Source organism: Acomys russatus, chromosome 16, assembly GCF_903995435.1.
Source record: "Acomys russatus chromosome 16, mAcoRus1.1, whole genome shotgun sequence".
NCBI classification, from domain to species: Eukaryota; Metazoa; Chordata; class Mammalia; order Rodentia; family Muridae; genus Acomys; species Acomys russatus.
Window position 1 is genome coordinate 28,641,100 of NC_067152.1, and position 137,724 is coordinate 28,778,823.

General features: G+C 51.2%; 6 protein-coding genes across 12 annotated transcripts; 3 read left to right on the forward strand and 3 right to left on the reverse strand.

The window, feature by feature from the left end:
• Positions 1–16,385: 16,385 nt before the first annotated feature.
• Positions 16,386–30,952, forward strand: Hrob (homologous recombination factor with OB-fold). Its single transcript, XM_051159023.1, has 10 exons — positions 16,386–16,397; positions 16,992–17,042; positions 21,076–22,152; positions 23,902–23,985; positions 25,258–25,398; positions 26,003–26,111; positions 26,317–26,402; positions 26,743–26,868; positions 28,682–28,796; positions 30,809–30,952. Exons 1-10 carry the CDS (start codon positions 16,386–16,388, stop codon positions 30,868–30,870), a joined length of 1,863 nt encoding a protein of 620 aa, XP_051014980.1. The 3' UTR covers positions 30,871–30,952.
• A 4,183-nt stretch (positions 30,953–35,135) lies between these two features.
• Asb16 (ankyrin repeat and SOCS box containing 16) lies at positions 35,136–42,697 on the forward strand. Its single transcript, XM_051157860.1, has 5 exons — positions 35,136–35,537; positions 38,779–39,046; positions 40,913–41,405; positions 41,747–41,860; positions 42,452–42,697. The coding sequence occupies exons 1-5, from the start codon at positions 35,237–35,239 to the stop codon at positions 42,635–42,637; spliced, it is 1,362 nt and encodes a 453-aa protein (XP_051013817.1). The 5' UTR covers positions 35,136–35,236; the 3' UTR covers positions 42,638–42,697.
• A 7,512-nt stretch (positions 42,698–50,209) lies between these two features.
• Positions 50,210–54,906, forward strand: Tmub2 (transmembrane and ubiquitin like domain containing 2). 2 transcript variants are annotated; one of them, XM_051158761.1, is made up of 3 exons: positions 50,210–50,321; positions 53,006–53,569; positions 53,981–54,906. In XM_051158761.1, the coding sequence occupies exons 2-3, from the start codon at positions 53,031–53,033 to the stop codon at positions 54,342–54,344; spliced, it is 903 nt and encodes a 300-aa protein (XP_051014718.1). In that variant the 5' UTR covers positions 50,210–50,321; positions 53,006–53,030; the 3' UTR covers positions 54,345–54,906. The 2 variants fall into 2 exon arrangements, with proteins under 2 accessions (XP_051014718.1, XP_051014717.1); XM_051158760.1 differs by lacking the exon at positions 50,210–50,321 and adding an exon at positions 50,328–50,896.
• Positions 54,907–56,809: 1,903 nt separating this feature from the next.
• Atxn7l3 (ataxin 7 like 3) lies at positions 56,810–62,410 on the reverse strand. Of its 6 annotated transcripts, none has more exons than XM_051158767.1 (13): positions 62,375–62,410; positions 60,904–61,014; positions 60,529–60,661; positions 60,161–60,332; positions 59,909–60,006; positions 59,705–59,727; positions 59,323–59,389; positions 59,089–59,174; positions 58,725–58,793; positions 58,478–58,521; positions 58,173–58,244; positions 57,936–58,093; positions 56,810–57,848 (listed from the first exon to the last, which is right to left on the reverse strand). In XM_051158767.1, exons 2-13 carry the CDS (start codon positions 60,952–60,954, stop codon positions 57,700–57,702), a joined length of 1,122 nt encoding a protein of 373 aa, XP_051014724.1. In that variant the 5' UTR covers positions 60,955–61,014; positions 62,375–62,410; the 3' UTR covers positions 56,810–57,699. The 6 variants fall into 6 exon arrangements, with proteins under 6 accessions (XP_051014724.1, XP_051014723.1, XP_051014722.1 ...); XM_051158766.1 differs by lacking the exon at positions 62,375–62,410 and adding an exon at positions 61,669–61,876; XM_051158765.1 differs by lacking the exon at positions 62,375–62,410 and adding an exon at positions 61,434–61,876.
• Positions 62,411–72,934: 10,524 nt separating this feature from the next.
• Positions 72,935–85,590, reverse strand: Ubtf (upstream binding transcription factor). The gene is made up of 21 exons (XM_051158769.1): positions 85,423–85,590; positions 82,929–83,053; positions 81,426–81,601; positions 80,823–80,906; positions 80,578–80,733; positions 78,286–78,350; positions 77,934–78,054; positions 77,475–77,585; positions 76,987–77,120; positions 76,731–76,872; positions 76,451–76,492; positions 76,250–76,363; positions 76,003–76,158; positions 75,522–75,677; positions 75,327–75,437; positions 74,972–75,060; positions 74,687–74,876; positions 73,949–73,996; positions 73,781–73,852; positions 73,542–73,685; positions 72,935–73,461 (listed from the first exon to the last, which is right to left on the reverse strand). Exons 2-21 carry the CDS (start codon positions 82,984–82,986, stop codon positions 73,336–73,338), a joined length of 2,295 nt encoding a protein of 764 aa, XP_051014726.1. The 5' UTR covers positions 82,987–83,053; positions 85,423–85,590; the 3' UTR covers positions 72,935–73,335.
• Positions 85,591–114,890: 29,300 nt separating this feature from the next.
• On the reverse strand, positions 114,891–131,414 carry Slc4a1 (solute carrier family 4 member 1 (Diego blood group)). Its single transcript, XM_051158770.1, has 20 exons — positions 131,358–131,414; positions 127,297–127,379; positions 127,059–127,179; positions 126,042–126,115; positions 124,797–124,977; positions 124,578–124,713; positions 123,795–123,921; positions 123,362–123,443; positions 123,042–123,223; positions 122,057–122,267; positions 121,684–121,896; positions 121,393–121,541; positions 121,066–121,260; positions 119,590–119,760; positions 119,140–119,229; positions 118,307–118,473; positions 117,725–117,978; positions 116,463–116,632; positions 116,186–116,359; positions 114,891–115,406 (listed from the first exon to the last, which is right to left on the reverse strand). The coding sequence occupies exons 2-20, from the start codon at positions 127,309–127,311 to the stop codon at positions 115,326–115,328; spliced, it is 2,793 nt and encodes a 930-aa protein (XP_051014727.1). The 5' UTR covers positions 127,312–127,379; positions 131,358–131,414; the 3' UTR covers positions 114,891–115,325.
• Between the last annotated feature and the right edge of the window lie 6,310 nt (positions 131,415–137,724).

Sequence of the window (137,724 nt, forward strand, 5' to 3'; positions counted from 1 at the left end):
CCAAGCCAGGCTTTACACTCATCAAGCACAAGTCCTCCCATAGAGCTGCAGCCTCCAAACACTAAGAAAACCAGGGTCCTGAGCACAGACTCCACACCAGGAGAACGGTGCTTGGAGAACGGTGCTTGGAAGGCTCGAATGAGATGAATATTAAAAGAACAAGATAGAAGCCCCACACGGTAGCTCACGCTTTAATGCCAGCACTTGGGAGGCAGAGGCAGGCAGATCTCTGTGAGTTCGAGGCCAGCCTGGTCTACAAAGTGAATCCAGGACAGCCAAGGCTACACAGAGAAATCCTATATCAAAAAAAAAAAAAAAAAAAGAAAAGAAAAGAAAAGAAAAAAGAAAGAAGCCAGGCACATGGTGGCACACACTTTTAATGCCAGCACTCAGGAGGCAGAGGCAGGCAGATCTCTGTGAATTCGAGGCCAGCATGGTCTACCAAGTGAGTTAAGGACAGCCAAGGCTGCACAGAGAAACCCTGTCTCAAAAAGCCAAAAACAAGCCGGGCGTGGTGGCGCATGCCTTTAATCCCAGCACTTGGGAGGCAGAGGCAGGCAGATCACTGTTAGTTCGAGGCCAACCTGGTCTACAAAGCAAATCCAGGACAGCCAAGGCTACACAGAGAAACCCTGTCTTGGAAAAAAAAAAAAAGCCAAAAACAAACAAACAAAACAAAAAACAAAAAAACAAAGAAAATCCACAAGATAGAATCCTCAGACCGGAATGTAGACTCTGAGAAGCAGGAAGGACATTCAGGTTGAACATCCCACATCACTTCAGGTCAGGAGTCCTCCTGTCTTCCTCTAGTAGCACAAACCATTATGCTGGCTACTATTATGTCCACCTGACACAAGCTAAAGTCACTGGAGAGGAGTGAAGCCTCAACTGAGAAAGTGCCTCTGGAAGATCAGGCTGCAGGCAAACCTGTAGGATATTTTCTTAATTAGTGATTCACTCAGAAAGCTCAAGACCCTTGTAGATGGTACCACTCCCGGGCTGATGGTCCTGGGTTCTACAAAAAAGCAGACTGAGCAGGCTATGGAGAGCAAGCCAGTAAGCAGCACTCCTCCAAGGCCTCTGCATCAGCTCCTGCCTCCAGGTTCCTGTCCTGTTTGAGTTCCATATATGAAAGAGCCAAGACTAAAAGAGGTTAAACAGGCCAGGCAGTGGTAGTGCACACGCTTAATCCCGACACTTAGGAGACAGAGAAAGGTGGATCTCTGTGAGTTCAAGGCCAGCCTGGTCTACAGAGCAAGCTCCAGGGCAGCCAGAGCTGTTACACAGAGAAACCTTGTTTCAAACAAACAGAGGTTAAACAGCTGCCAAAAGTTCATACAAGCAACCCTGGGATTCAAACCTAGATCTCTACTCTCTACACACAGGGAGCCAAGATTGGTGCAAAGTAGGGCTCTCAGGCCCCAAACTCCACGCCTCTCCTTTGGAGGTCTCTGAGATTACCACCTCTGGCTCCCAGCAGCTAAAGAGCCCCAGAAGACACAAGAAATTTCCATGTGGGAGGCCAAGGGAGTAAACTTAGTGGCAGAACATGTGTTTATTTTGTGACAAGGGTCTGGGTTCAATCTTCAATGTCCTGGCTAAGAAAAAAAAAAAAAAAGTACAATAATCATGATGATGCATGTCTGTAGCCCCAGCACTTGACAGGAGGATCGGAAATTCAAAGCCAGTCTCAGTCTCTCCAAACGCAGGTCTGAGGCTGCCTGTGCTGCATGACACTGTCTTTAAAAAAGAACTTAAAGCTGGGCGTGGTGGCACACGCCTTTAATCCCAGCACTCGGGAGGCAGAGGCAGGCGGATCGCTGTGAGTTGGAGGCCAGCCTGGTCTACAAAGCGAGTCCAGGACAGCCAAGGCTACACAAAGAAACCCTGTCTCAAAAAAAAAAAAAAAAAAAAAAAAGGAAGAAGAAGAGGAGGAGGAGGAGGAGGAAGAAGAGGAAAGAATTATTTAAGCTGAGTGTGGTTGAATACACCTTAAATCCCTCTGGAGGCAGAGGCAGGCAGAGTTCTATGTATTAGAGGCTATCCTGGTCTATATAATGAGAGCCCATCTATAATAATAATAATAATAATAATAATAATAATAAGAAGAAGAAGAAGAAGAAGAAGAAGAAGAAGAAGAAGAAGAAGAAGAAGAAGAAGAAGGAGTTGTTTTCTCAGGTTAAGTCAACGCTGAATGACTCCGCGTCCCTCCCATACATTCTCTTTTCTGGGGAGACAGAGATGCTTCTTTTCTGTTTCTTACAGAAAATAGATCAGTCTGCTGTCATAAGTCCCCTAGGGAAAGCAAGAACTCTTGCCAGGACCACGTGAGCATCTCTTGAACCACTCACTGAGTCCACAAAAGGCTGCAGCTGACTGGGGAACTTCCAATCCTGTGACCCAATGGTGAATTTGGCTTCTTGGTAGAAGAAAATTAATCTCAGCAGAGAGAAGCACACATATCATAGAGCCTGACAGGTGGTGGCACGAACGGACTCTGGACTCGGGCTGGGAAGCAGTTAAGTGTCACTGCTGGGGTCTCTCCAGCTGTTACCCTGCTATTTGGACTCATGGAAATGCTCTGGCCATGAGCTGGGGGAGGAGATAAAGCCATTTATGCTCTGATTGAAGGTTAGCAGCACCCACCTCCTCCATGCCCTCAGATGCCTGGGTCCGTGCCATGGAAGGTTAATACGTAGGAACAAACAGGGTGCCTGCTCGTTTTAACTCTCACCCAGGATTTTTCTTGAGTGAAAACTCTTTAGCTCTTGAGGCAGGATCCCAGAGGGCAGAGAGAGCTCTAGCCCGTGGCTCTGGCCCTTGGAGGGGGCCATACTTAAGTGGCCCCTGTGCCTCTCCAAAGAAGAAGTGTATTCTGAGTGACTGCAGTAGAAATGGTATGGTTCTGCTTCGGCCTCAGGCAGAAAGTAATACAGAATGAGGAAGAACTGAGCCAACTGACCCAAGCAACCACCATTTACGGGGATATCTCTCAAAGGCAATCCAAAGCTTTCATTAGCTGCCGAAAGCATCTTGCGCACAAAGGCATCCTGTGCGTGCTCCGTTCAGCAAGACTTTATTGAGCGTGCTGAAAGGTCCCAAGGCCAACATGATGCTAAACACTACGGGAACTGTACAGAAGACCAGATGACGATGGCAGGTCAGCAGGGATGGGAACCTAGGTTCTTAGAATCACACGGAGATAAGAGTTTATACTTCACTTCCCCTCAGGATCCTGGTCGTCTTATCTGGGAAACAGGACATGAGACTTCTGTTTTTCTGAAGTCTCTTTCAGCCCGACAGAAAGTACAAAAGTAGATAGGTTGGCAGAACGGCTTTGTCCAGCATGGTCACAGGCGTTGAAACTTATGGCATACCCTCATCTCATGTTGCTTAAGGCCAATCTTACCCCAGGACTATTTACGATAAGCTCCGGAGCTGGAAGAAAGTCTATGTCAAGGGCCAGGATGTGGCTCAGTTGGTGATATGTTTGCCTAACATGCACAAAGCCCTGGGTTTGACCCTCATCATCAGAGGGGGAAGCAGGAGGATCCTAAATTCAAGGCCATTCTCTCAGCTGCATATGGAGTTTGGGAGCCTGGACTGTATGAGACTTCAGGAGGCAGAGGCAGGTGGATCGCTGTGAGTTTGAGGCCAGCCTGGTCTACAAAGTAAGTCCAGGACAGCCAAATGCTACATAGAGAAACCCTGTCTCGGAAAAAAAAAAAAACCAAAGAAAAAGAAAAAGTTTAAAGAATAACACTGTGCCAGGCGTGGTGGCCCACGCCTTTAATCCCAGAATTTGGGAAGCAGAGGCAAGCCGATTGCTGTGATTTCGAGGTCAGCTTGGTCCACAAAGTAAGTCCAGGACAGCCAAGATAACAGAGGAACCCTGTCTCGAAAAACAAAACAAAATAACACTGCGTGTACATTCAGGGTTATTCAAGACTGAGAGAGTCAGAGTGTAATGAAAATTGTCCCTAGGAAGCCTAGGTTTGGCATAGAGCTCACTGTGTGACCCTCTCTGAGCCCGCCCTCCCTCCTTCCTTATCTCCCTCCTGTCTTTCCCTCTTTCTCTCCCTTCATCCTTTCCTGTCTCCCTCCTTCCTTACTTCTCCCTCCTTCCCTCCCTTCCTCCCTCCCTCCTTCCCCACCTCTTGGTTTCTTTCTTGGGGAGGTGAGTGTTGCTTAACAGTTTCCTGTGAGATCAGAACATTCTATCCTGCACAGGAGCTTCAAGAACTCCTTAAAACTGACCAGATTCAGTAGGCGCCTCCCGCCAGAGTAAGCAGACAAGAAGAGCTGCCATGAAGAAGTTTCGGCCATCTGAGGCCCCTAGAAAGAACACTCGCCAACCCATGGAGCTGCCTATAAAGCTGTGCACTGTGCTCCAGGGTCCCAGCTTTGTAAGCTGTCAGCCATGCTGGGGTGGGCCTTGGTGATGTAGTGATCCCTGAGTCATTTCTGCTCCTGTAAGCAACCCCCTCATCTGCTAAATAACCCCCAATAACCGTGCTGGACTTTGGTGGTATCTGTACTTTAACCTGTTGTAGGCTCCCTATCTGGGGTGAGTAAATGAGCCTGCTGTACCTCCCCAGGGAAAAAAGTTCTGTCACACAACACTGAGGAAGTTCCCCGCCCCCTTTTTTTTCAAGACAAGGTTCCTCTATGTAGCCTTGGCTGTCCTAGACTCACTTTGTAGACCAGGCTAGCCTCAAACTCACAGAAATCGCCTGCCTCTGCCTCCCGAGTGCTGGGATTAAAGGGGTGGGCCACCATGCCTGGCTCCCTTTCTCCCTTTTTCCCCCCCACTTTTCTTTCTCTTTTTGGGGGCAGCAATGAGATACAAATAGGGCTATCTGTCCATCTGCTCATCCATGTATCTGTTTAACTAAAAAGTTAGACGTGTGTGTGTGTGTGTGTGTGTGTGTGTGTGTGTGTGTGTGTGTGGCCTATCATGCACGAATACGTGCAGGTGACTATGTGCCTGTTTGGTGATCAGAAGACAATTTTGGGGAGCTGGGTTTTGCAGCACTCTCGTTTCTGACATGTTGCCCTGTGCTCCAGGACAGTTAGCACACGAGGTTCCAAGTGACTCTGTCTCTTCCTCCCATTTGCTGAAGATAGATCTCTTCTATTCCAGGTTGGCCTTGAACTTGTTACATAGCTAGGAATGACCTTGAACTTCTGATCCTCTGCCTCCCCCTTCCCCCCCACAAACTCCCTAGCGCTAGGATTATAGAAATGCATCACTACACTCCCAGTTTGTTAAGATGGAGCTCAAGGCCTTTCCCTTTCCTTGCCATCCCTAGGGCCCTCACCTCTGGGTTGGAGGCAGAAGCTCAGCATCCAAAATAGCCACGCTCGACTCTGCAGTGTCTGGAAGAATAGTAACAGACCAGAGCCCTTTCTACCTCCCTGCTCCTCCATCCCTGCGTCTATAAAAGGGCATGATCCCAGCTGAGGCAGGAGTATCATGAGTTTGAGAGCAGCCTGGAGTGAAGAGAGGCTCAGAGACAAAGCAGGGAGGAGAGGAGTGATGGGTGCATGGACAACGCCAGGGTCTAAGGATGCTTCCAGCTCTCCCAGCTAGCTCTCCTGCAGACTTCCCATTGATGGAGACTGTTTCTCAGCTGCCGGCTACCGGAGAGGGGTGGCTGATCGCAAGCTCAGTCATGGGCAGGACCCCGGGATAAGGCTTTCAGCATCAAGTGCTCTCTTAGAACCTGCGGTGGCCCACAGGGAGCCTTCTTACCCCTCCAGCAGCCAGAGCAGAGCGCAGCTGGCTAGGAAGACTTCCTGGTTGCCCTCATCCCCCTGCTGGTACCTGGAACTGGGACCAAGAAGTTCTTGGAGAGTCTAGGGTTTCTCCCTAACTGCTCAGGGGTCCAGGCCACATGGCTACAAAAGTGCAAGTGTCCACTACCATCAGCTGTTTCTTGCAGGCCATCTTATCTGGGCAGAGCGTTCTCCCAAGTATTCTGGGAGAGAGTAGAGGTGTGTAAAAGTACCTGTTCTAGAGAAACCTGCCACTCTATAGAAACAAGATGGCTTGTCCCCTGCATGACAGAGCTCACTCCTGATGATAGATACTCAGGCAAGACAGGCCTCCCTCTCTGAGCCTCAGTTTCCCCTCGATGAATGATTAAAGGGTCAGATCCTAAGATTTCTTAATCTTTCTTTTTCTTTCTTTCTTTATTTTTGAGACAGGGTTTCTTTGTGTAACAGCCCTGACTGTCCTGGACTTGCTTTGTAGACCAGGCTGACCTCGAAACCACAGAGATCCACCTACCTTTGTTACCTTCCAAGTGCTGGGATTAAAGGCGTGTGCCACCATTGCCCGGCTTTTTTTTTTTTTTTTTTCCAAGATAGGGTTTCTCTGTGTAGTCTTGACTGTCCTGGACTCATTCTGTAGACCAGGCTGGCCTCGAATTCACAGAGATTCACCTGCCTCTGCCTCCTGAGTGCTGAAATTAAAGGCATGTGCCACCACCACGTGGCAGAGATTTTGGAATCTTGACCATTTTAAAATAATGGAGAATTAGACCGAGTGGACTGAACATCCTAAATGGGGATGTATGGGCTATTTGTGTGTGGTAAGGGTCGGGGTGGGACATGGTTCCCATCCCTCTGTGTAGTTCTGGCTGTCCTGGAGCTTGATGTGTAGACCAGGCTGGCCTCGAACTCACAGAGATCCTCCTGCCTCTGCCTCTCAAGTGCTGGGATTAAAGGTATGTACCATCAAACCTGGCCTCTGGAGAAGCAGGGACTTTGACACAAAAAATTGCTCCAAAGTCAGATGTGGTGGGTCACAGAATCTGAGGCAGGAGAATGGCAAAATCAAGGCTCGTTTTGGTTATTATTTGGAATCCTGTCTCAAGACAATCAAGCAAACGAACTTGCTGAATGCTCCCCCCAGTAAGTAATCTTGAGTGAACATACATTTTGCACCCCCATTTCATAATTATGGGACTCCTACTGGCTAGCCAATTGCTTTATTTCTGAGCTGTATCTCCACATCTTTTTATTGGAGACTGGGCCTCGCTGAGTTGCCTAGGCTAGCCTTAAAGTACAGTCCTCTGAAGGTGGAGAGGTGGTTCAATGGTTAGAGCACCAGTTGCTCTTCCGGAAGACCCAGGTTTGATTCCCAGCATTCATGTGTCAGCTCACAGCCATCTATACTCTAATCCTAGCATACAGCTTCCTTGGCAAAACACCCATACACATAAAATTAAACTAAAGTAATAGAAAGAGTTTGTTTAAAACAAACAAACAAACAAAAACATGCACATAAAATAAAAGTTTTAATTTTTTAAAAACAAGCCTGGCAGTGGTGGCGCGAGCCTTTAATCCCAGCACTCGGGAGGCAGAGGCAGGTGGAGTTCGAGGCCAGCCTGGTCTACAAAGTTAGTCCAGGACAGGCAAAGCTACACAGAGAAACCTTGTCTCAACAAACAAAAAACAAACAACAAAAAAAGATGGTAGCCGGGCATGGTGGTGCACGCCTATAATCCCAGCACTCAGGAGGCAGAGGCTGGTGGATCACTGTAAGCTCAAGGCCAGCCTGGTCTACAAAGCAAGTCCAGGACAGCCATGGCTAACACAGAGAGACCCTGTCTCGAAAAAACAAAAACAAAACAAAAAAAGATGAAAACAAAGCAGATAGTGGTGGTGCATGCCTTCAATCCTAGAACACAGGGGACAGAGGCAGACAGGTCTCTGTGAGTTCAAAAGCAGCCTGGTCTACCCAGGGAGTTTCTGGGTAGCCAGGTCTACATAGAAAGACCCCGTCTTTAAAAAAAAATTTTTTTTAAAAAACAGTTCAAGTGAGATCAGGAAGCAGAGGCAGGCAAATCAGTAAGTTCAAGGCTAGCCTGGTCTATAGAGTGAGTTACAGGATGGCCAGGGCTACACAGAGACACCCTGTCTGGAAAAACAAAACAAAACAAAACAAACTGCCCAGTTTCAGTGAGATGGCTTACTGGGTAAAGGCACTTGCCACCGACTCTGATGACCTCAGCACCTTCATGATGAAAGGAAAGAAGTAACTCCTGCGATTCGGCCTCTGAACTCTGACCTGTCCGTGTGCACTCTGTCACAAGCATGCACACAAATAAACAGATGACTTCAATTACAAAAACAAAGTAAAATCAACGTGAGCTGTTAACTTTTCTGTAGGTACAGACTTGCAATCCAAGTGCTGCAAAGGCTGAGGCAAGAGAATTGAAAGTTCAAGGCTAGCCTAGGCTACATAGTGGGACCCTGTCTTAAAAATTAAAACAAATGGGGGGCTGGAGAGATGGCTTAGAGGTTAAGAGCACTGGCTGCTCTTCCAGAGGTCCTGAGTTCAATTGCCAGCAACCACATGGTGGCTCACAACCACCTATAATGTGATCTGATGCCCTCTGGCGTGCAGGTAGAGAACTGTATACATATAAATAAATCTCTTTTTTAAAAAATGAAAATAAAATCTTAGAAAAAAATTAAAACAAAGGCCAGGCGTGGTGTTACACACCTGAAATCCTAGCACTTGAGAGGCAGAGACAGGTGGATCTCTGTGAGTTTGAGGCTAGCTTCATCTACAAAGTGAATCCAGGACAGCCAAGGCTACATAGAGAAAACTTGTAGCGAATACAACAACAAACAAACAAAAGGAAGGAGAAGGGAGAGGAGGGGGCTGGAGAAATGCCTCAGCAACTAAGCGCACTTGTTCTTCCAGAGGAACTTGACTCCCATTCCCAGCACATACAGAGCAGCGCTTAACTGTCTGTTAACTCCAGTTCTAGAGGACCAGCGTCCTCTTCTGGCCCCCATCGGCACTGCATGCATATTGCGCACATACATACAAGCCCGCAAAATATTCAAACACTCAAACACATTTAAAATAAATTTTTTTAATGGTTTGGAGTTTTTGTTTTTGTTTTGTTTTGTTTTGTCTTGTTGTTTGTTTGTTAAATGTGAGACAGGATTTCTCTGTGTAGCCTTGGCTGTCCTGGACTCCATTTCTAGACCAGGCTAGCCTTGAAAAATAGTAACAGTGATGCCAATAATAACTATGTCCGCTGTGGGAGAGATTAGACACAATGGTGCAGGTAAAGTGTATGTATGAGCTGTTGCTCTTTCTCTCTGTTCCTGGGTACACGTGTGTTCCATGGACATGCCAAGGCCCCATTGCTTGAGGGTGAGGGAGCATGTTCCAGATTCTGCAAATGGAGGACTACTTTTGTTTGGGGAGTCCTAAGTCCTTGTGAATTTTTGGGAAGAAACAGATATGGTGATCTCTGCTCTTGGCGGGGGAGCCCCTTTAATGTTGGGGAAGCCTGCATGTGGTGCCGGGTTCTGCCTTGACCTGTCACTCACAGACTACTAAACGCCTCAGAGCCTCCCACTCCCTACCTGGAGGATGGAGTTCACGTTCTCTGCCTTCGAGAGCTGCCGTTAGGATGGTCACATGCATGGCAGAGCCTTCCAACTTTGCTTTCCGCCAGCTGCTGCCAGTCCCCAGCACTCACGCTCCGCGGTTCACAACTGCCTGTGATTCCAACTCCAAAGGAGCCGCCGATGCCCCTAGCCTCCAAGGAAGCCTGTGCACACCCTCACACAGATGCACGCACACGCACATAAATAAAGAAAAGACCTCAGTAGATGTTTGTGAAAAAAGATTTAAAATGGAAATTAAACTATGTATAATACACATGCATTTACTAAATTTCAAACATGGAATTTACCATTTTAAGTATACAATGTAATAGTTTTGGGGTTTGGGGAGTTTTTTGTTTGTTTGGTTGGTTGGTTGGTTTGGTTTGGTTTTCCCCAGACAGTGTTTCTCTGTGTAGCCTTGGCTGTCCTGGACTTGCTTTGTAGACTAGGCTGGCTTTGAACTCAGAGAGATCTGCCTGCCTCTGCCTCCCTGAGTGCTGGGATTACAGGTATGCACCATCACGCCTGGCTCCAATTTAGTGTTTAGTAAGTTTACTGAATTGCACAACCATTGCCACAGTCCAGTTTTAGGAGATTTCACCACCACAGAAAATGCCCTTTTACACTTAGTTCCCATTACCACCCCACAGGTGGCTTTTTAAATGCTTAATAAGCTAATTTTTTTTTCTATTAAAAAAAAAAAGTCATGAGTTCTTATTGCAGAAAACTCCTAGGGAAGAGGAGCCGAGAAAGAACAAACTCCCTCCTAAACCCGTAATCCAAAAGAATAACTGCTAATAATTAGGTAAATACTTTCCTAAACTCCTTCTCTACTTTTTTTAAAAAATAAAATTATACTTTACTATGCATAATATTATCTGTTCTGGTTTTTTAGTATTTTATTTCATAAGTTGTATGTATGTTTGTTTGTTGTTTTTCGAGACAGGGTTTCTCTGTGTAGGCTTGGCTGTCCTGGACTCACTTTGTAGACTAGTCTGGTCTCGGAACTCACAGCGATCCTCCTGCCTCTGCCTCCCGAGTGCTGGGTTTAAAGGCGTGTGCCACCACCGCCCGGCTTGAACTGCTCTTTTTAAGGCTGGCTCAGCAAGAGTCATGGGACTCGATATTCCCAGAAGCCTCAGATAGTGTCCAGACCAAGAGCGGAAGGCTAAAAGATGCAGGGAGAGGGATAAAGGAGAGAGACCACTGGGTCCTGAAGATGTTTGGGCAATGGGCAGACGCTATGTGGGACTTCCCAGGCAAATAGAGGAACACCCCATAGTTCTGTCTCTATATCCCACTCCCCAGCAGCCATAGGTGCTCCCAGCCGCCCCCGTCAAACAGCCTTTCTTACAGCCATGTTTGTCCTTGATGGTCCTCTAAGGAAGCCAGATGCCAGTCCTTGGGACCAGCCAGCTTCAACACACCCCAAGCCCTGTCTCACCAGCACACCCCCTGACTGGGTCGCCTTCACTGCCAAAGGGAACCAAAAGCTACCCGAAGCCAGCTTCCCTTCCTCCCCCGCCCCTCCCACCACCCCCTATCCCCACCCCACCTCCGCCTTAAAGACCCCACTGAGTTCGATTTGGAGAGGTTGGATGAGGCTTAGAGCATTGAGCTAGAAGCGTCTGTCCTCGAGAGATCCTGTGATGACTCACATGCCACCCGAAGGGAGAGAGGGAAAGGGGCTAGGGGGATGAATGGATTGAAAGTCAAAGGGAGGGGCGGAGGAGAGGCGCTCCGGGGCCTCGATTGGCCCGCGTCAATTTCTTCCCAACATCTGCAGTGCGTGGGGCTGAGTGATCCCACCCCGGGAGGTGGGGGGGTAGCGCTTCGAAGCTGGCTGACGTCGCTTCCCGCCTGCTGGGCCGGCTGCGAGCTGTTCATGAATGATTCACCGCTTTGTCAGGCTGATTCACTGCTCGGCTGGGGACTTGGAAAGGGGGGGGGGCGCACGGCCCTCTCTGTACGTCTTACACTCGCGCACTTACACGCGCGCACATACGCATATACGCGCAGGTGGGGCTCCAGCAGGGCTTCTTAGATGCTAGGGTCGGGACCCCATCAACAGGTTTTCCGTGCTAACGAGAAGCCGCTCTTCATCACCCGGGTCCATCGATGGGGGAAGCTCTTAGTTTGGAATTTCAGTCTACTAATTAATATCCCTGTGGTCATTTCTGTGAAAACAGAAAATTAAGCCCCATTAAATTTTCGGTTCCTTAGTCAAACGAGCCACATTTTGGGCATTCAGTCAGCATAAGGGGCTAGTGGCTGCTCGAACAGACAGTGAGTTTCCATGACACCCAGTTCCACCGCACAGCTGGCTTACACATATGGAGAGCACAGTAACTGAACCCAGCATCTTCGCACACACAGCCACACAAACAGAGCAGCCCCCCACCCACCCAACTCCCATATGTGGACCGCAACACACACCGAATTCCACACACACACACTCAGCACACAACACCCAACCACCAACACAACATCAAACTCTGTGTGTATACACTGCTTCTTCAGTCGGCCGCTGTCCATAACAAGGCGTATAAATACACGCAGGAAAACATGAATTAGGGTGAAAATGCATTTGCAAACATGCAGAAATAGATACAAACCCAAGCCATGTGGTTCCCATAACAATTCCCCCTACACAAGTTTGCAAACTCAAGCAGAGGGGGGGCGTTGGTAGGGGTGGGATCCATGTTTGCTGAGACTCTGCCAGCATGCCAGGCGTCCTGTAGTTAGCCACTTCAATGCAAACTCTTTTACTCTCACCGAGACCCTGCAAGATACAGAATTCCAGAATTCTCTTTTCATAGAGGAAGCAAGCAGTAAAGGCTCTGAGAGGTAAAGTAACTCAATCAAGATCACATGCCAGTTAGCAGGAGATTCAAACATAGTTTTCTAACTCCATAGCAAACGTGGCAAGCTGTCTTCAACCCCACCCCCACCCTCCCTCCTCCATGGCATGTGTGCGTTTTGGTGTTTTGTTTTGTTTCTTTGTACTTGAGTAAAACTCCTTCACAACCCATGGCAGCTATTTGTAGAAGTGAGCCTAAAGTTGCCCAACTCAGCCCACTCTTTTTTTTTTTTTTTTTTTAATATTTTATTTCGTTTTAACCTATGTGCATTGGTGTGAAAGTGTCAGATCTTGGAGTTACAGACAGTTGTGAGTTGCCATGTGGGTGCTGGGAATTGAACCCGGGTCCTTTGGAAGAGCAGGCAGTGCTCTTAACCACTGAGCCATCTCTCCAGCCCCCTCTTTTTTTTTTTTTTTTTTTTCTTCTGGTTTTTCGGACAGGGTTTCTCTGTGTAGCCTTGGCTGCTGTCCTGGATTCATTTTGTAGACCAGGCAGCCTCGAACTCAGAGCGATCTGCCTGCCTCTGCCTTCCAAGTGCTGGGATTAAAGAGGGCCAGCCCTCTTTTTTTTTTTTTTTCTTTTTTTCTTTCTGCCAAAGGCATCAAGTCATTCAACAAACGCTTGTGTGGTGTCTGCCACATACCAAGTACCCGTTCACAAAAAGTTCGCAGCCGTGGTGGCACACACTCTTAATCCCAGCACTTGGGGAGGCAGAGGCAGGTGGATTGTTGCAAATTCAAGGCCAGCCCGTGACATACTTGGGGGCCCTGTTTAAACACTCCTCTCCTCCCAAAAGAAAGCTACAAGACCTGAGCAGAAAGGAAAAGAAAAGTTGAGCCGGGCGTGGTGACGCACGCCTTTAATCCCAGCGCTCGGGAGGCAGAGGCAGGCAGATCGCTGTGAGTTCGAGGCCAGCCTGGTCTAAAAAGTGAGTCCAGGATGGCCAAGGCTACACAGAGAAACCCTGTCTCGGGAAAAACAAAAAACAAAAAAGAGGCAGGTCTTGAATGCAGGGAGCTGGGAACAAGAAACCTTGGGTTTGCCCCAGGCAAATGGCTTCTTTGAAAGTTAGGCATGGTGGTGCACATGCCTTCCATCCCAGGATGCCAGAGGCAGAGGGCCTGTCTCAAAACAACAACAACAAAGAAGCAGATAAGAAAAGGGGCAAGCTGGGAGAGGTGGCACAAGCCTTTAATGCCAGCACTTGGAAGGCAGAGGCAGGTGGATTGCTATGAGTTTGAGGCCAGCCTGGTCTACAAAGTGAGTCCAGGACAGCAGCCAAAGCTACACAGAGAGACTCTGTCTTGAGGGGGTGGGGGGAGAGAAAAGAAAAGAAAAAAAAAAAGGGAGAAAAAGAAAGAAAAGGCAGCACACAGCCACCTTTAGGATATTTTTGTCTTTACTATGATGATGTTATTTTATTTTTAAGTAAAACAAATTCATTTTTCTAAAAAATTGAGTGTTCTAGGCCACTCTTAGCTAGGCGACCTTGTCAAGGGAGGAGGGGATGAAGGAAATGAAGGAGAGAGGGAGAAGCAAGAAGTGTGTTAAACTCTGTAATAACTGGGCTTGAGCACCGTGGGAACGTAGACCAAAAAGGAAGGAGTAAGTTCAGAAACGGAAAAACTGGCTGCTGAGGCTTGGGCTGGAAGACCCAAACCAGAGACACCCGGTGGAGTGCAATGACTTGAGAGGCAGAGGTAGGTGGATCACTGTGAGTTCGAAGCCAGCCCGGTCTACAAAGTGAGTCTAGGGCAGCCAAGGCTACACAGAGAAATGCTGTCTTGGGGGGAGGGAGGGGGAGGGGAACCAGCAGGCAAGTCTGGGCACTCTGGTTTCGCCTGTAATGGTAGCATCCAAAATACCTGGAATATTATGTGCGCTCCAGGTCCTGTGTTAGGTCAAGGTCTTGGCTGAGTTCCCACAGCTGAGAGGGGATGGAGCTGAGAGACTTCGACCCAGGTAGTGAGGCTTCAACATCTTCACTGCATGATGTCCTTTGGCTTCTTAGGATTCCAGGGAACTGAGTGCTTCACTGAGGCTTCAGGGAAGGCAAGCCCCTATAATTATGTGGAAAACATCCTGTGCCTGCGCACATAAGCCCTGTTCTGAGGAAGGATCCGTCACATTAGCCATATTTCTGTGGGTCAGAAGGCTGTGCTCTGAGGAACAGACACACCCTGTCTCTCCCTTGACCTCTTCCTAAATTCACTCTCCTTTCCGTGCCTTGTGTGCTTAATCTGGGCCTTACCTTACAGCGCCTGCGTGGCCTACAGAGGGGTACCCCTAGTTTCCAACGTTTCTTTTTCTTTTTTCTTTCTTTCTTTCTTTTTTTTTCATCTGGTTTTTTGAGACAGGGTTTTTCTGTGTAGTCCTGGCTGTCCTGGACTCTGTAGACCAGGCTGGCCTCGAACTCACATCGATCAGCCTGTCTCTGACTTACTCATGCCGGCTGTCAAAGTTTCTTATTTGTGTGTTTATTGTGTTTTTGTTTTGGTTTTTCGAGACGGGGTTTCTCTGTGAAGCCTTGGCTGTCCTGGACTTGCTTTGCAGACCAGGCTAGCCTTGAACTCACAGAGATCTGCCTGCCTCTGCCTCCGGAGTGCTGGGATTAAAGGCATGTGCCACCACGCCTGGCTTTTTTTTCCCCCCTGCAGTGTATGTGTGTGTTGTGACTGGAACCCAGGGCCTTGCACCAGGTAGTATAATATTCTACCATGGGACTCAGCTTTCAGCCCTATCTTTCTAACATGCAAAGAATGCCCAAATTTATTTCCTCCTGTAGACATTCTTCAGGGCTGTGCGTGTTATTAGCTCAGTATGTGCAAGGCCCCACATCATGGATCCCTCCCCATTCACCAGAGGATGGCACATGGGGTTCTCAGGGTCTTGGAACCTGCTCCCTGTCTTTTCCTGTCTACCAATCAGCGTTTGCCTAACAAGTATGAGGTCCTGGGTTCCAATCCCAGCACCACATGAAGCCAACCCCTGCTGGCACCTGCCTGGCATCCCAGCGATTGGGAGGTAGAGGAAAGACCATCAAGAGTTAAGGTTATTTTCAACTACAAAATGAGTCAGAGGGCAGCCTGAGCTACACCATAGGCTGAGTTCTGATGAGGGTGAAGTCATTCTCAAATCACCAGTCACTAGTGTGCTCGACACAAAAGAAAGGGGAATAAGATTAGGGTGTCCCAGATTTCCCCAAATGGTAGCCAACTGGACCCGAGGGACCACTTGGGGGCGACCGAGAGCCCATTAGTTTTCCCTTTAAGGCTGAGGCGGAAGACCAGAGGGAGACGTGCTTGTGTCGGCAGGATAAAAATGGAGCCTCCCCTTTAAGAGGGCGGAGCCACTATTGTGGCGGCAGCTTCGATTTGCTGCCCCGGGGCGCATACTCTTAGGCTCTTGGAGGCCTTCTCTCAGTTTCTCCTGCTGTGTTAAAGATGCTTTTCTCGACCCTGCTCCATGGGTACGGGCGGCCGTAGTCCTCACTTACATCTGGGCCGAGTTGGAGCTTGAGTCTGATCCGGCCGGGCTAATCCACCCGCCTGCGCCCACGGCAGTCGTCATGGTAATGCCGCCTGTGGAAGGGGCTGCGGGGGGCGGGGACTCCCAGCGGTGGGGAAGCCAGACTCCAGGTTTGGGCTCCATGCTCTTTTAATCTGCTAGGGTGGATCTGTCTGGGAGGGACTTGGGGTAGTCTGCAGACCTGAGTTCTAGTCTGGAAGGGCAAGTGCAGGAAACCTTGCGAAAGGACCCTCCCCCGACAGAGAGACAGACCTACAGACACCCTCCCGCAGACAGGCGCGCACTTTGTAGACCAGGCTGTCCTCGAACTCACCGGGATCCGCCTGCCTCTGCCTCCCGAGTGCTGGGATTAAAGGCGTGCGCCACCACCGACCGACCGGCTGGGTTTTGGACTTCTGTAGAAAGAAATCACTGGGTTGATTCTCAGAAAGAGGAGTTTCCATGCCAGGATTTATGGTCGTTTCTTGTGTTGGACAAACCTTTTGGATACTGTTACAAAATCCTCAGGCCTGGCCTCCAGAGGCGGTTCTCTTGGGAAGTGAAAGGATCAAGAGGTCAAGGTCAGAGGCTGGGGAGATGGCGGAGCAGGTGAAGCTGAGTTCCATCCCTAGGACCCGCGTCGTGGAAGGACTGACTTCCTCAAGTTGCCTTCTGACCTGGTGCCCACCCCCCACTCCCGCTAAATTAATAACTTTTAAGAGTCGAAAATGACCTTCATCAACATAATAAGTTTGAGGCCAGCTTGGGTTAGTCTCATCCTCCCCTTTCTAGGAGTTATTATGATAGATGATAGATAATATATAATGTTTTTGGAGTTCTGTGTCACCCTGGCTGTCCTGGACTCACTTTGTAGACCAGGCTAGCCTTGAACTCAAAGCAATCTGCCTGCCTCTGCCTCCTGAGTGCTGGCATTAAAGGCGTGTGCGCCACCACACCCAGCAATGATTTTATATACATATATGTGTGTGTGTGTGTGTGTATTTTTTTAACCTGAAAGTATTTTTTTAAGTCTTTAGCTAAGTCGAATTTCATCTTTTTCCTCCTCCAGTACTGGCCAAACACAAACCAGAAAAAAGTATACTTGAGATAGTCTTGTTAGAGCTGGGGAAAAGAGTTAGTGAATGCAGAATGTTCTGGCAGAGTCTCTCCTCCAGCCTTAATCGTTTTTGTTTTCTCTTTCAGATGTGTAGTTTTCAGAAACTGTTTGCTGTGGAAGAAGAGTTTGAAGATGAGGTAGGGAAATGTTAGTGATCAGAGGTGGCAAAACACCCCAGTTCAGAACCTCTGGAGCGTTCCCATCAGGCAGTTCTCTGTGAGTTCGAGGGTAGCCTGGTCTACATAGCAAGTTCCAGGACAGCCAGGGCTGTGTAGAGAGAGACTCTGTCTCGAACAAAACAAACAAAAAGGCTGGGAGTGTGTGTGAGTGGGTACAGGTTCCGGCTTATCCCGGAGCCCTGACCTCAGTCTCGAAGCTCTGAATAAAACCAGGTACGTAAGGTGTGCCTGTAATTCCAGCGTTTGCTAGGTGGAGGCAAAAGGATCAGAGCTTCAGGCCACCCTCTCTCTACTGCGTAGAGGATTCAAAGCTAGTCGTGGGCCACTGGAGATTCTGTCTCAAAAGAAGAAAACAAACAAAAACAAATTAGCTCCCTAATTGTAACTGTGGTGTTTTTAATTATGAAGGCCTTTCTGGGAGCCGTCCCCAGGGTGGTTTCATTCGCTTTTTATAATAGCATACCTGAGGTGGGAGGAGAGTTTATGGAGAGCCAGAATCCGGGAGGAAGAGACGAGGCAAGGTAGCTGGATGGCTTGCGACCTGAGGGCACCCAGTGGCAGCCGGGACAGATTGCTGTCTTCTCTGGCCTCCCACTTTCTCCTCTCTGCTGTGAAGGGCATTTGTTCTGCATCACGCACGCTTCCTTCTCAGATGATAAGAGATGAGCCGAGCTACAAAGTCGGCATGTTGGAGAGCATATATAGGGGGAGGAGGTCGCCCTCAATCACAGACATAGGGGAGGGGAGAAGTGGGAGGAAGGGAGGAATGGGAGGAAACAGGGGAAGGGCTAACAATCGAGATGTAATATGAATAAATTAATAAAAAAAAAAAAGTCGGCATGTTGGAATCGCCCTTGTGGAAGCTTTACCCCGCACCAGTTCAGTGAGAATTTCTCGCAGGGGAATTTCAATTAAGTCGCCTACTGGCCGTGAGAACCAGGGCAGAGCCCTTCGTTCCGTGGCCCTCCTGGGCCGTTTCCAACAGGAGTCTTGCCTTTCCTTTCATGGTGCTGCTGATCAAAGCATGGAGCCACATCTGGAGCCCTTCCAAAGAGGTGTTGCTGGATTGGTTGTTGTTGCTCTTTGTTTGTTTGTTTGTTTGAGATAGGGTCTCTCTGCGTAGTAAAGGCTGGCTCCTGCCTCAACCTCCAGAGTGCTGGGAGTGCAGCCATGTGACACTATACCTGGCTACAGTGGTATTTTAAAATGCAACTAGAGACTGCCAGACTAATCTCTGGCTATCTTCCTATTCAGAAACAGTGGATATAGTGTCATCTAGGACATTTGACATTTCTTTTTTTTTTTTTTAATATATTTTATTAATTTATTCATATTACACCTCAATTGTTATCCCATCCCTTGTACCCTCCCATTCCTCCCTCCCTCCCATTTTCCCCTTACCTCCCGCCCCCATGACTGTGACTGAGGGGGACCTCCTCCCCCTGTATATGCTCATAGGGTATCAAGTCTCTTCTTGGTAACCTGTTATCCTTCCTCTGAGTCCCACCAGGCCTCCCCATCCAGGGGACATGGTCAAATATGAGGCACCAGAGAACGTGTGAAAGTCAGTCCCGACTCTCCACTCAGCTCTGGAGAATGTCCTGTCCATTGGCTAGATCTGGGTAGGGGTTCGAAGTTTACTGCACATATTGTCCTTGGCTGGTGCCATAGTTTGAGCAGAATACCTGGGCCCAGATCCCCGCGTCATAATGTTCTATACTTGACATTTCTACCTTGGCTTGCCTGCCTCTGCTTCCTGAGTGCATGCTGGGATTAAAAGTTTCCACTGCTGCTTTTGCTTCGCCGTTCCTCTCCTAAACAAATGGTGTAGGATAAGGGCCCAGGTGGGTCCTAGCCTGAGTTCTTGACCAGTCCAAGTCTCAGGTTCTTCTTCTTTTAATTTTTATTTTATGTGTGTATTTATATGTGTGTGTGTGTGTGTGTGTCTGTGTGTGTACACTGCATGTTCATGTGCCAGTCAGAAGAGGGCACCGGATGCCCTGGGGCTGGAGTAACAGATGGTTGTGAGTCACTGGACTTGAGTGCTGGGATCCGAACTCCGGTCCTTTGGAAGAGTAGTAAGAGCCCCGAACCACTGAGCCATCTCTCCAGCCTCAACAAGCCTCAGAGTCTGCATCCTTAAGGTACAGATTCTGTACGTATCCATAGGGCCATTGTAACAATTCTCAGAGGAGTCTAGTTGGTTTTGCTTTGTTTTTCAAGACAGGGTTTCTCTGTGTAGCCCTGATTGTCCTGGACTCTCTTTGTAGACCAGGTTGGCCTGGAACTCACAGAGATCCGCCTGCCTCTGGCTTCCGGATGCTGGTGTGCCACCACGCCCCACCAGAGTAGTCTAATAAAATAGTTGAGTGGCACCTGACACCCAGTGAAGTTTCAAGTGTCTCTTGCTCTTGTCATATAGCAAGTTGGTCTTTGTGTTCACAAATTATTCAGTTACCAACCTTTTCTGTTTTGTTTTGTTTTGTTTGTGTGTGTGTTTTTTCAAGACAGGATTTCTCTGTGTAGCCCTGGCTGTCCTGGAACTCACTTTGTAGACCAGGCTGGCCTCGAACTCACAGAAATTCACTTTTGTTTTTAATGAGACAGGGTCTCTCGGTTAGCTTGGGCTGACCCCAGAATTGCTGTGTGGCTGAGGATAACCCTAAACTCCTGGTCTTCACTGATGGAATTATTTGCGTGTCCCGTCAACACCCATCTTCATTGTGGGTTTTTGCCCAGCATTAGCAGCTTTTGTCAAGATGTGTCCCTGTCTTTAACTTTCAGTTCTGGGGATATGTCATTAGAGACTGAAAAGCAACTATGAAAGGGACCCTCTTGGGTCTTAGCAGGTGACGGTAGAACTGCCAGAGTAATAATGGAATTAGAAGGAATGACTCGGACTGTTTACATTTTTGTTCGTTGGAAATGGCAGGCCTGTCTCTTTCTTGTTTCCCAAGGTAGACGATGTTACAGCTAAGTGTCATCTCTCTGGGAGAAAAAGGGACCATCGAGCTGTAGGGTGACCAGGGTCCTACCGTTCTGATCAGCGTTATGATTGTGGCCCCAGTTGTTGCTGGAGTGTGGGACCCTTGATACACAGCTAAAGCAGGAAAAACCTTTCTGTAGCCCAGACAACCCAGAGCAGCGCCGGGGGCTGGGGGGTGGCTAGTTCCTTCCCGTCACTTAATCAGCAGTTCTGACTCAGAACACCCTCAGAATGGGTCTGTTGCTCTCCAAGGTGTCAATCTCACCTTGCTTCCCAGATGCAATCCATACTTAATTTAACTTGCCTGAGAAGCTATATTTAACTCCTGTCTGTTTGCCTGGATCCAGAGGCTCTCTGTCTCACTGAAGGCTGTGGGTGGGAGTGTGCACGGTTGGAGGTAGGGAAGGCACTAGGGACAGGCTGCATGGCCAACAAGGTAGCTGCCCACAGTCCTGGCCAAACACTAGCCCATCTCCTTCAGATGCATATGTGACCTTGCGAGCTGCCTTTGGCTTCTTGGTGCCCTGGAATGCTTTTCCTGTTGCTTTCCCAGTCTGCCTCCTCCTGGAGACTGAGGAGAGAGTAACTACCTGAAAATACAGCCTTAGAACGCCTCTGACAGAAGCCTACTGGCCCCCTGGCCCATAGGTAGATTGTAAGTAGGGAGAGACGCTATCCTTGCCTCTCATGTCTTGGTCTCTTGCATAAGTGTGTGTCTGCACACATACATACTGTGTGCTTAAGCAGTAAAAGTAGAAGGTTTTGCATTTATTTATTTGGAAGCAGTTTTAAATTCCCAGATGCTGAGACCCTGCTGAGTATGGTAGCACTGGTTTGTAATCCCAGCACTTGGGAGGTGGAAACAGAGGGGTCAAGAGTTCAAGGTCATCCTCAGCTACCTGGCAAGTTCAGCAAGGGCCAGTCTGAGCTATGTGAGATACTGCCTCAAGCAATGAGCAAACAAACCCCTGATGCAAAGGCCCCGCTCTCTCTGTTTCTTTGTAGGATTTCTTATCTGCTTTGGAGAACACAGAGCACCGCTTTGCTAGTGAGCTGCCTGGGAATGCTGCCCACCTGCCAGCGGTCTCGTCCAGACCACGGGAGACTCTGCAGGCACAATCCTCACTTCCCTTGCCATCATACCCGCTTTCTTCCAGCCCATTAGTCCCAGGACTCTGTCCCCCTACTCCCAGTGTGCCCCAGACCATCAGGGATCCACCTTGTGTGGGACCCATGTCCCCAAGACCTGTCTCGGTTTCTAGCAGCAGTGAGGGCAGTCAGCAAAGAAGGACCCTGACTGAAAACATACTCCAAGGGTCATCGGGACCCCAGCCCTCAGCCGCACACTCTGGCTTTATCTTTGAGAGCCGTTGTGAGGGCATTGGTGGCTTTGAAGCGCCTGAGCAAGATGAGTTTGACAGGGCCCTGGCAAGCATGGAGCTGGAGGGAGCTGCCTTGGAGCTAGACCTTGGAGTTGATGGTGGAGCCACCCAAATCCTGCCTGCTCAGCACCACAAGGGTCCAGTATTGGCGAAAAAGGCCCGAGTAGCTGATCTGAGTGCATCTTCCCAGAAGGGGGCCATTGTCCACTGTAGGAGTCCATGGCCTTCCTTGAGACCTGGAGCGGCAGGCAGCTTTCCTGTCCCAGCCGCCTCTGCAGTTTCAGCTTCTCGTCAAAGAGGCTCCGCCATTGCCGCACCTCAGCCTCTCCAAGTAGCTGGAAGGACCATTCAAAACACCCCCCAGACTCATTTGTGTGCTCAGCCGTTTCAGTCTCCCAGAGCTTGGCCAAGCGACAAACCCCGTTTTCCTGCACCTGAACGTCCCCACTGCAGCTCTTCCGTAGTCCGTCAGGGGCCCTGGCCCTCTCGAGCCCCAGGATCTTCTGTCAATTCCCCTGCCAGCACCCCGAGAAGTACTTCTGCCCCTTCTCCTCAGCCAGCTCTTCAGACACCTATAGTCACCAACCGCCTGGTCCAACTTGTCACCGCTACCAGCCGGATACCCCAGCAGCCCTCCTGCCCCTCCATGCGACCTAAAACCCGCCGATTCCCCGGCCCAGCAGGAGTCCTTCCTCACCAGGTGAGTGACCGGCTTTCCGGGACACTAGGATCCAGGGAAAGAAACAGTGGTCTAGACTTAGAATATCTCCTTTGCCAGAAGACAGGCAAGAAGTGGGGAGAAAGGGTTTACAAGGTCTGGAGAGATGGCTCAGGCATCTGAGCTTGCAATCCTAACTCTGGTGAGATGAAAAGATTCCTGATGGTAGGATGTAGTGTGTTTTCTCCTAGCACCCAGGAGGCAGAGGCAGGTGGATCTCTGTGAGTTCGAGGTCAGCCTGGTCTACAAAGTGAGTTCAGGACAGCCAAGGCTACACAGAAAAACCCTGTCTCAAAACAAAAAGGGGCCTGGAGAGATGGCTCAGAGGTTAGGAGCACTGGCTGCTCTTCCAAAGGTCCTGAGTTCAATTCCCAGCAACCACATGGTGGCTCACAACCATCTATAAAGAGATCCAGTGCTCTCTTCTGCACACATGCAGGCAGAATACCGTATAAATAATAAAGCTGGGTGGTGGTGGCGCACACCTTTAATGCCAGCACTCAGGAGGTAGAGGCAGACAGATCTCTGTGAGTTCGAGGTCAGCCTGGTCTACAAAGTGAGCCCAGGACAGCCAAGGCTACACAGAGAGACCCTGCTTCGAAAAACAAAAAAAAAAAAAAAAAAGAAGAAGGAGGAAGAAAGAAAGAAAATCTACCTATGCAACAGTGCTTGAGAGACATAACCTCGTGGTTTCAGTGTGCTTGTTGAGTGTCTATTTGCTATTAGCCAAGAGGTAGGTATTGGGCAGCTCATTTAGAACTGAGAAGGAGCTTGCAGCATAGTGGACCATGTAGGTGGGGACGATGAGTGATTATGTACAAAGGATGCACTGTGAGTAGGGGTGTCTCCCTGGCTCCTGGGGACACACCGGCTCTGCCTCACCTTGCTCAGTGGCTTTGGATAGGTGGCTAGGAGGATAAAGGTGAGCATGGAGACTGTGGGGCTTGGTCCAGCAATGGGAAGACAGAGGCTCAAGAGCAGGTGGAGGGTTTTTGTTTTTGTTGTTGTTGTTTTTGTTTTTTGTTTTTTTTTTGTTTTTGTTTTTGTTTTGAGACAGGTTTTCTCTGTGTAGCCTTGGCTGTCCTAGACTCACTTTGTAGACCAGGCTGGCCTCAAACTCACAGCGACCTGTCTTCCTCTGCCTCCCGAGTGCTGGCATTAAAGGCGTGCGCCACCACACTTGGTTAGGAGTGGGTGTTTTCAGAGGTCACAGAACACTTCACTGTGGCTGGCATTGGGGGCCTGACATGAGGAAGCCCCGGGGGTTGGACGAGAAGCAGTCCTGTGGAGTCTAGCAGTCGGTGGCGGTGGAGGGATACGGCCCCTCAAAGTAGTTTAGAGTTAGGACCCAGGTAACTAGGCCCTGGGGCTCTGTCTGGTCGCAGTGGGTATCTTCTCTTCTGCTGAGGGGATTGACACAATCCTTGCTGTTACAGAGGGCCCCAAGGGGTGCTCTGCTCTTTCCCGAGAACCCCCTCGATTTGGGTCACTGCCTCCTTCGGGTGGCGCTGGGCTTTGCTCCTGAACCAGCTCCGGTTTCCTTACATTCCTAAACTGATCCCCCAAGTGTCTTTTTTTAACTCCCAGTGAGGCTCTTGAGACTGTTAGCGGCGATGTAATATGTGCTAATTGCCCCTGATCGTTTCCTGAACTCATTATGTAACCCAGACAAGCCGCTGTACTTGTAAATAACAGCTGCTGAGCTTGCTCTCACCTTCTCTCCCCTCTTAGCATAGCGGGGAGAATCTGGAGGAGATCATGGTTTCCACACCCCAGACACCGACTCACGGTGCTCTGGCTAAGTTCCAGACTGAGGTAACTTCCTTTATGTAAATCTTCACTTCTTGGGCAGCATTTGAAAGTGAGGGGCAAGCCGGGTGGTGGTCGCCACCTGTAATCCCAGCACTCGGGAGGCAGAGGCAGGTGGATCTCTGTGAGTTCGAGGCTAGCCTGGCCTACAAAGTGAGTCCAGGACAGCCAAGGCTACACAGAGAAACCCTGTCTCTGGAAAAAAAAAAAAAGGTGAGGAGCATCCTTGTATGCCTCAGGTGATACTGCTAGGCCTATACCAACGGGCAGGTGGAGAAAACAGCTGGGGGAGGCAGCAGCTTATGGACAGAGAGTGAGGCCACGGCCCAAGCTTCTCTTCCATCTGAGAACGATGGGCCCAGCTAGCTGCACCTTTCCCTAGGGATGAGAGTGTAATAAGTCTTATGAGATGGTATCTTGGGAACCCTCTTGGGTTTCTGGAAGCTGAGCTGGGAAGGATCCGCCCACATCTTGTCTTCAGGAGGTTCTCTTTCAGTGGGTAGGGCCAGCTTCCCTCCCTCCTGGGGCTCTAGTTGACTCACTGTCTTCAGACCCACCTTTGCTTTTATTCAATTCTCACCCTCTTACTTTTTGCTGCAGCTCCCCAGGGCTGCCCGTCCACTCCAGGTCCAAACCTGGCAGGAACGGTGTGGAGTCAAAGCAGGGGCATCAGATAAAATGTGACTGGATTTAAAATGGCTATGATACCCTATGAGCCGATAATTATACCCAGGAGCCCCTACTCCTAAAACTTGCAGACAATTACAAGACAGATGCATGGGGCTTGAGAGGTGGCTAGCAGTTAAGAGCCGTTGCGGCTTTTGTGGTGAATCTTTGTGCAGCTCCCAGCACCCACACCAGGTGCCTCACACCTGCTGCCTGCAACTCCAGCTGCAGGCAACCCAGCGCCCTCCCCAGGCCTTTCCAAGCATCTGCATGCACATGTGTACATCCACTAAAACCCACATACATACCCGTAAAATCAGTAAATAAATCTTTATAAAGATAAGAGAATGGGTACCCTATTGCTTCACTGTAATTAGTGAAAGATGCAGGATGCAGCCACGTTTCACGTGCCACTTCCTGTTTGTTACGGTAATGCAGAGGCCCCCGGGGTCCCATCCCGTTCCGCCACCCCCCCCCCCCCCCCCCCCCCCCCCCCGGGTTCCAGGGAATTCACTGTTTCTCTCCCGCCTGTCTGGCCTGCTCCAGTCAGGGATCCTTCTCAGGGCAGATCCACTAATGCAGGCTCCTCTCTGCTCTGCTCTGTGCTACCAGATTGTTACTAGTTCCCAGGGATCGGTGGAAGAAGATTTTGGGCGAGGGCCCTGGCTCAGCATGAAATCTTCTCTGAACCTGGACGAGAGAGACCCAATGTGCTTTCTCTATACCTACAGTATCGTGATGGTGATGCGCAAGGTAAGGGGCCTGAGATGGGAGACTACTGCCTGCTCCACCTCCAGAAGAGGCCATCTGCCACCGCTTGCCTTTTGTTTTGTTTTGCTTTGTTTTGCTTTTCAAGACAGGGTTTCTCTGTGTAGCCTTGGCTGTCCTGGGCTCACTTTGTAGACCAGGCTGGGCTCGAACTCACAGAGAGCCGCCTGCCTCTGCCTCCCAAGTGCTGGGATTACAGGTGTGCGCCACGGAGCCAGACAGGCATCTGCTACCTCTTACCCTAGTCCTGTCCCTGGAGGGCAGCTTGGATTGTACGTTTCTACCATATCACAGTTTTGAGCAGAGAGTCGGCCCACTTCCAGGTACCAAGTCGAGAAGTAGAGATTAAGCCCCCTGTCCGGCCCCCTGAGAGTTCCCTAGTGCTCTCTCGTGTACAGGCACACGTTGGTACATGCGTCAGCAGATCCTTGCCTGTGGCCTGCCAGCTTCGGCTTCTACAGGGAGCAGAGCATGCCCTTCCAGCCACCTTGGCCTGACACAAAGGAAGGCTGTCACCATCCGCGGGGCTGCCCGTGGGGAGTTCTGTGTGGGCATGGCAAGCTCAGTGAATGCCTTTCCTTGTAAGCAGGCAGCCCTCAAGCAGCTCCCCAAGAACAAGGTCCCCAACATGGCGGTGATGATCAAGTCCCTGACTCGGAGCACAATGGATGCCAGTGCGGTTTTTAAGGACCCCACAGGTAAGGAGTGGGTCCTGGGAGTGTCTTAGGAGTGACCTCCCTTCCCAGACAAGGGCTCAGACGCTTTGCCGTGCCCTTAACCCCTGAGGTAGAGGCCTTGTGACCCCTGAGGTGGAGGCCTTGTGACCCCTGAGGTGGAGGCCTAGTGACCCCTGAGGTGGAGACCTAGTGAACCCTGAGGTGGAGGCCTTGTGGTTTTTTGCAGGAGAGATGCTGGGAACAGTGCACAGGGTACTTCTGGAGACACACCAAAATGAGCTGAAGCCCGGCTCGGTGCTGCTGCTGAAGCAGGTAGAGAGTTCCAGAAGGGACCTGCTGAGGGGGCTCCTCCCCAGTTTGGCCTTGCTTGGCTGCCTGCCTTCCCTCCATTGCCAACTAAGGAGAAGCCGGGCCCTGGTTTCCTGGAGCTGAGGGCAGGCCTCTGGCCAGCGAGCTGCTCCGCTCTTCATGGGTAATTCGGCATGGAGAGTTGTACTTGGCGTGCAAGTGGTTCTGTTGTGGCACAAACCTAAGGCAGGAGTGAATGCGTGAGCTTGGTACCAAGGACAGGAAGCAAAGCAAAGCTGGCGCCTGATGGTCATCCCACAGCGCCCTGCTCCCTCCAGACACTGACCCCGTTTCCTAACTCCAGGTCGGAGTATTCTCTCCTTCCCTCAGAAACCACTACCTCAACGTGACGCCCAATAATCTGCTCCATATTTACAGCCCAGACTCTGGGGACAGGGACTTCCTCCAGCCACCTCAGCCCTTGCCCAAGGTAAGAGGGACAGGAGAGATGGTGACTGGCAGAGCTGTCCTGCCTGGTTTCTCTCATTTCTTTCTCATCCCTGAAGGCAAAGGTGTAAAGGAGACAGTTTCCCTGAGGTAAAGAGGTGCCTTTGGGAACAGGAGTCTCTCTGACGCCCGTTTCAGTCGCCTGCCAGCCGGCTGAGCAACAATACCTGGAAGAGCAGCTGGCTTCCTGGTGATCCCTGGATGTCTGGTGGCAGGCTTGATCATCTGAGAAGTTAGCAGTCACTTGAGAACCAGGGTGAGGGCCCCCTGGGGGTGGTGGCAGAAGATGATAGAGGGTCGCATCTGCGCCAGGTGGCAACACAGAGAGCAGGGAGTACAAATGGCCTGTCAGGTGAGCTGTCCCTTGCTCTGAGGCTTCCCTCCTGGTCTCGGCCTCTGCTAGGCATGCACCGGAGTGTACCCCTTTAGGAACTAAGGCAAGCATTTGGTGTCTGTGGGAGCTGAAGCTAGCTCCAGGTGGTCTGCAGGGGCAAGTGCTGACTCCACCCTTAGCATCCTGGCCTGGAGGGGGCAGGAGACCTGGGTCTTGTCCAGGCTCTGCTAATGATGTTTACTATGCCCTTGTGCAAGCCCTGTGCTTTCTCCATTCTTGTACCATCTATAGAACAAATGTTGGGCTTGGCCTGCAGTCACTGTAAACATTTACCACTGATTTTCTATTAATATCTCCCCTTTTCCATGGACCCCGTTTTCTGCCTTCATAGCCATCTCACCTCTACCAACCTTCGCTTTTCTTAACCCTTTCCTTCCTTTCTCTCTCTTTTTTTGGGGGGAACAGGGTTTGAGACAGGGTTTCTCTGTGCAGCCCTGGCTGTCCTGGATTCACTTTGTAGACCAGGCTGGCCTCAAACTCACAGCAATCCACCTGCCTCCGCCTCCCAAATGCTGGAATTAGAGGCATGTGCTACCACCAGCTGCCTTCTGTCTCTCTCTCTCTCTCTCTCTCTCTCTTTAATGTAGGATTTTTTGTTTGTTTGCTTGGTTTTTTTTTTGAGGATTTATTTATTTTATTTTATGTGTATTTTTCCAGCATGTATTTATATGCACCATGTCTGTGCTCAGAGCTTGCAGAGGTGAGAAGAGGGTGTCAGATCGCTTGGAACTGGAGCTATATAGATGGTTATGAAGCACCGTGTGGGTGCTGGGCCTCAAGCTAGATCCTCTGGAAGAGCAACATGCGATCTTAACTGCTGAGCCGACTCTGCGGCCCTCAGAACAGCTTGTTTGTTTTTGTTTGTTTGTTTGTTTGTTTGTTTTTCGAGACAACATTTCTCTGTGTAGCCTTGGCTGTCCTAGACTCACTTTGTTTGCTTTTTGTTTTTTAAGTTTTTTTTTTTTTTTTTTTTTTTTGGTTTTTCAAGACAGGGTTTCTCTGTGTAGCCTTGGCCATCCTGGACTTACTTTGTAGACCAGGCTGGCCTCGAACTCACAGCGATCTGCCTGCCTCTGCCTCCCGAGTGCTGGGATTAAAGGCGTGTGCCACCACACTTGGCTATAAGAGCTTATTTTTAACCCCAGGCTAACCTCTCACCACCCTGGTAAAGGGCCTCTTTAGGTGGTCCCTAAGTCATTAGACACTGATAGAACTGGGAAAGATCAGCCCAGAGCTGTTTGGGGTGTTAGGTGTTTGACTTCTCTCCCTCAACTTGGGCCTGGGTGACCCTGGGTGACCCTGGCTCCTGCCCCATTCTCTTACCATGTCCTTGTCATGAGGTCATCTGGGTAGAGGAGTTTCAGGGGTGTTGGCCACTGGTAACCACATCCACTGTCCTCAGGATCTAGAAAGCTCCTGTGGAAGCCTCCAGCCTGAGGTGGCTGCCGAGCCCACACAGGGCCTCAGAACAGTGCAGAACCCAGCAACGTCTCCTGAGGAAGAGCTCCCAGAGGCAGGTAAGGCACATGGCCCCTCAGCATGGGCGTCTGTCCTCACTCAGCTGTACTGTGTGGGCTGGCACAGCACTTTTCAAAATCAGAGGATGTCTCATTCAGCAAGACTGCCGCCTGCTTAGAGCTATCACACTGAGCGTGCTAGAAGCCCTGTGAAATGCGTGAGGCGTGGTCGGTAGCTCCCTCCATTTACTGGCAGGACCTCCAGCTGCAAGTGGGAACATCACCAACCCCTGGGTGCGCAGCACAGTCTGCATCCCATTTCCCATTTCAAGTCCTCATGAGCAGATCCTGGAAGCAGATTTTCCAGCCTGCCTGCACTCAGAGGCTCCCCAAGGAGTACCAGGAAGTCACACAAACCCGAGAGGCCTAGGTGGAGCTACCCTCAGGCGGGGCCCTCATAGTCCCAGCCACTTCCTTAGCTTTCAGAAATTCAGTCCTGCCCGGCCTGGAGAGGACTTATGGTCAGGGGCCTCACACTGACCACATTCACAGTACACCAGTATGTCTCTTCTAAAGGAGCCTGCCTCTGACCCCATTGCTTGTCAGAAGCTGCCAGTGGTCACAGCTCAAGTGAAGAGAGTTGGCTGTGGATACAGGTGCTCGTGTCACACCCCACCCTAAGGGGCTGCAGGTGGAAATGTACTTCCTGCTGTTCCTAAGTTCCCACCTTCACCCTGCTCCTCCCACATGGCCTTCTCCAGCCGGCTAGTCAGAGCACAGCTCCCACGAGGCAGCTTCTGGTTTTGTGAGATGGAATCTTCTATGTAGTCCTAGCCGGCCTGGCACTCACTGTGCAGCCCAAGCTGGCGTCAAACTCACAGCAGCCCTTCTGCCTTCGCCTCCAAGTGCAGGCATCAAAGGCAAGCCCCACCATGCCCAGCCCATTGGGCAGCTTCTTCCTTGCTGTAAGCAAATGACAGCCCTACCTGCCCCGAATACAGTGCTGGGCACGTTGATTAAATTTTGAGTGCTCCCTAGTCTACCGTCTCCCTTTCCTCCCAGCAGTGCTCATGCCAGACCTGGAGCTGGGCTCTTGGGTGTAGTTTACAGTCTGCCTCCGACACCCCCCCCCCCCCGCGCCCCTGTCCTGGAAGTGGCATGTTCTACTTGGCAGCAGGTAGAGCCTGAGTGTGCTCACCTGGGGCAAGTCACTGCACCTCTTTACAGTTTGCTCCCTCAGTTAAGTGGGTTTGACCACAGCAGCCACCCTGAGCTGCCTCAAGAAAGGTTGCTGAGTGAGCACACGATCAGCATTCACTGCTCACAGAAAAGTGTAGCAGTCACTACTCCCGAGGTCAGTGGTGGCTCCAGCTTCCCATAAGCTTGTTGGAGTCAGTCCTCTGCTAGTTAGGTCTGGAATTAATGGCTGGGCCATCCTGCCAGCCCAGGAATGGTCCCTTACATTTCTTTTTTTTTTTTTTTTTTTTTTTGAGGGGAGGGGTGTTCTGTTTTTGTTTGTTTTTTCCGAGGCAGGGTTTCTCTGTGTAGCCCTGGCCCATCCTGGAGCTCGCTCTGTAGACCGGGCTGGCCTCGAACTCAGAGATTTGCCTGCTTCTGCCTCCAGAGAGCTGAGATTAAAGGGGTGCGCCACCACGCCTGGCTCCTTTCATTCTTCATGTCCACCCAGGCAATCCTGGGTTGGGGTGCTCTCCCCCCACTGTTAGCTGATAGCCCAGGTTGATGGATGAACTGTTGGTGGGGGAACACACATCCCCCATCCAATGAGAAAGCTGCAGTGGGGAAGCTCAGCATCCTCGCTCAACATTACCTATAGACAGAAGGGGAAAAGTCACTGAAGACCAGGATTCCCCACTCCTACTCAGATGGCCCAGGGATCGTATCCTGCCTTCTGCTGTGCATGTGTTTGTAGGGAGCTAGGGAGAGTGCCCTGGAGGAGCCTTTCTGGCTGGGTAGCCAGGCCCAGGCCCTCCTCAAGAGCAGGCACTTCAGATCTGAGCTCTTTGGAATCGTGTGATTGTCACTGAGTTCCCTCCTGTCCCCTCCCTCTGCAGATGACCTGGATGGACTCCTGAGTGAGCTCCCTGAAGACTTCTTCTGTGAGCCCAGCACTTAGAGCTGTCTCAAGACAGGTCATCCACATGAGCTGGCAGCCTTGCTGCCCCCAGTCAAGCTCTGGGTGCATCTGGTCAGGTCCAAGGGAGAGGAAGCCAGGGCATCCGGGGACTGCTCAAGCCCACGGTCCAGTGCCCGATCATGACCACCTTGGAAACCCCCATGTGATGGGCCAGATAGTGTGCTGCTGTGGCTTGACCACTTCCTTTGGCCTGGGCATCTCCGAAATCTGAGCAAGGCTCTGGCGCATCGTCCTCAGGCCACCATGATAAGTGTGATCCTCCCACCTCATCTTAACATTAGAGATTTCAGGCCTGGTTTCCTTGTCCCTTCATTCCTCAGTCCCCTGACAGCTGAGGAGCCACAACTGCAGCAAAAGTGACCTAAGGCCTGTAGCTGACGCACCCACAAAGGTGGTGGTGGAATGTAGGCTGTTGTACCTGATTCTGAAATAAAGCTCCTCTTCCTCATCTGCCACCCTCCTTCCCACCCCTCCTCCCTTCTCCTACAGGCAGCAGCAAAGCAGAGCAAGCCACAGACACTCATGCCAGCGTGTGTGTGTGTGTGTGTGTGTGTGTGTGTGTGTGTGTGTGTGTACATATGTATACCTCTGTCACCTCCTTCCCCATTGTCTCTCATTTTTTTTCTTTTTTCTTTTTTAATTTTATTTTATTAGTTGGGCATGGTGGCGCACACCTCTAATCTCAGCACTCTGGAGGCAGAGGCTGGTGGATCTCTGTGAGTTTGAGGTCAGCCTGGTCTACAAAGAGAGTTCCAAGATAGCTAGGGCTACACAGAGAAACCCTGGGTGTTCTGCCAGACTGTATGTCTGTGCACCAACAGTGTGCCTAGTGCCCTTTGAGGCCAGAAGAGAGCTTTAGATCCCTTGGGACTAGAGTTACAAATGGTTGTGAGCTCCCATATGAATTTGAACCCAGGGCCTCTTCAACAAGTGCTCATAACAACTGAGCCTCTCCACAGTCACTCATCCTTTCTTTTATTCATGTGTTTGAAGGCACACGTGTATGGATATGTGTGTGTGTGTGTGTGTGTTGTGTATAGACCAGAGGAAAACAAAAGAACAAAAGCAAGGCTGGGAAAATGACTCATGGGTAACGTGAGGACTTGGTGTGACGGCATGGCATCCACCCTGTGACCCCAGAGCCGCAGGCAGACCCAGGGCGCTCACTGCCTAGCAAGGCTGCCTAGGAACGGCAGGGTCAGAGAGAGACCCCTTCTCAAGGTATAAGGCAGAAAAGCAGCTAACGACTTCCCCAGCCTGGGAAGATGGCTCAGCACCTAGGAGTGCCTATGGCTCAGTTTTCAGCGCCCACAACTCTGGATGGCCTTTACAAAAGATATCCCATATCCATATCTGCTCCCATACACGCCACACATAACAACCCGTCAGCGCACACGCACCGTGTTGCGCAGTTCCCTTATCCTCCACATTTAGTTGTCTCCTACTGTTAGCATCTGACATTGGCATGATACATATCCGTGTCTTTAAAGGGTCACAGCACCGAATTCAGGCTGGCCTCAAACTTCTATGCCTCAGTCTGGTCTTGAACTCATGATCTTCCTGACTGACTCGTGATGCTGGTATCACAGGCATGTGGCGTGATGCGGCCCCACTGATCTCCGTATAAACCAACACTGCTTGCTACATCATTGCTAGCTACACTCGGCATTCTCTCAGGTGTGCTGGCTTTCTCCTCCTGCCCCTCCTCTCTCAACTCCTCCAGGCTCCCCTTGGTTTTGATGACCTCCGTGAATCTGAGAAATATTAGCTTTTTTTTTTTTTTTTTAAGAATTATTTTTATTGTTTTTATTTACTGCACTGAATGCCTACAGACTCCAGGGGGGAAATTTTTTTTAGAAAAGACCTACACACCGGTGCCTTGGGGGGAACAAAGGTATAGTCAGCGCTTTGAGATTGGCAGGCGGGGCGGTGCTTAGGCTGTGACTCTTGTGTGCCTTAGGGAGTAAAGGGACGCCCACCACTTTGGCCCCTCTTGGCCCCACCTGCCTTTGCCAGACTCCCAACCCTGGGAACTCAGCTGTGGGTGCTCAGACGGGCCGCCAGCAAGGCAATTAAAATATGGTATGGCTTCCAATGCGGTTAATCACAGCTGCATCCATAGAAGGGCCTTTCTCTAAGGATCTTCAAACCCTCGCTGGGCGTGATCTCATTCTTGTGGGAGCCCCCACCCTGGAACACCACCAAGAAGCCGGGGCCCAGCACAGAGCAATTGGACAGAGGGTGAGGGTAATGCCGAAAAAAGCCCAGGTTGCTGCCGCCCACTCACTCGGATGATGAGTGCAGAGAATAGGGAACTTCATTCAGCGTTCAGGAGAGGGCAGCCTGCAGCCTGCAGCGAGCCAAGTGCTCCCAAGCCCTACGTCAAGACTGACCGTGCCAGGACCTGCCCTGGAGCCCACATCCAGGGTGATGTCTCTGGCACTGGTATTTTGCCCAGCGCACCCGATGTCCTTTAGACTTGGAGTAGCTGGCACTGCGGGGGCACCTCGACACAGCAGGTCGCCCTGGATGTTTGACTTAGGAGATTCCAAGGCACCGGGACAGCGGGGGGAAAAGGGTAAAGAGCCTGATGAGAATGCTGTGTGGTGTGGGCCCAGACCAGGGAATTGGGACTCTTCCTGGAAGAGCCTCAGACCTTTTGAAGGAGAGTCATCTTTTTTGGACAGATAATTCTGGCAGCGTTGGCATGCGGTCGGAGGAAAAAGAGACTCCCCGGCTGGGTTGATCCAGGCTGGAAGGCACTGAGGACCGGAAGTGAAGCTGGTGACAGAATGTGGGAGAGACGGATCCTGTGTGTAGGCCTGGGGCCAGGAGGAAGTGAAAGATACCGAGGAGGGGGAGGTTGCTGGAAAGTGAGGGTGGGAGCCGGCACGGGGAGCCAGGAGGAACCCACATTGCGTTTGTTGAGACAGCACCCTGCCTGCAGCCCACCCGCCCCTGGCGGACAGCCTTGCCAGCCGCTGTGGTTTCCCAGCCTCATTCCTCCCCCTAGAGGCTCCTAGAGGCACAGCCACTTTCCTCCTAAGGGTGAAGGGGTGTTCGGTTTGATGGCCTCCTCCCTTCAGTCCCCACTACCCAGGTCAACGCCTTGGCACACTGCGGGCAGGCGTGTGAGTCCCCTTAGAAACAAGGGAGGGGGGAAAAAAGTCGGTGAAGGAAGACACCGCGTCCCGCTTGGGCATGACGGCACAGGAGAGGCTCGCCCAACTGTCTGCCCCACCTGGCAGTAACCCAAAGAGTCAAAGTGTGTTATCTAAAGTGTGGCCCACTGGCGTCCTGGCCTGGACCCCACCAAGCTATGAGACTTTGAGCCAGTTTTATCTTGTTAAAACTTCAATTCTGCAGGGCAGTGGTTGAGTGCGCCTTTAATCCCCAGGACTCAGGAGGCAGAGGCAGGTGGATCTCTGTGAGTTCGAGGCCAGCCTGGTCTACAGAGTGAGTTCCCGGACAGACAAGACTCTGGAAAAAACAAACAACAACAAAAACAGGCTTAAGATCCTTAACTCTATAAAATAAGACCTCAGGTGCTGAACCGGAAATACCTAGCTTGGCCATCTCATTTACTGACCAGATCTGGTTTGTATTACCTCACCGACTGTGGTCATCTGAGTGGAGATGGGTATGAGAGTGATTTAAATTCTAGAAAGCAGGCTGGAGAGATGGCACAGAGGTTAAGAGCACTGTCTGCTCTTCCAGAGGTCCTGAGTTCAATTCCCAGCAACCACATGGTGGCTCACAACCATTTATAATGTGATCTAATGTCCTCTTCTGGCCTGCAGAAGTACATGAAGGCAGAGCACTATACATAATAAATAAAAAATAAAATAAAATAAAAATTCTAGAAAGCGCAGTACATGTACACGGTGGTTGCTGCCATTTCAAATTCAGGAAGAGTGGTTTGGCTTCTCGGAATCTCTCTCCACCTCCCTGACTGAGGTCTGTGGGTCATCCTGGGCTCCTGCCCACTTCCCCAGCCAACACTGCAGAGGCTGCAGGACCCTAGTCCTCCCCTGCCCTGCCCACCCATCCCATAGTTGACTATTTGGACCAGAAGGCTCACTCCAGAGAAGAGGGGTCCAGGAGTGACCTTGGCTGGGGACCTGCTGACCAATGGAAGGGTACCAACAGGGGCAGGGCCATCTGCAGTAGGATCATGACTCTAGGCAAACTGTTTACCAGTGCAGTGAGGGGCCTATTTATAGCATCAGCTGCTTTTCCAGTTTACCAGGAAGGGGGCAGGGTGGCTCCCCAGAGCAAGGGTGCTAGCTGGGACCAGGAACAAGTCTCTACCTAGGTGGCCCTGCCCAGGCCACTGGACCCTCTCATGGCAGGGGAGACCTTCCCTTTCACTTCCTCCACACTGCGCGCTCTCCGACTACAGAGAGAGTGGCTGGAATGGGAGGACAGGAGGCGGGCTGCTGCCCATCAGTGCCGAAGCCACCGGTACCTCTCTAGTCCCCAGGCCCGGCTCATGAGGCCTCGCCGCTCCTGCCGAGACCCAGCTGTCCACAATGCCCTGTTCTCTGGGGACCTTCAGCAGGTCCAAATCCTCTTCCAAGACGAAGAAGCTGCCAACATGATTGTGGAGACTGTGAGCAACCAGCTGGCCTGGTCAGCGGAACAGGGTAGGGAGCACCACCTAGAAGGGCAGCAGATGGGACAGGAGTGGGGGTGGGGAAGGGAAGAGTTCAGACTTCCCTTTTCCTTAAAGACCCTAGAGTGGAAGCCAGGTGTGGTGGTGCGTGCCTGTAATCCCAACACTCAGGGAGGCAGGCGGATCACTGTGAGTTCGAGGCCAGCATGGTCTACAAAGAGAGTTCCAGGACAGAGAAACCCTGTCTCAAAATAAAGGGAAAAAAAAGGAGAGAGAGAGAGAGAGAGAGAGAGAGAGAGAGAGAGAGAGAGAAGGACTCTAGAGTGGACTGCCTATTATAACCATCCATATTAACTCGTTCCTAAACAGTTGAAGCCATTTTTTTTTTTTTTTTTTTTTTTTTGGTTTTTCGAGACAGGGTTTTTCTGTGTAGCCTTGGCCATCCTGGACTCACTTTGTAGACCAGGCTGGCCTTGAACTCACAGCGATCCGCCTGCCTCTGCCTCCCCAGTGCTGGGATTAAAGGCGTGCGCCACCACGCCCGGCACGCCATCTATTGTTTTTGAGACAGTCTGGCTATGTAGCCATAGCTGGCCTGGAGAATGACTATGTAGACCAGGCTAGCCTCAAACTCATAGAGATCTACCTGCCTCTGCCTCCTGAGTGCTGGGATTAAGGGCCACCACACTCTGCCTCCAAAAGTTATATCCTTTTTGTTTGTTTGGTTGGTTGGGTTTTTTTTTTTTTTTTTTTTGAGACAGGGTTTCTCTGTAGCCTTGGCTGTCCTGGACTCACTTTGTAGACCAGCCTGGCCTCAAACTCACAGATCCATTGCCTCTACACCACTACTGCCTGGTAAAGCTGATTTTTTTTTTTTTTCATGTAATATCTTTCTCAGTCAGTAACCTTTTTTTTTTTTTTTTAATTTATTTTTTAAAATTTTCTGTCCATTGATATTTTGCCTGCGTGAATATCAATGTGAGGGTGTCAGATCTTGGAGTTACAGACAGTTATGAGCTGCCATGTGGGTGCTGGGAATTGAACCCAGGTCCTCTGGAAGAGGAGACAGTGCACTTAACCACTGAGCCATCTCTCCAGCCCCCCTCAGTCAGTAACCTTAAGTCTACAAAATACTTGAAAGCTGTATATAGATGCACTCGGATTTATACAACTTCTTTCCAAATAGAATGGTAGATTTGGGTTCTTTCTCTTTTAAAAAAAAAATGTGTGTGTGTGTTTTTTTTTAATTGTTAAGACTTTGGCCTTTCTTTCTAACAAGCAAATGCTACCTTATTTTTCAGCTGTAAAATTCTTTCGTGTTAGTTCGGTAGAGCATCTGGCCAGCACATCAAAGGACTCAAATCTTTGATCCCCCTCCCACACTCAACAGAGCAGAGTATATAAGACCACCTAGACACTGGTCATGGTGGGACAACGCCTTTAATCTTAGCACAGAGGCAGAGGCAGGTGGATTGCTGTGACTTCGAGGCCAGTCCGGTCTACAAATCGAGTCCAGGACACAGAGAAACCCTGTCTCAGCAGGAGGAGGGGGCGGGGTGGATAGGGCAGGGGATTTCAACTGGACAAGGATGTGGGAACATTCTGGTTGTGACTTCTGTCACCACACTGATCGCCAGGCTGACTTAGCTGATCTGGCTGGTTAGGCTGCAGGCCTCTTCCTCTCTCATCACTTCAGTATCCCACCCAAAGCTCTGTGCTCTGTCAGAGAGGACCAGCTTTTGGTCACGGGTATATACCAGTAGATGCTCCCTGGTAGAACCTCCAAACAAGCTTTCCAGAGCATCTGGCCTCATAGTGCTAGGACACCTGCTCCCAACCAAACTGCCCATCAGCACCCATCCTGCATCACTACCCTCACGGCTTGCTTTCATTTTTTTTTCACAGTTTTTATTTATTTACTTATTATGAATACAGTGCTCTGCCTGCATGTACACCTGTAGACCAGAAGAGGGCACCAGATCACAGATGGTTGTGAGCCACCAACATGGTTGCTAGGAATTGAACTCAGGACCTTGGGAAGAGCAGTCAGTTCTCTTAACCTCTGAGCCATCTCTGCAGCCCTGGTTATAATTTTTATACTTGTTTTATGTGTATAAGAATTTTGCTCATGTGTATATCTGTGCACTGTGCGCATGGCTAGTGCCCATGGAAGACAGAAGAGGGCCTTGGATCTCTTGAAACTGGAGTTACAGGCAGCTGTGAGCCTGCGCTCTGGATTCTCTGGGGGCACAACTCCAGTTCTCTGCAAGAGAAGGAAGCACTCTTAACCCCTGAGCCATTTCTCCCATCCTACCACACTCATTATTTAACGAGGTAATAGCTGCCTCCTCCAAGCAGCCTTCCTTGACTGCCCATGCAGACCCACACTTATGTAACTGTCCTCAGCTTCCTGCATTTGGAGCCTACCTGCATTCTGAGGTCTCTTCTGTATTTATTTTCTTGGGGTTCCCCTGACATCCTTGATGAATTGTGTGCTCATAGTGGCCAAGAAGAGGTGTGAGCTACAGCCTTGCCATATCTTACTGCGCAGCCCAGACTGTCTTCAAACTTGCAGCAAGCCATATCTCTCGGCCTCTGATTGCTGCAGCCTCTGATGAGCCACCGTACCTAGCTCACTTTTTTTTGTTTGTTTGTTTTTTTTGTTTTTCGAGACAGGGTTTCTCTGTGTAGCCTTGGCCATCCTGGACAAAGTGTTTCAAAGGCTCTTCCAGAGCTGGGTGTGGTGGTGCATTCTTTTAATCCCAGCACTCAGAGGAAGCAGAGGCAAGCAGATCTCTGTGAGTTCAAGGCCAGCCTGGTCTACAGAGTAAGTCCAGGACAGCCAAGGCTACATAGAGAAACACTGTCTCAAAAAAAACAAACAAAAAATAAAAAACAAGGGGCTCGAGAGATGGCTCAGAGGTTAAAAGCACCGGCTGTTCTTCCAAAGGTCCTGAGGTCAATTCCCAGCAACCACATGGTGGCTCACAACCATCTATAATGAGATCTGGTGCCCTCTGCTGGCGGGCAGGTGCATATGCAGGCAGAGCACTGTATACGTAATAAATACATCTTTAAAAAATAAATAAATAAAAGCTCTTCCAGTGTATATTTCCAACTCAGGACTTGATGGATCCCCTAGCCACAGATATAGCTTGGCTATCTGTGCTCAGTAAGCTAGACCTAGGGAAGGCCAGCATCCACTTTAGTCACAGACTACTTTCACCCTGCTCTCCCATACGAAGTCCTACAGTGCTGCCTGTCCTCTTCAGGATTCTGGGTGCTGACTCCAAAGACCAAACAGACGGCACCTCTCACCATCGCTGTGGCCAGAGGCTACATAAACTGCGCCCGACACCTTATCCTGCAGGGGGCTGAGCTCGATGCCCGAATTGGAGGCCGGGCTGCCTTGCACGAGGCCTGTGGCCAAGGCCATCCCGACTGTGTCCGGCTGCTGCTCACGTTTGGTGCCAAGGCTAATGTGTTGTCTGAGGAGGGAATGACCCCCTTGCACCTCTGCACAGCTCCTGAGTCCTTGCAGTAGGTGCCCATGGCCTGGGATGGTTGTGTGGGGTGTGTCTATGTATGTGTCCAACTCACCTGCCTAGGAGCAAGGATAACCCGGCAAAGCTTTGCTGTCTAGAAAACAGCTCATGTATTTGCTTTCACGTGTAGATAGAGGCCTCATTATTTTATTTCTGTGTATATAAACACATATGTGTATGCACATGTGTACAGGGGCCTGCAGAGGCCGCATTTGGCGATCAGGTCTCCTGGAGTTGGAATTACAGCACTGTGTCTGGTTCTCCTTTTTTTTTTTTTCCCCAAGACAGGGTTTCTCTGTGTAGCCTTGGCCATCCTGCACTCACTTTGTAGACCAGGCTGGCCTCGAACTCACGGCAATCCGCCTGCCTCTGCCTCCCAAGTGCTGGGATTAATGGTGTGCACCACCATGCCCGGCTCTCTCCTACTTTGAGATGGAACCTCTCTGTATTGCCCAGGCTGGCCTCACACTTGTGATCCCCCTGCCTCTGCCTCCTGGTTACTGGTATTACAGGTGTACACCACTATGCTCAGCTCTCCCCTCCCAGTTAATTTTTAAACTTTGTATTTTGGTTTTGACACAGAGTCTTTCTATACACATCTGGCTGGCTTGGGACTTGGTATTTATACCAGACTGAATTTTTGTTTTGTTTTTGTTTTTTGAGACAGGGTTTCCCTGTGTAGCCTTGGCTGTCCTGGACTCACTTTGTAGACCAGGCTGGCCTCGAACTCACAGAGATCCACGTGCCTCTGCCTCTCGAGTGCTGGGATTAAAGGTGTGCGCCACCACCACCTGGCTCCAGACTGAAAGTTTAGTGATCCTCCTGCCTCTGCTTCCCCAGCGTTCGGATTACAGCTGTGCCACCTGACCTGGCTCCCACTTGTTTTTGTTCTTATTTTGTTTGGGACAGAATCTCAGTAGCTTGGAAGAGGATAATCTTAACCTTATGATCCTCCTACAATGTTTCCTGAGATCTGAGATTACAGCCGTGCACCACCATGCTCAGAAATCAAAACCAGGGCCTGGCTGGTGGCGCACGCCTTCAATCCCAGCCCTCGGGAGGCAGAGGCAGGCGGATCACTGTGAGTTCCAAGCCAGCCTGGTCTACAAAGAGAGTTCCAGGACAGCCAAGGCTACACAGAGAGACCCTGTCTCAATAAAATAAACAAACAAACACAAACAAAACAAAACAAAATAAACAAAAAGGCAGGAGAGCAGATGCTGGGGTTGTAACTCTGTTGGTAGAGTGCTTGCCTAGAAACATGCATGGAGCTTTGTTTGGCTTTCGTCCCTGGAACCACAGAAACTGGCCGTGGTGATGGACACCTGTAATCCCAGCAGGTGAGAAGAGGAGGTGAAGAGGCTCAGGAGTTCAGAATCGTTCTCTGATACACAGCCACCTTGAGGCTGGCAGAGGAGAGGTATAGCTCAGTGATAGGCTGCCCAGAGGACCTGAATTTCACACCTAGCACAAACTAAGTAAATCAGAGCTGGGCAGTGGTGGCACACGCCTTTACTCCCTGCACTCTGGAGGCAGAGGAAGGCGGTTCTGAGTTCCAGGCCAGCCTGGTCTACAGAGTGAGTTCCAGAACAGCCAGGTCTACACGAAGAAACCCTGCTTCAAAATCAAACGACAACAACAAAAGTAAATCAGTTCAAGTCGGGTGAACGCCAGATTCTGCCGCATCCATTAATGCTATGTGTGTGCACGACACCGTTTGAAGTTTAGTTTTTTGTTTGTTTGTTTTTGTAATCTGAACATTCAAGGTGCTTCTGGCAGCTTCAACTGGTCCCATAACTCTGCTGTTTGTAATGGGGTTTCTGTGGTTGGATAGGGATCACTAAGCCAGAACACTCTGTAGGTGCGCCAAGCTGCTGTTGGAGGCTGGAGCGTCTGTGAATGTGGCATCGAAGGAGAGCGAAGTCACGCCCCTGCATGTGGCTGCAGCTCGTGGCCTAGAGCAACACGTGGCTCTCTACCTGGAGAACGGTGCAGACGTGGGACTGCGCACCAGCCAGGGGGAGACCGCGCTGAACGCCGCCTGCGCTGGAGCGGAGGGGCCAGGCAGCTGCCGACAGCACGAGACTGTAGCGCGACGCCTCCTGGAAGCCGGGGCTGATCCCCGGGCTGCAGGTCGCAAGCGCCACACGCCACTGCACAACGCCTGTGCTAATGGCTGCGGAGGCCTGGCCGAACTTCTGCTGCGCCACGGGGCCAGCGCTGGAGTCGCCAATGGGGCGGGCCATACACCAATGGACTGCGCGCTGCAAGCGGTACAGGACGCCCCCAACTGGGAGCCCGAGGTCCTCTTTGCAGCGTTACTGGACTACGGAGCTCAGCCCGTTCACCCTGAGGTGTGCTGCGAGAGCTTGAGGAAGGAGGTGCCTAGTGGAAAAGGGGAGCCAGGGACAGACTGCCCTGACTGGAAAGGTCTAGAAGATCAAAAGCCTCTCTCAATGACTAGAGGTCCATGCCCCATCTTGGCAGAGGGGAGAGAGAGTGTCTAGAGAAAAACAGAGTCAAGGAAACTGGGGCCAGGAGCTTGGGGCATATGTGGGTGGGGCAAGCTGGGGCGTGGGAAAGATGAGGGGGTGGGGTTGTGTGTGTGGCAATTTATATTAGCCAGCCTTGAGTATGCCTTAGTTGGGGACAACACGGAACCACGGAACTCCTAAGCTCCTATTTTGATTCCCAGATGCTGAAACACTGTGCCAACTTTCCTCGGGCCCTGGAAGTTCTGCTTAATGCCTATCCACGTGTTCCATCCTGTGACACCTGGGCAGAGGCAGTGCTCCCCGAGCTGTGGCAGGTATGTCCGCTCCAAGCGCCAAGCTCTCTCATAGGGGACTAGAGAGGCTAGAGAGGCCAGAGGCCAGAGGCCAGCTGCCGAGAGGGAAAATGGACCCTGGGCTGAAGAGGGTAGACAGTGAAACCCCTGGCTTCCAGCACTGCCAGGAGGACCTCTGACCTCCCCAGCCCCTTGCTGAGAGCCATTTCTTTTTCTTTTTCTTTTTTTTTTTCTCAAAGATTTATTTGTTATGTATACAGTGTTCTGCTTGCATGTACACCAGAAGAGGGCACCAGATCTCATTATAGATGGTTCTGAGCCCTGGATAGGGGCTGGAGAGATGGCTCAGAGGTTGAGAGCACTGGCTGTTCTTCCAAAGGTCCTGAGTTCAATTCCCAGCAACCACATGGTGGCTCACAACCATCTATAATGAGATGTGGTGCCCTCTTCTGGCAAGCACATGGACTTGCAGGCAGAATACTGTATACATAATAAATAATAAATAAATAAATCTTAAAAGAAATTCCCTGGACCCCCACCACTGGGTTATCTCCTAGAAGGGCGAGATCAGGGGTGCTGGATCACCCCATCTTCCCTTCCTTCTGGCCCTAGGAACATGAAACCTTCTACAGCTCAGCGCTATGCATGGAAAACCAGCCAAGACAGCTTCAGCACCTGGCCCGCCTGGCTGTTCGTGCTCAGTTAGGTGGCAACTGTCGCGAGGCCGCTGCCCAGCTCCCTCTGCCTCCACTGCTCAGAGACTACCTGCTGCTGTGTGTGGAGGGACGAATCCAGTGAGCTCCAGGCAGTCTGCTTCCACTTCTACTTGCTCCTGCACCCAGGCCCCCTGGGAAACCAACCACGGCCTCCAGGACCAGCATGTACCTCCACTGACACCTTAAGCTACCTGCTGAACTTCAGGCCTTCTCAGCCTGAAGTCCCCAAAGAAACCTTTCGCTCCCATGCTTAAGTTGATGGCCTCTTTAGGCATCCAAGCGATAAACAGTGGATCCTCCCTGCTGCTCTCCGCTTGCCACCTATATGTCTGTTCAGCCCTTTTCATAGTGACCGGCCTTCAGATGGACTTGATAGCATGAACCTCTAACCCCAGGACTTAGGAGGCTGAGGCAGTGGATTGTGAGTTCAAAGCTAGCAGGATCTTGGCGGGGAGGGTAGCAGGGAAATGGACCCTGCTTCTCCGCCTGTAGTGTTCTATCCAGCCCCAACTCTGGGTAGGACTTCCGGGAAGGGGGGTGTTCTGGTTGTTTTTCCCTCAGCTCTAGGCATGGAACCTGGGGCTTGGTCCATGCTAAGCAATATCCTATCCCAGAGCCACACCTCTAGCTCTTAGTGAAGGCCCCCATGTCCTGGATGCCAGCACAGCTTTAACGCTTCAGTTCTCATCGTCTTTTAGGAGCTCTTTTCAACCTTCAGGCTAAAGGGAGAATTCAAACAGGGGCTTGGGCCGGGTGTGGTGGCACACGCCTTTAATCCCAGCACTCAGGAGGCAGAGGCAAGCGGATCACTGTGAGTTCGAAGCCAGCCTGGTCTACAAAGCAAGTGCAGGACAGCCAAGGATAATACAGAGACCCTATCTCAAAAAAATAAAATAAAATAAAATAAACCAGGGGCTTGGGATGGGACTCACCCGCCAGCGTTTGTGTGTGTGTGTGTGTGTGTGTGTGTGTGTGTGTGTGAGGGGGAGGGGGGCAGGCCTATGCTCGCTCCCTAGAACAAATCAGAAAACGATGACCTCAAACCTCCACTCAGTGATGTGACATCATTTAGAAGGCTGGAGATTAGGATTTTTTTTTTTTTTTTTTTTTTTGTTTCCAAAACAAAAACAAACATCTCACCAAGATGTAGGCAAGCTTCTGTTGTGTTCTCTGACCTCTTTCCCTACCCAGGCTCAGTAAACTGGCTACTACTTCCACAACTGAACCACTTTTGGAAACTGTTTTTGGTAGTGGGTATCACTGCTTGGGACAGTCTTCTGGGGGCCTGGACATCACTATCTGTACAGAAGTTTAATTTGTGACCACTGCCCTGATAGCCTGCCTTTGTATTGTGCCTATTTGATGAAGTGCTTGCATCTGCCTCCACGAGGTTAAGACTGGGGTTGGAGGCCTTGAAGAGGCCTTGAAGAGGAGGGTGGTCTCCCTTCCTGCCAAGAGTAATTGGCTGTCGCTCTAGGGTGGCTTCTGGGGCCTAGGAAGCTAGAAAGCTGTCCTCTCTTACTTCTTCTGGTCCCAGAGACAGGAGGAAAAAAAAAAAAAAAAGATGAGATAGCTCACCCCTAGTGGGAGGCTTTTCAAAGCAAGCCAGTTTTATGAACTCAAATAAATAATCTGTTCACAGAACCAATGTACGGCTACTGTCAGGTTTAAATGGGAGTGGAGTGTCCATCCCTTGACAACCCCCCCTCCCCTTTATCATCTTCTTCCTGGCACTTGCAAGTTTTCTGCCTTGAACCGGTGTTACTGGTCACATGAAAAACGTGGTGTTTTAGACGGGCGTAGTAGCTCCCAGCACTTGGGGAGGCAGAGATAGGTGGATCTCTGTGAGTTCCAGGCCAGCCTGGTCTAATGAGTCCAGGACAGCCAAGATAACAGAGGAAACCCTGTCTCAGAAAAAATAAAGAAAAGTTTGTGTTTTTTTCAAATGCCACTCCCCGCCCCAAGCCTGTGGTAACTATCCCAGGAGAGAATAGCAGGGCTTATTTGATATTTTGCTGGGGATCTCAGACACCAGTTGGCCATCACCTACCAGACAGCAGGGCCACATCAGAAGCCCTAGGCCTGCTTCCTGGGGCCTCTGTCCAGCCCCCTCCTCCTGGGAGTTCTGTCTGTGCAGATTCCCTTTCACTGGCACAAGACAGCCTCTGGCCTGGCTCAGCAGAGCAGGAACCACCTGTTTCTGGAGAGACATTTTGCTTTATAGTCTCACAAAGCCAAAAGGTCTAAGACAGTGGTTCTCAACTAGTGGGTTTCCATCCTTTGGGGAGCCCCTGCACAGAAGTCACCCAAGACTATCCAGAAAACATTGTAGGCTCAATTTTCTTTCTTTCTTTCTTTCTTTCTTTCTTTCTTTTTTTAAAGATTTATTTATTTATTATTATGTATACAGAGCTCTGCCTACATGTACACCTGCAGGCCAGAGGAGGGTATCAGATCACATTATAGATGGTTGTGAGCCACCATGTGGTTGCTGGGAATTGAACTCAGGACCTCTGGAAGAGCAGTCAGTGCTCTTAGCCGCTGAGCCATCTCTCCAGCCCCGGCTCAATTTTCTTAACCAATATATTTTATTAACAACTTAGTGACCGAGCATACATCACTTATAACCCGACTAACCAAAACAATAGGAAATGAGGATTAATGGACACAATAACAAAACCTTAAGGATATCAGTTCCGGGGAACGATTCTCCGGGCGTGAGCCGTAGGATTTCTTCTGCTGGAACCTGGGTAACCAGAACCCAGAACCTCAGCAGGAACCGGAGCCCTGAAACCTTCCCTCGAGCGGTTTTCTCTAGGAGCGTCTTGAAGTGCAGCAACGAACAGCCAAATCTATCCCAAGTCTCCAAAAAGCTGCGCCTCCAGTTCTGGGCTCATTTATATATCTCCTCCCAGAGTCAGTTCACGGGATCTTTTCAGCTGGCAACAATTAAGCTCCTGCACTAGGTGGTCGGTCTTCTAGTGGATTAACCTCACCTGTTCTCTCACGAGACCATTCCAATCCCACACTTGGAATCCTAAAAACCAGGTTTATCTCTCCTTCACAACATAGATATTTATGTTATAATTCATAACAGTAGCAAAATTAGTTATAAAGTAGCAATGGAAATAACTTTATGTGCTGACATGGTGGCTCATGCCTTTAATCCCAGCACTCAAGAGAGGTAGAGGCAGGCAGACAGATCTCTGTGAGTTTCAGGCCAGTTTGGTCTAACAAAATTGTTGATGTTATTTTTATAAAACTGTGTTTGTTTCTCTTAGTTTATTTCTTTGTTTGTTTGTTTTGCTTTGTCCCCCCCCCCCCCAGAAAGGATTTCTTTGCATAGCTTTGGCTGTCCTGGACTTGATTTGTAGAACAGGCTGGCCTTGAACTCACAGAGATTCATCTGCCTCTGCCTCTGAGTGCTCGGATAACAGGCGTGTGCCACCACACTCAGGTGGTTTCCTTTTTTTCTTAAAGAAAAGCTATATTGGATTCTATGCATTCATTTTATGATAGGCAAAGATTTTTCCAGTTGCAAAGAGCACATTAAAAGAACAGAGTTTATGGGCTGGAGAGATGGCTCAGCTGTTAAGAGCACTGACTGTTCTTCCAAAGGTCCTGAGTTCAATTCCCAGCAACTACATGGTGGCTTACAATCATCTATAATGTGATCTGATGCCCTCCTCTGGCCTTCAAATATATATGCAGGCAGAGCACTGTATACATAGTAATAAATAAATAAATCTTAAAAAAAAAAAAAAAAGAACAGAGTTTATGTGTGGTTTTGCTTTGTTTTGCATCTTATTTGTGTGTGGGAGGGGAGGGGGGAAGGGGGGATGTCTGCAGACACCAGAAGATGACTAGGAACCCTTGGAGCCTTAGGTACTTTGGAAGAGCAGCAACCACTGAGCCATCCTCCCAAATTCTACTTTTTTTTTTTTAATAAATACTATACCAAACAAGTAAAAGGCAAAATTCTAGAAAATTATTTCAGTTAAAGATGTTATTCTAGCAAGCCGCGGTGGTGCACACCTGTGACCCCAGAATTCTGGGAGGCAGAGACAGGAGGATCTCTGTGAGTTGGAGGCCAGCCTGATCTATAAAGTGAGTCTAGGACAGCCAAGGTGACACAGAGAAACCTTGTCTCAAAAAAACAAACAAAAACCAAAATGTCATTCTAAAGCCCAGCATGCTACACAGAGAAACCCTGTCTCGAAAAACAAAACAAAACAAAAATAAATAAATAAATAAATAAAAATAAAGCCTGGCACGGTGGCGCACACCTCTAACCCCAGCACTCAAGAGGTTTCTACCTCTTCTGGGAGTTCAAGGTCAGCCTCATCTGAAAACGGAGTTCCAGAGCAGCTGGGGCTGTTCACAGAAAAACCCTGTCTTGAAAAACAACAACAAAAGGACATGGCCCATTTGGTAAAGTGTAAGTATGAAGGCCTTAGTTTGAGCCTCAGCACTCACATTGGATCAGCAACAGCAGTAGCAGCAGCAGCAGCACTTGGGAGGCAGAGGCAAAAGCAAGTGGATCTCTCTGAGTTCTAGGCTAGACTGGTCTTCATGGCAAGTTCTAGGACAGCCAGGACTACATAGAAAGAACTTGTCTCAAAATAAATGAATGAAAAAAACAAATGAAGGGAAATAAAAAAAAAAAAAAAAAAAAAAAAAAAAAAGCCAGGCACAGCTGGCGGATCCCTGGGGCCTGTTGACCAGCTAGTGTAGTCTAATTAACTCCAGGTTCGGTGAGAGACACCATCTCAGAAAGTAAGGTGGAGAGAGTGACTGAGGAAAACTCCTACCGCCTCCATGCACATGGACCTGCAGACACACGTTTACACACAGTGAACACACACTAGCTGCCAGGCAGCCTGGCAGAATCCTGTCATTAATTCAAACTTCTCCAGAGCCTGAGTCAGGCGCATACAAAGTTTAAGGCTTCCTGGGCCCGAGAGAGATCAAGGGCAACTTCCTGAGATCCTGACCCCCAAAATTTTTCTTACATTCATTTTGTTTGCACAGTGTTCTACCCGCATGTGTGCCTGTGTGCCAGAAGAGGGCACCAGATCTCGTTCTAGATGGCTGTGAGCCAACCATGTGGTGGCTGGGAATTGAACTCTGGACCCCTCAAGAACTCTGTGTAGCCTTGGCTGTCCTGGACTCGCTTTGTGGACCAGGCTGGCCTTGAACTCACAGCAATCTGCCTGCCTATACCTCCCGATTGCTGGGATTAAAGGTGTGCGCCACCACACCTGGCCCTCAGCTGGTGCTCTTAATCTCTGAGCTATCTCTCCAGCTCCCTGACTCAAAATGAAAAACAAAACAAAACCTAGAAAAAGCAAGCAGAACATAGTGGTTGATGCCTAGGAGGCTGAGACAGGAGTCAGTCAGGTTGGGAGTTCAAGGTCAGCCAAGGCTACACAGAGAAACCCTGTCTCAAAAAAGAAAAGAAACAGAAACTGAAAAAGAAAGACAAAACTACTTATGTCTCAAAGGTCAATAGTTTAGGAAAGACAAAGATCACATCTACAGTGCCATGAAAAATGATTAAAGACGGGCGGCTAACCTGGTGTAGGGGGGAAAGGTATGGGACCTGGGACCCACATGGTAGAAGGAGAGATTCAAGTCCCACAAGTTGTCCTCTGACCTTCACATTTAGGCTGTACTGCACACACCCACACATACACCGCCAATAAACAGAATGTAGTACATTAAAAAAAAAAAAAAAAAAAAAAAAGCAAGAAGTTAAGATAGGTTAATCTCCCGGTGGTGCCTGTCTGTAATCCCAGCACTTGGGAGGCAAAGATGGGAAGATCAGAAGTTCAAGGTCATCATCCACTACAGTGGTTCTCAACCTTTCTACGGCTGTAACCCTTTCATACAGTTCCATACAGTTCCTCATGTTGTGGTGACCCCAAACTGAAGAAGAGATAAACCTGTTTTTGTTGATCCCAAGTGTGGGATGGGGAACATACTTGTGAGAGAACAGGAGATGTTTATCCACTCAGAAGTCGAACCATTTTGTGGGGGAGCTTGATTGTTGCCAGCTGAAAAACATCCTTGAACAGACTCTGGGAGGATATATATATATATGCCCAAAACAGGAGGTGGGGCTTTTTGGGTCTTGGTATTGTTTGGCTGTTCATCACTCCCAGAATCGTTCCTAGGAACTGATACCCAGAAGGTTTCGTTCTTGTTTTCTTTAATCTTCTTTTCCTCTTGTTTAGGCTAGTTGGGTTATAAGGGATGTACACGGGGCTGGAGAGATGGCTCAGTGGTTAAGAGTGCTGCCTGCTCTTCCAGAGGTCCTGAGTTCAATTCCCAGCAACCACATGGTGGCTCACAACCATCTATAATGTAATCTGATACCCTCTTCTGCAGATAAAGCACTCATATGCAATAAAATAAATAAATAAATAAATAAAAATAAGGGATGTACGCTCGTTTTATAAGTTCATAATAAAGTACATTGTTAGTGAAATTGAGCCTACACCCAACCATAAAATTATTTTTGTTGTGGGATGGAGCGATGGCTCAGTGGTCAAGAGTGCCACCTGCTCTTCCAGAGGTCCTGAGTTCAATTCCCAGTAACCACATGGTAGCTCACAACCATCTATACTGTGATCTGATGCCCTCTTCTGGTCTGCAGGTGTACATGAAGACAGAACACTGTATACACAATAAATAAATAAATCTTTTTTTAAAATCTTTTTGTTGCTACTTTATAATTAATTTTGCTACTGTTATGAATAGTAATGCAAATACTCTGTGAAAGGGTGTCATTGAGAGTCGCTGCTCTACTACATAGGGGAATTAACAGACAAAAATAGGAAAAACTGAGCCAGGGTGATAGACTTGGAGAGATGGTTCAACCGTTAAGAGCCCTCGCTGCTCTTTCCAGACCAGTACCCAAGATTGGCGGTACATCCTCCCGTAACTCTAGCTCCTAGGGATCCAATGCCCTCTTCTGGCCTCTGCAAGCACCCACACAGGGCACATAAATACAAACACAATAAATAAATAAATAAATGCAAAATTTTTTAGGAGGGCACTGTATCTGTGTCTCTTTAAAATGCCTTCCCGCTTTATTTATCAGAGCTATACTGAGCAGGAATCTTCCAATTCTGTAAATTGTCTTCTTGCTTGTTTCCTCGAGTAACAACTTTCTTAGAAGTCAGAAATACCAGGCCTTACAGATCCCAACATCGGAACCCGGTGGGCATTGGCGGAGCAGTAATATATCCCATTAGATCCGGAGCTCGAGACAGAAGCCGGAAAAAAAAACAACAACAACCAAAAAACCCAAGCATGCGGCTTGTGGACCTGCGGAGCTTGCCAGGGCAGGCGTCTAAAGCGCGAAACCACGCCCCTTCCACAAGCACCACCCCAAGCCGCTTTTCTTTTGGCCCCGCCTCTGACCTCTGGACGGCCCGAGGTCACGCCCACTGGGCGTGGCCTTGCCGCCGGAGGTCCGAAATCCCGCCAACAATGTCTCCGCCTCTCCTGCCTCGGCGCAACCGGGCCCTTTTATTTAAAGAATACGTTTACGTCAGTCCGCCTTACGTAGCTTTGCGTCATCAGTGCAAGGTGGGGAGGCGGGACTTCCGGTTCCGGATGCTAACAGCTTCCGAGAAAAGCCGGAAGAGATCGGACCCTGGACAGACTCCTGAGTTGCCAGCCCCTCCCCCGGCCCCTACGGAAAGACGAGTACAAAGACTGTCCTGGCGAAGTCAAAACATTTATCCTGGCTTTGTCAGGTGAGGCTCTCCTTCCCCATCCAGGCACACTACCAATCTAACCCCCCTTTAACTTCCCATGACTCTCCGCGTCCTCAAGCCCCGCCCTCAGCTCTTCTGCCCCGCCCCGAAGTTTGAGGGGTGTGGATGGTTTGTGACCCCCTCACCTGACCCTAACCATCACCGGCTGGGAGAGCCCGGCTTGGGCACTGCGACCGAAACCCAGAAGCCCTTCGGTTCGGGGGGCACATGGACTCTACTGCCACGGGAATAGGACCCCTCAGACGCAGAGCCATCGCTTCAGAAAAAGCAGGGTCGGGGACGACTCCCCGCCGCACGGTCAGGGTCGTCCACAGGCCTTGGAGCAGGCAGATACGGGGTCCTCTCTGGCCCCTGCCCACGGCAGTTCCTTGTGTCCTCCGTTTCCATCTGTCTTTGCCACAGTTTTCTTTTGTGTAAATCACGGCTCCTGACATTAACCTTTACCATCAGGGGTTAGTGTGGGAGTGAGACGTAATTGCTATCATTTGTTTATGGAACAGTGTTAATTATTTTGCTTCGATGATTTCACGTCATCTTCAGAACAACCTTATGAGGTAGGTAACCGTTTTAAACCCCATTTTACTGATGAGAAAGCCGAGGCTTTGAGAAAGTTGGTGGAAGTTACATTAGCTAGAAGAGGGGTTAGACTGCCACCCTTAATTTCCCTGACTCCAGGGCCAGTCTGTTAATAAGACTGTGGGAGCCCTTCGAATGTCGGTGTGTTCCGCAAGTATCTTTTGAGCAGCTACTGTGTGTGTGTGGCATTGCACTAAGCTTTGTACAAAGGGAGCTACCCTTGATTCTTACCTTCCAGGAGTCAATGAAAAGATGGACAGGTCACAAGTATAATGGCGTCTTATGGGTGCTGCGAGACTAGTGTGATAATGATAATCACCAGATAGATTTGCCCCGGGACAGCTGTGCAAGTAGATTCCTCAAGGAAAAGAGAAAGTACTCCAAGGAATATACAGAGAACCTCTGTGGGTTTCTGAGGAACTGCAAATAGGGAGAGCCTTCCCAGCACAGGAGAGACTGACATAACGCTCGTGGAAACTGTTGGGGAATTTCTCGAAATAATTTCTACTTGGGCAATGGCTTTCCTGAAGCTGTCTTATGTAGCCAAAGCTGGCCTTGAACTTGCACTGTAGTAGAGGCTTGTTGTGAACCCCTGATCCTACTGCCTTTATCTCCCAAGTCCTGGGATAACCGAACGTGCTGGAACGTTGGTTTTGTAGTTGTGCGTCAAGCCAATGGAGACCAAAGGGGTAATGTTTCTAGCGTCTGCCCCATGTGGCTCTCCAGAACTTGCCAGAATAGTTTCATAGACAAATGTGTCTGCTGATAGCCCCAATGCATTTGTCCATTTGAAGTGATCTCATTCTGTCATTGATAGATCAAAATATATATATTTATTTATTTATTTTGGTTCTTGACATCTGGGCATGAATGGGTCTATGGCCATGAATGAGATGTAATCAAACAAGAATCTGGGGTAGATGGCTGCACAATGATTATGAAGGAGTCTTTTTTTTTTTTTTTTTTTTAATCTTTTTTCTTTTTTTCTTTCCTTCCCCCCCCCCCCAAAACAGGGTTTGTGTAGCCTTAGCTGTCCTGGACTCACTTTGTAGATGAGGCTGGCCTTGAACTCACAGTGATCCACCTGCCTCTGCCTCCCTGAGTGCTGGGATTAAATGAGTGTGCCACCACGCCCGGCTTCATTTGCTTCTTCAAGGCCCTGGCTGTCCTGGAACTCACTGTGTGGACCAGGCTGGCCTCTCGTTCACAGAGATCCACCTGTCTCTGCATCCCCAGTGCTGAGATTAAGGTCATGTGCTACTACTGCCTGGCTGAAGGAATCTTTTTATTCTCTGAAACTACCATTGCTCCTGCTGGGGGTGGGAGGCAGGAGGGCATATATGTGCTTGGTCACATGTTAGAAATCCTAGAGAAACTCCAGGTTTAAAGAAGCAAATGTAAGCCAGGTGGTTGCACATGCCTTTAATCCCAGCACTCGGGAGGCAGAGGCAGGCGGATCGCTGTGAGTTTGAGGCCAGCCTGGTCTACAAAGTGAGTCCAGGACAGCCAAGGTTACACAGAAAGAAAGACCTTGTCTCGAAAAACCAAAGGCGGGGGGGGGGGGGGGGAACCATATGAAAAGAAGAAGCAAATTTTTTTTTCTTCATTATCCTCCCCCCCACTCCCCACAGCACCAAAAAATAACAACAACAACAACAACAACAAAAAAAACCCAGCAGGATGTGGTGGCTCACGCCTTTAATCCCATCACTTGGGAGGCAGTAGCCAGCAGATCTCTGTAAGTTTGAGACCAGCCTGGTCTACAGAGTTCCAGGGCAGACAGAGAAACTCTGTCTTGAAACACCAAAAAAAAAAAAAAAAAGCAGTTTATGAGACTTTTCCAAGTGACCTGTGCTCCTTATGGGCATAGAATCTAAAAGCTAGAGTTTCATGGTAGAAGCCAAGGGTAAGTCCTTGGCTTGAGATTTGAAGGTCTCCTACAGTTAGGGAGGCTGACTGTCTTTTCTACACAACATTAAACTTCCATCTTTTTTTTTTTTCCTAGCCTGACTTAAAAATTAAACAAACTAGAAACTTGGTCATAACCCCTCAGGCCCTGCTAATGTTGTCCCCTTTTGTTCCTGCAGTGTGGACCCGGTCAGCAGCCAGGCCATGGAGCTCTCTGATGTCACCCTCATTGAGGGTGTGGGTAATGAGGTGATGGTGGTGGCAGGTGTGGTGGTGCTGATTCTAGCGTTGGTCCTAGCCTGGCTCTCTACCTATGTAGCAGACAGCAGTAACAACCAACTGCTGGGCACCATCGTGTCAGCAGGCGACACATCTGTTCTCCACCTGGGGCACGTGGACCAGTTGGTAAGCCAAGGCACTCCAGAGCCAACTGAACTCCCCCATCCGTCGGAGCATAATGATGAGAAGGCTGAAGAGACCAGTGATAGTGGGGGAGATGCCACTGGGGAACCTGGAGCCAGGGGAGATGTGGAGCCCAGTCTTGAGCATCTCCTGGACATCCAGGGCCTGCCGAAAAGACAAGCAGGCCTGGAAAGCAGCCGCCCAGAAGCTGGACTGGCATTAGAGCATAGCACGTGCCTCTCTCCCAGCCCTAGCCTCATCAATGTTCGCCTCAAGTTCCTCAATGACACCGAGGAGCTAGCTGTAGCCAGGCCAGAGGACACTGTGGGTACCCTAAAAAGGTGAGTGGTAGGCTGGGAAGAGGACAGTTGCTCATGACTTGTGCCTCGGGCATTGGTTTCCCTAAAGAAGTTGGTGTAGCTTTCTAAGCAACAGGAGTTATTTTTGTTGTTTTGTTTTGTCAGTTTTGTTTTTTCGAGACAGGGTTTCTCTGTGTAATAGCCCTGGCTGTCCTGGACTTGTTTTGTAGACCAGGCTGGCCTCGAACTCACAGCGATCTGCCTGCCTCTGCCTCCTGAGTGTGGGCCACCACCGTCTAACCTAACAGAGGAATTTTAAGGGCTGGCCTCTGCTAAGGGGAGATGCCAGACGTCCATAGGCAGTGCAGCATGTTCTCCCATGCCCTGCTTTGTTGGTCCAGGCATGTATATATATCCTTATTCTTTATCCAGTCTTTTCTCTCACCCTTGTAGCAAATACTTCCCTGGACAAGAGAGCCAGATGAAGCTCATCTACCAGGGTCGGCTGCTGCAGGACCCAGCACGCACGTTGAGTTCGCTGAACATCACCAACAACTGTGTGATTCACTGCCACCGCTCACCCCCAGGAGCACCTGTTTCTGGCCCCTCGGCCTCCTTGACCCCCTCAAGCACTGAACCATCCAGCCTTGGTGTCAACGTGGGCAGCCTCATGGTGCCTGTGTTCGTGGTGCTTTTGGGTGTGGTCTGGTACTTCCGCATCAACTACCGCCAGTTCTTCACCGCGCCTGCCACGGTCTCCTTGGTGGGAGTCACGGTCTTCTTCAGCTTCCTAGTATTTGGGATGTATGGAAGATAAGGACAACAGGAGACAAAGGCATGGTCTTCCTTCTTCACAGCTGCCCCCCTTTCCTGGCCAGAGCTGGGCCCAAGGACCTGGGAGGGATGGGAAGGATATGGGGGGTACCCTGTCCATAGGACCCAGGAAGCAGATGTGTGTCTTCCCTTTGTGTCCACAGGGTACGGATATCTCTGCAAGCACAACTCAGGTAGAAACAAGGATATCACCTTCCCTCTTTTAGAATCCCGAGGTTCAAAGGCCAAGCTCAGTGAGAAGCCTGGCCTCTAGGTCTTCCCTCCTGGCAGTGGCCCTAGCCCTTCCCCAGTGTCTTGCATGTCTGCTCCCTAGCCCCTGGGGTTGCTGCCAGGGCAGCTCAGCATGGCCTTAGTGCACCCCTGTAGGGAGCCTCAAGTACCTTCCACTCCTTAGATGAGTGGATCTTTTGAAACTAACTTCATAGACAGGGACGAAGACTGCCAGCTTTCCCTATGGTCCCCAGCTGCCACCACCTCCTTCCTGTGCCCCTTGTAGCAGAATAGGATATTTTGCTCTCTTTCGAAGCACTTTGCTTGCTTTTTTTGTGTTTTGTTTTTCAAGACAGGGTTTCCCTGTGTACCCTTGGCAGTTTTGGACTCGATTTGTAGACCAGGCTGGCCTCAAACTCAGTGATCCGCCTGCCTCTGCCTCCCGAGTGCTGGGATTACAGGAGTGTGCCACCACACGGTGTGCCCTTTTTTTTTCTAAATAGGCTTTTATAGAGTTTAGGGCCCCCAGTGCTGAGAAACCGAGCCACCACAGCTGCCGCTAACCTAGGCCTAAGACTGCGAAAGAACCCTGGCCCCACTCCAGTGTCTTGCTCAGTTCCAAGGAGAGGCTCTTGGTATAGATCGCCCTACCCTAGGCCCTTAGAGGCTGGTCAGTATGAGCGAATAAAATTCCATTCTATGGCTATGGCGCCTCTTTGTGACCGCTCTGCCCTTAGCAGCATGGTAATGAGGGTGGGTAGGCCAGGCTACCAATGGGAAATGCAGTTTATTTACACCAGCAGCCATGGGGGCAGAAGGGAATACACAGCGTTTACAAAGTTAGCTACCTGTACAGGATGGATTACATATGCAAAAATAAAAATCTCAAGACCACAGGACAGCGTGAGCCCCACCCCCCTCCCCCAATGACCCCAGCATGCGGTAATGCCAGGCGGGTGGCCCCTGGGCATGCGGGGGGGAGTGATGCATGGAAAAGCCACCGGCCATGGAAATTAGTACAGAACCCCCCCCACACACACTCAGACACATGATAGGATACAGGGTGGACGACACCTAGCCAGGGTGGGGGGATGGGAATTGAAACCCACACAGCCTGCTGTTAGAGGGAGTTGGGAGTTCCTAGCCCCTGGTCTACACAGTAGGGAGGGCATACTCCCCAGAAGGAAGGAGTTTGTTCCCTCAGGGTCCCTGCAGGACCAAGCCCATCTCTTACCCAGCCTGGGCAGGGGGCTCTGCCCTGAGGGTGAGCCAAGGAACAGTGGGAAGTTTTGTGGACAAACCAGTTTCCAAACTAGTCCCTCCAACCAGAGGGAAAGGAGAGGCGGGAGAGCAGAGTTGGCCTGAGCTGCAGCTACTTCTCCGAAGGGCTAGGGGGCCTGGGCCTGCTTCCCCTGACCTTCAGCAGGCTTCCACGCCTGTGCTTGGGGGGTGGGGGCGCAAGAACCTTCTCTCCCTGTCATGGAGGAAGGCTGTGGAGGGCCAAGGACAGAGGAGCCCAGGCTCCAGATTTATTCTAACTCCTGCCAAAATTGGTTTGACTTTTTAAAAGATAATCACAATGCTTGGGCTAAAACTCAGTTTGTAACCAGGCATCAGCCACACTCCGAACAAACCCAGGGACAGACTGACTTCCAAACAATGTCCTGCAACCTAGCTGTTGTTCCCTTAGCCCTCTACGGTTCCTAGCCCAAATCAGTCGAACCAGTCCTGGGTACTAACTACCCAGTATAGGAGTGGCTCCTCCTGGGAGGAGAGGGGACATGTATAGCAAGTGCCAGAAAACTTGGCTCAGGGTCAACCCCATCCCTGTAAGTCAGCTATACTCCAGCCCACAGCCAGGTCGAGCTCCAAGGCATGATGGTACCTGCCTGGAGGTGGGACAGTATCTCCCTTCGGGATACAGGACAGGAAGGTGGGGGCCCTGACAACAGTCCCACAGAGGGGCAACAGCACCCCTCAACCTCTGCTGACAACTCAGGGCAGGGACTGCCTTCTCATCCACCCTACTCCTAGCAAAGGGAGAGAGGCACAGATTAGGGTTTTTCCTCAGAGCCCCAAACCACAAGTACAGAATAAATAACTTAAAAGCGGCAAGGGAAGGGGGAACAGGGCAGGCTTTAGAGGTGGGAGCACTGAGAGGAACCGAAGCTGGTCAAGGTGAAGGGTGGCAAGCAGCAGCTGGGAACTCAGGCTGCCCCAGCAGGGCAGGGCGGGGCAGGGGATGGGAGGGAGAACACGGGGCCACCCCAGGAGGGTGAGGCTGGGCCCCTTCCTGGGGCAGGGAATGAGGTAAGAAACATTTCAAATAAAGCAGCACCGTCCCTCTCACCTGGGCCGCTCCTCACAGCCCTGGGGCAGGGAGGGCAGGGGCCCACTCTGATACAGGCTCCCTCTGCCTACCCTCCCCTTCCCATTCCTTGAAGCTGTAGAGGCTGGAGGCCCTTTCCCGGCACCCAACAACAAAAGGACAGCTCCTGCTGCCAAGGAGGCCCATGGGGACTGAGGGAAAAGGGCTGCCCCTGTGAGGCAGTTCTAGACGCCCACCTCAGCAGACAGCACTGTGCCTGCTGACCCCGGGGACTGGGGACATCTGATAGGACTCTGCACACAGACAGGACATACCGGCCCTGCCCCTCAGCTCCAAGCACCGGACCCATTCACATTGCTGAGGGCAGCCAGGGGAGGCCCCCTCTGGGCTCAGCTTCCAACCCAAAGCCACCTGGGTAGCCACAATGCCCCTCGGCAGGGCTTAGTCCAGTTCCTGGGGTGGGGAGCAGGCAGTGGCCTGGCACAGTGCGCAGGTCAGGCCCCCAGCCTAGCTGGACATCCAGTAACTCACAGAATAAATAGGAAAACCACCTCCCCACCAAACTTATGTCCAAGGCATAATATGTCCAGGTCTGAGTCCTGTACGCCGAGGAGTCATGCTTCGTTGCAGAGGACCCTGACACCCCCCAGGGGCATATAACTGGATCCTCTGCCTGCCTGGTCCACCAAGCTTCCCAAGCCCAAACCCCCAGCAGCTGTCCATATGCCAGGCTAGGCTGCCTGGGTGGGGGTCGGGAAGAGAGGGCTCTCTCAGCCAAAGGCTATCCCTTGCACCCAAGTCAGTTGATGTCATCATAGATGCTGGGCGTTGGGGGAGCCGGTGGCTTTGGCTTCTTCTTCTTGTTGGAGCCCAGGCCAGAAGCAGTCCCTACCAAGCTCAGATGGGATTTCTTTTTCTTGGTTTTCCGTGACTCAGAGCTGTTGGTACCTGCAAAAAAGGAGGCATAAGGGATGAAAGTGGAGCTGGAGAGGGAGAGGGTGCCAAAAGCCTTGAAGATCAATTGGCATTGCATACCTAGACCCCATCCCTGATTTTCACTAGTCTTGGAGGAGCCTGAATCAGAAGGTGAGAGATCTGAAGAGCCGTCCCACTGAAGCCGGCTGATGAGGGCCTGGCTGTCAGTCATGTCAAAGCCATCGTTGTCCAAGGAGCTCTCGACCTCCGGAAGGACACTGGAAAGAGTCAAAGCAGCATGTTAGGGAAAGAGATCACAGACCTGACCCCCACCAGTCTTCTGAAAAGCTCACTTACGCTGAGGGCCCAAGGAAATAAATCCGTACGGTTCGCCTCTGTTCATCCGTGTGCTGCGGGCAGCGTAGTGACCTGGTGGGGACAGAATGATCAGACCCTGACAAGGCAGGGAAGGAAGGACTTCAGGAACTCAGGTGGAACAGAAGCTGGAGGGACAGGGAAAGAGTCAGTGGTGAAACCCCAGATGGTGGCCTAATAAGGCCAATTATCTGAAGGGAGGTAAGGATGAGGGCCCACTGCTCAAGTCCAGGGGTACTCCCAGCCCATGCCCAGGATATCAGCTCCTCCTCAGTGTCTGTGCTCACCTTGTGCACATCTTCTTGGTATGTTCAGAAATCACTCCACATTGCTGGAAGAGGAACATAGCTGAAAGGAGGGGTAAGGGACCTCCCCGGAACACCAGATGCTCCCTCTACACAGAGCAGAAACCAGCCCCAGAGCAGGTGGACCAGGAAGTCTGCTTCAGAAACTGTGGCTCCTGCTGCTACGTCACCTGAGGGACACTGCCTGTTGTGTAGCCCAAACCAAGCCCCTCCCTCTCCAGCTACACACCGTAGTGAGCAGGCTCCGCAGCTCGTCAGGCCCCAGAGTCTCATAGCTGATCCCAGTTGAGTTGCTATACTGTGAGGGAACCAGAGGTACAGGTCAGAGAAATAAAAAAGGGGGGGGGCAGACAGGAGAGGGTGGGAATGGGAACCAGTCCCTCTCATGCCTGCCTCCATGCAGTTTTCCAGAAGTCCTTCCAACCTACCTGTGGATGGACAGGATGGGCCCCACACAGAACACGAACACCCAACACCTAAGCAGCTCTACAAGCACGTCTAGTGGCCAGCATCCTGAGCTGACTTGTTCAAATCCCAGCCACCTCACAAGAGCAATGGGAAGCAGGGTAGGAAGGTGGGTGCCTTCTACTCACCTTAAAAGGGTCAGAGTTGCTAAGTTCCCCTGAAGAAGAAAAAAGAAGGGGAAGGGTGTTTGATGCAGAGGTACAGACAGAGAACCCTGAAAATAACCAGAGAGGAAGTGGGGGTGACAGAAGGATCACAGGCCCTCCCTCCCACTCCTGCCCTCTTGCCTCCCTCCCACCCCCACGACAAGTCCTGTAATAGCACAGCTAGCAGTGTATCCCTGTTGGTCTAGCCCCACTTACCATTTTTGTGTTTTAAAGACTTGGATCTTCGAGGGGAATTAGGGTTCTGGAATGGGAGATACCATAGCTTTGGGGAAAGGGCAACGATAAGGGGGAGCCGAGAACCCAGGGAAGGAAAACAGATTTGACAAAGAAACGACCTCAAACTCGTACTATTCCTCCCCAGGAAGAGGCCTTTCTGCCTATATTCCCTCCCTCCATCCCTGCCTCCCACCAGCAAAACCTCTGGAGCTTTCTTGCCCACCAGACACCCTTATTACCAAACCCAGAGAGGCTCCCCAGTGACCTCACACTTGAGTCAAAAGACCTGAGCACTCCCTGCCCAAAAGGGAGGGTATCTGTCCTTCACCCAAACTTCCCCCATGCTCGCCCCGGCTCTCACCTTGTCTGATTTTCTCTTCTTGGCTGGGGGACAACAGAACAAAGAACACAGTTACTTCTAGGTTCTCATTCTCAAGAGCATTTATATGCTTTCAAAACTATGTTCTTCCCCTGTCATCAAGACAGTTTATGGCAAACATATACTCTACCCCAACTTTCCCACTTCCCCCCAGTTTCTCCCAGGTTTCCTCATGTCCCCAAACACCTTTCTTCTCTGAGCCATAGGACCAGTCATTGTCATTGATGTCATCGTTGTCTTCTTGGTCACTCTCAGACTTGTTCATATTGTTGCTATTGGCAATCCTGCCCAGAGTTGAGAAGAAAAAGGGTCAAGGGACATCGGTATCGGTATCGGTACACTACATTATAGTGAAGGACCAAGTATGGTCCATCCTCTGCACCCTGCCAGTGCCCCACAAGATGTGCATCACGGGTGCTAGAAACAAGGGGCTCTCACCGACGGTTGGCGATTCGGCTGCTGTTGCGACCCATTCCCAGGCACTTCTCCAGGTGGGGGGCAAAGCGGGAAGCAGCAATACTGCGGCTGCAATTGGGGCAGACACACTCCTTGCTCTTCCACTGGTTGAAAACCTGTCCAAAGATGTCCAAGCCAGGCTGGTCCACGATCTCTGGGGACAGGAGAGGCGTGGCGATCAGAGAGGGCCCTCACCTCCTCTTCTCACCTCTGGTCCCAGGCCCTCTTTGAACTCATCCTTGCCTGAGTTCACAGGAGCTCCAGGCTCCGCACCTAGGGCGGTTTCTAGAGAACCCTCTCACTTCTTCCTAGGCAGAGCCAAACCATTCTCCTTCCACCCTGAAGCTCACCAAAATCCTTCATGCTGTCAGGATCCGTATCATCCAGGAAGAAGTAGCCACACTTGACAGCCCGGTGTACCTCAAAGCAGAATCCCAAACAAGAATCCTCCACCAGGTCGGCATATATCTCCTGAGCGATGGCCTGGGTCCCGGGAGAGAACATGGTCACAAGGGCAGCACCCCTACCCCCTACAAACAAGATGCTTTCTCTGTCACTTTCCCCACCTTGATTCTTTGAGTTCTTTCTTCCTCCCAGATCCTGGGGCCTGTGCAGCTAAGGAACAAGGCTGACTACCCAAATTCCTCCTTAGGCATAGATGCCAGATATAGCGACACAGAGACATCATGAGAAAGAACTAGAGGCACACGTGGGGGAGCCCTCACCTCTAGTTTGCTGTTATCCAGGCCAGACAAAGACATTTCCTCCATTTTCATTTGTAAACTCTTGTGGAGACGGCGCTCTGACTGCTCATAGCACAGCGGGCGGCGACGGGGCTGCACACATGGAGGTGGGGGTGTTGGTATGAGTCCAAGACACCTCCAAAGACTGCCACCTCCCCTGGCCACCTCCAAGCCCAGGGCTTAATCCTGGCATCAGAGTGTCTCCCTCCCCAAGGCCCCGGATCACTACTGGATGGTCCTTCAGGGCCTGAATACCAGAGGTGGCCTAGTCCTTCCCAGGTCTAAGCTCAAGCCCTGAACTGTACTGCCAATCAGACTCTGGATCTATAGGAGGCAGCAGCTCGTCCAGGTACCCAAAACTCAAACCCCTCTTTGATACCCATGGTGCAATGCAGCAGGGGGGGAGGAGAAGGAACTCTAAGGCCTCAAAGCAAACCCACAGGGTGTGGCAAAGAACTGCACAGACTCAAGACAACCTCCCCCTTTCTTTCCCCAAGGGCTCTCAGAGTCACCTCTGCTTTCAGCCAGGATGTCCACTTGGGGGGGTACTGCTACCAGAAGTAGGAATGGCCCTAAGACCCTACAACCTTCACCCCCACTCTGTCTTCTCCTAAAATAAGCTTGCCACTCTATGAGAGGAACAGAGCCCACAGAAGCCTACAGGCAAAGGGCATTTCCAGCCACCACGAACAGGAGCAGAGAGGGGAGGCCCGCGGTACGCACCCGAGGAGTGGGCACTCCCCTTACCTGTTCTTTTAGCTCGCACCCTCCCTCCCTCAGGACCAGCCCGGAAGTCTCTCCAAGAGCCCCAAAGTCCAGAAATCCCCACCGTAGGATTCAGAAACAGCGCCCACAGTTCGGGGCCCCACTGAACGGTGGGTACGAGTTTAAGGAGCTGCCGGCCTCGAGTGGGGTGGGGACTGACAAATGAGCCAGGGGCACTGGGAAGGGTAGCAGGCCGTGCCGCGGCTCTTCTCCCGTCCTTGCGGCACTGCTGCTGCATCATACCGACTGGGGGGAGGAGAACCGAACCGCCCAAGGCCGGCAGCCGGCCGGGACAGACCGACCCCCAGAGAGTAAGCAGAGTGGGACGCGCGTCCCGACCCCTCTCTGTCGCCGCCTGCCCAGAACCCGGACCGGCCGGGGAGAGGAGTCCGGGAGGGTGTCTCTATTGTCCCGGGGGCTGGGGCCTGGCTCCCTAACAAAGGCCCCGCGCCCCCTCCCCGGCCGGCCCTGCCCCGCCCAAGAAGGACCCAGCCAGGGGGAAACCGGGGGGCCCCCGGCCCGGCCGGGAAGCCGGGGAAAGCCGGGCGTTTCCGCGTCGGCCCGGGGGGAGGGGAAGGGGCACTGACCCAGACCTGGGGGGGGGGGGGGAGAAGGGGGCCCAAGCCCCGCCTTGAGCCCCGCCCCCCGCCCCCCGCAGGCCCCTCCCCCGTCCCCGTTCCGTACTCACCCCGCCCGGGGGGCCGCGCCGGGGCCCGGCGGCCTCTTAGGGCCGCGTCCTCCGGCGACGGCGGCGGCGGCGGCTGCTTCGGAGCCCCATGTCCGTCGGTCCGTCCTCGCCTCTCCCCGGGGCCCGGGGCCGGGGGGTTGGGCTGCCCCCCCGCCTCGCCGCCTCACCGGGCGGCCATGGCCCCTTCCCCTCCCTTCTCGTCCCGTCGCCGCCTCCTCCTCACCTCACCCCGCCCGCGCGCAGTCCGCGCGCCGTCCGCGCGCCCCTCCCCCCGCCCCCCACTCCAGCCCGCCTCTCCCGGGCGGGGGGTGCGGCGCGAGCCCGGAGCGCGCGCGCGTGCCGCGACCGGAGGATGGATGGATGGAGCAAGCGAGGACGCGAGCGTGCGCGCGCGCGCCCCTGTGCCCCCTCCCTCGGCGCGGGCGCGAGGCCAGGCGCGAGCGCGCTCCAACCTCCTCCTCTTCCTCCTCCCGCCCCTCCTCAACACCCCGCCCTCGCCCTCCCTTCCTCTTCCTCCTTTCGCTTTCGCGCTCCCAGCGACTGCTAACGCCTGCTGGAAGGGCCCAAGCGCGTGCGTCTGCCCCGCGGCCGCAGCTCGGCAGCATTTGCTCCAGGGGGCGGGGACCGGGAGGGGGAGGAGGGGCGCCACGCCGCCGTCCAAAGTACCGGCAGACGGGAACTGGGGCGGGGAGATGGGCGGGGCCTCCGTGGACGAGCCCAGCCAATCGCGGAGTCTCCTTGGCCCAGGAGGCCCAATAGGCTAGAGGTGGGTGGGGCAGCGTTCAAGGTGAGGTGCGCGGTGCGCCGGGGGCGGGGACTTGGTGCTGTCCCGGCCGGCTCGGGGGCGGAGGCAACGGGGTGGCGTCGAAAGAGAGCGCCGGCTCCCAGCCGAGCCTGGGACGCCTTCCGGCCCAGGCACCCCCGCCCTTCCCGCTGGGCTCCCCGCTCTGCTACCCGATCGACCGCTCCCCACTTTGACCCCGAGGCATGCAGTCACTTGTGTGACAAGGATGGGCTCGGAGTGGGTCGCAATTAGGTGCTCGGACGGAAAACACTTAGAAAGGGACTGGTCTGCGTTCGTTCTCCGGGCTTTGGAGTGGGTCCCTAGCCACCCCTGGCCTCCGAACCCAAAAGAGCTGAGAGGAGAAGGTCCACAGCCGAGTGCGAGCTGCGCCCTGCGAGCTCCACGCCCGAATCCTAATTTAGATCCCACACCTGCTCGCCTTTCCTGCTTCCGGAGCCCACGCTGGACCCTTCACCTCTCAAACAGCCTGCTTGGCACCGGCCAGGCTCTGCCTACAGTAAATGCTGCTCCGCTGGAAGAGCCCTTATCCGCATATTCTCGGCTCTCGCTACGGGAGGAAAGAAAAGTCCTTTTCTCCGATACTGAAGGCGTTTAGATTTGCGCTCCCATTTAGGTAGCCGTGTCTGCCACCTTGGAACTGTTGTGTTACAGCCCCCTAGCTTCAGATAAAAGTAAAACCCTGAAATCACGTACTTGGAAAGCCATCATTGGCTCTTCAGTCTTCAGCAAACATTTATGGAGATCGGTTGGTAGATAATCCGAAGCGGTTAGCGGTTAAAAATCACACGTTAGTGTGACCTTTGCTTAACTCAGTGGACTAGGCAAGAGAGCTGCTTATATCTCAGTTTCTCCCATTGCCAAAGGGCATAATGCTAGTACGGATGCCCTGGGGATTGCTAACAAATAGGGTAATGCCTGCGCCACACCTTTAATCACAAGATTAAGGAGGCAGAAGCAGGAGGATCTCTGAGTTGAGGCCAGCCTTATCTCCATAAATAGTTCCAAGGCCACAAGGTGAGACCCTACCTCCCAAACAAAATAGACTAGCATGGTGGTGAGTGAGAGACTCTTAGGTGTCTGCTAAATCTTTTTGGTTTTGTTTCTCTGGCTGTACTGGAACTTGCTCTGTAGACGAGGGACTTGCTGTGCCTCAAACCCAGAGATCCGCCTGCCTCTGCCTCCTGAGTGCTGGGATTAAAATTGTTGGCCACCATGCTTTGCGTCTGATTTTTGTAATTTAAGATTTATTTGGCTTGCATGTACACACCAGAAGAGGGCACCAGATGGTTGTGAGCCACCATGTGGTTGCTCGGAGTTGAACTCGGGAACTTTGGAAGAGCAGCCAGTGCTCTTAACCTCAGAGCCATCTCTCCAGCACCCGTCCCCTGCCCTCCCCCCCCCCCTTTTTTTTTAAATAAGATTTTTATGTATGAGCTCTATCTGCACGTACACCTGCCTACCATAAGAGGGCATCAGATCTCATTATAGATGGTTGTGAGCCACCATGTGGTTGCTGGTTGCAGGGACTTCAACTCAACCTCTGGAGGAATAGACAGTGCTCATATCTGCTGAACCTAAATTTGTTTGTTTGTTTTTTGTTTTTCGAAACAGGGTTTCTCTGTGTAGCCTTGGCTGTCCTGGACTCCCTTTGTAGACCAGGCTGGCCCCTGCCCAACCTATATTTTAGGTTGTTTTTTTTTTTTTTTCTTTTTTTAAACTCTATTGACAAATGGTCTCATTATATAGCCCATCCTGCCTCAATTTCCTGAGTTCTTAGATTACAGTGTTATGCTGTCGTGTCAATTAGCTGTTTTTGCGCGCGCGCGCCCCCGCGGGTGTGTTTTGAAGCAGGGTTTATCTGTGTAATAGCTCTGGCTGTCCTGGAACTCGGCTCCCTAGTCCAGGCTGGCCTTGAATTTATGGAGATCCACCTGCCTCTGCCTCCAAAGTGCTGGGATTAAAGGCCTGCGCCACCGAGCTTGGCGTTATTTCTCTTTTTAAGATTTATTTATTTGCTGGGCGTGGTGGCGCACGCCTTTAATCCCAGCACTCTGGAAGCAGAGGTCAGCCTGGTCTACATAATGAATCCAAGTCAGCCAAGGCAACAGAGAAACGCTGTCTCAAAACAAACAAAAACAAAAAATAAAATATTTATTTATTTAGGTATACAGTGTTTTGCCTACATTACATGTACACTTGCACTCCAAAAGAGAGCGCCAGATCTCTTTATAAATGGTTGTAAGCCACCATGTGGTTGGTTGCTGGGAATTGAACTCAGGACCTTTTGAAGAACAGCCAATGCTCTTAACCTCTGAGCCATCTCTCTAGCCCTTAAATGTTATTCCTTTTTTTTTTTTTTTTTTTTAATTAAAAAGAAAGATTTGGGCTGGAGAGATGGCTCAGTGGTTAAGAGCACTGCCTGTGCTTCGAAAGGACCCGGGTTCAATTCCCAGCACCCACATTAAAAACAAAAAAAAGAAAATCTAAAACAAATAAAAAAGATTTATTTGTTTATTATTACATATACAGTGCTGCCTGCATGTACATTTGCAGGCCAAAAGAATGCATCAAATCACATAGATGGTTGTGAGCCACCATGTAGTTGCTGGGAATTGGACTCAGGACCTCCGGCAGAACAGTCAGTGTCCTTAACCTTTGAGCCATCTCTCCAGCCCAAATGTTACTCTTTCCCGCCCCCCCTCGAGACAGGGTTTCTCTATGTCACCTTGGCTGTCTTGGACTCACTTTGTAGACCAGGCTGGCCTGGAACTCATAGTGACCCACTTGCCTCTGCCTCCCAAGTCCTGGGATTAAAGGCGTGCACCACCCCGCCCTGCTCCAGATGCTATTCTTAACAGTACAATCCAGATGCTGAGAGACAACAATGAAACAGGACAATTGTGCTTCCTCAGGAAGTTCACAGTCTCCTTGAGGTAGGAAGACATGAAGGAAAGTAACTGAAAATCTGTGTGGTTTAAAAAGGAAAGAGATTTACAGGATTCAGAGGGGCAGGAAAAGACATCAAAGGATGGAAGAGCATGACCAGGAAAGTCCATGATGGAACTGGGCAGTCCAATGGTGAATTTCAGAATATGAATCAGATCAGACACCAGCACAGAAAACAAAAATATACCAGGTGTGGTGGCCCGTGCCTTTTGTCCCAGCACCAGGAGACAGAGACAGGCTGACCTCAGAGTTGGAAGCCAGCTTGGTCAGAATGACATTCTGTCTCACTACAAAATAGGATCCTGTCTCGGTGGGTGTGTGTGGGGGGTGGGGTGGGGAGGGGATGGTGCACGCCTTTAATCCCAGCACTTGGGAGGCAGAGGCAGGTAGACCACTGAGTTCCAGGCCAGCCTGGTCTACAAAGAGAGTTCCAGCACAGCCAGGGCTGTTATATAGAGAAACCCTGTCTCAGAAACAAACAAAAAAAAAAAGGGTCCTGTCTCAGAAAGAAAGAATATGGATCATGGTGAGTGATGACTGGAGTGTGTGGGGACATGCGATGTGGAGCAGTCAGCAACAGGGCTCTCGCTAGATCATACTGGTCCCAGTACGTACTGAGGAGTTGTGGGCTAGAGCCATACAATGAGACCTGTTGGCATCATCTGGCCAGACGTGTGTACATCACTCGGGATTCTAGAGTGTAGCTGACTGGGTTGTATGGAGTGAAGGAGAGGGAGACCCTGAAAACATCTTGAAAATGGAGAACTTGCTGGAGGACATGGGAAGAGAATAAGTTTGGTTTCAGAGAAACTAGGATCACTGTGGGACCAAATAGTAGAGACTCAAACTATGGTTGAACTTGGAGCTGGAGCAAAGCAGTGAGCCAGGCTTTTGAGAGTGCCTAGAGCACAGCCGCCAGACTTCACCCATCTCAGGATTCTTTGTAGTGATACTGTTTGCTTTTCCTTATCAGGAACCAGGGTCACTCCTGGTTCTGAGTGCTTCCTCATACCCCTCCTGTGGCCGTCCTCACAGCAACCTACCATCCCATTCCTTCAGTACCGGGCCATGGCTGCTGTGTGGTGGTAATCTTTGGGCACATGCCCCGGTTCTGTACAAGTTAATAAATACTGAACCCTGAGCTGATTTCTGGCTATGTGTGAGGCCTTGGGTTATGGTAAGGAACAAGAGAGACATAGAGACCTCTTTTTGGGAGAACTTTTAGTCCAGCAAAGCCTGACATAGAAAAGACAACTGTGATCCGGGCGTGGTGGCACACGCCTTTAATTCCAGCACTTGGGAGGCAGAGGTAGGCCGGGTCTCAGTGAGTTCGAGGCCAGCCTGGTCTACAAAGAGAGTCCAGGATAGCCAGGGCTACACAGAGAAACCCTGTCTCAAAAAAAAAAAAAGAAAAGAAAAGGCCAGTGAAGAAGCGAAGGGTATAAGGAAACACCTACCCACCTTTCCCTGAGGGGAAAAATTTTTTTCTTTTTCTACTTGCTTGAATATCTGTACACCACCTCATGCAGTGCCCGCAGAGCCCAGAAGAGGGCATTGGATCCTCTAGAACTGGAGTTATGGATCCTTGTGAGCTGCTGTGTAGGTGCTTGGACTTGTACCTGGGTTCTCTGGAAGAGCAATCAAGGATCTTAACAGCTGAGCCATCTCTCCAGCTCCCTGAGATAGTGTTTTTAAAAATTGTTGTTGTAGGCCGGGTGTGGTGGCACACGCCTTTAACCTCAGCATTTGGGAGGCAGAGGCAGGCAGATCGCTGTGAGTTCGAGGCCAGCCTGGTCTACAAAGCGAGTTTACGACAGCCAAGGCTCCACAGAGAAACCCTGTCTCGAAAAGAAAAAAAAAATTGTTGTTGTTCTTTGAGACAAGGTCTCAATGTAGGCTGGCCTTGAATTCACCGAGATCTACATGTCCTTACCGACAAAGTGCTGTGGGATTAAAGGCATATACCACCTCTCTCAGTATTAGACTCTTAAGAGCCAGGGAATGGTGGTGCATGCCTTTAATGGCAGCACTTGGGAGGCAGAGGAGACAGATCTCTGAATTTGAGGCCAGCCTGGTCTTCAGAGCAAGTTCCAGGACAGCCAGGGCCGCACAGAGAAACCCTGTATTGAAAAAAACCAAACAAGGGGGCTGGAGAGATGGCTCAGCGGTTAGGTTAGGGCCACTGTCTGCTCTTCCAGAGGTCTTGAGTTCAATTCCCGACAACCACATAATGGCTGACAACCATCTATAATATGATCTGATGCCCTCTTCTGGCCTGCAGGAATACATGCAGATAGACCACTCACATACATAAAATAAATAAATAAATCTTTAAAAAAAAGAAAGAAAGAAGCCAAATAAGCTGGATGCAGTGGCACCTGCCTGCAACCCCGGAACAAAGGGAGGCAGAGGCAGGTGGTTTTGTGTGAGTTCAAAGCCAGCCTCGTCTACAAATAGAGTCCAGGACAGTCAAGGCAACAGAGAGAAACAAGGCAGACATAGTGGTGCAAGCCTGTAATCCCAGTACTTGGGAGGCAGAGGCAATTGGATCTATGTGAGTTTGAGGTCAGCCTGTTCTACAAAGCAAGTCCAAACAGCCAAGACTAAACAGAGAAACTATGTCTTTGTTTGTTTATTTTTTCAACACAGGGTCTCTCTGCGAAGCCTTGGCTGTCCTAGACTTGCTTTGTGGACCAGGCTGGTCTCGAACTCACAGCAATCTGCCTGCCTCTGCCTCCTGAGTGCTGGGATTAAAGAAGTGCCCCACCATGCCCGGCTGAGAAACCATGTCTTGAAAAACCAAACCAGGTCAGTCATGGTATCACATGCCTTTAATTCCAGCACTCTGGAGGCAGAGGCAGGAGGATCACTGTGAGTTCGAGGCCACCCTGGTCTACAAAGCGAGTCCAGGACAGCCAAGGTTACATATAGAAACCCTGTCTTGAAAAAAAACAAAACAAAAAGAAAAAACGAGGCCAGGACAGCCAGGACTACAAGAGAAACTCTGTCTTGAAAAACTTAAAAAAAAAAAAAAAATCGATGATTTGATGCTCCTGTCACAGAGTGCTGCAGGCTAGGTCAATTATAAAGCACAGAAGCACAGCTTTCACACCGCTCATCAACATGATAGGACTGTGAGTGAACATGCACATACAGGACAGGCGTGTGTGTGTGTGTGTGTGTGTGTGTGTGTGTGTGTGGCCAAAATCACCCTTTCATCAGGTTCCCAACTCCCATAATGCCTTAATCGATTTCTGATGGACAGAGTCTTGTAATCATATCATCTCTTAAAAAGAACTGACTCCAGAGCATATACAGGGGGAGGTAATTCCCCTCAGGAACAGTCATAGGGGAGTGGAATAATGGGAAAATGAGAGGGAAGAATAGGAGGATACAAGGGATGGGATAAACACTGAGATGTAACAAGAATAAATTAAAAAAAAAAAAAAGAACTGACTCCAGCAAGTTGTTCTGTGGTCTCTCTGTCTGTCTGTCTCTCTCAATGCAATTTTTGTTTTTGTTTTTTTTTTTTGAGACAGGGTTTCTCTGTGTAGCCTTGGCTGTCCTGGACTCACTTTGTAGATCGGGCAGTGATCTGCCTGCCTCTGCCTCCCCCCGAGTGCTGAGATTAAAGGCATGTACAACCACGCCCGGCCACACCGGGTTTCTCAATGCAATTTTTAAAATTTATTATTATTCTTTTGTTTGTTTAGTTTTTTAAAAATTTTATTTATTATGTATATAGTATGCATCCGATCACATTATAGATGGCTGTGAGCCACCATGTGGTGCTGGGAATCGAACTCAGGACGTCTGCAAGAGCAGTCAGTGCTCTTAACCACTGAGCCATCTCTCCAGCCCCGTTTGTTTGTTTTTGTTTAGTTTTTTAAAAAGACAGTGTAGCCCTGGCTATCCTGGACTATGTACAGCTGAGGGCTGGGATTACAGGCATGTACCACCCCGCCCAGCACCAGATGCAATTTTTTAAAGTCCCACTCCTTTACTACTCAAGTTTCAACTTGAGTTTGGAGATGCTCAAGCCACAGCGAGCAGTGCCTGCAGATGCCACTTTTTATTTGGGGTGACAGTCTTGCTATGTAGCACAGGCTAGTTTTGAACTCACAGCTCTTTTTTTTTTAGCTTCAGCCTCTGGAGTACTGAGATTGCAGGCATGTCCCACCATGCCTGGTTGGATACCTTTTAAAATGGCTCCCGATGGGTGAAAACTAGGGCTTCAGAGGATATATAGGAATATTCAGGAAGGAATGGCTAGTGAGGGCAAACTGTAGCAGTCAGCCAGAGGGCAGGACACAAACAAACGTACCTTAGAGTAATGACAAGTAAGTTAACGACTGGAAAAGAGGCTCTGGGGAATGGTTAAGTGGGGACTTTTGAAGAGTGCTAGGCAATCCATACCTTTCACCCAGTCACCTGTCCAGGAACCTAGCCAAAGCCTGTGCAGGGAAGGCGGGTCTTAATCCAGAGAGCAAGTCCTAGAATCCTAGCGAGCGGCTTCCTCTCAGAAGTTTCGGTGGAGTCATAGCTAAGCCTGGTTCTCCCCAACTAAGCCAGCTACAAGGTCTGGCACGTCTGCACGAACCCTTCATCCCACTGGTTAATAACCTCCTTTCCTAAAGCAATGCCCTCTGGGTGAACACGCATCTACTCTCCAACTTCCCAAGCCCAGGTGAGCAGGCCAAATTGAAAGCTGGGGAGCAAGGTGATGGTGGCAGGCTGCTTGTAGAATCTTCAGGAAACAAAATGGCTCCAGAAAGGGCAAACAAGCTAGCTTCAGCATTTTTTAAAAAGACAGGGTTTTTTTTTTTTTTTTTTTTTTTTTTTTTTTAAAAAAAGACAGGGTTTCTGTGTAGCCTTGGCGGTCCCTGGGCTCTCTTTGTAGACCAGGCTGGCCTCAAACTCAGAGATCCACCTGCCTTTGCCTCCCAAATGCTGGAATCAAGCCTGGAGGCTTCCATGGTTTTATGTCAAACCTGCTATTAGGTCACCCCTGCCACCCACTTACTTGTTCCAGTGACCAAACAGAAGTCAAATCTTTGTTTTTCACTTTATTGTACAAAAAAGGGGAAAACAAAACCTCCACAGTGGGCCTTAATCTGGGGCAGATGTGTCTAAGCCATTCCCATGGTACAAATTCAAGTGTGGTGGATATTGAAACTACAAAATATTCCTTAAATATTAGAAAAAAGGGGAGAAGGGTCCCAGTGCTAAAATGTACCCTGGGCAACCTGACTGCACCAACCCTCCCACCCCCACAGCCCTGTCTGTAAGCAGTCCCAATACTTGAAATAGGAAGAGCCCACGTCATGTTCAAACTTATTTCTAGGTGAAAACACATTTCACTCAGGTATTCCAGGGCATTCAACCAAGACAACGCAGTTTGCTGGGCATGGTGGCACACACCTTTAATCCCAGCATTTACGGAGGCAGAGGCAGGTGGATCTCTTGAGTTCCAGGCCAGCCTGGTCTACAAAGTGAGTCCAGTACAGCCCAGGCTATACAGAGAAACCCTGTCTCAAAAAGCCAACAACAACAAAAAAAAAGACAGGGCTCTTTGTAAGCCCTCTCAGGAACTTAAAAACCCTGGTACTCAATTTTTAGAATAAGGACAGTGTGTGTGAGGTTTCTCTTCAGGAATCTCAATCACACAGTCCAGGCAAATGTGTGCCTTCAGGAGAGACTGGCAGCGGGGCTACAGCCACTTTCTGTGGAGAACCTACTTCCCTACCCTTGGCTTTCATTCAAGAGGCAAAAGACGGGGCAGCACAAAACCCAATAGCATGAACAAAACATATTCTGGCCAAGTTAGTAAGAAGAAAAAAAAAATCACAGGAAAGGCAACCAGGGACCCAGAAGGTCCCAACCTGCTGGTAAGGGTTGGAGGGCCTGGTGCAGAAAGCATCTTCTGCAGCCCCTTCCCCAGATGGGGGGGGGGGGGCGCGGGAGCAAGACCTGAGAAATCAAAGGAGATGGGGGGGGTGGGGAGGGGTGGCCAGAGGACATGGGGGAAGGCAGGAGACACATAGGTAGATCTCAGGGCACCTTCTGCAGCCCAGGGGACCCCCTTGGAAAAGTCAGGAGACCTTTCCCACCGAAGAAGAGCTTTAAGGCTCATGCCATTATCTGTCCCTTTCCACTTTCCTGCTGGACAGCACAGACCTGCAGTAGCTCAGAAGCGTGGCCTTGGCATCAGGTGTTTCTGATGATCTCCACAACGGACCCGAAAGGCATTCAGTAGAAGATTGCAGGGACTGGGCAGCTTTGGCTTGCTCCTGCCAGGGCCACCATCTCCCAGGCCTTTACCAACCCTTTTCCCAGATTCACAGAGGCAGGTTCTAGGACAGATCACTTCTCTTACACACGCACTCACAGACTCCTGTATTCACAGGTGCATCCATGCTGCCACATACACTCCCACATTCACACACACACACAGACACACACACACACGCACGCACTATGCATATCAAACCATTTAAGTCTCAACCCACCCCACCCTGAGCCCTCCCACCCCCCAGAAATGACAACATAGACGGCAGCCGAGATCGGTAGGAAACGTCTCGTTGACAGCTCAGAGCTTAAAAAAAAAATATATACACATATATAAAAAACACTCTGCCCCTCCCCCGAGAAGGGGTCCAGGCAGCTCCTTCCTGCACGGGCAGGGGAGAGGGACATGGACACCGCCTGCTTTCTTGGGAGGCAGCACCCTACTCTCCCTCCAGTTCAAAATGTGTGTGTGGGGGGATCCAGGTGGTAAACCTCTCTGGGAAGGAAGGGCCCTCCCCCGAACATCCACCTTGCTGCAGGCTGCAGGTGTGGAGGACCTCACTGAACTCTTAAGGACACATTCCCACCCCCAAACTCCCCGGTCCATTGTCCATTGCGGAACTGCAAGTGCAGAAGGGGGGGCGGGGTGGGCCGGTCCAGTGCTGGCTCAGTCTGATGGTTGCTGTCCCTGGGAGAACCCTTGGAACTGATGGCTCCAAGACCGCAGAGCCCCTGTCCAGGCTCATGCGGCCTCCTACCCCCACTGAGTTTTTTTTTTTTTTTTTTTTAAAAAGAAGGAAAGAAAGTGGGGGAGGCGGTGGGGACAGGGGATAGAACATAGGGAGAGACAAAGGTGGTCAGTTGGGGAGGTGAGCTCTGCAGGGGCTCTCCTTGGCTGCCTGCCCAGGGTGGAGGCTGAGCCTCAGTTGGAGTCAGAATCTGAGGAGTCCCCTGAAGACGAAGAACTGGAGCTACTGCCCTCAGACTCATTGTCTTCATCCTCATCGTCATCCTCATCGTCGTCCTCGTCGTCGTCATCGTCATCATTCTGGGAGAATAAAGACCCTGCAGTCACCACGTGACCTCTACAACCTCCACAGCCCTCCTTCCGCCATGCTGTCTACTCACCTCATCCCCATCCTCGCTCTCATCCTCGCTGCTAGACTCAGAAGAATCTCCGCCATCCTCAGAGGAGTCCCCGTTCTCATCGTCATCATCTTCCTCCTCCTCATCCTCCTCCTCCTCCTCATCATCATCTTCCTCCTCAGACTCCTGGGAAGTGTGGAGACATACCAGTAGATGGGAACCACCCACCTCGCCAGACTGTGCCCAAAGATACCTGCCATGTTAGGGAGCTTCCTCCTTACCGACTTGGACTGCAGGGTGGTCCGGCTAGACTTGGGGTTTGGGCCTCGAAGCTTAGTCATGCTCTTACGTTTCTACCAGAAAGGACGGAAAGAGGGAGGAGTGGCAGTTGAGTCCCAGCCTGCGGAGAGCGCCCCCAACTTCCCCCTCCACTGCCCACTCTCACTCACATTGGAGATGTATTCTTTGTATGCTGCGCGGTCCTGGGGAGACAGGCTCTGGGGAGAGAGGAGCTGGGAGTCAAGAGAATTCCCCACACACTTGCTCAAGTTCAGCAGGCAGGCACCCCTGTACCGTCACTCATCCTTACACTCAGCCTCCCCCATACTTTGGGTCCCCGCAGAGTTCTTAGGGGCTCGGAACACAGCTCTTGATTCTGTCACAAGCACCCACCTCTGAGTTACCCTGAAAGGACAACCAGTTTCCCTATTAACTTCCCCAACTGCTATGTCCAAATTGTAACTCCACACTTACACTAAAGGCTTCCTAAACTCCAAAGCCTCACCCCACCTCCATGATTCATGAAGCCTAACATCAACTCCACCCAGACCCCAGTCTTTGAGATGACAGAGACTGACAAAATCCCAGAACACTGGACTGCTACCATCTCTCTGGGTCTTTGGCCAACCTATCTGACTAACAGGCAATTCTCCTCACTGTTGAAATGATCTGACTATTGAACCAAAGCAGTGGAGACAGCAGAGACTGACAGCCTAGCCAGGCACTAGAAGTCTCCAGGGTCCTGGCGGGAAGAGAATGCAGTCGATTTGAATGTCCCACTAACTATGCAACCTTGGCTCTCTTAGCTTCCGAGAGTGCCAGTGTCCTTGCCCTGCAGGACTTCTGAGTCACCGTGGAAACTATGAAGGGGGGTTCGGCTGGCGTGGCGCCTCCCTTCCCTTGCTCACCTTGACCCAGAGGTCCAAGTGCACCTTGTACTGCTTCTGCTGCTCCTCCGCCAACTTCTTATAGTGCTCCTTCTGGCTCTGGGAGATGCGCTGCCAGCGGCTGCCGATCTCGACCATGCGCTCCTTCAGCGGCAGGTGATTCAGCTCCCCGTTGGACAGCAGCTCCTGGGAGAACTTCTGGTAACCGTTCCTGCAGGGCAGGGGAGACACAGGTATGGTCAGAGTCCTAAGGAGCCACCTTCTAAGTCCTGTCCTCACCAGGATCGGTTCCAGCCCCAAGCTTACATGGGAGGCTTCTTGGGCTCCCCCTGGAATTTCATCTTCTTGGAAGAGTTTGTAGCAGCCGGAGGGGCCCGCATCTCACTCAACTCTCTCTGTGGAGAGACACGGAAAGGTCAACACGCACACCCACACTCCCAACCCCACTGGCACGGGAGAAACTGCCTGGGGTGGGACTTGTAATCCAAACGCTCAAGGTTAATTAAGGCAGTGAGACCATTCCAAAATGCTTTCTGAGCTGGAGTTAACCCACAGGAACTCTGACTCCCAAGGAGACTGACTCAGGGTCTGAGCCAAAGCTGGCACTTCCGGCCCAGCACCCATTTATTTACATGGAGGCAGACGCCCAGACCCTTCACACCTCATATCGTTTTTGGTCTTCTGCTGCCTTCTTAATCCACATCAGCTTCTCCTTCTTCTCCATGTTGTTCCAGGTCATCTCCATGGCTTTCAAGGCTTTCACTCGGTCATTCTAAGGTACAAACCAGGGACGTCAGCTGTAGGAGAGGTTCTGTTGCGGGAGGCCACAAACCAAGCCTTTCCCACTCCCTGCCACCTTGAATCGGGCCAGATAGTCTCCGATGACACTCTGCTGCCATATTTCCTCAGCTCTCTTGGGCGACTCAGGCAGCTTGCCCCGCTCTTCACGCTCCCCACCTGGCTTCCTTTCAGACTGTGCCTTCAGCGCAGCCTCCCGAGCCTTGTATTTCGCCTATGGGAAAGCCAGGGCGTTAGCATTACCGGCCACCTCTAGGGGGCGCGCTAAGCCTGCCCAGAAACTGCTGCTGACTGCTGGCTAGGAGGGCGGGGCCGGCAGAAAGGAGGGCGGGGCCAGCAAAGGCTGTAGGCAGCACTGACGTCCTGCAGGCTCCGCCCCAGCCATGGGGCTGCACTCCAACAACCCCAGCTGACAACTTCCCGCCTTCCGGCTTCCTGGGCGACCGCCCCAGCATCTGAGCCCTGGCACACGTGTGAACCACTTCGCGCGCGGGTGCGGCCCTTAGGGGAGATTGGTGCTGGACTCTCCAAGGCCTTACCTTCTTCTTCTCAGACAAGTCGTTCCACATGCGGGCCAGCAGGCGTGTCAGCTCGCTTTCTGAGAGTTCAGGCCGCTCCTCCTGCAGCTGCCTTCTCTTCTCCTCTGAGAAGATGAACATGGCAGACACAGGCCGCTTGGGCTTTTCAGAGCCGCCCTAAGGGAAGCGCGGAGAGGGGTCAGGAGTACGATTACCATTAGCCTCAAGTGAGTGGCTCCACCCTCATTTAGCTGTGTGTGGGACGCACCTTGGCAGCTTCCTGTGAGGGCTTCCGGGAGGCTGGACTGGTGGTCTGCTTTTTATTGATGTTCAACATCTTCTCTTCCCCAAGGACCCGCTGCTGCTCTTCCTCTGGCAAGCTCTGGAAAGAAGGGCACAAGGTTGCAGTGGGCAGGCTCCTCAGACACGACGGCCTGCCACGTGTGCCTCTGTCCACTGTGCTACTCACCTCGAGAAACCGCAGCAGCTCTACCTCATAATCTTTCTTTTTCTAGGAAAAGTAAGGGGACTCAAGTCAGTTGGGGATAGCCTCCAGTACGTTGGGACAGTAATCCTCGGTAGGCCCCTAGGGACTGGGTGTAGCCTTCTCACCCCCTAAAGATGGCAGACAAGAGACGGAACTGTCTGCACAAGTTGAAAAGCAAGCAGGTGGTCAAGGCAAACCTCATGCTTGACACTCCAAGACAGAACCCAAAGATTAAGGATGGCCTGGCCCCTGCCCTGCGCACCTGGTCACACTTCTTGTGATAAGCATCCTTTTCCTTCTGGGAGAGCAGCTTCCACTGCTGGCTGCATAGCACCATGCGCTCTGTGCTGGGCACATCCTTCATGTTGGCCATGAGCTCGGCACAGTACAGCGAGTAGCTGTTCCTGTTGAATCCAGAAGGCAGGCCCATGAGCAAGTAGCAAGGGGCCTTCTTGCTGCCCAACCTGGGTTCAGGCTCTTCACTGGCCACTCGTCCACCCACCCAGGGCAGGACTCACGGAGGCGGCTTGGTGGGTCGCCCATCGAACTTGTCCTTGAGCTGGCGCTCGGCCTTGGTGAGGGTAGATTTGGTGATGCCTTCTTCGCTGATGTTTAGCTCTGGGTGCTTCTGGATATAATCACGCATGATCTCCTGCAGAGTGAGGTAGGGGATTGGAGGGTAACGGGGTGCAGGGTTAGCTGGGACGCCGTAAGGGGGGGGAGAGCCGCTGGGGAGGGGAGGCAGGGAGCAAAGCTGGGGATGGCCACGTGTTGTCTGTGTGCCTGCTGTGTCATTTGCAGTATGTTGCCCTGCTCTGCCCTAGCCTGAGATCTCTCCGTAGGACGGGGGGGTTGTGAGATGGTAGGGGCCGAGGTGAGGGGCCCAAAAGGCCCCTCCCTCAATAGAGGGTCAAGGAATGACTGCCACCTGCAGAATGCAGTGGCACAAGTCAGAGGTAGAGGCTCGTGAAGAGCCGGATGGGGAGGAGCGCAGCGGAAGCCTAACCTCGTACTCCTTCCGCTGCTCCAGGGCCTTATGAATCCATTTCAGCCTCTTTTTGTCCGAGAGCTGAGACCACTGCTTCCCCAGGGAGTCCTTCACCTCCTTCGTAGTGGCCTGCAAACCAAAAGCCGTCAGACACACACAGGCAGCCAGGGGCAGGGGGGAGGGGGCTGAGGGGCACAGAGGCCCCGCCCCCTCGGGCCACAGGAGGTCACACAAGTGTCCACCGAAGGCCAGGAGGGTTAAGGTGGAGAGGCAGGGACCCACCTCAGTGCAAGGGACAGGCTCACACACACACTCATTCACACGCCAGCTGGCCCAGGCCCTGTCCATGCAAAACCCCCCCCCGCTGGGGAGGGGCCTCCTCTCCTGCTCCCCTGCACCATACCCAGCCACCTGGCGCGGCTCCCCCCTTGCCACCGCCGTGTGCCCTCCACCCCAACCCTTTGGCCAGACACTCACATCCGGCCGCACTTTGAGATACACCTTCTTCTCATGGGTGTACCACAGTTGCTGGGGAGTTTTGGGCTTCTCGGGGATGTCCGACTTCTTGGCATTCTGGATAAGGTCAGGGTGATCCTCCCTAGCCAGGGGACCGGAGCAAGGGTCAGCGGCGGGGGGGGATACTGCTATTGGCAGACCCCAGCTAAATGCCCAAGCCAAGCCTTCTAGGCCTTTCTTCAGCTCAGTGTCTTTGCCCCTGAACCTGACACTCTATGCAAACCAACCATGCCTCGTGGATGGTCGGTTCTAGTCTCCAGCCAGTATGTTCATCCTACCACATCCAGCACCCCGTGGCCCTCCTCTGCCTTACCTGAATCGGGCCAGGTTTCGCTCGAACTCCTGTTTCTCCCTCTGGAAGTCCTGAATATATTTCATCTGAAGAGAGGAGAGGATGGGGTCATCCAGGACCCAAGGCCTACTTCACCCAGTTCTAGAAAAGCCACCTTCCTGTGACTGCCTTGCCTCCTGCCACAAATTTGGATAGGCGGTGTCTGTGCCTTCAGTCACTTGAAGGTCTGGTGACTAATAATAGCCAGTGGATTACAGGCAGTCTTCCAAGGCAGGGGACAGTGCATCACTCACCCGGCGGAACAGTAACAGGCTAGGACTACCCTACCCGCCCCTTTCTCCACCACCACAGATTTCCTGAGTCTCATTACTGGTGCTCCCTCTTCCCAGCCCTCTGTGGCAGCAGATGTTGGTCTGTCCCCTGTAGGGTAGCTAACTGAACCAGGGAAGCTAAATTCTAAGGCAGGAGAGAGACGCTGTTGCTGAAGGGACACAGAATGAATTCCTGCCACACAAATCACATTCCAATAAACGTCCTGAATCTGGAGCTTCTTCCCCGTCCGTCAGCCAATCGTCTCACATTCCGGCCACTGCTGCCTCCTGTCTCTAGGCTCCTGGAGCCCCAGGCTCTTTCAGAACCCCTCTCTCTCCTTTCCTCAGGCGCATCTTTCTCTTTCCTTTCTCCCTCTGTTGTAGAGGGTCACCACAGCACTGGAAGGGGCGTGAGGCTTACAACAGAACCAGGCTCCTCCCCTTTCTTGTAAGAAGCACCAGGTACAAGGAGGTAGCTCATTTCCCCATACTTCCCAACGAAAGCCAGATACAGAGCGTAGCCTCCTTGGGGCAATCCCAGTCTTCCTCAGACAAGTTTTTGGAACTAAAAGGCATCTCAAGGTTCTGTCTGGCTCATCCTCTATACCCCAAAACAGGAGCAGTGAAGTGACTTACCTGAAGGCCCCATACACAGTCAACTGGCAAGAGTCAGTAGGACAAATACAAACCATTGTGCCCACACTAATGCTCTCTCCACTGCCTCTGTCCCTCCCATCCCTCGGGGGTTTGGTGGCATGTGTAGTCACTGTCCCAAGCCCTCACCCATGGGGTCAACTGCAGCTCTGGCAGTCCGTGGCATGCATAGGCTTCGGTATGGGCCACAGACAGCTGGCTTTACCCCACCCAAGCCTATTCCCACTTTGGATTTAGCAACAAGGGCGCGAGTGTTCAGCCAGATAGTTCAGAAAAACGGCTGGTTGCCCGGTATGTTGGCTTGTGCCACTTCTGAGGAGCTCGGTGCGTACAACTTTCTGTCCTTTGCCCTCCAGCGTGCATCTCCTGTCCCTGGCTGCCCCTCATTGACGGCTCTCCACTGGTCTCGTCACCCACCAGCTCCCCTTTGTGTCCAGCTCTCTCCTCATCCCTCTCCGTTTTTCTTTTTAATGTGCTCAACGCCCTTCAGTATTTTGCTTCCTATCTTCCAGGACGCCCCCCCCCCCCCGCCCCTCCGAGCCGTGTCTGGCTTTATCCCTCCATGACCAGGAGATCAGGACAACTTTTACCTAAAGGGACGTATCCCTGACTATCTGAAACAGTGGTCCATTTCCATAGGGAGCAGCCTGAAGTGAGGAAGAACAACTTGCGCCCTTGTCTGTGTGGAAGCAAGTTCAGTTGTGGTGTGGCAGAGGTTCCGAATCCAAGTGTGCTCAAGCATCATTGGTGGTTAAGACCCAATGACCAGGCTTTCCTACGCCCCAATTCCTTGCTCACAAAGATCAGGACAATCCCCCTTTCCTGAGGTCTCTTGGCTACTCAAGTAGCACAGTAGGTAGAGAGCTGCTGCAGAGCGGGGCGTGGTGGTGCACGCTTTTAATCCCAGCACTCGGGAGGCAGAGGCAGGCGGATCGCTGTGAGTTTGAGGCTAGCCTGGTCTACAAAGCGAGTCCAGGACAGCCAAGGCTAACACAGAGAGACCCTGTCTCAAAAAACCAAAACCAACCAAACAAAAAACCCAAACAAACAAAAACCACCACCAAAAACTGCACAGATTGGAAAGGGAGGATGCTGAAGTGTGACTGGCCATGGGCTACAAGAGCAGTGTTGCCCCCTGCAATAAGGCCTGTCTGACCACGTGTGGGCCCAGGAGTGGACAGATAACCAGGGGTAGCCTCCAAAGACACTACACTCTACTGCACTGACTCAGCCACACCCCTGATGTGGAGTTCCTCTGTCCCTATTCCCATCCCCCTGACGGACCTGCACCAGCCGCTCCCACCGGAAAGCACCTCTGCCCTCCCCCAGCCAGAGCCCCCTCCCCCACCTTCTTCTTCTCTGGAAGCTCCTTGTATTTCTTAGACAGGATCTTGGTCAGGTCCAGGTTGCTCATCTCAGGGTGGAGTTTCGCATACTTAGCCCGCTTCTCCATGAAGAAGCGGAAATAAGGGGTGAGAGGCTTCTTTGGGAAATCTGGGTGTTTCTGGAACAAAGCAAAGCGGGGGTTAGATACCACCCAATCTTTAAACCCCTCTTCCCTGACCCCCAGGGCTCCTCAGTCTAGGAACTCACCTTGAGTTTTTTGCCTTTATAAGGGTTTTTAACATGTTCCTGAGCATCAAGGATCAATTCTGTCAGAGTCCGGAACTTCCTCACCTGGAAGGAAGGAAGAAATAAGGAGGAAGGGATTTGGGAAACAGCACTCCACACGGCAGCCTCCAATGTTACTGCTATTCCCCACCACACTGGAGGAGGAGACAAACCAACGGCCTATATTACGGGCAACTTATGCCCGAAGCACTAGCTCATGCCTGCTGCAGAGGCCCAAGCAGTTGGGCACACTTCAGGGCAGTGACGACAAGACGGACTGATTACAATGTAGCCTCCACGCCTGCACCTCATTCACCCCCACCCCCATGGCACAATTTGGGCCCTAAAAGTCTGACACAGGAAGTATTCAAAGCACCTAGAAGCCTGGGAGAACTGTGAGCTCTATCTAGGCTGCTGCTATCACCCAGGCCGGTTCCTCCCATAAGGCCTAAGTCAGAGCGGACAGATGAACAGAACTCCTTCTGCCCCAGGTGACAGGCTCACCTCATCTTCCCCCACTTCCTCTGACATAACAGTATGTGCAGATATGTATTTACGCGTGTCAGAAAAGTAAGACTCAGTTACCTCGTTAGAAATCTCCACCCATTTGAGTTTGCACATATCTCCTGAAAAATCCTTAAATGCAACCTTTTCCCAGTCCATGTGTGACTCTGTGGTTTTGAACTTGGAGCTGTCATTGGATGGAAGGTTGTTCTTCATGCATTCCAGCAAAGTCAGCATATCTTCCTGGGACCAGCGGTCTGTGAGGTGTAAAAGAGAAGTCATCATGGTCTATTCCCCAGTCTTTCCCAAAGCCCATGGTTGCTTCTTCTTCTTCTTCTTTCTTTTTTGGAGATCCACCTGCCTCTGCCTCCCAGGTGCTGGGATTGAAGGTGTGTGCCACCACTGCCCGGCCCCCTGGTTGCTTCATATCTCAATTACGGCATCTTTCCTTAGACATTGCTCAGCCGTAAGAAATAACTGTGGCTCCATATTATATTAGGGCAGGGACACCAGACCAGACACCACCACCTCTCCCTCCCCTCAAAACTGTTCATTTCTAACATGCTAGGCTGCCATGGGCCCTTTTTACTGTATGAGACAGAGCTAAGCTATAGCGGTTTGGGGCCCTATGGCTAAATGGCTCATCAGAAAGGCTGCGAAGCAGGGGAGAAACATGTCTAAATGTGGTCAAGCTCTGGTTAGGCATCAAACACACAAGGCCTGAGGTTGGGGTGTGGCCAATAAGGCACCCGCCCCCTCTATCACTCGCCTCCCTCATAGTCACTATTAGAAAGGCCAAAAGAGGATTTCTGGCAAATAAGATGGGATTCAATCATAAGACCACCCACAAAGCAAGCTCTGAGAAAAGGTGTGCAGGTGGGCAGAGGTCTCAGGCCCTGCACCCTGGAGAACCCCAAAATTCCAAGTTGCCTTCTTAGCCCAATTCCTAAGGAAGACAAAAGGGCATCTCAGGCTAATAATTGTCTGCAGCTGCTTAAGTGCAGCCTAGAGACAGCTCAGAGCCTCTCTGGAGGATGGCAGCCCTGGAAGCTGAGCTGGGGGAAAGCAGAAGAGCTTTTCACTTTCATTTGCACCTGGTAACCTGGACCAGGGTTTCTGCAGGGGTCACATGGACCCATAATCCTCTCCCCCTCATGTCTCACAAGCATTGCCAGCTGCTCAGCTTCATACTGCCCTCCACTAAGCAGACGTTACACTGCTGACAGAAGGACCTAGCCATCTATAAATCCTCTGGCTTGGGGTGCTAAACCACCAAAATACTCCTCTCCTTGATTTCTACCTGCCACTGACAAAAATCTTATCTTCCCCTCTTCCGAGGGTGAGGGCCTAATACTTCAGGCTAACTAGGGACCCCAGAAAGCAGGCTTGCACGGACCTGCCCTGCCTCTCAAGTTATAAGCTTATGGGCAAGTTTTTTGGATTTGGCTAAACCCCCAGGTGACAGATGCTTGGGTGTGTACAGACTTAAGACCCTCTCCTTGGACACACATCTAAGCCTAGAGGAACCTTTTAGAGGGCGGTGAGTTCATGTGAGAAAACTGAACAGAAGCTGTGGGCCCCTACCTTGGCCTTTGGGGGCGGCCATTTCCAGGTCTGTGGGACAGTCCGCTTCTCCGTTCATTCTCCAGCTGTCCAGCCACCTCCTCGGTCGCGCTGGCCGGGCAACCCGGGGTCAAAGCCACCTCACCCTTTCGAAGAGACACCAGACCCACTCAGGTAGGCTGAGAGGAGAGGGGCTTTCTATCCTACCCCCTCCCACAAGGGAGGGGGCATAGGTCCGCACTCTCAGCGAGACCCAACCAGGAGGCACACAGACCTCATCGGTGAGTGTAGGAGTGAGCCCCTCTTTTCCCTACTCCAGCCCCTACAGTCAGGCTGCGCCGCATGCGCCCTCCCTTGCCCACGCGCGAGACTGCTTCCAGCTCCCGCGTGCAGCTAGCTCCCGCCCTCCGGTCTCCTTCCCCCACCCCGGCCAAAAAAAAATCTCCTCCTCCTTGTTGAGCGCCCGCCCCGGGGAGGCCCCAGGCTGGAGGGCGGGGGAGGAAGGGCGGGTAAAGGGCGCGCGCGGGCACTGAAGCGGGCACGCGCCCCAGTCTCCTCCTCCCGCTTCCCCCCGGCCGGTTCCCCCCGCCTCCGCAACCCGGCGGGGACCCGGACGCAGCGCAGCCGCCGCCAGCCCGGGAGCGCAGCGGCCGCACCGCCCCCGGGGACCAGATCCGGATTCCCGCTGCTCCCCCCTCCCGACCTCCCAACGCGGTCCCCGCCCGTCCGGGCAAGCGAGCAGCCGGAGAGAAGCGGCCTAGCCTGTCCCCCGCCCCCGAGCCACCCCGGGGCCAGAGACGGCGCCACCGCCCAGCTACCCCGACACGCACGGAAGAAGTCCGGCGCAGAGGCGCGACCGCGGTGGGAACGGCCGCCTCCTCCCCGAGTCTGCGGCCCAGCCCTGCCGGCGCCCCCGCCCCGGCCTCCGGGGAGCGGAGCCAAGCAGAGGGCGGGAGGACGGCGGCCGCGAGGCGGGGGCGCTGCGCTCACCGGCCCCGCCGCCCCCTCCGGCGGCCGGCGAGAACTGCGCCTGTCGGTCGGAGAAGCGCGGGCTCCTCCGCCTGGGGCCTCACTTAGGCCTCGCTTCCTGCCCTTTCTACCCCCGGCTCTCGGCGCCCTTCCCTGTGTCCCGGTCAGCTCGACTACAGTCCTCCCCGGTATCGCCGCCCGGCGTCTGCCGCACCGGCGGCTCGCTCCCTAGCCCCGGCCCCAGCGCACGTCCTCCGCCGCCTCGGTTACCCGGCGCAGCGCGGCCTCTGAGCTCCCCGCTCCGGCGGCTCCCTTCCCGGCTCTGAGCGCGGCGCCCTCCCCCGCTCGGCCGGGCACAGCCGCAACTCCCTCCCGCGGCGGCAGCGGCTCCTCCTCCGGGCGCGGCGGCGGCGCTGGGGCGGCGGCTGCTGCTGCTGTGGCGGCGGTGGCTGCTGCCTGCTGCTCCTCGCGGCGAAAAGCACAAAGCACAGCGCCCTCCGCCTGCAGGCAGCCCGCCCGCCCGCCGGCCCCGGCCTCAGCTCGCACACCCCCCGCCGCCGCAGCAGCCTCCGCCGCCGGAGCGGGGAGGAGGAGGGAGAAGGGAGGAGGAGGAGCGGGAGGGGGGGCGGGAGAAGCGGGGCAGCGAGCGCGTCCTTCCCCGTAGAGCGCACACCGACCCCCGGGGAGCGAGCGCCAGCCCGCCCGCCTCGCCGGCTCCGCTCCCTCCCACAGCCTGCCCGGGCGGGCTCCGCGGGGGGCAGCTGGGAGGAGGGGCGGGCGCTGGGGGGACCCGGGCGGCCGAGGCGGAGGCAAGGAAGGAGGGGAGGGGGGTGGTGGTAGTGGCGGCGGCGGCGGCTGCTGCTGTTGCTGCCGCCGGGGAGGGGGGGGGCCCGGGGCAGGGAGACACGCAGCCGCCCGGATGGCGGCGGTGCTGCGAGCCGAGGCGGGCGGGCAAGCAGGCGGCGAGAGCGACCTCGCCAGCCCCGCGGGGGAACTAGCAGGCTTGGCCGGCGCGGGAGGGAGGGAGGGCCGAGGTGCGGCGGTGGAGAGGAGGGTGCCTAGGGGGGTGGCCGGCGAGCCTCGCGGGTGCCGGCAGCTCTGCTCTGGAGCTCTCTTCCAGGTTCTCCCAGCTTAAGCTCGGCCTTCCGGCCCAGTCCTGATCTGTCCCCCTCTCCCGCCTCCGCGAACGGGCTAGCGACCACCCCGGTCCCCGGAGCGTGGCCTCCGGCTTGGGGCTCACGCTGCCCGATCTCGGAACGAGGCTTCAGCGCCTGCCTCTGGGGTTCCCTTTATTGCCGAACGACACTCATGAAACTTAAATATACTCCCAGTACCCTAAACAAAAACAAAAATCCTCCTTGTTCCTTCTCACGCCCGGGAAACGGCCTGGAGCGTTCGGCCCCGACCGAAGAGTCGCCCTGGGAGCCGGTTCAATCCAGCCCAGCGTGGCTTCCCAGGCCTTCCCCGGGCGCGTGGAGCACGGAGACTGGCGCCGCCGGGGAGCAACCCCTTTCCCCCGAAATCTCTGGCATCGAGGCTCACTTACCGAGCGTGTGTGTGCTAGTGAGGGCCCGGGGGTACTTGGCAGTACGGCGGGCGGAAAAGCCGAGCCGTAGTTCCGCAGCTGCCGACGCCGGGGCAGCGAGTCTCCAGACAAAGCTCGAGATGGCGAAGCGGAGCGACGGCTAATGGCGAGCCCCACGCGCCGCGCTCCGCCCGCCCCGCTCCGCCCGCCCGCCCGCCCGCCTCGGCGCAGCGCGGCGCCGCTCCGAGCGCTCGCCCGTCAGAGTCGCCTTGGCGCCGCCGCCTCCCCGGGCCGCCCCGGCCTCGCCTGGCCCCTCCGCCTCCTCCGGGCGGCTCAGCCTCACCCCTTCCCTCCCACCGCTCGAGGGGGCTTCACGAAAAAAAATTTAAAAGACATAAGAAAAAAAAATTTTTTTTTCTTCAAGGCAGAGGATTTTTTTTTGTTTTTCGACATTTGGCTCTTTTTGCTCCCAGCTCTTACTCACCTGCGGGGCCGCCGGCTGGGCGGGGGGCGGGGGTGCGCGGGGCTGGAGCTCCGAGCGCGGGTTGAAAGCTAGCCAAGCTCTGCAGCGCCCGACCCGGGCGTGTACGCCGCCGCCAGTCCCCGCAGAGAAATCGTCCTCCTACCCCCGCCTCCATCGCTCTGCGTTTCTCTTCCAATCAGCCGGTCGCTTGGCGGCTCCTCCAGTCTCCGGCCAAGCCAGCTGCCTAGAGCGAGCTCCATTCCATCTGCTCGCCCGACTCCTCGCTCTCCTGCCGGGGCGGGCGAGGCAGCTTGAGGCCGGAGGGGGGAGGCGGGAGAATCTGTGAGGGATCTTGCCTGCTCCCGCTCCCATTGCTCTATCCCCGCTGTCTCCTGCCTCCTCCTTTTCTCCTGCGTTTTTCCAACTCTCCCCTGTCGCCACTGGTGTGTGTCTGAGTGTGTGCGCAGGTTTTGTCTTTTTTTTTTTTTTTTTTTTATTGCTTTGCTTGCTTTTGCAACCCTGAAGCTAAAGCGGGGTGGGGGCGAAGGGGGTGTTACAGAAACGGAAAAAATAAAAGACGCTCCTAGGTTTGCAACACATCGAGATGCCGGGGAAGCCACCCCGCCTCGTTTGGCCACGGATCCCGGCGAGGGCCTTCCGGGTTTCAGAGCGAGTCTTTCGTTCTTCTCCATTATCCCCACCCCACCCCATCTTAGCCAGCGGTAGGATCCGAGGAGTTAGAGCGAAAAGTTCTCCCCTGGGTCGAAGTAGGGTGTCAGTGGGAGTTGGGGTGATGTTTCAAGACGCGGCGGAGCGGCCATCCCTTCTACCCCCGGCTTCTGTAACTAGGCCGCGGCCCGGGTTGGGGTTTAGAGCAAAATCCCGCCGCGTTTGTGCGAAAGGGCTCCAAGGGGGGGAAGTCGGAACCGGGAACGGAGCTTCGAGCGTCTCCCCTTGGTCTCAGTCTCCAGTCGCTTGCTAGCTCCCCCTTTAATTTTTTTTCCCTCCTCCTTTCCTTTAATCTAATTTCTTCCAACTCCACCTTTGTTGTTACCGGCGTCACGCCTGGATCAGCCAATCCCCTTCTCGCAATCAGCTTGTCAAAAAGGCTCGGCCAGCCCAGAGAAAGCAGGCCTAGGGCGCTGCCCCCTACCTACCCCGGCGGCGGCGAGCCGGGAGGAGAGCTGGGCACCCCAATCCTAAAATAGGATCTGCAGCCGCCGGCCGAATCTCCCACATTCAGCAAGTCTGGGGAGGGAAAGCTTGAACGTGTACTGCTTTCTGTCCTCCCACAGCCCCGTCAGTTCGGCGGAAGGGATATCAGGATTAGGAGATTCAGGGAGGCAGAAGGCAAGGTGAAGGACGCAGGCTTCCACGGGGCCAGCCCACGTGTGATTTGTGCCATCGCTCCCCGGGCAACGCTACTGCTCTTGGTTCTTCGGGCTGCCACAATAACACTGCTGTTGCTCACATCTCAGCCAGCTGGGTCGCATAGTCTCTTTGGACTATTCCTTGGCACACTGCCTTCTCCATCCACAGTTTAGCTGCTGGTGTAATTCCTCTTGTCTCCTGGGAGAAATGAGACTTCTTTCCCAGGACTTCTGCATCCCACTTCTGCCACGTGGCATGAACTTGAGATCTGAGGTGTCTGGTTTAGAGGCATGGCACGTAGGCAAGGCAGATTGACCACGGTAATTAATGAAGTTCAGGCTTCAAGGCCTCTTGCTTGGAAGGCCTTACTGAAGAGCCTGCTCTCAAATTTTTGTTTGGTTTTGATTTTGTTTTCTTGAAACAGAGTTTCTCTGTGTAGCCTTGGCTGCCCTAGAACTAGCTCTGTAGACCAGTCTGGCTTCGAATTCACAGAGATCCGCCTTCCTCTGCCCCCCCCCCCAGGGTTTCTCTGAGTAGTCTTGGCTCGCCTAGACTTGTTTTGTAGACCAGGCAGTCCTCAAAACTCAGAGATCTGCCTGACTCTGTCTCCACCTCCAGAGTGCTGGAATTAAAGCCACCAAGCCTGGCTCCCACCTCCTTAATACTGTGTGAGTTTGGACAAATTCTACCCTAACCAAATCCCATTTCCTTATCTGTGTACTTAGAATGAGAATCCACTTCCTCATTAGGGCTTGGAGGGTTAAGTGAGATGATGTCTGTAAAATGTTAATTTTCTTCACATATGACAACCACAATTCAAAACGGAGAGGCACACCCCCAATAAAGTGCCAGACATTCCATGGACAGATCTGGAGTGCAGGTATTCTGGCTCCTGTCCCTGAACTTCTTGGCTAAGCCAAGGGGCTTTTCGGTAAAGTGCTTTGGAATAACAGGATGACCGTGAATCATAGGGATTATTATTATTATTATTATTATTATTGATTCCTTGGGCAGCAAAAATCTTGGCTGGCACCTTTCCCGCTTGGAAACTATTTGGCTTCTTCACCTTTTTGGGTTTCTGGTGAGGGCAGGGCTCACCAGGCACAGAGAGAAAGGATGCGCCCTGGCTTTTATACTTCGCCCCCTTCCCTTTGTGTCGCCTCCCTCTCTCCGGCTTTCTGGTGGTTGCCTTGAAGCAGAGCCTTGACATTCCATGTCCCCAGCTAGCAAGGACACACAGTCCTAACTGCGCTCTGTATTTGGCCGCAGCCCTTCCCTGGGCTGCCCAATCCACACTTGGGCTCTTAGGAAACCCCCAGAGTCCCTTGAATACTTTAAGCAAAATATAGTAGTGGAATTCTGTTATACAAAGAACTCTGGTCAGGATGGCGCACGCCTTTAATCCCGGCACTCGGGAGGCAGAGGCAGGCCTTGTCTACAAAGTGAGTCCAGGACAGCCATAGCTACTCAGGGAAACCCTGCCTCTTGAAAAATAAAAATAAAAAATAAAATAAAAAAAGAGAGAGAAGCGTTCTGATGTCAACTTTGCTTCCACATGCACATATGTGTACATGCAAAACACAGAGACACGTAAAGATACATAGCGCATATGTGATATTCTCATACATACAGGAGAATACTTATTAGTATTGTCAAGTGCTTTTTTTTTTTTTTTCTTCTTCTTTTTGGGTACCTCACATGCCATTATTCCCAGCACAGGGGGTTTGTGGGGACGGGCAGAAGCAGGTGGATCTCCGAGTTCGAGGCCAGCCTGGTCTGCAAAGTGAATCCATGAAAACCAAAGCTACACAGAGAAAAATCTGTCTCAAAAACCACAACAAAGAAGATAGGGATCTCAGTGTAGTCCTGGCTGTCCTGGAACTCACTCTGTAGACCAGTCTGGCCTTGAACTTTGAGATTCACCTGCCTCTGCCTCCCAAGTGTTGAGAATGAAGCCATGTGCCCCCACCACCTGGATTTGATTTGATTTGTTTTCTGTTTTTTTGTTTTGTTTTTGATTATCGAGACAGGGTTTCTCTGGCTGTCCTGCACAGGCTGGCTTCAGAACTCACAGGGATCCTCCTGCCTCTAGTTCCCAAGTGATAGGATTATCAACGTGGGCCACACAGGGTTTTATGTGGTGCTGTAGATGAAGGCGAAGGCTTTATACATGCCCGGCAAGCGATCTAGCCTCTGAGCTGTACCCCCTCTCCCCCCGCCTCTTTTTGTTTCTTTTGAGGTAAGCTCCTACTGTGGCCTGGCCTGGCCTGGGACTTGCATTGCTTTGCTATTCGCTTTAAGATAGGTTTGCACTCTGTATCCCAGGCTGGCCGGGAACTCATGGCAAGTCTTCTGCTTCCGTTTCCCAAGTGCTGGAATTCCTGCATTACTGACCACGACCAGATGAATCCTAGGAAATGTCAAACGGGAGAAACACACTCTCTCACATTCACTCACTCGTGCACAGATTTTGTCTCTTTCCACGTAATCTCTTGCATTACCCCCAGGACTGTGGCAAGAAGGCCATGAGCCGTTGTTGATATTTTGATTTTTAAGTTTCAGAACCATGAGAGAGAAAGGGGAGGGGGGGAGAACCAAACCCACAAAATAACCCCTTTTTTCTTTATAAAGTTACCCAAACTGTGCTAACATTAGGAAACATTAGATGAGGGTGAATCAGTAGGTAGGTGCTATAGTTGGAGCGTATAAATACGGAAGTTAGGGAACCTCAAGATCCATAGCGATGCAGGAAAACTGATGGTATGGGTCCAGTCTAAGTCCAAAGGCCTGAGAACCAGGAAAGACGATGAAAATTCTAGTATGGGACCATATGTAGCTCAGTGGTGGAGCACTGGCTTAACGTGCCTAAGGCCTTAGGTGCGATCCCCAAACCTGGGAAAAGGGAGGAAGGACAGACATTGCACTTTCGCGGCCTTGTGAGCCACACTGAAAACATCTATTCTAATTGGATCTCTAGCTTTTCAGCTTCCAGGCTGAATCTTCGACTCTTGCCTGCCTGCCTGCCTGCCTTCCCTTTAGCATTTTTGTTCTACTCACGGATACTCAATTGACTTTATGAGCGTCATCTTTGGGGAGGGCAACTTACTTTGGCCAGCTATGTTGGTCTTCTCCAGAGACCCCTTACAGGTACAACCAGAATGTTTGGTCAAATCAAGGGACATTTCATGACTTAAGTTGACACATAAAATTCAGCATCACATATGATAAAATGCATGTCTTTAAGGTTTTATGTTTGTTTTTGTTTTTGAAGACAGGGTGTCTCTGTGTAGCCTTGGCTGTCCTGGACTTGCTTTGTAGACTAGGCTGGCCTCGAACTCATAGCGATCTGCCTGCTTCTGCCTCCCAAGTGCTGGGATTAAAAGCGAGTGCCACCATGCCAGTGGGAACTGGTTGTGTGTGTGTGTGTGTGTGTGTGCGCGCGCACGCGCACGTGCATGCGCGCGTGCGCGCTGCAGTACAAGGAAGAGGAAGCAGCAGAGCCATAGGGGAGAAGCAGCTAAAGAGAAAGGAGTTGCCCTAAGACAAAATGGTAATCCCAGCACTCGGGAGGCAGAGGCAGGTGGATCTCTGTGAGTTCGAGGCCAGCCTGGTCTACAAAGCGAGTCCAAGACAGCCAAGGCTACACAGAGAAACCCTGTCTCGAAAAACTAAAAAATAAAAATAAGACAAGATGGTGATAACCATGTGGCTATGTAGAAACAGCGATGGAGCAGAAGCTATGCCAGGAGTCAGGAAATTTGCAAAGGATTGGGTTTTATGTGGATTTTAAAAGGTACTAGGATTAAAGTAGCCCAGAATCTGCCGAGTATGATGTTTACAGCTTAAAACTAAATTATAGTCTCTCTGTGTCAGTCACCTGTGAATTAGTAGATTAAGGAAAATTGTTGCCATAATAATTTGCTGCATTATTTAATATAGAAAGAATAATTCATCTTTGTACCACATGCCTCCATCTTCTAAACTCTGGAATTGTGGTATGTGTCACCAAGTGTAGTTGATAGTTAGATACATAGATAAAGCTTTATAAAAAACTGTAGGGGCTGGTGAGATAGCTCCCCAGAATCTGCATGTTGGCTAATAACCTTCTGTAATTCCAGTTCCAGAGGATCCAACTCTCTCTCTCTTTGGTTTTGTTTGTTTGTTTGTTCTGAGACAGGGTCTCTCTGTAGCCTTGGCTGTCCTGGACTCACTTTGTAGACCAGGCTGGCCTTGAATTTACAGCCATCTGCCTGCCTCTGCCTCCGGAGTGCTGGGATTAAAGGCGTATGCCACCACGCCTGGCTTCCGACTCTCCTGCCTTCTGAGGACAGATGTGCACATGTGGTACATAGACACACATTCAGGCAAGAACACCCATACGCATAAAATAAAAAATAAAAAAATATTGATCTTTTAAATTATTTTTTATTTTTTATTTTTCGAGACAGAGTTTTTCTGTTACACAGCGCCCTGGTTGTCCAGGACTCTCTTTGTAGACCAGGCTGGGCTCAAACTCACAGTGTTCAGCCTGCCTCTGCCTCCTAAGTGCTGGGATTAAAGGTATCCACCACCCCCCCCCCCCCCCCCCCCCCCCCCCCCCCCCTTCTGCCTCTCCCTCCCAAAGCAGTCTTTCAAATTAGTTACAAATGTTATACTCTTTAATCCCAGCACTCAGAAGGCAGAGGCAGGAGGATCTCAGTGAGTTCAAGGCCATCCTGGTCTACAAAGTGAGTCTAGGACTACAAGAGAAACCCTGTCTTAGAAAACCAGGGGAAAAAGGGGGGGCTGGAGAGCTGGCTCTGGGGTTAAGAGCACTGGCTATTCTTCCAGAGGTCCTGAATTCAGTTCCCAGCGACCACATGGTGGCTCACAATCATCTATAATGAGATCTGGTGTCCTCTTCTGGTGTGCAGGTGTGTGCAGGCAGAGCACTGTATAGGTAATACATAAATCTTTAAAAAAAGAGAGAGAGAGAGAAAGGAAAATAAATTATTCAATTGTGCTTTGTTTTGGGGCCTTAATGCTTCCAGAGGATTAGGGTCCATGATGGCAGAGTGAATGCATAGTAGAAGGAACAGCTGAGAGTGCACATCTCAAACCCGGAGCAGGAGTCAGCCCTGAGGATGGTGGGAAGCTGTTGGAACCTCGAAGCCCACCCCAGGGACACACCTCCTCCAACGAGGCCACACCCCCTCATCCTTCCCAAACAGTTCCGTCAGCTGAGGGCAAAGTGGTTAATCCTCTGAGTCTCTGGGGGACTGTGTTGTGGACATTTCGGTTTCTTTAGAAATTCAGTTGTGTTACATGAACATGTTTTTGTTTTAATCCCAGGTGTGGGATATGGGGGCTGCTCCAATTTGTTCACAGCTGGGAACTGCCTCATGGAAGGCACGTGGTTGTTGTCAGCTGGGAACTGCCTTGAACTGGCAGGGGTGGGATGGGGGCGGGGTGTGTTTTCTTGTCAGCTGAAAAACATCCTGGTATGGACTCAGAGGGGAAAAAAATTATGAGAGCTGAGAGAAAGAGGAAGGGGGGTCTCCGAGAAGAATGCTAGGAGGAGGCAGAGGAGGAAGAGAAGGCTGCCGCTGCATTCGCTCTTGTTTGCTGTGTAACCCTCAACAGCAGAAAGTAGCCAAAGAAAACTACACTTTCCCACTAACCTCTCCTACCTGGCATTGGGGGGTTGGAAGGAATTGGGGTGGAGAATAGAGAAAGAGATGTAAGAATTAAATAGTTTGGGGTTGGTTTTTTTTTTTTTTTGGTTTGGTTTGGTTTTGGTTTTTCGAGACAGAGTCTCTCTGTGTAGTCATGGCTGTCCTGGACTGGCTTTGTAAACCAGGCTGGCCGTGAACTCACAGCAATCTGCCTGCATCTGCCTCCCGAGTGCTGGGATCAAAGGCATGTGCCACCACACCTGGCTCACACTTTAATTTTTTGTATGTATTGGTGACTTCCCTGGATGATAAACTCTTTCCTCTCCAAGTTGCTTTTCCTTATGGTGTTTTTGGCTGTCCTGGACTCGCTGTGAAGACCCAGCCGATCTGTAGGCTCAATTTTCTTAACAATTACACTTTATTATGAACTTAACTTAGAAGTCAAACCACTTTGTAGGGGAGCTTGGATGTGGCCAGCTGAAAATATTCTAGTAGAGACTCCCAGAGGAGATATAGATAACTGGAGGCTGGGGAGAGAGGACTTGGGATTGTTTTGGCTGTTCATACCTGCTCTTCGAGAGACACTCCTAGAGAGAACTGCTCCAGGGAAGGCTTCAAGACTTTGGGCTCCGGCTGAGGCTCTGGGCCTCAGCTGCTGTTCCAGGTTCCAGCAGCAACCTTGGTTGAATGGTTGAATTGCCGGTTTGCTGAGGGCCTGCTGACTACGCCGGGAGAATTGTTCCTCAGAGCTGATCTCCTTAAGGTTTCATTATTGCGTTCTTTAATCTCCTTTTTCTATTGTTTGGGTTACTCGAGTTGTAAGTGAGGTACCCTCTGTTAGTGAGTTCATAATAAAAATGTACATGTTAAGAAAATTGAGCCGACACTGATCTGTTTTTTTGTTTCTTTGGTTGGTTTTGGTTTTTGTTTTGTTTTTGAGACAAGGTTTCTCTGTGTAGCCTTGGTTGTCCTGGACTCTCTTTGTAGACCAGTCTGGCCTGGAACTCACAAAGATCTTCCTGCCTCTACCACCCAAGTGCTGGGATTAAAGCCATGTATCACCACACCCAGCCTGTTGATGGCGTTTTATCTCAGCAATAGAAACCCTAAGACAGCCCTGTAGGCATATTTTTAAAATCTATTTAATTGCCAGGCTGTGGTGGCTCATGCCTTTGATCCCAGCTCTCGGGAGGCAGAGGCAGGCAGATCTCTGTGAGTTCGAGGCCAGCCTGGTCTACAGAATGAGTCCAGGACAGCCAAGACTACACAGAGAAACCCTGTCTCGAAAAACCAAAACAAAAAGCAAATAACAACAACAACAACAAACACACCTGGCTGTCCTGGACTCACTTTGTAGACCAGACTGGCCTCGAAATCACAGAGATCCACCTGCCTCTGCCTCCAGAGTGCTGCCGGACCTGAGACTGCTTTTTATACCAATTTTCTGTTAGACTTTTTTTTTTTTTTTTTTTTAATTGTTTATTCGTGGCTGGAGAGAAAAGCAAACCAAAAATAACAACAACAACAACAATAATAATATAATTAATTAATTAAATAAGAGTTACAGTATTTGCTGCTCTTCCAGAGGCCTCAGCTTCAACTCTGAGCTCTCAGGAGGTAGTGCCTCACAACGGTCTGTAACTCCAGTTGTAGGGGAGCCAAGACCCTCTTCTGACCTCTGAAAGTGCCAGGTTTGTGGTTGGTACAGGACATACATGCAGGTAAAACACTTACACACAAAATAACTTTTTAAAATTTAAAGTAGTTTATGTACTCTTTGTCAGTTTCACACACAAATACAATGTATCTTGATCATATCCACCCCTGGCGTCGTCATCCCACACTCCCGGGGTGTGTGAGATGTGTTTTGAATTCACTCTGCAAACCAGGCTGGCCTTGAACTCAGAGATCTGCCTTCCTCTGTCTCTCAAGTGCTGGGATTAAAGGGGTCCGCCGCCACCGCCTAGCTAGGTTTTTAATGTTTGTTTGTTTTGTATGACGAATACCCGAGACAAATACCCAAACAATTTAAATGAGGCTGGAATGATTTGCACACTGCATACTGGAAAGGCAAAGAGCCTTAAGCAGTGGCTCAGCTGAGAAACTAGAAACCGCAGAATGAGGGGCTGAGGGTGCATCTCCAGTCTGAGCTTGGCCACCTGGAAACACCCTGGAGACCAGCTGCTGTGAGTCCCCATAGCTGCGTGTGCGCGGGTACATGCGCGCTGCGTGTGCACACGGAAGCCGGCCTCTAAAGACTGCAGACAAGGGCCACAGTTGCATTGGCTCTGTTTCCACTTCTTGTTAACTGGGCCCTTCTCCCCAACTGCTCCCCCACCCTATCCCCCACCCACTGAGAACTGTGCAGACAATGCCGAACAAGACAGCTGAGCAGGGATAGAGACCTTACTCTTGGCCAAGATTAGAAGTAGGAGAAAAACTTGTAAACCAATTTCTCAACCCTGAGGGCTAGGAAGGTGACAGTAAAAAGAGAGAAGAGGCAAGTTGGAGGGTTGGTTAGCTGGGAGGGAGTATGTATTTCTAGAAATAGACATTTGCCAGAAGCTGAAACCGCAGCTTTTCACTTCTTTTCTGGTTTGTTATTGATTGATTGATCAATCGATCGATCCTATGCATATGTGTGTGTGACTGAAGGAATGTATACGCATGCTGCCTGTGTGGAGGTGAGAGGACAGTCTTGAGGAGGGAGTTCTTACCTTGCACACCATGTTGAGCAGGGCTCCTCTTGTTTCTGTGCCTACTCCAGGCCAGGTGGCCAGCAGCTTCTGGGCAGTTCTGTCTCTGTTTCCCACCTCTCCTTGGCAGTACTGAGATAACAGGCGTGCCACCACTTCTTGGGAGGTAGGGTAGGGAGGTGTTAAAGACAGATTTTTCTCTGTCCTGGCCCAGAATGTCCTAGCTCTGTAGACCAGGCTAGCCTCAAAGTGACAGAGATACATCTGCCTCTACCTCCAGAGTGCTAGAATTAAAAGTGTCGGGGCTACCACACCTAGGCCACTGCTTCTTTCTTTTTAGGTGGGTTGCAGGGTGGGGTCATTAGGCAAATGTCAATACTTGTACCATCCCCAAGCCCTCTCTTCTGGATCTTTCTAGTTATTCTGCCATGGCATTGGAGGAGTATGCTGTTTAGTAGTCAGGTGCTATGATAGTAAAGTGAGAGGTTGTCTGGGGACACACTGATAGGCAGCCATCTTAGACCCAGTCTGTTTGGCTCACAGGTAGACATCCTTTTTCTCATACACAGTAGCTGTTCGGCCGGGCAATATCCAAGGCAGAGCCATCTCCCATGTCCCACTTGTCATTCCTGAGAGTGCTGAGGGATGAAGGCTCACCTTGTCTAACGTATTCACCTTGAATTTAGGTGTCATTAAGTGGTCCTTTAGAAGACTGAGATTGTTGGGTTTGGTTTTGTTTGGTTTTTTGTTTTTTGTTTTTTTGAGACAGGGTTTCTCTGTTTAGCCTTGGCTGTCCTGGACTTGCTGTGTAGACCAGGCTGGCCTCCAACTCACAGCAATCGGGCTGCCTCTGCCTCCCGAGTGCTAGGATTAAAGGCATGTGCCACCATGGCTGGCTGGTTTTTGTTTGTTTGGTTTTGGTTTTTTGTTTGGTTTGGGTTTTGTTTTTTTATTTTATTTTAATTTTATTAATTTATTCTTATTACATCTCAATGGTTATCCCATCCCTTGTATCCTCCCATTTCTCCCTCCCTCCCATTTTCCCCTTACTCCCCTCCCCTATGACTGTGACTGAGGGGGACTTCCTTCCCCTTTATATGCTCATAGGGTATCAAGTCTCTTCTGGGTTTTGGGGGGTTTTTGTTTGTTTGTTTGTTTCGAGACAGGGTTTCTGTGTGTAGCCTTGGCTGTACTGAACTCACTTTGTAGACCACGCTGGCCTCAAACTCACATCAGCCTCCTGCCTTTATCTCCTGAGCGCTGGGATTAAAGGCATGCACTGCCACGCCCAGCTGTTTGTTTTTTGAGACAGAGTCTCTCTGTGTAATAGCCCTGACTGACCATGTGAGCGGATGCAAACATGTTTTTGTTTTGATCGTAAGTGTGAGATGTGAAACAGACTTGTGTGAGGGCATGTGATGTTTGTCCCCTAGAAGAGGAACTGCCTCAGGCATGGTCTTTGATAACTGATAAACATCCTGGTATGGACTCTGAGAAGAGATATATACGAGCCCCAAATCAGAAGCTTGGCTTTTGGCATCCCCTCATATTGCTTGGCTGCTCATTGCTTCAGTCTGAGCCTCCCCTAGAGAAAAATGCTCCCGGTTCTGGTTTGCTGTTTAACAGGTCTGCAATCCTGACTGGGAAGAGTGGAATTGGCCCAATCTCTATTGTCAGCACTTGGGAAGCAGAGGCAGATGGACTGATGTGAGTTCGAGGCCAGGCTGGTCTACAAAACGAGTCCAGGACAGCCAAGAAACCCTGTCTCGGAAAAACAAAAAACAAACAAAAAAAGGTGTACTTCTCCTGTTCCCATTAAGCTCTTTTCTCTCCTATCTAGGGGAGGTGGGTTGGAAGGGAGGTATAAAATAAAGTAGGTTTGAAAAAGATTGAAGCCTACAGCCAAGCTGCCCTCAAACTCACATCCATCTACCTGTCTCTGCCTCCTGCTTCTGGACTTATAGGCGTGTACCACCATCCCTAGCTAATCTTTTAGTTGTTGCTTTTTGGAGACAGGGTTTTTTTGTGTAGCCTTGACTGTCCTGGACTCCCTTTGTAGACCAAGCTGGCCTCGAACTCACAGAGATCCACCTGCCTCTGCCTCCCGAGTGCTGGGATTCGTGGCATGAGCCACCACACCTGGCAAAGCCAGATGTTTAATAGTAGACTAACAAGAACCATTCCGTTATACATCATTTTTAAGGACAGTCTGGATGGCAGTGAGTTCAAAGCCAGCCTGAGACCCTACCTAAAAAAAAAAAAAAAAGAGGCCCGAGGAGGTATTTCAGTAGCAGAGCACTTACATTGGGCTCAATACCCAGACTGCAGTCAGCCAATCATAGCATAGCATAAAGGAAGAAACCCAGCCTTTCAGGAAGCCAAATAAAGATGTTTGTGCTCCCACGTGACCATTAATTACTACAGGAATCTTATTGCACCTTCTACTACAGGGCCCATGTGTTGGCGTCAAAATGCCTGGCAATGACTGCCTCAGTTCCTCAAATGTGCACAGCATGGGGTAGACAACAGAAAATCAGCCTATACCATGAAAAAAAAAAAAGCTAAGTAGTAGCTGGATATGGTGGGGCACCTTTAATCCCAGTGCTCAAGGAAGCAGAGGCAAGCCTGATTTACAAAGTGAATCCAGGACAGCCAGGACTACGCAGAGAAACCCTGTCTCAAAACAAAACGAAAAAGTTAAGTAGCTAGAATATTTACATTGGCTTTCTAACTCTGTAAATAGAACTACATAAGAAGTCAAATTTTGCTGCTCCCTCCCTGCCCCCCCAGACAGGGGTCAGTTACTGTCTTGTGAAGCTTATTATTAAACAAGTATAAGAGTCTCAATTATTTTTGTGATAGCCGGTAAAGATAGTAGCTGGGGCTGAGCATGGTGGTACACACCTTTGATCTAAGCACTCGGGAGACAGAGGTAGGCAGATATCTGTGAGTTCGAGGCCAGCCTGGTCTACAAAAGATAGCCAGGATGGTTACACAGAGAAACCCTGACTCGAAAAACCTAAGAAGAGAGAGTAGCTGGATTCAGAGAGAAACTGAGAAACAAACAGTTTTATAAAAATAACTTTAACAGCTGGGCATGGTGGCACATGCCTTTACAGAGAAACCCTGTCTTGAAAAACCAAAACTAAAAACTTTAACAGGTGTGTGTTGCCACAAATTTAATAGTCCTCACGTATGAGAACACCCATTTATTGATAACCTAACTAGGAGCCATACTGTTACGCAGCAGTTTCCTCTGAGTTGAAACATTCCATATGAGAGGAAAGCTCCTGAAGACACACAATGGTCTAAAGATGTAGAACTTTCCATTCTTCCAGAAAGCACCTATGTTTAGGAAGTCAACAACTCAGAGGCTTCAGGAAGTTCCTGAAACTGACCAAATATACTAGGTTCCCTGTCCCAGCCTCCCTGAACATAGATAAGCAGTAAGGGCTGCTGTGACATACTCTAAGGCCAGCCAGGCACCCTAGAATGTTCCTAGACCAAATGAGCTGCCTGAAAGAGACTCTCCAAACTGTGGAGCTGCCAGGAAGTTGTGCACGGTCCAAGTTCCGAGCTTTTGTGAGCCATCAGCCGTACTGATGGGCCTTTGTTGATGCAGCAGTCTTTGGGCCACTTCTGCCCTTGTAAACAATCCCAATAGAATTCATTCACTGTGCCTCTCCTGGAGTCGTTGGCCACTGGTCCTTCAGGACAAGCAGAAGCTATGAACTGAGGATTCAGGGCAGATGGTGACCTTAGCAACAGGGTTTCCTGACATCTCACTAGATTTGGCATTGGGGGTACCCTTAACTTTGGTCTGACATCAGTTCTCTCTCTGGGCTGAGTAGATCTTTGTTCATGTATCTTCAGAAATAGCATCATGAGACACATACAATAAAACACAACAAATACACAGGTAGACCCAACCTATACTACACATACAACCAAGTATAAAAATAGATAAAAAGCTCTAAAATTAAAAGTCTTTACACTTTATTTTGGCTGGGCATGGTGGCGCTTGGGAGGCAGAGGTAGGTGGATCGTTGTGAGTTCAAGGCCAGTCTGGTCTACAAAGTGAGTTTAGGACAGCCACGGCTAACACAGAGAAACCCTGTCTCAAAAAAACAAACAAACAAAAACAAAATAGATTTCTTTTATATGTTTGAATGTTTTGCCTGTGTGTATGTCTGTGCAACATGTAGGTGCCTGGTGCTCTTGGGGGTCAGAGGATGGCATTTGATCCCCTAGAAGTGGCTTTACAGACAGTTGTGAGCTGCCATGAAGGCAATGGAATCAAACCTGAGTACTCCAGAAGAACAAGCATTCTTTTTTTGTTCTTTAAGACAGGGTTTCTCAGGCCGGGCATGGTGGTGCACGCCTTTAATCCCAGCACTCAAGAGGCAGAGGCAGGCGGATCGCTCTGATTTCGAAGCCAGCCTGGTCTACAAAGTGAGTCCAGGACAACCATGGCTAACACAGAGAGACCTTGTCTCAAAAAAAAAAAAAAAAAAAAAAGACAGGGTTTCTCTGTGTAGCCCTGGCTTTCCTGGAACTCACTCTGTAGATAGGCTGGCCTCAAGCTCACATCTGTCTCTGCCTCCCGAGTGCTGGGATTACAGGCATGTGCCACCATGCCCGGCTGATTTTTATGGGTTTTTGTTTTGGTTTGGTTTTTGGTTTTTTGGTTTTTGATGCCTGGCCATCACAGAGCTCTTAACCTCTGAGCCATTTCTCCAGCCCCAAGATCAAGTTCTTGATGTGAAATAACTGGATAGGTTTGTGGCAAAGCTGCTGAGGCTTGGGATGGGAAGCCTAGATCCAGTTTGTGTCTCCACTTTTTTTTTTCTTTACCCAGACCCATCATTCTTAGCCATAAACTCAATTACATATTAAGATAAGGTGTCCTGGGATCTGTTCTACGTAAAGAAAGAATACAAAGAAAGAATACAAAAGAGATTCTCACCTAAAAGGAAACACACTTAGGTAACCATGGTAACAGGCCATGTCCATTGCCAAGCCAGATCCTGATGCTAGAAAAGTTCAGGAAGGTTCTCACAGGGCCAACACGTGTCAGTCCGTTGTCAGGAACTCCTGGCTGATCTCCCTCAACGTCTCAGAGGTGAGGTCCCCAAACCTGGCAGTCGTAACAGATTACAGTTTCCCTGCATACTCCACTGCCAGAAACAAGTACCCCAGAGGCCACCTGAGATGAGGTTTTGCTGACAAGCATCCCTACCTCTCTTCAATGGGTACCAGAAGACACAGCCCTCCTGAGCACTCCTCCCCTGGTGACTACTAGCTTTCATACACACAAGGATCAGATCTATTAGCGGAGTTTGCCTCAGACTGGACTCATTTGCCTTCTCAGGAGTGTGGAACCAATGATGACCCTGAGCCAACATCAGAGTGGAGGAGACTTTTGCTCTTTGCCAAACAGAAGTGAGAGATTTGCAAATCAACATCTAAACCCTTGGGGTTGCAGGGGCCATAAATGTAAGGTAAAGAAATGAGAGGAAGGGCTATGCTAATAGGCATGTATTTTCTGGAATGGATGGAGGTTTTCTAGAAGTTGGGTGTTTATCCCTTTTTTCTCCTTTTATGATTCTTCCTTAGACAGGCGTGGTGGCACATGCCTTTAATCTTAGCACTTGGGAGGTAGAGTTGTGTGAGTTGGAGGCCAGGCTAGTCTACAGAGTCCAGGACAGCCAGGACTACAATCGAAATCTTGTCTTGAAAAAAAAAAAATTTTTTTTTAGATTATTTTATGTCTATGGGTGTTTTGGGAGCATGTGTGTACATGCATCAAATATACCCCTGGTGCCCTTGGAAGGTCAGAGGGGGACATCTAATTCCCTGGTAAGTCGCTTTGTGGTTGCTGGTAATTGAACCTAGGTCCTCTACAAGAGCAGCCATCACTCCAGCCCCCTGTTGTATTTCTTTCTAGTCATTACTATGGCAACTGTCAGCTGTCACAGCACTGGGCAGGGAGGACCAGGAAGAATGGGACTTGCATACAGGGCAGCTAGTCTCTACAGTTCCCTTTTCCTGGCTCTTGAAAGTAGATCTATGTGAAAACAGTTCTTAGAGGTTTGTTTTCAAATACATGCATGTATTTATTTCAATATAGTGACTTTTGGGGGGGAAAGGTGGGCAGATGGTTCAGTAGGGAATAGATGCTGCCTGCCAAGCCTGATAATCCAAGTTTGATCCCAGATAGAAGAAGTCAGCTGCAAAGTTGTCTTCTGGCCTCTTCAGGTCCAATGTGAGATGACATCCTGTGCACCTTGACACACGCCCATGCACACGCGCACACACACACACACATACTCTCTCTCTCTCTCTCTCTCTCTCTCTCTCTCTCTCTCTCTCTCTCTCTCTCTCTCTCTCTCTCTCCAAATAAATAAATAAATAGCGGGGCCTGGTGACACATGCCTGTAATCGCAGTACTTAGGGAGGCAGAGGCAGGCTGATCTTTGTGAGTTGGAGGCCAGCCTGGTCTACAAATACGAAGTGACTCCAGGACAGCCAAGCCTACAGAAGAGAAACCCTGTCTGGGAAAACTGGGAAAAACAAAACAAAACAAAAAGACACACCCACTCACACAAAACAACAATAACAACAACAAACCACCAAAGATGTAAAATGTAACAAAGTAAACCCAGAGTTAAAAAAAAATTGATCTACATGAATGAATTGCTCTTTCTTTCTTTGCTTTGACACAATGTCTCACTATGTAACCCTGGCTGGTGGGAAACACGTACCCAGCTGCTTTGGCGTTCCAGTGCTCTCTCTGTCCCCCCACCACCACCACCACCAAAGCTTCCCAGCCAATTTCCCCTTGGGTGACACAGGATGGCTGTGGTCTGGGGTCTCATTGCTTTTTCATGCTTGGCATGCAAGAGCCTTAGCGGAGTTCGCCTCTAATATAATCCCATAGATAAAGCCTGAGAAAACCGCTCTCTCATGTGAGATCTAGCGTTGGACGAAATATTCAGTCATATTTTGAAAAAATTCCCAGCCAGAAGCAGGAGGAGGGTTTTCATAGATACACAAGACAAAGACTTGGTGAGACACCTGAGATACAACTCTAGAAATCTGGGTCCTCTCAGAACCGGTCTCTGGAGCCGTTAAGCTTTACGCTGTTGCACCCTGAGCCGCTAGCATTCCTGTTTTCATCACCAGACGCTCCTTCTCTCTTACAAGATTCTGGATTTTTTTTTGGGGGGGGGTGGGTGAGGGTTTGGTTTCTCCTTGTAGCCTTGGCTGTCCTGGACTCACTTTGTAGTCCAGACTAGCCTTGAACTCACAATGATCTGCCTGCATCTGCCTCCCAAGGGCTGGGATTAAAGACGTGTGCCTCCACGCCTGGCTCTTTTTTTTTTTTTTTTTTTTTTTAGTTTTTTGAGACAGGGTCTCTCTATGTTATCTTGTCTGTCCTGAACTCGCTTTATAGACCAGGCTGGCCTGGAACTCACAGTGGTCTGCCTTCCTCTGCCTCTTGAGTGCTGGGGGATTAAAGGCTTGCATTACCATGCCCGGCTTCTTTTCTTTTTAAAAAGATTTATTTATTTATTATGTATACAGTGCTATGCCTGCATGTATACCTGCAGGTCAGAAGAAGGCACCAGATCTTATTATAGATGGTTGTGAGCCATCATATGGTTGCTGGGAATTGAACTCAGGACCTTTGGAAGAACAGACAGTACTTTTAACCTCTGAGCCATCTCTCTATGCACCCTCCCCCTTTTGGGGGGGAGGAGGGTTTTGAGACAGGTAGTCCTGGTTGTCCTGGACTGGCTTTGTTGGCCTGGCTGGCCTCGAACTCACAGCGATCCGCATGCCTTTACCTCCCGAGAGCTGGGATTAGAGGCGTGCGCCACCACACCTTGTGAAGATGCACTTCTTATCATTGCTGGGTAAAGAGGCCAAGGATGAAGCTCACTTGGTAGCGTGCTTGCCTAGTGTGTGCCAAGCTAGGCTTGGTTTCTAGCTCTCTTTAAAACTGCGCTGGGGGCCCACAGTTGTAATCCCAGTTGCTCTGAAGTGGAGGCAGGAGGACCAGATCATGGTCATTCTTGACTCCAGAGAAAGTTCAAAGCCACAAACATACATTGGAATACGTAAGAGCCTATTAAAAAAAAAAAAGTGACTTTAAAGATGCCTGTTGAAGCACAAGCCTGTAAGCTCAGCAACAGAGAGCAGGAGGCAGGATGCTGATGAGCCTGAGGCCAGGATGAGCTACATACGTAATGAGACTAAGAGCAGCAAGTGTGGATCACTGTGAGTTCGAGGCCAGCCTGGTCTACAAAGCAAGTCCAGGACAGCCAAAGCTACACAGAGAAACCCTGTCTCCAAATCCAAACCAAAACAAAATAAAACACCAAAAAAAAAAAAAAAAAAAAAAAAAAACCCAAAACAAAACAAAAATAAAAACAAAAAACCAAAAACAAATCAAAGAGCAGCAAGCTATTTCTTTCTTTCTTTCTTTTCTTTTCTTTTTCTTTCTTTCTTTTTTTTTTTTTTTTTTTTTCTGTTTTGAGACAAGGTTTCTCTGTGTAGCCTTGGCAGTCCTGTACTGGATTTGTAGTCCAGGCTGGCCTTGAACTCATAGACATTCACCTGCCTCTGACTCCCAAGTGCTGAGATTAAAGGTGTGTGCTACGACTGCCCCCCCACCCCTGGCCTGCTTCATCATTTTTGACTTTATTTTTTTAAGACTTATTTTTTATTTATGCAGTATTCTGCCCACATGTATGCCTGCACACCAGAAGAAGGCACCAGATCTCATTATAGATGGTTGTGAACCACCATGTGGTTGCTGGGACTTGAACTCAGGACCTTTCGAAGAACAGGCAGTGCTCTTAAACCTCTGAGCCATCTCTCCAGCCCCTGACTTTAGATTTTTGAGGCTGTGTTTAAAAATCATGTATGCTAGCCAAGTGTGGCGGCACATGCCTTTAATCCTAGTACTCAGGAGGCAAAAATGGATAGATCTCTGGGTTTGAAGCCAGCCTGGTCTACAGAGTAAGTTCCAAGACAGCCAGAGCTAAACAGAAAACTCCTGTCTTAAAGAAATAAAAAACAGCTGGGCATGGTGGTAGTGCACGCCTTTAATCCCAGCACTCGGGAGGCAGAGACAGGTGGATTGCTGTGAGTTTCAGGCCAGCCTGGTCTACAAAGTGAGTCTAGGACAGTCAAGGCTACACAGAGAAACCCTGTCTTGAAAAACCAAAATAAATAAATAAATAAAATAAAAACCCAACCAAACCAAACCCCACCAATCCCTGAGCCCAAAGCCCCACCAGTCCTTGAGCACAAAATCCCACCAATCCTCGCCTTGGCTTGAAATCTCACCAATCCCTACCCTGGGAAATCTCTACCAGGAACCCCACCCTCACCCCAAACCCTAGATAAACCTTTCTCCTGCTCAGTTCCCTGTTTCTTCTTTCTGAGCATAGGTAGGGCCCGCACCCGCTTTTGTGTCTTGCCCAATAAATCTCTTGTGTGAGGTTTGTTGTATGGAGTAACTGGGCAGTACTCCTTGGGTTCCAACTGCCCAGATACCTTTCTCTTCCCAGTTGTAACCCTGGCATTGGGGAAACCTTCCCCCTTGGAGCTGTAACGCAGAATTCTGGGCCAGCTGAGCTACAGGAGCCCCAGTCTCTAAATAAATAAGTATAAAGAAGCCGTGCGTGGTGGTACACACCTGTAATCCCAGAACTCGGGAGGCAGAGACTGGTGGATCTCTGTTTGTTTTTTTTAATTTTGTTTTTGTTTTTGTTTTTTCAAGACAAGGTTTCTCTGTGTAGCTTTGGCTGTCCTGTACTCACTTTGTAGACCAGGCTGGCCTCGAACTTACAATGATCCGCCTGCCTTTGCCTCCGAAGTGCTGGATCTCTGTAAGTTTGAGGCCAGCCTGGTCTACAAAGTGAGTCCTGGACAGCCAAGGCTACACAGAGAAACCCTGTCTCAATAAACCAAAAAAAAAAAAAAAAAAAAAAAAAAAAAGCAAGCAAGCTACTGCTGAACACTCCTCTTGTCTCTTATCCTGCCAAACTCTGACCCAGCTTGCAGCTCCCACGCCCACAGCTATGGTTGCCCACCCCAGCCCTTCCTTCCTCACTTCCTCTCAGCTGGCTGTGGGTAAGAAACAACTTTCTGAGATCACTATGTGGACTGCCAGCCCAGCAGGCTTTGAGTGACGTCACTCCGCTTTGCTGAACAAATGTCACCATTTCTTTTTTTCCCCCCTTAGGTTCCAGATGGTTCTCAGATGAGTTCTGGTTTCCTGCTCTTTGTTGTTGTTGTTGTTTTTGTTTGGTTGTATTTTATTTTGAGACAGGCGATCACATAGCACGGACTGGCCTGAAACTCACTCTCTAGTAGAGGAAGGCTTTGAATGTCTGATCTCTTGCCTCTACCCGCCCGCTGTGCTGGGATTACAGGTATGAGCCAGGAGATCTCCTTTGTATGTGCGCTGGGCATTGAAGCCAAGGCTTTGTGCCTGAGAGGCAAGTACTGACTACGTACTCTATGGACTAAGCCACCTGCCTAGTCTAGGTACTTTTGTTGTGGGTTTTTGAGACAGGGGTTTTTTGTTTTTTGGTTGTTTTGTTTTGTTTTTTGTTTTTGTTTTGGCTTTGTAGACCAGGCTGGCCTTGAACTCTCAGTGATCCGCCTGCCTCTGCCTCCCAAGTGCTGGGATTAAAGGCGTTCGCCACCGAGACAGGGTTTTATGTAGCCTAGGCTAACCTTAAATATGCTCTGCAGCAACGACTTTGAACTGATCCTCCTGTGGAATTCTGGGATTTCAGGCTTACGTCATGAATTCTCTTTTCAGACCTTTACTCACTGCAGACTTTCCACCTGTGTCATTATTAGTCCAACTCATTACCGCCCTGCAGATGACAGAGTAAAAGTCTCTGCTGCCAAGGAGCCTGGCCTAACACCAGTTTTCTGTGCCGTTTCCTCTCTGCACAGTACTCCTTTGTGTCCACTACCTGGCTCCAAGTTCACCGCAGGTCCTGTCAGGGCCTGGCCTGGCCTGTCTGCCTCGGTAGTGGGTTCACTAACATACAGAGATTCCCAGTCTGTCTCCTGCTCCGAGCTCCCAAAGGGAATCACTTTAATCATGTCCTTCCCCAGATCAAGAATCTGCAATGAAGGAAGGCTTGGTTCCTTGTTGCTTGCCTGGTGTTCCCAAGGGCCTGGGTTTGATTAGCGGCAGAGGGGGAACAGAAAAAAAAAAAAACCTGAAAATGACTGACTGGTGCCGCTCAGTCATGTCCGAATTCTACCTCTTGACATTCTTTCTTTTCTTTTCTTTTTTTTTTTTAATAAGAGTTAAATTTAAGTGTAGGCCAGGCAGCCATAGTGGCACACACCTTTAATCTGAGCACTTGGGAGGCAGAGGCAGGTGGATCCCTATGAGTTCGAGGCCAGCCTGGACTACAAAGTGAGTCCAGGACAGCCAAGGCTACACAGAGAAACTATGTCTTGAAAAACCATTATTATTATTATTTTCTTTTTTCAATGTATGGAAGTTTAGTTGGCATATGCATCTGTTCACCAGTGCAGTGCCTGAGGAGGCCAGAAGAGAGCGTTGGATCCCCTGACACTGGACTTACAAATGGTTACAGCTGCCCTGTGGATGCTGGGAATTGAACCCAGGTCCTCTGTAAGAGTAGCCAGTGTTCCTAAGTGCTGAGCCATCTCTCCAGGCCCTCTCATCATTCCTTACACTCCAGTTTCTTCCAGCCTGACCTTGCTTTCCATGACTCATATTAGCTTCTATAAGAAGGACTTGCTTCTCCACTCGTCTTTTCTGTGCTTTCCACTTTCCTGCCCCTTGCTGAACTAATTTTCCTATGTTCCTGCCAGAGAACCCACCCTGGCCCTCAAGGCTAGCCATTTGTCAATGTCTAGTGTCTCTTCTTCCATTTCTTTCTTTCTTTTTTAAAAAGATCTATTTATAGCCGGGTGGTGGCGGCGCACTCCTTTAATCCCAGCACTTGGGAGGCAGAGGCAGGTGGATCCCTGTGAGTTCGAGGCCAGCCTGGACTACAGAGAGAGTCCAGGACAGCCAAGGCTACACAGAGAAACCCTGTTTCCAAAAACCAAACCAAACCACATAGGAATGGTGGTTGGAACCTTGTGCCCTATTTCCTTCCAGCTCCAGAAACTCCAGGCAGTGTCACGGCAACCCTCGGCTTATTACCACTCTTTTGCAGATGCATTAACTACGCTCAGAGAGAGACCTGCATGCTCCAGCCCCCATTACCCTCACCAGGCACACAACGAGATTGCATCGGTCTGCTCTGATGACTGTGTCCTCTTTACGCCTTGACAACCTGCCTAGTGGTCCACTTTACTGATGGGGGCTAATTCTCTGTTATTTTCTGACTGCTGTGACTGCATCTTTCAGGTTTTCAAGTCCTCTGCTTTCATAGGCAGCTCTGTATAAGGTAGCTTTAGGCCAAGAGCTCTTTTGAATTTTTATTCTGCACCATTATTCCGTTTCTAGGTGGAATTCTCTCACACCGAGGCAATGTTTATGAAAGGCCTGAGAGGGTGTGCAGGATTGAGATCCAAGGTAGTGGGCTAAGAGGACCACGTGCCTAGCATGGCTGAGTGCCTAGGCTCTATCCTTGGCACTCCAAATAAACCACACGGGAAATCTAAAAAGAGTTTCTATAATTTGCTTATTTTTATTTTGTGTGCATTGGTGCTTTGTCTGCACGTATGTCTGTGTGATGGTGTCAGACCCTCTGGAACTGGAATTACGGACAGTTGTGAGCTACCATGTGGGTGCTGGGAATTGAACCTAGGTCCTCTGGAGGAGTAGTCGGTGATCTTAGCCACTGAGCCATCTCTCCAGCCCTAAAGAGAGTTTCTAAAAAAGAAAAGGTGTGTAGGGAGGTGAGGCCCGGAAGGATAGTTCTGTGGTCAAGAGCACTCGCTGCTCTTCCAGAAGACACAGGTTTGGTTCCCAGCATTTATATCCGGCTACTTCCAACTGCCTATCACTCCAGTTCCACTTTCTCTTTGGGCTTCCATGGGCTCCTGCACACACAAATACACACAAACACACCCATACACATAAATAAAAATAGTATCTTTAATAAAAGAAAAAGGGAAAAAGTGAGTAGTGGTGGCACACATCCTTAATCCTAGCACTCGGGAGGCAGAGAGGTTGGTCTGGTCTACAGAGTTCCATCACAGCTGGGGCCACATAGAGAAACCCTGTCTTGAAAAATCAAAAGAAAACAAGGGGGGGGGGAAACGTCTGAGCTGGGCACGGTAGTGCACACCTGTCATCCCAGCACTCGGGAGGCAGAGGCAGGTGGATCTCTGTGAGTTTGAGGCTAACCTGGTCTACAAAGTGAGTCAGGGACAGCCCAGGCTACACAGAGAAACCCTGTCTCAAAAACAAAAAACAAAACAAAAATGTGGGAATAGTAGCACATGCCACTGTTTGCATTCCCAGCATGCACTGGGGCAGGAAGAGGCAGAGGCCATGGATCCCTAGGGCTCACTGGCCAGTCAGCGAGCAGAACTGGTAAACTCCAGGTCCTAGCAAGAGACTCTGACTCAAAACGAGATGCAGAGCTAGGGAAGTGGGTCAGTGAGTAGTGGTGCTTGCTGTGAGAGCATGTGGACTTGTGTTCAAATCTGCAACACACATAATAAAAGCCAGGCATGACCTGTCAACCTAGGTTAAGGGACAAAGATAGAAGGATCCCAGGGGCTTGCTGACCAGCCAGCCAGCTTAGTCAAAATGACATACTTGAGGCTGAAGGAGAGATCCATCATCAAACGAAGGAAGCAAACATCTATACAGGAGGACACTAAACATTCTCCTTTGTGTGTGTCCGCACACAGACACGCAGACACACAGACAGACAGCTCAAAAACAAAAATGACCTGGTCTACTAAGTGAGACTAGGACAGCCAAGGCTAACACAGAGAGACTCTGTCTAGAAAACAAACAAACAAACAAACAAAATAAAGTGCCAACCTGTGAGGAGTAGCACCTATGGCTCCCACCTGTACCCTGCACACATGTGCACTTGCCCACACCAACACACACACTTGCACAAGCACACACAGACAAGTGAAAAATAAGTAAAAAAAGAAAGGAAAATGGTATTGACTTAGTTAGCTGCTCTTATGTTTGTTTATTTGGGGTTTTTTGTTTTTTTGTTTTGTTTTGTTTTTCGAGACGGGTAGTCTTGGCTGTCCTTGAACTCTCTTTGTAGACCAGGCTGGCCTTGAACTCACAGAGATCCACCTGCCTCTGCCTCACTGAGTGAGCACCACCATGTCCTGTGGTATATTTTGAGGAAGGGAAAGGATGGGCAGGAGAGGACAGGTATGTGGGAGAGGCAGGAAATGAAAATCCATAGGTCTCTGGGGCTTGTACCAAGCTGGAAGTCAGTCTCAGAGGCTTCTGATAGCTTTTGAGATTTCTTTGGGCTGATAAGATAGTTCAACAGGTAAAGGTGCTTGCCACCAAGCCTGATGACCTGAGTTCAATGCCCAGAAATAACACAGTGAAAGGAAAAAACCAGTCCCTGTGACCTCCGCTCTTGGACCATGGTACGGTGCAGCAACTGCCTTAACCTCATCTCTGGCCACAATAAATAAATAAATAATAATAAATACAACAACAATAATAAAAAAATATGTGTGTGTGTGTTTCTTTTTTCTTTCTTTCTTTCTTTCTTTCTTTCTTCTTCTTCTTCTTCTTTTTTTCCCCCGAGACAGGGTTTCTCTGTGTAGCTTTGGCTGTCCTGGACTAGCTTTGTAGACCAAGCTGCCTTGAACTCACAGGGATCCACCTGCCTCTGTCTCTCAAGTGCTGGGATTAAAGGCGTGTGCCGCCGCCATCACCAGCTGGCATGTATGTGTTTCTTTGAGACAAAATTTCTCCGTATAACTGTCCTGGCTTGCCTGGAGCTTCTTTTGTAATCCAAACTGGCCTTGAACTCGCAGAGATCTGGCTGCCTCTGCCTCCGGAGTACAGGAATTAAAGGCGTGTGCCACCATGGTAATATTATTTTTGAGATGGGGGTCACACTGTGTAGACCAGTCTGGCCTCTAGAAATCTGACTGCCTCTGTCTTCTGAATGGATACATTTAATCTAAAAAAGGAAAGGGGTTTCTTTTTGGTTTGTTTGTTTGTTTTTGTTTTTGTATTGTTTTTTTTTTTCCCAAGGCAGGGTTTCTCTGTGTTGCCTTGGCTGTCCTGGATTTGCTTTGTAGACCAGGCTGGCCTCGAACTCACAGCGATCCGCCTGCCTCTGCCCCCTGAGTGCTGGGATTTGTTTTTTGAGACAGATTCTCTCTAGGTAGCCTTGGTTGATCTGGACTCGCTTTGTAGACCAGCCTGGCCTCGAACTCACGGGGATCTGCCTGCTTCTGCCTCCCGAGTGCTGGGATTCCAGGTGTGCGCCACCACGCCCAGCTGAAAAAGGTTTTATAATATTGGGTCCTGTTTGAGGTTCAAGGTCGAGGGGAGACTAGACTGGCTGTGACCCAGAATCTTCGACGTTGATAACACACCCCATTTATAAGCACCCCATCTACTTTCAAGAAAAGTTGGTAGGAAGCATAAAACCTCAGGGTGTTTGCTAGGTGAGGTGGGTAGGGCATGGGCTGAGACCCCATACTTTAGGTGTCTCGTAGATCTCTCTCTCTTTTTTTTTTTTTTTTTTTTTTTAAGGCTAAATGGCTCCTCGGGGACAGACCCACAAATAACCTGTGGATGTGGCTGAAAAGTAGGACCTGACTAGTCAGTTGTGGGACTTGAACTCCATCCTATGAGTAGCAGTGCTCTCAGGAGTTTAGTCAGAGTCCCAGCCTTACCCCACCCCCAAAGCTACTCTCACTATAGGGATTAAAATCTGGAGAGCGTGGTGTTATAATATATAAGATGGGAGGAGAGAGACCACTGACCCAAGTCGCCGTTATTATTATTATTATTAATTTATTAATTCATTTTTTGGTTTTCGAAACAAGGGTTTCTCTGTGTAACAATCCTGACTATCCTGGAACTTGCTCTGTAGACCAGGCTGGCCTTGAACTCAGAGATCTCCCTGCCTATGCCTCCCCAGACTGCCAGATTGTGGGCAGGACATATGGCCAAATTATTTAAAGCAAGTAATTGATTGAAGCAAGCATTTATATTTTTATGCATGGGCTGCCTCCCCCCTAAGGTGGGGTTGGAGAAGTCACATCAGGGGTAGGAGTTTGTAAATGGGGCATTTGGTGGGGCAAACAGGCAGAGTTTCAGGAGCAGAACAGAAGTTAGCCCCTCCTGAACAAAGCAAGGTGATCTTAGCAAGGCAATCATAGATGGTCAGATACCCTTTTGAAACAAAGGTCAGGTTTCAAGATGGTTATAAACGACTTTAGAAACAAAAACATGGTTGCCGTTCCCTGGAACAAGCAGTACAGAAGCATTTGTAGTTAAGGTTACAGGTGGGGGGCACAGCTCAGTCCTTGAGAGCCAGAGATTTAATCATAAACAGGAAAGAACCTAGTTTGTCTTCAAGATGGCTTTCCGGCCCAAGATGGAAGCACACTGGTTCGTCAGCTGGCTGGGTGTGGTGGTGCACACTTTTAATCCTTGCACTCAGGAGGCAAAGGCAGACAGATCTATGTGAGTTCAAGGCCAGCCTGGTCTACAAATTGAGTGCAGGACAGCCAAGGCTAACACAGAGAGACCCTGCCTTGAAAAACAAAAAAACAAAAAATAAAGAGAAAGAAAACCAGTTGCGGTGAGACTCATCCATATGCAATCCCAGTGCTTAGAAGCAGGGGCATCCACTATGTAAGTCTGAGGCCAACTTGGGCTATAAGAGACCCAGATTCAAAAAAAAAGAAAGAAAGAAAAAAAGAAAAGGAGTTGGTGAAAACTTTCAGTCAGGAACTTCTCCAAGTCAAGGTGGGAGTTGTTTCCTAAATCTGAATTTTTCTTCCCTCAGGAGAGTGGAAAGATGTATAAGAATAGGCTTTGCAGGAAATCCAGGCCCCCTGTGTGTGTGTGTGTGAGAGAGAGAGAGAGAGAGAGAGAGAGACAGACAGACAGACAGACAGACAGACAGACAGAGAGACAGAGACAGAGAGACAGAGAGACAGAGACAGAGACAGAGACAGAGAGGGGCTGGGAACATGCTGGGCCTCAGACCTCTACCAGCCTGTCTCAGTCTCAGAGACTGGAAGTGGGAGTGAGGGTAATACAAGCCCTGGGGATGGGCCTAACCCTGTGGGGGATGTGCAGCTGGACCCAAGGCCTTTTGCCCCAGCCTGGGAGGGGTCATCTCAGGGTAGAGAGGTAGTAAATATAGACCCAGGGACGGAAGCCAGGAGGCCCTGCCCGACATTGACCTCTTCCTGAAGGCTGAGACAACGGGACAACGGGGCGGGGGGTGGGGGGAGGTCTTGTATGCCTGCATCCTCCTTTCCAGGGTGGGCGACACCCTGGCCAGGGAGCAGGAAGCAGTTGGGGCAGGAGCAGAGACTTTTAAAGGGGATCCGGGTGAGGGCAAATGGAAAAGCTGGCTAAGAGATGCTGTTCTGGGGTAAGCAAGAGAGGGGGAAGGAGAGAGGCTGCTCCCGTGGGCAGCATCTGAAAAGCTGACTTCCTGTCTTGGCCTTGGTGTCCTGCGAGAGATGGCTCTCAAAGGCTCCATCCAGCTGCAGGATACAGAGCTGAGCAGTTTAAAGAGACTTGGAGAGGTCGGGTGTGGTGACACACCCCTGTAGTCCCAGCACTCCTGAGGCAGAGGCAGGTGGATCTCTGTGAGTTTGAGGCCAGCTAGTCTACAAGGCTAGCCTAGGACAGCCAGAGAAACCCTGGCTACAGAGAAACTCTGTCTTGGAAAAAACAAAAGAGAGAGAGAGAGAGAGAGAGAGAGAGAGAGAGAGAGAGAGAGAGAGAGAGAGAGAGAGAGGAGAGAGAGAGAGAGAGGAGAGAGAGAGAGATGAGTGTATGAGTGCAAAGGGCAAAGTCTTCTGACAATGCCTTTCTGCACTCCTCCAGTCAGGTCTTGTATACTCAGCAAAGGAAGGCTGTACAGAGTTTGTCTCCAAATTCATCCCCCCACCCCAGGAGTACTGGCCTTTTTCACACTTAGGCTCAGCGCCATGCCCAGCATGACTCTAGGTAGGCTCCCATAGCCAAAGCCCTTCGTGGGTTTCACCTGATGCCCTGATGACCACTTAATCCAGTCAAGACCCCTGGGGCACCCTCAACTCTGAGAAAGGACTTCAAGCAGGGCACCCCTTTAACACAGACACGTTTATTGGCAAATCCTATTCCCAAGCATGGGGGAAGAGCACTAGCAGAGTCGGGGGAGGGGGCGCACAATCCCCACTTTCTTTGGCAATGTTCAAGGAGCAGGACAAGGCAGGAGGGGACAGGGATGTGTCCAATGGTCACAGCAGCAGCTCCCCACAAGGCGGGCTCTGTGCTCAGCAGGTGCTTCCCTTACACTGTGTGGGTCAATCCTCCCAACTCCCCTACAAGGTAGGTACCACTCTTGTGTTCAAAGCACTGATGAGGAAACAAGCATAGTGTAGTGAGGTGCTGGGAAGTGCTTTCAAATCCCACCCCCCTGCCCTCCTGCCCCCCCACCCCAAGAATCTTCAACTGGGAGCTGCTTCTTGCTGTCTGTTCACTCTGATTTTCTGTTTCTCTCACAAGTGGCGGTTCTTTCAACTCTTTTTTTTTTTTTTTTAAGAAATGTTTTTTGTTTTGTTTAAAAAAATAGATGTTCATCCATATTCTGAGCAAGCTACTGTCGCCTACTCCAGTGGGGGGGGGTCAAACCTTGGGTTTCCCCCCCAAGATTTAGGTTCCCTGGGGTTGGACACAGCAGCTCTCTCATGGGGGCTGGGTATATGGACAAAACCAAGGCACAGAGGAGCACTCAGAAAACACACAGTTAATAAATTACAATCCTCCCGTCCTCCCTCCATCCTCATCCAAGTCCAGAACAAAATTGTGTGTTGTCCCCACCCCACCCCCTAGTAGGAGCTTGACCCAGTCCCCTCTGTACCTACTGGGTCCAGGGCCTTTAGTAGGTGGCTATGGAGTGAATGAATGAATGAATGAATGCCTGGGCGGGAGGGAGCAAGCACTTAGGAGTCTGAGTCCTGGTCCCTTATCTGTACCTTACTCTCACCAGAATGCCTCTCTGGGTCTTGGGATGGGGCTGGGACAAAGAAGGGGAGGGAGGAAGTCGCTGTGGATATTGCTGCATAGGGAAAGAGAGTGAGTGGAAGATGGCGGACAGAGCTGGACCCTCTGGTTCAGGAGGCTCAGGTCCCCGCTGTGGAGCTCAAGGGCCGTGGGTACCATTACCAATGTACACGTCTTTATAGAGTAGGAAGCAGAGGCCAGAGAGGTCACGGGACTTATGTAAGGCTACACAGGCAGCAGGAGCTTGGAAACTGTCCCTTTGCTATTTATAGCTGTGCCACGAAGGGAGGAGGCTCAGACCTAACTTTTCCTGTGTGGGACCCATTCAGTCTCAAGAGACTGTGACACCCCCCCCCCAACTCCCTCATAAAGTTTCTGGTCATCTCCAGCCAGAAAAATCTACTGTGTCTTAGGTAGAGGGTTTCTAGACAACCCTTCCTTCCCCACCCACAGCCACGAGATGCCCATGAAACGCTCTTTCCCTGGGAGGGTGAGAAAGTGAAATGGTTGGGGCTCTGGGGCCTGCCCCCTCACACGGGCATGGGCACTTCATCATATTCATCCAGACCTTCCTCCTCATCAAAGGTCACTTTGGCATCATCGCCATCCAGCTAGAGGGGCGGGAGGGAGAAAGGACAGACAGGATGAGCCCCTGCTGGGAGTTAAGAGGCACCTCTCACAAGTCCTGGACAAGCCCTGTGCTGGCCCTAGGACTTAGGGTTGGTCTAGATGAATGGTTTACCAAGGGCAAGTGGCCCCTGGGGGGTTTGGCGAGGAGGGCCTGCGAAAGGTAGGCAAGGGGTCCCCCCTCACCATGACAGCCCACACTGAGTGTCCCAAAGAACCTGGACAATGGCAAAGCTAAATGCTCATCAGCTCTTGTGGAATGTACCCTGGGTTCCTCATAACGCTCTCAATCTCTCATTATTTCTCCCTGCACTGGTGAGGCATAGAGAAACGAGATCACTTGCTCCAGATCATATGCTATGACACAGCAGACTAAGACAGACAAAGGCCCTGGACACAGACTTTTTTTTTTCCTTCTTCTTCTTCCTTAAGATGAGGGTCTTATGTAACTTAGGCTGATTTTGAACCATGTGCCCAAGGGTGACCTAGAATTCCCAATTCCTTTGCCTCTACTTCTCCACTGCTGTGATTATAAGCATGTGCCTCTATATACAGTTTCTGCGGTGCTGGGAGTTGAACCCAGGATCTCGTGTATGGGTGGGAGGTGAGCATCCTTCTACCAAGTGAACTACATCTCCACTCCTAGACTCACCCCCGCCCTCATCCACCTCACTTTGCTGTCTCCCTACCTCCGAGACACTTGCTTCCCATTACCAGGCCTTCTACTGTCCCCCCTCTCTTCCCCAGAGACCCCACTACTCACACACTGGAGCTCCAGCCCACTGAAGATGAGAGGCAGCAGCAAGCGACGCAGAGGCACAGTCAGGATGAGGACAAAGGGCAGGGCCAGTGAGGCAGGCGTGGACTTCACCACCCACAGCACAGCCAGGCAGATGATCTGGATACCCGTGAACAGGTGCATGCGCCATGTCCTCACCTGCGAGGAAGCTGAGGTCAGTGTCTGCCTGTTCTGACACCCCCTACCCTCCTCGCCACCCCCCCCCCCGCCCGCCCGGTTGGACAGCTTTAAAGCCACATACCCTCTTGACAAAGGGCACATCTGGGTGGTACTTGGGGGGCTTGAACAGGAGCAAGATGCGGTCAAAGAGCTGGATGCCACTGAGGGAGGTGACTCCCATGTACAGGAAGATGCCGAACAGCACAGCCAGGGGGATGCGGGACAGGATAGGCTCCATAAGGATGGACAGTCCTGTGTGGAGGGACACACTCCTGGTTGGGATCACCAAGGGACCAGCGCCAATAGGGCTTAGCTTATACTCGGGATTGAGCATGAAACCACAAATGCCACGTGACCCTTTTCTGCAGCATCTATTTATAGGCTCAGAGGTGAACACCCTCTAAGGCTACACTTGGAAGTGTAGTCAAACTCCCGCCTGCCTTACACTTGCTCCCTGAGCCTAGTGGGGGTGGGGGGCAGTCACAGCGGTCAGAGGGACGTGTCCTCCTCACCCCAGGTTGTCACCATCATCCTTCACAGAGGGGAAAAGAAGGGGGGGGGACTTGAGAACTCTCCATCAGTGACTATAACCTTGCCCACACAGCTGGATTTAGCTTCTCGAAAACCCTACAGGCCCAACGATGCTGTCAGCCCTAGGGCAACTGACCCGGAAAAGAGTCTCAGAGATTTAATAAATTCTCTAACTGTAGCTGGGCTTGGTGGCACACACCTTTAATCCCAGCACTCAGGGAGGCTGAGGCAGGCAGATCTCTATGAGTTCAAGGCCAGCCTGATCTACTAATTTAGTTCAGGACAACCCAAGGCTTCGCAGAGAAACTTTGTCTCAAACAAAACAAAACAAAACCAAAGACAACACCAACAAACAAACAAACAAAGAAACAAAAATTCTCTAAATGTGCGGATAAGGGAAACTGAGGCCCAGAGGCCAGCAAAGTTACCCAACCAGCAGCAGACCAGGGCAAAAAGGCCACAGTCTGTTGCATTTCTGAATGGCTAAGCATGCGGGAACAGACCAAGCCATGCAGCCCTCCTGCCGTACACAGATCAAAGTGCCCCAGGGCCCTTGGGCTTCCTCACTTCCTCACTAGATTGTCCTCCTGTCAGTAACTGGTGAGTAGGAACCTGGATGCAGAGTAGATGGGATGGGAGCCTTGCCCCCAATCCCAAGAGCAAAAAAATCAGAATCGGGCAGGGGAGATGGTGGAGGTGGGTTCCCTGAGTGGGAAGAAACCCCCCCCACCCCCTACCCCGACCCCACCATCCTAAGAACAAGTGCCCGGAGGGAGTGGAGCAGGGTGCAGGACCACAGCTGGCCTTACTTACCCACGAGCACAGAGACCAGGAGCCCACTGATCCGCTGCTCCTTGACCTCTTGGACCTGGGCTGCAGCCCCTGGACCACTGGCCTTGCCCATGACTGTGAGGGCATTTGCATGGGTAACGGAACGCACAGTGGTGGCACTGAGCCAAGGCATCCCAAACAGAGCGGCCACACCACCCATGCCGACGACCAGCAACAGGTCCAGATGGAAGCCAGAGCCCTTGATCATCTTGCGCTCTGGTTTGCTGACAATCAGCCTTGGGGGTGAGAGGAAGTCTGGTGAGCTGGGCCCTCCGTAGGCTCCCTCTTTCCTTCCCCACGCACGGGTGGTCCTCTGGGTCTCTTTTGTTTATTTCTGTTTCCCATTTCCCATTGCGTTCCTGGCTTCCCCAGGTGACTGTTTGGGATCCTCGCATCGTGCAGCAGTTCCCCTCATAGCTCCCAGTTTACACGGCCTTCACCTAACACCACCCCGAAGGGATGTTTCATCCAGCAGGGGGCCTCCAGCCAGCCTCCTGTGGGCCCAGAGCCTGCTCCCATCCTGCCCTCAGCTCTCCCTGGCCCAGCCTCTATCCTTGCTCTTACGTGGTGATCTGAGACTCAAGGAATATGAGAATGAAAACCAGCAGGGCAGGCAGGGCGGAGGCGAACATCATCCACATGGGGAAGTGGTGATACAGACCCAGGGGGTGGATGACCCAGCCCCGGGCAGAGGAGTTGGACACTTTGAGGCCATCGGGCACGGAGAGTTTCTGTGAGAGGAGACAGCTGGTAAGACCATGGGGCCAGATGGATAGGGAGACGTGGGGTCGAGGGAAGCCAGGGTCCTGGGGTAGGGAGTTGGCTTGATGCACTCAAGGACCTGCTTAACTGACTTATTACTCTGCTCCTAGCTACTTCTCTAAGCCCTCTGTATGTGGTCTCACTATATATATATATATATATTATACACACACACACACACATTTTTTTTTTCAAGACAGGGTTTCTCTGTGTAGCCTTGACTGTCCTAGACTAGCTTTGTAGACCAGGCTGGCCTCGAACTCACAGCTAACTGCCTGCCTCTGCCTCCCAAGGGCTGGGATTAAAGGTGTGCGCCACCACTGCCCAGCTCATTCCCATTGTTGTAGGCAAGCAAACAAGATCAGAGCTTTGTATAGCTTGCCCCTCGCGGCACAGCTGTCCCCCGCTGAGCTGAGGTTTACCTGAATCTGCCTGGCTCAAATTACACTCTCTCTTTCTGCACCCCCCCCCCCCCCGGGCAAAGGAATAAACCGAGCAATGTGGTCCAGGCTCTTGCTAGACAGGGTCCTGAGGGACTATTGAAAGACCGAGGATGGGGGAACCCGTTCTGGCTAGGTACAGAGGAGGGGAAGGGAATGAAGGCGAGCGTAGCATGGCAGAGGATGTGAAGTCACCTGAGTGTAGGTGTCCTTGACGAAGGAATCCACCAGGACCATCATCAGGATGGAGATGGGGACCCCGAAGTCCCCAATGACTCTTCGCAGCTGTAAGCAGAGCAAGGAACCAGGTGTGTCCATATTGCACCTCCCAGCCGTTCTCCCCATCCAGCGCTTAGCAGGGACTCTGCTCAAGCCGAGGGCTGCCTGTACTCCAACTGTCCCTGTGTCCCTCCTTCCTGTGTCCCCACCCCGCCCGGCCCCACCTTTCCCCCCCTCCCAAGAACTGTCTATCCCCGGTTCCCTGTTGGATCTTGGAGCTGGGATAACCTGCAACACGAGGCCCGAGTCAGAGAAGGGCCGCTGAGGCTTGGTGTTGGGAATGGGGAGCTGGGGTAGAAAAGGGGGTGCAAGGGTACTGGAGAAACTAAGGGTTGGTGAAGGTAAAGGTGGTAGGGGTACACCGACCTTGCCAGGGAAGTAGGTGCTGTTCTTGAACTTTCGTAGCATCATGGCAAGTATGAAGGTCCCAGCCATGAGCACAAGGGAGAAGAGGGCCGTGTTGGGCAAAGGGCCCTGAGGTTTCAGTTTCATCACAACAGGGCTATAGTCCGATTTTAGCGGGTGGTCCTGGAAAATCTGTAACAAACAAAGCATTGGGTCTCTCCTGAGCCTTGGCTTGAGCTAAACACTTGGCTTGAGTGTTGACCGGGCACTATCACCCATCTGTCTATAAATCATATATCCATCCATCCATCCATCCAAACATCCATCCACCCACTACTGCCCACACAACCATCACCCACCCACCACTCATCTCCCTGTGCATGCAATGCATCCATCCATTTGCCCACCTTCTTTCTCATCTGACACATTAGCTGGCTTGATTTTTTTCCTTCTCTCTCTCTCTCTCTCTCTCTCTCTCTCTCTCTCTCAAGGGATGAAGAACAAGTTAAGCTTGTATGAAAAGGGTCAAAGAAGCAATGAGAACACATGTCAAGGTATGTGTTTCCAGGCATTGTGGGGAATATGACAAGCCTGGAAGGCAGCAGTAAGTAATAAGAAGGCTTATGAAAAGCCGGGCATGGTGGCGCACGCCTTTAATCCCAGCACTCGGGAGGCAGAGGCAGGCGGATCGCTGTGAGTTCGAGGCCAGCCTGGTCTACAAAGCTAGTCTAGGACAGCCAAGGCTACACAGAGAAACCCTGTCTCGTAAAAAAAAAAAAAAAAAAGGCTTATGAAAAGGGCTTAAGGAGTTGCTACCAGTGACAGCATTTGCCCATCAGGCTAGAGGTTTGATCCCCAGAACAATAAATAAATAACATCTGCTTCAAAGTTCTACAGAGCGGCACATGCCTTTAATCCCAGCACTCGGGAGGCAGAGGCAGGCGGATCGCTGTGAGTTCGAGGCCAGCCTGGTCTACAAAGCGAGTCTAGGACAGCCAAGGCTACACAGAGAAACCCTGTCTCAAAAAAAACAAAAACAAAAACAAAACAAAACAAAACAAAAAAAGAAAAAGAAAAAAGAAAGAAAGAAAGAAAAAAGGTTCTACAGAAAATGAAACAGCCGCCAAACAACAGAACCAGGCCATGTCGAGGTTGCTCTTCTTCCATATACAGTGCAGATGTGGAGATTGGTAGAGCTGTATGGGGGAGGCCATCACACAGATAGTGCCCACTAGTCACATGACATGTGATCATAAACATAAACAAGTATAGACAGAGGTGCCCTCCCTTACACGTGAGTCACACAAGCCTTTACGTGGTCCCAAGACCCAACTGCACAGTCCTGGGTGAACCCAGAAACATACATACACATGTGCCACATGTGCATACAAGTAGAAACAGGGCTACAGTCATGCTGTACGAGACACATACGTGGTAAGGCACCCTCACATGTATGTGAGTGTTACTGTGTCCTGTCCCCCCACCCCCGGGCCCCACCTTGATCAGCTTGGAGAAAGTCTCGTAGATGAAGATGAGGGAGATGAGGAAGGAGAAGATCTCCTGGGTGTAGCGGGAGATGAATCGGACCAGAAAGCTGCCTTCAAAGGCCACCACCAACACCACCAGCAGGATGAGCCAGAAGCCGATCCAGGCGCGGCCCACGATATACTCCATGTTATTGCTTTCACAGAACTGCGGGCAGTGAGACAGACAGAGGAGTTCTGGTCGGACAAATAACAAGGCCCAGTGGCTTTGTGGGTATCAGGTGGGTGAGCTAGGGCCAGTCACAGGGATGGGGTCAGGGTGGGACTGGGACTGTACTACCGAGAAGAAGGCTTCCTCAAACACCAGCAGGGGTCCCGAGAAACCGAGCACAAGCAGAGGCTGCGCCCCGAGGAGAGCAAAGAGGATGCCTTGCACTGCTGTGGAAATGAGCAGCTCTGACACCCCCATTAGGTTCCGGGTCTTTTCTCCTGTGAGGGGGAAAACACACACACACACACAAGGGTCGAGATGGAGAGGTGACTTCCAGGGAGCAAGTCACAGGGCATGGGTCAGAGGTGAAGCAGGCAGAGGTCAGAGGTTAGAGTTGAGGAACCATGAGTTGCCACTGACCCAGGAGGCCACCGAAGGTGATGGCAGGTGACAGGGCTGCAAAGTAGATGAAAATGACGGCAGCCAGGACCTGGGGGCTGAGCGCGTCAGTGATGTCACTCAGGTAGTAAGGGTAGCGGCGCCGGATGTCACGGAACAGGCCTCCGAAGAGCCGGCCTGTGCGCCTTAGAGGGTCATCTTCACCACCAGCGGCCCCTGGGCCCCCATTCAAGTCTGTGGTAAGAGAACAGTAACATGATTAGAGGGGTTGACAGGTGACTGGAAAGCTTGGCCACAGGGACAATTGTTTGAGAGGAAAGGGGGCACTAAGCTGGTGGTCCAGGGGCCCATTTGGGGATCGATCAGGAAGCGTTGTCTGAAACAGAACAAGTACCTAGCCCCTTGAACATGCTGGGGTCTGGCTTGGCAGGGCTGGACAGGTAACGCCGCCTAAGCAGCTCCTTTTGAACGGGCACCAGATTGAGCAGAGCTTGCTCTGAAGGGGCATCTGTGGGCGGCAGCACCAGACTACAGTCCAGAAAGTCCTCTAGGGAGCTCAGCAGCTCCCCTCGGCTCTGTGCCAGGTAGGCAGTTGTGCGGAACACCTATAGGCAGGAGAGAGAAAGGGTCAGGGACACTGAGCTGTAGGCAGGAGGCCCAGCGGAGCAGGACAGCCCAGGGGTGCCTGCCTGGGGCTTCACTCATCAGTGAGATCGGAGGACTGCCTTAAGTTTGAGGCTACCCTGGGCTACATAGGGAGTTCTGGGCTAGCCAGAACTGTATGGTGAGACCTTGTCTAAAAATCTTAAAGGGTGAGGTGGGAAAAAGACCTGGACATGTGGCCAGGCATGATGGCTCATGCCTTTAATCCCAGCACTCAGGAAGCAGAGGCAGGCAGAGTTCTGTAAGTTCGAGGCCAACCTGGTCTACAAAGTGAGTCCAGGACAGCCAGGGCTACCACACAGAGAAACACTGTCTCAACAAAACAAAACAAAACATCTGGACATGCATACCTAGGGACCAGCCACTCAAACTATGGCTGTCATTATAGGGTGTGGTTCTTTCTGATCCCTCTGACCTCTAAGGACCAGCTTTGGGGAGACAGGCACCCTGGGTGGGGAAAAGGAGCTAAAGTATTCCTGGTGGGCACGACACATAGCAGCTTGGGCCAGTTAGAACTAGGTCAGAGTGGGCCAGACTGGACCAGGCTGGACCAGCCAGTCCAATGTAAGCCAGGATAAGAGTAGACTGGCCAGGAACAAGCAGAATTCAACCCAACGGATCCAAACAGTGAATTCAAAGTCAGGTGGGCAAGTCCAGCATGGGGGAGAGCACCTGATCTCTTCTGCCCTCCCACCAGCCACCCGGCCCCTGCTCACTCTTTCTGTCATGAGCGTAGCTGCAGCCCTGCCCAGCTGAGTGTAGTTGATGTGAGGAGCCTCCGGTCCCAGCAGAACGAGAAGGAAGCGCACAGGCTCCGGCAGCTGCAGGTCTTCCAGCTGTCCAGCCTCTTTCAGTCTCACAAAGCCCAGCACAGGCTTTTCCAGAAAATTAGCCCGGCCTGTGGGAGGCACCAGGGGTGAAGCCAGGCCTCGGGGAGCCGGGGGTGGGGGTGGGGAAGGACTCACAGGTAAATGAATTCAAGAGAGAGGACTAGCTAGGGCCCCCAGCAGGGTGTGTGGAGGGGAAGGGCCCTTACCTACTAACACCAGTGTGGTTTCTGAATTCGGGAGGATCTTTAGAACCCCAGACGACGAGGGTTCTTCTGGGCCTCGCTCTGCCTGTGGGAAGGAAGGTGAGGAAGGGAGTCCTTGGGTCACACGGAACCTAGGCGACCTGAGTATCTAGCCCTTTTTTCTTTTCTTTCTTTCTTTTTTATTTTTTTTAAAGAGTTATTTATTTTTATACAGTATTCTGCCTGCATGTGAGCCAGCAGGCCAGAAGAGGGCACCAGATCTCATTATAGATGGTTGTGAGCCACCATGTGTTGCTGGGAATTGAACTCTGGACCTCTGGAAGAGAGCAGTCAGTGCTCTTAACCTCTGAGCCGTCTCTCCCTTTTTTTTTTTTTTTTTTTTTTTTTTTTTTCCCAATCCCAGCCCTTCTCCCTTTCAACCGTGTCCTAGCCTCACCTGTCCACAGTACAGCTTGGTCTCCAGCGATGGCTCCTGCTGCGGAAGCAAAGGCTCAGAAGGACCCCCAGAGCGGGTCAGGACAGCAGGTTTCACTCCTTCCAGATCCTTCAGGTCCTCAGCATGGCTGCAGAACATACAGGTGATGTGGCCTGAGTAAGCTATTGGGCTGAATTGTCCATGAAAGGGAGACTAGCAGTGGAAGGGACAAAGGGGAACATTAAGGTGAACTTTCTAGAGACCAAACTAGAGAGACCCTAGAGAAAGAAAACCTGTCTCCTCTTTGTTTGTTCGAGACAGGGTCTCTCTGTGTAGCCTTGCCTCTCTTGGACTCGCTCTGTAGACCAGGCTGGCCTCAAACTCACAGAGATCCTCCTGCCTCTGCCTCCTATTGCTGGGATTAAAGGTGTGTGCCACCCCTGTCGGGCAGTCCGTCTCCTTTTTTTTTTTTTTAATTTTTTTTTCTGTCTCCTCTTAAAGGACAGTGTGGATAGAAGTAAGTGGCCTGTGTCTAGAATGTTTATGAGGGAGCAAAAAATAAAAATAAAAATGAATAGAAGACAGGGCTTCCAGTTCATGTTCTGCAGGTGTGAACTTGAAGCCATGGTCTCACTTGGGGCTATCAGACAGATGTGGGAAGCTATGGTGGAGGAAGAACAGTTTCCTTGCCTGCTGGGGGTGGGGTCCGTTTGGGGCTGGGGGAGGGGAAGGGAGATCTTGGGACAAGGCAACTAGGGAGAAGCCCCTAGGATGTGAAGCTTAGGTCCTGGCAGGCAAGAGTACCAGCGTTTGAGCAGCAGGGCCCGGAGCAGTTCGTCTCGGTCCTGAGGCCGAATCTGATCCTCATAGATGAAGCTGTCTAGAAGCTGATTGGCCACCCCAGCCAGGGATGTCTCTGCCAGATCCAGGAGGACGGTGCCTGTGGGCCGTGAAGGGGTGAGCTGACTGGCTGCTCCAGAAAGCCTTCTGTGTAGCAGACAATGAGGGCCCAGCAGGACTCACCTTTTGAAAAGACTCTCTGCAGTTCTAGAAGGCTCCAGAAGGTCAAGTAAGACAGATGTGGGCAGCCCCACACGCCATCCTCTCGAAGGTTTTCTTCGAGCCCTATCCAGTGCGCTGCCTCCACCCATTGTAGTTCCTGGGTCCTCTGGTCCATCATTAGTTCCTGCAACTCCACATAGACCTGAGGCCCATGGCCCGGGTTAGTCCATCAAGCCATGGGCAAGCAGGTGGGCAGACTGGAAGCCTGGGTCCCGGGACACTCAGCCCTCAGCTAGGCTTACAGAAGGCCCTGGGCTGCACTTGGGAGGCAAAGGCAAGCAGATCTCTGAGTTCGAGGCCACCCTGGTCTACAGAGTGAGGCCCAGAATGGCCAAGGCTACACAGTGAAATCCTGTCTCAAACAAACAAACAACAACAAAACCCCCCAAGGCCCTGGGCTCTGGTAGGACCAGGATAGACTTCTTGCTCGGAGCATGGGGAGATATACAAGAGTCCCATGGGTCTGGCCCTCTCTGCTGGCTCCGTGTCCTCCTCAGCAGGCCACTGTCATGTTTCAGAAGAGGCATGAACCTCTGGACCAAGAGGGGCTCGAACAGTCACGTGGCCAGAAAACTGGGGCCTGGTAACCAAGGCCACAGGAGCTTAGGAAGCCATTGAGTCCCATCTCCAAGAGTACTGAGGGATGCGACCCACACTCTCCCGGACAGGTGGTTACCCTCAAGGTCGCAGCTGAGAGACCCAGTTCCCCAAGCAGCCAGCTAGTGTGGTGCTCAGTGGGGACTTGGGTCCTGGGACAGAGGAGATGATTACGTGATTCTGTACATCGCCAGGGAAGATGGAGCCCAATCAGTCCTGGAAGCCTGGCTTAGTCCTCAGCAGTAAGAAAACTATCTGAGCCTGAGTGGTGGCACACGCCTGTAATCCCAGCACTCTGAGAGGCAGAGGCAGGTGGATCTCTGTGAGTTCGAGGCCAGCCTGGCCTACAAAGTGAGTCTAGGACAGCCTGGGCTACACAGAGAAACCCTGTCTCGAAAAACCAAAACCAAAAGCAAAAACTAGCTGTCCAGCAAAGTAAAAAAAAGAGCCCCGACCCCCAGTCCCCACCTTGCCTTCCTCTCACTGATGCCCTAGGATGGTCCCTCCATTTGCTTCTTTGGAGGGGGCGGGGTGTCCTCCAGCTGGATTCTCTCCCTATCTCTGCCTATGGTACATATTTGAGAAAGGGGATGGCGTCTGAGTCCTCACCTGACTGGAGCTTGGGTGCGATGCAGAGGTACTGGTGGGGGTGTAGTCTGTGGCTGTTGGCTCTGTGGGAAGAGCTGAAAACCCGGGGCCCAGTTAGCATTGCCTGTGACGTGGCCCTTCACTTGGGCCTTGCTGTACTTCTTCCAGGGAGCCTCAGGAACGCAGACCCGCACCCCCTCTACTGTCCCTGGGCTGGGACCTTGGCCCCAGCCCTACATCCATGCTTACTCCGGGCTTAACTTGGATCTGCCGCTCTCTACCTGAACTTTATTTGGGGAAACCTGAATTTGTTGTAGCCCTTAGCTTGACCCTTCCTCAGTGAGGACAGGAAGAGAGAACACCAGGTCACAGTGTTCGAAACTATCCTAGCATCCCTTCTGTCCCCTGCCATGTCTGGGACCAGACCTGCTTTCGTCTCCCACCTGCTTAGCTAAAGCCACCAGCTGGTAGCCTCTTACTACACACGCCACTCAGATAGGGTGAGTCCCTTATATTATCCCCACCCCAGCCCTCATTTCCCAAGGGGAGGGGGGTCTCTTAACTTCAAATCCAATCGCTAGCACTTAGGCCCTGTTGACAGTAAACAGGTCCCCGCCTCAGGCTCCCCACCTAAGACCTTGGACAGTCCAAGGAAGGTGGTGCGGGCTCCTGGGGGTCCCTGCTCAAGGGGTCCCCACAGCTATCTCCCATTTCTCAGCATCTCCAGCTGTTTAGACAGAATGGAATCCCAGCAGCAGGAGTCCCTGCTGCTCGGCCTCGGTGCTGATGTGGGACAGACAGGAAAGCTGCTGGTCTGTGTGCCCTTGTCCCAGACATACCTGGCTGCCCTGTCACACGTGAAAGGGGCCCAGCCCCACAATCACCTCCTGTGGTCATTTCAAACAGAACACTGTTTAACCTTCAATCAGCCCTGGATCGTGGGGGAGAACCAGCCCCAGGGCTGTGACTGTCCCTGCTGTCCTTACGGGGACCCAGCAGCTCCTCTGGTAGAGGCAGAAGGCGAGTGATGGATCTTACCTTCTGGCTCCTGCATCTCGGTCACAGGGATGTCCAGGTCTCTATATGCTATCTGCTCTATTATGTGTTCCAGCGCCTCTTCACTGTCCTGGTCTGGGATCTCCAGGACTTCTTGGTCATCCTGTGGGAAAAGGCCATCGAGGTTGGGTTAAGTGGCACCTTAAGTCCCATGAGGAGAAACCCAGGATGGCTTCCAGAGCCTGAGGTAGGACCCCTGCATGGATCAGGAGACATTTACCTGCCTGTCCCCCATGATGTCGTCCTTGGTGTCCAGTCGTCCTCAGCTAGCTGAGCCCCCAGCATAACCCGCACCTCAGGTCCCTGGAAGGGAACAGGATGAATGAGGCACAGTCATGCCACTCCCCCTCACCTGGCTTCCTCCTGTTTCTGGGTGCCCCCTAAGGGAGTTCATTTTTAGTGCCAGAAGAGCCATGGGGACATGAGAGAGATGAGATAGAGGCAGTGAGCATGGAGGAAGAAACTGGGTTTATAAGTGTCTAGGCTTGTGGGCAGGGGCCGAGGGACAGGAGACTGACATATGGCTGAATTCGCCTTAGTGTGCTTGGGTCAAGCGCTCAAATGGCCTGGTGGCTAGCTCCATCCTTCATCCACCAGGCCTTGACTAACTTCTGTTTCTGAGTCCCAAGACCTCAGACAACCCCCCAGGGCATGACCTATCCTCTCCTCAGGGCCTTGGCTCCCCCGAGAGTCCGTAGCATATCCTCTTCTCCTAGACATGGCTGGGTCTGCTCGGACAACAGGTTGCAGCGTCCTTGGAAGTGGCCCACAGATCCTGAAGGACACGAGCCTGCCTTCACCTTTCCACTCAAACCCCACCTTCCTGGCTTGCTTTCGCCTTCATCTGTTGGCCTCTTTCCAGTTCCTAGACCTCACTAGGACCTCGCCTGCCCAGAGTCTTTGGGCATTCAGTGTCCACTCCTGCATGCACCTTTTGTCAACACTTCAGCCCTTCTCTTGTCTCAGCATCACTCTTTCACAGGGCTCTCCTTAACCGCCCTGCCAGTCCCTGACCTAGTGTGCCATGGTTTCTTTTCTTTCTTTCTTTCTTTCTTTCTTTCTTTCTTTCTTTTTCTCTTTTCTTTTTGGTTTTCTGAGACAGGGTTTCTCTGTGTAGCCTTGGCTGTCCTAGACTCACTTTGTATACCAGGCTGGCCTCGAACTCATAGCAATCCACCTGCCTCTGCCTCCCGAGTGCTGGGATTAAAGGCGTGCGCCACCACTGCCTGGCTTTCCGCCAAGGTTTCTTAATTGATGCATGTGCAGTTAATTGTCTGACATGTGCTTTGGAAAGGAAGCCACCCAAATGTAGAATCCCTGCACATTTCAGTCCCCAATGGCGTCCCCACGCCTAACAGCCATGCTGACTGCATCACAGGCTCCAAATGACCAAGATCCATCTGGAGGCCACCAGAAGCTCAGTCTCCATCTTCTCGAGACAAAAATGTCCCCCCCCCACCCCAGAATGTGGGGATGCGTTATCTAGTGTGCCAGTCTGGGTGAGAAGAGTCTTTCATTTCCCTCTGACTTGTTGACATATAGAACCTTGGGGGTGACAAGCATTTTGAGTGGGGCCATTGAATGAAAATAGCTGCTCTGCTCTGTGTTTGTCCTTACTCTTAGTAGTAACCTAAGTGGTCCCTACATAGATGGAATTTAGGAGACCCTCCCCACCCCTCCCTCGTGCTGGATGCTGCAGAAAGCATCAAAGGAGGAAGAGTGGGACCCAGGAAGGGACACAGTGACCACAGAAGGGGTCTCAGGAGCTAGGTAAAGAGGACCAGCCTAGGCACAAGGAGCAGGCTAGGACAGAGAGGTGGAGGGGATGAGGACAGAGGAGCAGGGGCCAATGAGTGGAAAGCAGGGGACACGGCACAGGGAGCAGAAGATAGGAAGGCAGAGAAGAGGGAGCGAAGGACCATGGTGGAGGGTGAAGAATGTAGGGGGGGAGGGGGTAGTGGGGTGGGGGGAGGGGTGGGGGATGGGGTAGTGGGGTGGGGAGAGGGGGGAGGGGTGGGGAAGGGGGTGGAGGGGTGGAGCCATGCAGTTCTGCTAGGGGCCATGGAAGGATCTAGGGCAGGACATACATTTGGGGAGAACCCTGCAGAGAATTTTCTGGGTCTTGGACAGTCCTAAGGTTCTGAGAGACAGAGACATCGACAAGTCCTTGGGAGTGGCAAGTGCCAGCCACGGCAGTGCTCTCAAGTCGGAGAGTGGGACAACCGTCTTCAGAGGCTTTGCCCCTTGATAGCCCTGCTAATTCTCCTTTCTCTTCTCTCTGTCTCTTCCATCTTCCTTTCACAAAATCCCCCACCCAGCTCCTCTATTCTATCTTTATTTTTCTTCTTTCCCTCTCTGCACCTGCCCATACTGTTTTGTGACTAGGTACCAGAAGTCCCACTGTGAAGCCTCGATTCTCCTGAGGGACAGCATGGCATACCCTGAGATCCAGAGTCCCAGGCTGCCTCCCTGACTCTGACCGAACCAACGACCTTGAGAAGCTCTCAGGTGTCTACGTCTGTCAAATGCCAACTTCTGGGAACTCAGAGAAAGAAGGATCAGAAGGGTCCTGGAGTCCCCGCTGAGCCTTGAAGGGTGCCCAGAGGCCACAGGTTGGTCCCTGCTGTTCCAGCACTGTTAACTCTGCCACACTCTGCCTGGAGCTGATAAGAGCCTGGCCCCTGAGCCTTCAGTACTCTGAATTTGGAAGCACCCCAAACACCTGGAGGGCCAGCTGCCAGTCAGGCCAGATAAGGGGAGAGTGGGGCATCTGGAGCTCCAGAGGTGGAGCCCAGCTGGGAAGGCACAGGAGGGAGGGGGACAGATGACAGAGACAGCTCTCTGGTGGCTCGGCACTCCCTTGTTACCATCAACCCCATGCCTCACAGACATCTGTGATGCCCTATCTCTCCCAGTTCCCAAGACCACTGAAGCCAGTGCTGCCGGTGGCACCGGCTGACAAAGCCGAGGTTCAAGAGGACTTTGCCTATTTTGGTGGCATGGGACATTGGCATCAGAGGCCAGATTAAACGCCCAGCCTGCAACTCCACAGACTTCTCTACCCATTGCACTGGAGCTGCCTCCCAGAGAAGAAAATAAGCTCTTCACTGATTGGGAGTTAGAAGTTAAGACGCGGACCATGCAGTCAGGCTGCCCAAGTTTATTTAATCCTGGCTTTGTTGGTTACTAACTTTGTAGGCTAAGGGAGGTGATTCAATAGCTGAGCCACAGTTTTTTGTTTTTGCTTTTCACCTGTAAAATAGAGCTGCTCAGAATGACTCCTATGTGATAGGCCCACTGTGCAGACCAAGTTCATGCAGAGAACACATGGCCTGTGCCTGGCACACAGTCTGTCATTATGCCTGTCACTGCTGTCCACTGCTATCCACTGCACCTGGTTTGTGAGTTTTATCCCTCCCTAATTTGCCTCCAGTTCCTATAGAATTAGCCTGAGCTAAGAAACTATCTCCACTGGGGGCTGGAGAGATGAGTCAGAGATTAAGAACACTACCTGTTTTCCAAAGGTCTGGAGTTCAATTCCCAGTACCCACATGGTGGCTCACAACCATCTATAAAGAGTTCTGATGCTTTCTTCTGGTATTCATGAAGACAGAACACTCATGTACATAAAATGCATAAATAAATAAATAAATCTTAAAAAAAAAAAAAAAAAGACAGGCTGGAGAGATGGCTCAGAGGTTAAGAGCACTAGTTGCTCTTCCAAAGGTCCTGAGTTCAATTCCCAGCAACCACATGGTAGCTCTCAACCATCTATAATAAGCTCTGGTGCCAGCTTCTGGCATGCAGGCAGAATAAATCTGTCTGTATGAAAAATAAATAAATAAATAAATAAATCTTTTTAAATAAGACTGGCCACCCTCGGTGGAGTAGGAATTCTACTTTCCCTTCAAATAGTCTCTGGAGTGTCCTATATGGGAAGCAATGTTGCTGAGAGATGGGGTGGCCTGGGATGCCCCACCTTTGGAGGAATGAGACCTGAGTCCATGGGGCTGTCGGGACTGGTAGACAGAAAACAGGTAGGACCTATGGTGGAAGGTCTCAGCTTTGCTTCCAACATGCACTCCGGCTACACATACCTCCTCCTGCCCCAGGTGCACTGAGGGACCTCATGCATATGGCCACAGTACCATCCCACCCACCTGTACCTCCTTGGAGGTCAGGTACCATACCCCTTGGATACAGATGTAAGTTGACCACCTGCACAGACCCTCAAGACAGATTCCCAAAGGACCACCCAGTTACACACCCTGCCCTGCCCACCTGCTCAGGAGCCTCAGGGGGTCCTGCGTGAAGTTCTGCCGCCACTCGTGCCCTTCGTGCCCTTCGCCACTGCTGCCCTCTGAGACTGGCTGCGCTCCCAGCTGCTCTGACAGCACCGCAGGTGCCCTGGGGGGGAGGCTCCCAAACCCCTGACTCATGCCCTTGCCTCCTAATCTGCCCGCCCCACAGCCTGGAGCCCCTTCCCACCCCCTTACCCCGCTCCAACCGGGTGCCCCATAAACAGAGTTATCTCTCACCCACATCTGGACAGCTGTACACCAGGCCCACCCCACCCAGCCTGGCCAGTCCCTAAGGCCTTTGGGCCCTTCTGGCCTGTTGGCAGTCCTCTGAATCTGCTTTTGTGAACTGAGGCTCAACTGGTGAGCTCTTGAGCTCTCGGGACTTCTAGGTCTCTGGCAGGAAGGCACTGGCCCCTGTACATGCCTGCCTGGCCTCTGTCCACTCTTCAGTCTGGCCAGATCTTCTCTCTGGCCCCAAGTCTCAAGACGTCTCTCTCTCCTATCCATGTCCTCCCTCAAGACTGGCTTTTCCTTGGCAGCCTCCCAGGGGACCTGCCTGGTGCTCCTTGGTCCTCTCTGACTAGAGTACCTCAGTGACCTTCACACAGAGACCCCACTGGCTCCTGAGAACGGGCCTTTAGGGGCTCAGATGCTGACAGCCAACCTGAAACAATGTCAGGTCAAGAAAACAAGTGTCCTCACAAAGCTCCAATGTCTGGGCACACTGGCTCCTCTGTGGCAGCCCAGCCCAGGCCCCCAGGCAGAGTATCTGCATTCTTGGCCCCCGCATGCCCCTCCCCTGACACATCCAACAGGAGTTTTCTCCTCCTGTGGGGGGGTGCTCTGCTGGGGCACCTATCGCTGACTGACTGATGAGTGCCACTGGGTGGGAATGAAAGGGTCTGACCATGTTGGGTTCTGCGGACCTGGAGGGATGAGAATGCCCTCCCTGCTTGGCTCCTGCCCTGACTGACTGGCTGAGGGAAACAAGGCAGCCTCCTGGTCTCTTGGAGCTCTGGGTCCCTCTTCTATCAAGAGAAAACTCCCAGGATGTAGCTCAGTCGGCACTAGCACGTGTGGAGTGCTGCTTTAGGTCTCCAGCAACATATAAAACTGAGCATGGTGGTGCTCACTGCTAATTCCAACCCTCAGGGGGTGTTATCCCAGAGCTCAAAAGGCAGAGGCAGGAAGATCAGAAGTTCAAGGTCATCCTCGGTTACATACTTATGGAGTTCAAGGCCAGCGTGAGATACAAGAGAGAGAGAGAGACAGACAGACAGACAGATAGACAGACAGAAACACACAGAGAGAGAGAGAGACACAGAGAGAGAGACAGAGAGAGACAGAGAGAGAGACAGAGAGGGAGGGAGAGAGAGAGAGAGGGGCTGTAACAGCAAGCAGTCAAGAACAACACTCCCCCATCCATCCCCAAGTTCAGGTTCTGACAACAGCAAACTTCAGAGCGGGCCAGCTGGAGAGCACTGACTGGTCTCCTTCACTAGCTTGTGCTGGTGGAGTCCCTGCAGAGCTAAAGGACAGTGGCTGGGGACAGAGTCCTCCAGGGTAGAAGGCCTTGGTGTTCAGCAGGAGTCATTCTCGCTCCATTTTACCATCTCTCCCCATGTAGAGGAAGCACTTAAAGTGACAGAGAGGTGACTGGACCGTAAGAGACATGAAATAGTAATTCTCCATGCTTTTTAATCCTTCCATTCTCCACACCCCCTATCCCCCACCCGGTGTGGCAGCACATTTTTGTTGTTGTTGTTGTTTTTTAGGTTTTTCGAGACAGGGTTTCTCTGTGTAACCTTGGCTCTCCTGGACTCGCTTTTGTAGACCAGGCTGGCCTCGAACTCACAGCGATCCACCTGCTTCTGCCTCCCGAGTGCTGGGATTAAAGCGTGCGCCACCACGCCCGGCTTGTTTTTGGTTTTTTAAGACAGGGTTTCTCTGTGTAGTCCTGGCTGCCCTGGAGTAGCTTTGTAGACTCGGCAACAGCAGCACATGTTTTTAATCCCAGCACTTGAGAGGCAGAGGCAGGTGGATCTCTGTGAGTTCAAGACCAGCCTGGTCTACAAAGTGAGTTCCAGAAGAACCACTGATTTATCTGTCTTGTCTCAAAACCAAACAAACAAATAAAAGTGGGGGCAGGGGTGGGGGGTGGGCAGGGGGGGGGGGGAGGGGAGGGAGGGGCGTCCAAGGTGGCAATGGTGGCTTCAGTGTATGCCTTTAGTCTCAGCACTTGGGAGGCAGAGGCAGGCAGATCTCTGTGAGTCTGAGGCCATTTGAGGCCAGCCTGGTCTACAGAGTGAGTTCCAGGACACCCAGGGCTACATAGAAAAACCCTGTTTCCAAAAACAAAAACAAACAAAATACAGGAGCTCATGCTGTCCAAGTGTGTTTTGAACTTGCTGGGAAGCTGAGGATAACTTTGAACTTCTGGCCCTGAGCTCTGAACTAACAGGTGTGCAGCACCACACACACGTTATATAATGCTGAGGATCGAACCCAGGGCTTTGCAAATGTTAGGTAACACTCTACCAACTGTGCCACACTCCCCAGCCCACTGTTCTCCTCTCACAGGGAGCCTGCTCAGATCTCCCTGTCTACCTGGCTGGACAGGACAGTGGCTTAATGGCAGCTGTACTTTAATGAGCTGTACCTTGTAGTGGGCTGAGGAGGAATGGTGAGGTGTTTGCATGAGGCTGTGACCACTGTGGATGGCGTCCCTTAACAATGTCATGTCACTCGTGCCCGTGCTGCCCCAAATCCTCAGCCAAGCCATGCTGCCCAGGAGGGAGTGTCTCAGCTGCCCCACGGGGATGGAAGCAAGAGTGAAGGGCCAAGTTTAAAGCAAAGAAGATCAGGTTTGAAATGGAAGCCAAGGTGATCAAGTGTAAAGCAGGGTAGGCAGCTAGGGCCAGGGCCAGTAGTGGGATAGGAGCAAGACACATCCAGGGTGGCCTAGGAAGACAATCTATCCCCCATAGACTGAGGACCCAGACTCCCGTGATCATTTTTTATTCCAGGGAAGTCTTCCACAGGCTAGCTTCATTGAAGTGCTGGGACAGGAAGTTCTGTCACCTTCCTGGGTGACCACATATTTTTCTCTGGTCATCCTTTCCCTCTTGGACTGTTGGGACAAAATGGAGTGACAGACAGGTGGGGAGCCGGAAAGCACAGTCCCCTTTGGATGCAGGATGAGGCTGACTGGAGAAGAGCTACTGAGGCTGGCCCGTCTCCTGGGGAGGTGGTTGCTTGAGCTGGGGCGGGGGCGATGTCCTCAAACCATCCATCTTTAGGAGCTGTGTCTAGTGGGGCAGAGGATCACAACCCACAGTAACCACAGAGTGTGATGATAAGAAATGTGGTAGAGGAGAGATTGGGAGATAAATTGCTTGGGAAGCACTAGCTGTCCCAAGGGAGTAATCTGAGCCCAGCCTTGAAGAAGCCCCTTAGGGGAAAAGAGAGCTAGAAATCCAGAGCGGGGCGGGGAATGGGACTGAGGGCCACAGATGAAAGAGAGGCAGAGGCTCAGAGGACTCAGAATAGGACAGGAGATGCACACACACTCATACCTCCTGCCCTCCTGAGGGAGCATGGTGAGGAGGTGGGTGGTGGCAGAGGGACGAGAAAGGACATTCTTTCTATTCCTTCAGAGTGCTGGGTCCCCTCATCTGCCTGGCCAGCACTCTTAGCTGGGCCTTGGGACTAAGAGGAGTGAGGAGGAGTCTAGCCTGGGCAGTGGGGCCAGCTCTGTGTGGGGATAGGTGGCTCCGAGCCTCTTTTTAGAATCTATAGTAGTGGGGTTGCTGTTCAGGGTCCAGAGAGCTGGGGGGGGGTTGCTAATGCTTCCCTAAGGGAACAGGAGAGGACTTGATGGCTCAAGGGGTGGGGTGGGGGACTCTCCCACAACATAGGATCTCCTTGAGGAGACCCAAACCCAGACCCCAAGATCTGCATTGGCTATTCCCTTCTGTGACTGTTCTCTGTTCTCTGGATTTCTGGGCTTTTCATGTTGCTCTGCTTGTCTTGAGCCACTGTTCATGTCCAGTCCCAAACCCATTGAACTGAACCTGTGACCTTCCAGGACCAACACTTGTGCTCCTGGCTCTGGCCTGAGAGGGTTGGGGGGGCTTCAGCCTGTACCTGCTGGGTGTCCTCACTGCTCACCCCTCTGTGCTGCCTGACTCTCTTCTTCAGAGACCTTGGTGATTGCTCTCAGGCCCTTCATTCTGCCTGTCTCAGACGCTGGTCTCGAAAAACAAGAACAAACAAACAAACAAACAAGTCATAGAAATGCCATAGTAGGCCGGGCGTGGTGGCACACACCTTTAATCCCAGCACTCGGGAGGCAGAGGCAGGTGGATCGCTGTGAGGTCGAGGCCAGCCTGGTCTACAAAGCCAGTCCAGGACAGCCAAGGCTACACAGAGAGACCCTGTCTTGAAAAATGGGGGAAAAATGCCATAGTGGTAGTCTTATTTATTTCTAATCATTTCTTAAGCAAGCGATGTGACTCTGAGAGCCCCGCCTATCCTCAACGTCCCCAACAGCTGTTTCCTCCTAGCACCCATACCCGTTCCACCTTGCCTCCCTATAATGCCACTGGTCTTCCCTAGGTGGCCTCATGCTTCCCTGGCTCCTACAGTACAGCTGCCACAAACAAGTCAGAATGGCCTTTTAGAAATGCCAATCATAGGCTGAGTGTGGTGGCGCACGCCTTTAATCCCAGCACTTGGGAGGCAGAGGCAGGCAGATCACTGTGAGTTCGAGGGCAGCCTGGTCTAAAAAGTGAGTCCAGGACAGCCAGACCTACACAGAGAAACCCTGTCTCAAAACACACACACACACACACACACACACACACACACACACAAATTTAAATAAATGAGAGAGACAGACAGACAGACAGACAGAGGGAGGCCAATCATGATACTGCTCCTTTTCAAATACTGCCTGGAGAGATGGCTCAGTGGTTAAGAGCACTGTCTGCCTTTCCGAAGGACCTGGGTTCAATTCCCAGCACCCACAACTATCTGTAATTTCAGTTCCAAGGCATTGGACACCTACATATCAATGCACATAAAATAAAGAAAAAAAAAAAAAAGACTGGCTCATGCTCAGGCCTTAGTTCATGTTACCTTCCCTTGGCCAATCAATTGGACAAGACTCTGTGCCACTCTGTGGTTGTGTCAAGGAAAATCAAGATGGATTATATATAAGTAAAACCCCCAAATCACTGTGGCTCAAACAAGGCGGGGGTTTACTTCTGTCTGCTACTGCAGTCTGGAGGTGTACCCACAGGCGATGGTGCTTTGCCGGTCCTTCGGTCACTCATCATCTTCAGCAAGCAGCTTTCCCCTTTTGGTCCTGCACGGCTGCTTGAGCTTCGGCATTCCTTTCTGCATGCCTGCCAAGAGAGGTAAAGAAAAACCTGCGCCCTCTTTTAAAGGACGTTTTCTGAGATCAAGACTTGGTTGTGCGGCTGAAGTCAGCTTAATGGTAGTCTGGGTGATGCTGTCTCCGTTCTCAGAAGTATCGTGTCCAGGGCTCTACCACAGGGGGCTGGAAATGAGAGGGCATCCGGCCACTCTGTCCAGGTCCTGCCTCTATCACCCCACTGCATCCACTACCCCATCTTAGCAGTGGGTCATTTTTTGTCTAATAGCTTCCTCACTGTTAGCTTTTGTCAATAAAACAGAAGCCTGGCTGGGCGTGGTGGTGCACACCTTCAATCCCAGCACTCAGGAGGCAGAGGCAGGCGGATCTCTGTGAGTTCGAGGCCAGCCTGGTCTACAAAGGGAGTCTAAGACATCTAGGCCTACCCAGAGAAACCCTATCTTAAAAAGCCAAACAACAACAACAACAACAACAAGAAGTCAGCATCCTGGGCTGGGGAAATGGCTCAGAAGGTGAAGTGCCTATTGCAGAAGCACAAGGACCTGAGTTCAAGTCCCCAGCATACACTGAGACAGGGAGGTTCTCTCAACTTGCAGAGCCACAAGCCTAGCCAACTGGTGAGTACTGGTTCAATGAAAGACCCTGGCTGCTCTTCCAGAGGACCCAGGTTCAATTAATTCCCAGTACCCACATGGCAGCTCATAACTGTCTATAACTCCAAGGTCTGACACTCTCACACAGACCTACATGCAGACAAAATACCAATGCACATGAAATGATGCCTGTAATCCCAGCACTCAGGGAGGCAGAGGCAGGTAGATCGCTGTGAGTTTGAGGCCAGCCTGGTCTACAAAGTGAGTCCAGGACAGCCAGGGCTACACAAGAGATCCTGTCTTGAAAAACCAAAAAGTAAAAAAAAAAATGAAAAGAAAAAAAAAAAAAAAAAAAA

Excerpts from the sequence above, each read along its gene's own strand:
- Asb16 (XM_051157860.1), top strand. The coding sequence starts at position 35,237 with ATGGCAGGGGAGACCTTCCCTTTCACTTCCTCCACACTGCGCGCTCTC. Across the intron at positions 35,538-38,778 it reads GGCCTGGTCAGCGGAACAGG|GATTCTGGGTGCTGACTCCA; the intron begins GTAGGGAGCACC and ends TGTCCTCTTCAG. Across the intron at positions 39,047-40,912 it reads ACAGCTCCTGAGTCCTTGCA|GTGCGCCAAGCTGCTGTTGG; the intron begins GTAGGTGCCCAT and ends AACACTCTGTAG.
- Tmub2 (XM_051158760.1), top strand. The coding sequence starts at position 50,862 with ATGATTTCACGTCATCTTCAGAACAACCTTATGAG. Across the intron at positions 50,897-53,005 it reads CTTCAGAACAACCTTATGAG|TGTGGACCCGGTCAGCAGCC; the intron begins GTAGGTAACCGT and ends TTGTTCCTGCAG. Across the intron at positions 53,570-53,980 it reads ACTGTGGGTACCCTAAAAAG|CAAATACTTCCCTGGACAAG; the intron begins GTGAGTGGTAGG and ends TCACCCTTGTAG.
- Slc4a1 (XM_051158770.1), bottom strand. Across the intron at positions 123,922-124,577 it reads GCCCTGCTGCTCAAACGCTG|CCATGCTGAGGACCTGAAGG; the intron begins GTACTCTTGCCT and ends TATGTTCTGCAG. Across the intron at positions 117,979-118,306 it reads CTTGAGTCTCAGATCACCAC|GCTGATTGTCAGCAAACCAG; the intron begins GTAAGAGCAAGG and ends CTCACCCCCAAG.
- Ubtf (XM_051158769.1), bottom strand. The coding sequence starts at position 82,986 with ATGAACGGAGAAGCGGACTGTCCCACAGACCTGGAAATGGCCGCCCCC. Across the intron at positions 74,877-74,971 it reads GAGCCCAAGAAGCCTCCCAT|GAACGGTTACCAGAAGTTCT; the intron begins GTAAGCTTGGGG and ends CCTGCCCTGCAG. Across the intron at positions 73,997-74,686 it reads ACTTGGACCTCTGGGTCAAG|AGCCTGTCTCCCCAGGACCG; the intron begins GTGAGCAAGGGA and ends CTCTCTCCCCAG.
- Hrob (XM_051159023.1), top strand. Across the intron at positions 23,986-25,257 it reads TGGCTAAGTTCCAGACTGAG|ATTGTTACTAGTTCCCAGGG; the intron begins GTAACTTCCTTT and ends CTGTGCTACCAG. Across the intron at positions 26,112-26,316 it reads GGTTTTTAAGGACCCCACAG|GAGAGATGCTGGGAACAGTG; the intron begins GTAAGGAGTGGG and ends GGTTTTTTGCAG.
- Atxn7l3 (XM_051158767.1), bottom strand. The coding sequence starts at position 60,954 with ATGAAAATGGAGGAAATGTCTTTGTCTGGCCTGGATAACAGCAAACTA. Across the intron at positions 58,522-58,724 it reads TGCGGAGCCTGCTCACTACG|CAATGTGGAGTGATTTCTGA; the intron begins GTGTGTAGCTGG and ends TTCCTCTTCCAG. Across the intron at positions 58,245-58,477 it reads ACCAAGAAGATGTGCACAAG|GTCACTACGCTGCCCGCAGC; the intron begins GTGAGCACAGAC and ends TGTCCCCACCAG.